The sequence below is a fragment of the Ochotona princeps genome, chromosome 5, assembly GCF_030435755.1.
Source record: "Ochotona princeps isolate mOchPri1 chromosome 5, mOchPri1.hap1, whole genome shotgun sequence".
Taxonomy (NCBI): Eukaryota; Metazoa; Chordata; class Mammalia; order Lagomorpha; family Ochotonidae; genus Ochotona; species Ochotona princeps.
Genome location: NC_080836.1, coordinates 103,701,666 through 103,845,167, shown reverse-complemented (window position 1 = coordinate 103,845,167; position 143,502 = coordinate 103,701,666). Strand labels below are relative to the sequence as shown.

Below are 143,502 nucleotides of genomic sequence, written 5' to 3'. Positions count from 1 at the left end.
GTGTTCTCCAGGATGGTGATCCCCCACCATCCTGCTGTCAAGTATTTCATCACAGTCTTGGATGTAATTCCCACATGGAGACACAGGATCTTTTCTTACAGGAGATCTCAGTAAAATCTCTATGTAGGGTTTGACATACTACATCTAACACACACATCATTGAGGAAACATTACCCAACAACAACTCTGTCTCAACAGACAGATGAAATGCTCATCACAACCCAGCTTGACATGACACGCTTTCCAAGACCGATCCGGCACAGCTGCCCAGACAAGGAAAAACACACACTGTCCGCATGCCTCCTGATGAAACCATGATTTGTGGAAAGGATGCAACCAAAGCCTTTTTATCAAAGACCCTTCTTTGACATCCGAATTTCTCCTTCAGAATTTTGTTTGTTTTAAACTTGAATATAGATGTGTATATAGAAAAAATACTCTTTTACCATATAAGAAATCGCAGAAAACTCTGTCATTTACTAGATGAAAAACACATTTATCATACTTTCAAATATACATACAGGAGGCTTTTAAACATTCAAAGAAAAGGCACGTTAATTTTACTGCAATGTTTCCATGAACATGCTGAATTATCCTTGTATGTAATTAACATATTGAAAACTCTGAATGATTGAGCAGCTCACATTCTATTCAAAACATTAAGGGATGTGTGTCTGACCCTAGTTCTGAACAACTCCTGTGAACCAATGCAACTCTCTGAACTCTGCTGGCTCAGGAAGCAGCAGGGCCCCACCCCTGGGCAAAGAACAGTGCTGCACGCAACACCTGGGTGGCACTTGCTGCTGATCAATCAGAGCAAAGGGGAGAGACGCCCAAGGAACAGGCTCAGCCTCTGGCACTCTTACCACTTGCCCTCCATGGCTGCTCTTCCCAAGAGATCCAACTCATGCAAGGCCTTGACAAGCCTAAGACAGCAATCTCACTGCACTTTAAGCAAAACAACTTTTCACACTCCCATCAGCTGGCCAAAAAGACACTTACATAAACCTCTGCCAACACCTGGAAGAATATCTCATCTCTGCTAGCTTCCCTGAGCAAGCTGTGGCGCTAGATGCCACCTTCAGGGAATGAACAAGGTCATTTCTTGAGGTCACCGGCACCACACACTCAGGACATGACAAGAGAAATTCTGCTATTCCCCATTCGTGCCCTGAGTGCGTGGGTCAAAATCAAGCCCAGGACCTCCAAGCTCCGTTGCTTCTGGAACTCCTCCTGCACTCAGTTGCCACAGGGGCCCCTCCCTCCCACGCTCACACCTGCCTCTGGTGTTTCTGAGTCAGATTCCTCTGGAGCAAGCTCATGTCAAACGTTCCACCGGGGACCCTCTACCAGAAATACGTGTCAGAGTCAGCAGAGCGGAGGACCCCCACCATCACAAACCCCTGTCCCCAATAGGCTGTGCAGGAATCTCTTCCTGCACTCACAGCTCTCTTGCCACATGGCTCAGGGATTCTGTCCTTCAGGTTAACGAAGATTTTAGCTTCAACTGCAGATCTGCTGCTCTTAGGCATACCTGGATGTTTTGAACATCATGTGTGGAACACAGGAAATAATCAACAAAAGATAGCATGCTATATACCTTTTGATTTTCTGTTTCTTCCTGTGTTTTCCGCAAGGGCAAAACCAAATGATTTCATGGCAACATTCACTCTGCTGGTAGGAAGTTCTCCACCTCTGAACTAGGATATTACACCACCCAACTACCTGTCTTAAGATTCCTGAATGTTCTGTGATCACAAATGGTCTGCTTATGGGAATCAGTCGAAGGAATATTAACCTTAAAGTGACATGTGAAAATCCACCCTGAAGCTAGCATCTGCACTCCCTCATCACTCTGTCTTCTGTTGGGTGTGATGTAGTCCATCTCTATCTCAGAGCCTCTTCTAAGCACTAATTCTGAAGAAATATTGATATGGGAGCAAGCAGGTTAATATGGATGTAAGTTATTGGAACTCCCAATACGTGTGTGTGTGTGTTTGTGTGAGTTCATACTTGTTAGTTCATACAATGCTGTGTGTTCATACGTGTTAGTGCGGTGATGGCAACACCTCCTCTCATGTTGCTGTCTGGTGTTACTACAGACATACAGAGAATGTGTACTGGAAGTAGACTGGAAGTCACCCTGCTCTTACAGCATGCCTACTATGTGCATATGTTCAGAATCCACTCTGTGGATCAGTCTGTTGGGTTTTCTCTTTTTTAGGGAGCAACTAGCTGCTGCTTGTCTAAATTCTCCTGCCTACATGAAAGTCTCTGCTCAGGATGCGGAAAAAAACTTTACGTGTGATCCATTCAGTTGATGACTAACTAGAAAACATATGTCTTTTTATTTGCAAAATGGAAATACATGGATGTTCAACTCCTACTGTGTACTTTGTTGGATAAAAATATGAATCTAGGCTGACTGTATCAATACACTACAGGATGTGCTAGAAGCTATGTGTTTGGCTATCTATCCCACGTCACTTAATACTTCTTTGTTAACATATGGAAGGTATATAAACAAGTGTTAAATATATAAGCAAATTGTACAATTTTAGAAATTTTGCAATGCTATGTGACTATGTCATGTAGAACCTAGGAAATGCAAGTGATTGCCAGCTAGGAAATAAGAAGTAAATACTGAGGCAACTACAAGCATTGTTTTTGCAAAGAAAACTAAGAGAACAGAAATCTACAAACTTCCTACATAAAAGTCAAGGCTTAGCAACAAGAGGCAAGAATTGTCTCAAACTACCTTACACCATGATAATACATTGGACACTATGACACTATGGTCACTCTGCCTTCAGAGAAGAAAGCAAGAACCTGACGTAATGAGCACAAATGAAGTGCTTAGGAATGTTTAGTTCAGATATGCTCACAACAGCAAAAAGAAGGAAAACATGAACTCTAGTCTCAATCAATTGTTTCAAGAACGCTCAGTTCATCTAAAGTTGTCTTTGCAGTTTCATATGATCCTTCCAAAGGTATATGTTTTGACCTATAAAGATGTCTCCAACATATATTGGCAGGGAAAAAATTTATGATAGAATTTATTAAGCCAATCCTGATACCAAATTTACATAGCTAATAAAATATAACCTTTACACAGGTGCATACAAAACTACAAATAGAATCTCCTTAGAAATGTCAAGATGCGCAAAAATGCAAATTATCTTTCACACTCTGCTTTTACTGTTTTTCCAAATTTACTATTTAAATATGCAACTTGGAACAAATGTACGAGGCCTTCAAGGCATACACATAGAGTCAGTCAATGAGGAGAGTTTGCAACATTGCCTTACCCACAAACAAGCAGTTGGCACAAGCACATTAGTCAGCTAGATACGATAACACTACATCACAAATCACAGTCAAACACAAGGTTTCTTACTTAAACAGAATATCAAAGCATGCTAATCCTTCCAGGCTAAAGGAGCTAGAACTCACCTTTGACAAAGGTTTCCCCTCATGGCAGTTAATACCACCCACGTAGACCATGTTGGGCATCACAGGTTTGGGAGTTTCCAAAATAAAGTCAGTTCTTAACAGCCAAATTGAGGTGTGGCTGAAGAGGTCATAGAGTGTGACAGGCTCCTGGAGAACTTCAGAAGCAAGTTTTGAGACAATTTTGAAAAAATGGTGGCAAAATAAACGCTCTCGAAAGTGAGTGATATGGTTCCAAACTCTCTCCTTGAACGTCATGACATCTGAGAAGCTTAAAAACTTAACTGGAACATAAGAAAGAGGATGGGGACACTGCGTAGCTTCTTCAAGATAGTGGCAAAATACTCCCCTGGTGAACACCACAGATGGCAGCGATAAATATTTAGCCACAATTAAGCCACACATGTCAAAAGGATCCAGAAAAATTGCATCAAAAGAGCTTTCTTTCAAGTACTCCACTAATTTCTTGTCATTAAACAAACTCCTACAGTGGGAAAAAAAGAGTTCAAACATGTTGTATGCTGAACTATTCTTCATGTTGAGTAAGTCGTCCTCCCGAACTTTCCAATGAGTTTCGGCAAAATCCTTCATTGCAAGGTCCATATCTTCCAGGGTGTGAGATGTCTTGTAGCTCTTCACTGTACAATTCAGGGACTGTCCCAGTTGCCAACTCACCTCTGGCATGACGACAACCAGCTCATGTCCTCTCCGGATGAGCTTCTCCACCACCGAGCGCATGGTAAACCAGTGACTCCCATCCATGGGGACCACCAGCAGCTTGCCTGCCTCACTCAAGCTGGAGGCCAGCAGCAGGCACACACACAGAGGAAGGAGGTCTACCTTCATTCCTGGAGAATTTGCTGAGCTGATCTAGAGGAACACAGCTACTGGGAGTCTGGGCTGAGACATGTGGTAAGCAGAAGGAACACAAACTTAAACCTGCCCAAGGGAAGGGTGTGTTTTCACAAAGTCCAAAAGAAAAAAAAAATCACTGCCAATAAAGAGATCACTGCCAACAGAGAGATAAGATTAATATTGCTGAGGTATGGACTCCTATACCTTCTACAGGATTAATGAGAATATTCCCTGGCTTGATGCATGAGTTCGGAAAGTGATATTAAGCATGATTTTACTCTTTGACCACTGAAACAAAAAGAAAGAAAACCTGTGAGTCATATATCTGGCATTTTCCCCAACAACTGCTTTTTGTATTTGATCTCCCCACAGGTCCCCTGATCAGGCAGCATCTGGCATCCCAGGTTCCAAGGACAGAGTACAATCTTCAGACTAGAACACTTCAAAAGCCTATATAAATAAATACTCCTTTAAATATAAAAATATCTCAAAAACATCAGTTACTGGATATTTGATACCTTTATTATACTTCCAAATGTATGCACAAGAAGCTTTGAAACATCCAAGGAAAACACACATTACTTTTACTCTGATCATTTTTTCGTGAACATGCTGAAGTATCTGTAATGGGGTTCTGCACCCTGCCCTTCTTACATCCCCTCCAGCCATTCAAGCTCGTTGAAGGCGCAAAAAGTGCCCCCCACCCCTGCTTCTGCAACATTCACAAGAACTGACTGTTCAGAAACGACTCGAAGGTTCCGCGCAGCTGCCTCCTGCTAACACTCCCTCCTGCCTCCTGTAGCTTAGTTAACTGTAATTTTGGGCTCTGGTAACTCTCTTCCTGCTTGAAATCTTGTTTGTACTGTGTGGCTCTCAACCTGGTTGGAGGATGAGAGTTTAAAAACCCCTGACTATTGCCACTCCACGGTATAGCAGGACCTAATTTCACAAAACTTGGGAAATAAAGACTTCCTAACATCCTACACTGGGGTCTAGTGTGATCTCTGAAGAAAGTTGGCATTGTCCACATCTTGTCAGCACACAAAGACATCAAATCTGCAGTCAAGAACAGAGGACTTGTGCGGAGCTGCACAGCTCTAACCTCACCCCATCCAGCTGCACCCAACATCACCAGCACCCTGCAAGCAGGGAACAGCCAGCTTCTCATCCCACAAGCAAGTGCAGTGTTCTCCAGGATGGTGATCCCCCACCATCCTGCTGTCAAGTATTTCATCACAGTCTTGGATGTAATTCCCACATGGAGACACAAGGATCTTTTCTTACAGGAGATCTCAGTAAAGTCTCTATGTATGGTTTGACATACTACATCTAACACACACATCATTGAGGAAACATTACCCAACAACAACTCTGTCTCAACAGACAGATGAAATGCTCATCACAACCCAGCTTGACATGACACGCTTTCCAAGACCAATCCGGCACAGCTGCCCAGACAAGGAAAAACACACACTGTCCGCATGCCTCCTGATGAAACCATGATTTGTGGAAAGGATGCAAACCAAGCCTTTTTATCAAAGGCCCTTCTTTGACATCTGAATTTCTCCTTCAGAATTTTGTTTGTTTTAAACTTGAATATAGATGTGTATTGCCCTCCATGATATAGATGTGTATTGCCCTCCATGGCTGCTCTTCCCAAGAGATCCAACTCATGCACGGCCTTAGAAATGTCAGGATGCACAAAAATGCAAATTATCTTTCACACTCTGCTTTTACTGTTTTTCCAAATTTACTATTTAAATATGCAACTTGGAACAAATGTACGAGGACTTCAAGGCATACACATAGAGTCAGTCAATGAGGAGAGTGTGCAACATTGCCTTACGCACAAACAAGCAGTTGGCACAAGCACATTAGTCAGCTAGATACAATAACACTACATCACAAATCACAGTCAAACACAAGGTTTCTTACTTAAACAGAATATCAAAGCATGCTAATCCTTCCAGGCTAAAGGAGCTAGAACTCACCTTCGACAAAGGTTTCCCCTCATGGCAGTTAATGCCACCCACGTAGACCATGTTGGGCATCACAGGTTTGGGATAATCCAAAACAAAGTCAGTTCTTAACAACCAGATTGAGGTGTGGCTGAAGAGGTCATAGAGTGTGACAGGCTCTGGGAAAACTTCAGAAGCAAGTGCTAAGACAGTTTTGAAAAAATGGTGGCAAAATAAACGCCCTTGAAGGTGAATGATATGGTTCCAAACTCTCTCCTTGAAGGTCATGACATCTGAGAAACCTAAAAGAATCACTGGAACATAAGAAAGAGGATGGGGACACTGCGTAGCTTCTTCAAGATAGTGGCAAAATACTCCCCTGGTGAACACCACAGATGGCAGTGATAAATATTTGGCAACCACTAAGCCACACATATCAAAAGGATCCAGAAAAATTGCATCAAAAGAGCTTTCTTTCAAGTACTCCACTAATTTCTTGTCATTAAACAAACTCCTACAATGGGAAAACATGAGTTCGAAAAATTTGTATCCTGAACCACTCCAAAGAGAGAGTATGTCGTCCTCCCGAACTTTCCAATGAGTTTCAGCAAAATCCTTCATTGCAAGGTCCATATCTTCCAGGGTGTGAGACGTCTTGTAGCTCTTCACTGTACAATTCAGGGACTGTCCCAGTTGCCAACTCACCTCTGGCATGACGACAACCAGCTCATGTCCTCTCCGGATGAGCTTCTCCACCACCGAGCGCATGGTAAACCAGTGACTCCCATCCATGGGGACCACCAGCAGCTTGCCTGCCTCACTCAAGCTGGAGGCCAGCAGCAGGCACACACACAGAGAAAGGAGGCCTGTCTTCATTGCAGAACAGTATGCTGAGCTGTTGCTCAAGCAACCCAGCTACTGGGAGACTCAGCTGAGAACTGTCGTTGGCAGAAGAAACACCGACATAAAACCTGCCTAAGGAAAGGGTGAGTTTTCACATAGGCAATATACATAGTCAATCATTGCCTGTGAGATATATAGATATATATATCGATATATGTGTATTAATGATTAACTTGGACAACATGAGAAATGAATGTCATTTACTTGGACACGTGCTTGTACGTTTCCACAAAGGATTAGCATATATTTGCTGCATGGGAAAGGACACACCTTCCTGGCATTATGAGTTAAGCAAGAGATTGTAAGGGATGATTTTTTACCTGGAGGACACACACACAGAGAAAGAGAACTCAACAAACAGTGTAATACTGGGAATGGTTCCTTCCTTTTCTTCCCATTAAAACAAGTTCAATATTCTTCAGCATAATGGTCTCTCTACTATTTTAAAATATTTTATTACAAATTTAGATATAATTTCCAACCATAAACTCTAGGATAATTTCACACAATACATCGCTGACAAATCTTTCAGGTTCATCTTGATACATGACATGAAATACACACACACAAGCCCACACACACACACACATATCCTCTGAGAACACTCTCCACATATACCTGCTCAACAGAAGACCAAATTAGGATAGCAAACCATGCTTTCCTGAAAGCCATGGCCAGCTTTCCAAGAGTCAACCTGAACAGCTGCCCAGTCAATGAAGAGCACACACTGTCCACATGTCTCCTGATGAAAATGTACCCCAAAACTTTGCATCAAGGCCCCTCTTTGAGTCTAAATGCTTCCTCGAGATTTTGTTTCTTTTAAACATTATTCATAAATGCATGCAAAACACCTTTAATATAAAAGGAATTTCATAAATCTATACCAATTGTTAGAAATAAAATAGCTTCTATTATGCATTCAAACATATATATATAAGAAACTTTTTTTTTATATGTTTATTATTTAACTTCAGTAATTACATTGTATTATGTGACACAATTACATAGATACTTGGGTTCTCCCACCCCTCCCCAAACCCTCCCACCATGGTGGATTCCTCCACCTTGTTGCATAACCACAGCTCAAGTTCAGTTGAGATTCCCCCATTGCAAGCGTATACCAAACATAGAGTCCAGCATCTTATTGTCCAGTCAAGTCCAACGGCTTCTTAGGTATACCCTCTCTGGTCTGAAGACAGAGCCAGCAGAGCATCATCCCAGTCAATTGAAAGCTCCAACATACCATCAGCAAAAATTTACATCATTATGGAATTAATTGACATAGTAATGAGTAACCAACATGTTAAAAGTAAATGCGAGTTCCCAGTCACCTTCTGTGACCACCTCACCTATACTTCAATCTTAGTTTATACACAACATATAACATTCAAAACATAACATGTTATATATAACATCATATCATCTTAAATTAAGGCAAACATGTGGTATTTAACCTTTTGGGATTGGCTCATTTCCCTTAGCATTATGGTTTCCAGTTTGGCCCATTTGGCCACAAAGAACTGCATTTTGTTTTTTTTAATAGCTGAGTAATATTCCATGGAGTAGATGAACCATAGCTTTCTTATCCAATCCTCTGTTGATGGGCATTTTGGTTGCTTCCATGTTTTTGCAATTACTGATTGTGCTGCTATGAGCATAGGAGTGCATGTTGGTTTCTCATAAAACAAGTGTTCTGGATATATTCCTAGGAGTGCTATTGCTGGATCATACGGTATGTTGAATTTGAGTTGTTTGAATATTCTCCATACTGATTTCCATAGAGGCTGTACCAGCCTGCAGCCCCACCAGCAGTGGAGTAGGGTTCCCTTTTCCCCGCAACCTCGCCAACAAGTGTTGTTGGTGCTTTTATTCATGTGGGCCAGTCTTACTGGTGTTAGGTGGTACCTCATTGATGTTTTAATTTGGATTTCCCTTATTGCCAGGGAACTTGAGCATTTTTTCATATGTTTATTTGCCATTTGGGTTTGTTCCTTTGTGAAGTGTTTGCCCATTTCCCGTGCCCATTTCTTGAGTGGCTTGTTTGTTTTGACATTTTGGTTGTTTTGTAGCTCTTTGTATATTCTGGAGATCAGCCCTCTATCACCTATGTCGTGTGCGAAGATCTTCTCCCATTCTGTGGGTTGCCTTTTTACTTTGTTGATTGTTTCTCTAGCTGTACAGAAGCTTCTTAGTTTGATGAGGTCCCAATTGTTTATTTTGGTCTCGATTTCTACTGCATTTGGAGTCTTTTTTAGGAAGTGAGGGCCTACCCCTAAGTGTTCCAGTGTGTTTCCAACATTTTCTTCCAAAAGTTTGAAGGTTTCTGGATGTAGGTTTAGATCTGTTATCCATTTAGATCTGATCTTAGTGTATGGTGAGAGATGTGGATCTATTTTTTTGTTTCTGCAGGCTATCAACCAGTTGTCCCAACAGCATTTATTGAACAGACCTTCCCATTTGCCTGGATTGTCGTTTGTCTTTTTGTCAAAGATTATTTGGCTGTATCTGTGTGGGTTTCCTTCTGGTGTTTCTATTCTGCTCCATTGATCTTCCTCTCTATCTTTGTGCCAGTACCACGCTGTTTTGATAACCACTGCCCTATAGTATGTCCAGAGGTCCGGAACTGTGATTCCCTCTGCTAACTTTCTGTTCTTCAGGATGGTTCTAGCTATCCGTGGTTTTTTGTGCTTCCAGATGAACCTTTGGATCATTGTTTCCAGTTCCATGAAGAATGTTTTGGGCAATTTGATTGGGATTGCGTTGAATGTATATATTGCTTTTGGCAGTATAGACATTTTAATGATATTGATTTTACCTATCCAGGAGCATGGGATGTTACTCCATCTTTTGAGGTCTTGTTCAATTTCTTTTTTAAGTAGTTTGTAGTTTTCTTCAAATAAGTCTCCTACATTTTTGGTTAGATTTATTCCCAGATATTTCATACTTTTCTCTGTTATTTTGAATGGTATCTTGCTGGTTAAGTCTTTTTCCATCTTGGGGCTGTTCGCATACACTATGGCTGTTGATTTTTGTTCATTAATTTTGTACCCTGCCACTCTACCAAACTCTCGTACAAGTTCTAGCAGTCTCTGTATTGAGTCTCTTGGCTCTTCTACATAAAGAATCATATCATCTGCGTATAGTGAGAGTTTGACTTCTTCGTTTCCCATTTGGATTCCTCTGATTTCTTTTTCTTGTCTTATGGCCTCAGCGAGTACCTCTAGGACTATGTTGAATAGTAGTGGAGAAAGTGGACATCCCTGTCTTGTTCCAGATCTCAGTGGGAAGGGTTCCAGTTTTTCTCCATTCAGTATGATGCTGGCGTTGGGTTTTTCATATATGGCTTTAATTATGTTGTGGATTTTTCCATCTATGCCTACCTTGGTTAGGGTTTTTAGTAGGAAGTGGTGTTGGATTTTGTCGAAAGCTTTTTCTGCATCTATTGATACTATCATGTGATTCTTGTTTTTCAGTTTTTGGATGTGGTGTATCACATTTATGGATTTGCGAATGTTGAACCATCCCTGCATTCCAGGGATGAATCCTACTTGATCTGGATGAACGATCTGTCTGATGTGTTTTTGAATTCTGTTGGCTAGGATTTTGTTGAGAATCTTAGCATCAATGTTCATCAAAGAGATAGGTCTGTAGTTTTCCTTCTCTGTTAGTTCTCTGTCTGGTTTTGGGATTAAGGTAATGTTGGCTTCATAGAATGAGTTTGGAAGGGTTGCCTCTTCTTCTATTGTTTTGAAGAGTTTGTAGAGGATTGGGGTCAGTTCTGTTCGGAATGTTTTGTAGAATTCTGTAGTGAAGCCGTCTGGGCCTGGGCTTTTCTTTGTTGGGAGGTCTTTAATCACTGATTCAATCTCTACTTCAGTTATGGGTTTGTTCAGGTCGTTTGTTGCCTCTGGGCTAAGTTTTGGCAGGTGGTAGAAGTCTAAGAACTTTTCCATTTCTTGGTGATCTTCTGATTTGTTGGAGTACAGTGCTTTGTAGTAATTTCTAATTATGGCCTTAATGGATGCGGTGTCTGTTGTTATGTTGCCTTTTTCATCTTTGATGCTGGTAATTCTTGCCTTCTCTTGTTTTTTCCTTGTCAGTCGGGCCAGTGGGGTGTCTATCTTGTTTATCTTCTCAAAAAACCAGCTTTTTGATTCATTGATTTTGTGTATGGTTTTTTTTATTTCTATCTGGTTGATTTCCTCCCTTGTTTTGATGATTTCTTGTTTCCTATTGTGTGTGGGGCTCTTCTGCTGTTGTTTTTCCAATTCCTGGAGGTGTGTGTTTAGTTCCTGTATTTGGCGCCTCTCTTGGGCCTTGACATGAGCTCCAATTGCGATGAGTTTACCCCGTAGCACTGCTTTGGCAGTGTCCCACAAATTTTGGAATGTTGTGTCAGAGTTTTCATTGGTTTCCATAAATTTTTTGATCTCATCTTTAATTTCTTCTCTGATCCATTGTTCGTTTAATAGCATATTGTTCAGCCTCCAAGAGTTTCTGTATTTCCTGGGACATTTTGAATTGCTGATTTCCAGCTTCATTCCGTGGTGGTCTGAGAGGGTACATGGTATGATTCCTATCTTTTTGAAGTTATTTAGGTTTGCTTTGTGTCCTATCATGTGGTCGATCCTGGAGAAGGTGCCATGCACTGCTGAAAAAAATGTATAATCTGTGGCCTTAGGGTAAAAAATTCTATAGATGTCAACCAAGTCCAGTTGTTCTATTGTTTGTATGAGCTCTGTTGTTTCTTTGTTGAGTTTTTGTTTTGTTGATCTGTCTATAGTTGTTAGTGGGGTGTTAAGATCACCCACTATTATTGTGTGCATATCTATGTCTCCCCTTAAGTCCGTGAGTAATTGCTTCACGTAGCTAGGTGCGTTTGAATTTGGTGCATATATGTTCACAATGGTAATTACTTCCTGATGGATCAGTCCCTTCACCAATCTATAATGTCCTTCCCTGTCCTTTTTGATGTGTGTCAGATTGAAGTCCACATCATCTGAAATTAAGACAGCTACCCCAGCCTTTTTTTCTCGTCCATTGGCATGAAATATTTGTTTCCAACCTTTCACTTTCAGCTTCTTCGAATCTCTTCTGGTTAGATGTGTCTCTTGTAGGCAACAGATAGTTGGGTGCTGTTTGATAATCCATTCTGTTAATCTATGCCTTTTGATTGGTGAGTTCAGGCCATTTGTGTTAAGAGTTAAAATTGAGAGGTTGTGATTTTGCCCTGCCATACTTGTTTTTGTGGGTGTTGATATCTGTGTAATTGCCCTTCCTTGCATGGACTTTAGTGGGAAGATCTTCCTGTTTGCCATCTTTGCTTATGATTCACCTCCTTTTTTTCTGGATTTAGTGCATTTCTAAGGAGATTTTGTAGAGCTGGTTTTGTGCTGGCATATTCTTCTAATTTCTCTTTGCTGTGGAAGTATTTGATTTCGTTCTCAAATACGAATGAGATCTTTGCTGGGTACAATATTCTTGGTTGACAGTTGTTCTGATTCAGGATTTGGAAGATCTTTGTCCATTCTCTTCTTGCTTGTAAAGTCTCTTCAGAGAAGTCAGCAGTGATCCTGACTGGTTTTCCCCGGTATGTGATCTTTTTTCTGCTTCGTACTTGTCTTAGGATTCTTTCTTTGTCTTCGTTGGAGTGGAACTTGAGCACCATATGTCTGGGTGAAGATCGCTTTGGGTCATATCTGCTGGGAGTCCTCTGACCGTCCTGGATTTGGGCTGGGTTCATGTTCCAAGTGTTTTGAAAGTTTTCCTGTATAATTTCGTCGAGCACCATTTGCATTCCTGACTCTTTTTCCGCTCCTTCAGGAAGGCCAATAATCCTAATATTTGATTTTCTGAGGTTGTCTTTCATTTCTTGTATGGTCTTATTGGCTTTGTTCAGACTTGTCTCCAGCTGTTTCATGAACTGGGTATGTTCGTTTTGTGTGTCTTCTGTTTCAGAGATCCTCTCTTCTGCTGTATTTGTTCTGTTGGTTAGGCTCTCAATTTTGTGCTCTAAGTCAAGGATTTTACTTTTCATTTGTTGTATTTCTGAGGCTATGTGGTTCTTGAATTCCTTGAAGTCCTCCCAATTCTTCTCATTGTCTCTGACATATTTTAACATTATTTTTTTGAATTCCTTGTCTGGTAGATCTTCTATGTCTTCATCTCGCATCTCCGAAATAGACATTGGCTTTCGATCCTGTATTGGTAGGGTGTTGGCACTCTCATCTGGATCATTACCTTTTCTGGTATTTCTTCCCATTGTGTTAGTGTTTCTTTTTTGAGAGACCTAGGCACCAGTGTGCTGAGGGGTCTCCAAGCACTATCCTCTAGAGATCAGAGTCTGCAGGCGTGGAGTAGCAGGGTGTGGGAATTTTCAAGGCACTTTTGGTGCGTCTCCAGAACACTGGACCTCAGGGCGCCACTTCCAGGGCCCAGTGGATTCAAAGCGCACTCTCAGCTCATCCCCTACAGGTATGCTACCACAGGGCGTGGGAGAGTGAAGGCACTCTCTGTGCGCACCCCCTGTGCGCGGGATCACAGGGCTCGGAGCACTGGACTATAGGGCGTGGGGTGTTCCAGGTGTTCTCTGGAAGCGCCTCCTGTGCAGGCCCGCCCACCCCAGCGCTTGCAGGGGACCGACCGCCCCAGCGCTAGCACGGGACTGCCCAGCCCAGATGGCGTGCTTGGGTTCCTGTGGTATAGCACCGCCCAGCTGAGTGCCAGACCGCAAAGGCACGGGGGAATATCCAATGTGCCTTTTGCCTTTCTCCCAGACACAGTTTTGGCAATTTCAAGGCACTCGCCCTGTGTCTCTAGACGCAGGAGTCTGGGGGTGGGGGAGGGGCGGGGAGAGGAGCACCAATTGTGTTCAGGCTTTGTGCATGCCCCTGGGGGGCCAACTCCCGAAGCCTCCAACCCACCACTGTCCCCACCCAACTCTCTCAAACCTCAGGTTCTTGCAGTCTGCCTCTTCCTCTGGTCGGAATTCTCGCCGCAGGTGTGTCTCCCAGCGACTGCTGTGTCCGTTGCTGTTCTCGGGCGGGTGCAGGCGGCTGGAACCTGGAGGCTGCGGCTGGGGCAGGTCCCGGCGGGGCTTGGCGACCAGGGTGGGCGGATGCCGGCGGGTCCCGGTGATTCAGGGTCCTGGTGACCAGGGTGAGCAGATGCCAGCGGGTCCCAATCACCGCTGGTCCTCACGGCCACTGCGTCTGCGGGTCGGTCTCCGGATCGGTCGGCGGCTTTCAGTGTCTGCACTCAGAGGTGACTCAGCAGGTCAGGAGCGGAAAGTCGTCTCCCCTGCTCTTTCTTTTGTTTTTTCCCTGGTTGCTCTTCCGAGTTGTGTGGATTTTTTTGGTTCCACACTGTCCAGGGAACTTCACGTTCTTCTCCCTGTAGTTCTATGCTGCTCCACTTACTCTTTTGTCGCGTTCTAGCCCTCTCTGTCTGTGAGCTCTCTCACAGTCTTCCTCCTATGTCGGCCATCTTGCGAGTCTCCCCCCAGGTTTCTATAAGAAACTTTTAATCATTCAATGAAAAGACTCATTACTTTTATTTTTCCTTTTTCATGACCATGCTTAAGTGCCCTTGTGTGTAACCAGCATTTTGTTTATAGTGTAATGCTGCTATCTTTTTTTATTTTTTTTATTTTTTTATTTTTTATTGCATTTCATTTTTTTAATTAATTACATTGCATTATGTGATACATTTTTTATGCACTGGGATTCCCCCTGCCCCTCCCCACACCCTCCCCCCACGGCGGATTGCTCCACCTTGTTGCATTTCCATAGTTCAAATTCAGTTGACATTCTTTCTTTTTTTTTAATATATATTTTTATTATTTATGTATCTGAGGTGAAGGGGGATATTGAGGGAGAATCCCCACCCAGTCTCCCACCCGCCCAAGGTCCCAGATGTGGGGCATGCTGAGATACTTGCTCAAGTGGTCTTAAAAGTCCTCCAGTTATCGATCGCTGCCAGTCACATCCCTCCCAGCTCGGTTAGGTCATTGAAGAAGCCACTGATTGTCACAGTCCATCATGGAGTCTCCATTTGCCCAGTATTTCGCTGCCCAACGTTTAGCTGAGGTGGTTGATTGACCTGTTCCGTCCTCCGTCCTCTCTTAGCCTGGGCTCTGAGTCCAGCAGTTCGATTGGGGAGATCATCAAAGAGACTTAGAGGTATTCCCAGATCAGATTCCTGCATGTTCCAGCAAGCACCGGGTCCGGCACAGTCCATCGCCACAATCAGTTGGTGGTTGCAATCACTGGGCTGGCTCCGTTCTCAGTCCCGACTTGCACTGGAACCAAGGGTATTGCAGTCCAGTCTGGTTCTGCCCAGCACGCACTCGACTCTCATCAACCAGTGGGGTCTGCAGCCCAGTCAGGGCGACCCACGATAACCGCCACCAGGCCCGCCCCTCACCCTGGCCTGCCAGTATACATAGCAGACTAGTCCAGTCTGTCCCACTTCCCATATGGCTCCAGTACATGTCAATGGGCATTGAAGCTTAGTTCCCTCCAACCAACTCAACTATCCAGCCCTCACAGATATTGCTGAGTGCCTCTCCTTCTAGCCACCCCAGCCCCCATCCTAGTTTTCATGCCCTCTCGCGGGAGTAGTGACCCAAGAGGGGGAACCCCACCACTTCCCTCTTGGGTCTCTCAAGGCCCGGTTTATGCACTCTTTGGGTGGTTCTGTGGTTTGACTTGACAGAATTAGCTCCCAGTGCCAGCTTCTGCCTGCTGTCTGCAGTTAAGCCCAAACAACGTTCACCCACTCCAATTTATGCTAGAACCGGCAGGAATAATCAGCCCAACCTGGCTTTCCCCTGATCTAGTCCATGTGCGGCGCTCAGGTGTTGCAACCCTGCCCAGTCTGGTCTGTCCCCATCCCATCCCACACTATCCAGTGAGAGTAGCTGTCCGGCGAGGGGACCAGCCCCTCCATCCCCTCGCTGCTGTCCCCTCTCCCTTCCTGGTTCTCACACGTGTTTGTTGGGTGCTGCATTCTAATCCAGTACAGGTAATCTCACCCTGGAATTCCATATTGTGCACTGGTTTTTGTTGCGACCAAAGCTGGCCCGACCCACACTCTCCTCTGGTGTCCGGGTTTGCCAGTGGATGACATGAACTGATTCAGCCTGGTCTGCCCCTGACCCATGCCAAATGTATGCCAGTGAGAATCTTTCCATGGCCCATTCGGGGCTGTTTCCTATCATACTTCTTGTGCTTATTTTGCGCATACCAGGGGGTCCATGAGCCAGCCCTTCTCAGTTCACCTTCTGTCCTAGCAGGAACAGTGGCTTTTCATGGCTGGCTTTCACCCCACTCTGGTTCCCGTTGCTGGATGACTCAGCCCGTCCATGGCTCGAAGTTGACATTCTTTCATTGGAGGTATTTACCAAGCATAAAGTCCAGCATCTTATTGTCCTGGTAAGTTCAATGGTTTCTTGGTGAGACCATCTCTGGTCTGAAGGTAGAGCCGGCAGAGTATCATCCCAATCAATTAAAAGCCCCAACATAATATTTCCAACTATTTACAACATTGTGGCATTAATTGACATGGTATTGATTAACCAATATGTTAATAGGAAAATGCAGGTTCTCAACAACAACCTGTGACTTCTTCATAGACATTTCAATTTTGGTTTATATTCAACCGTGTTCTATACACCTTAAAATGGCTTAGATTGCTATTCAGTTGTCTCATGCCTATTTTAATTTTAGTATTTAGCAGTTTATAGCATTGAAGCATGTTTTCGCTGAACCTGGCTGTTTTTCAGGTGGTCTAACTCTATAATTCTAACAGGATATATGTCAACTGTTTAGGTGAGCATGTTTAGGAGGGGTGTGCAGAGAAATCTTCCATACCCCAGTGAGGAGTAACTAATCTTTGCGTCCCACCCAGTGAGTTATAAGTGCATCCCCGCTGACCGTTTCCTGTCTGTTTCTAAGCTTGCCTTGTTGTTCTCTGTCTATCTATTCTAGTTTTGTTTGTTTGTTTCTTTGTTTTGAGGGGTTTCTGGAGCGCTCCTGATGGTTATTACGAGAGGGGGTGGGGACCCAAAACTGGAAGCAGACAAGGACCAGAGAAAGCTCCTCTCCCTAGTCCTGAAGGAAGTTTACTGTTCTGTTTCTGCGCACCGCTCAGGGATCCTGGTTGTTTTTAAATGACCTTGGCTCCTGCAAGGCGGGATTTGTAACCAGCATTTTGAAAACTCTGTATGATTCAGTGGCTCACAGTCTATACATTTTGTTAAGAGGTGTGTACTTGTAAACACCAACCATGAACTAATGCAACTCTCTGAACTCTGCTGGCTCAGGAAGCAGCAGGGCCCCACCCCTGGGCAAAGAACAGTGCTGCACGCAACACCTGGGTGGCACTTGCTGCTGATCAATCAGAGCAAAGGGGAGAGACGCCCAAGGAACAGGCTCAGCCTCTGGCATTCCTACCACTTGCCCTCCATGGCTGCTCTTCCCAAGAGATCCAACTCATGCACGGCCTTGACAAGCCTAAGACAGCAATCTCACTGCACTTTAAGCAAAACAACTTTTCACACTCCCATCAGCTGGCCAAAAAGACACTTACATAAACCTCTGCCAACACCTGGAAGAATATCTCATCTCTGCTAGCTTCCCTGAGCAAGCTGTGGCGCTAGATGCCACCTTCAGGGAATGAACAAGGTCATTTCTTGAGGTCACCGGCACCACACACTCAGGACATGACAAGAGAAATTCTGCTATTCCCCATTCGTGCCCTGAGTGCGTGGGTCAAAATCAAGCCCAGGACCTCCAAGCTCCGTTGCTTCTGGAACTCCTCCTGCACTCAGTTGCCACAGGGGCCCCTCCCTCCCACGCACACACCTGCCTCTGGTGTTTCTGAGTCAGATTCCTCTGGAGCAAGCTCATGTCAAACGTTCCACCGGGGACCCTCTACCAGAAATACGTGTCAGAGTCAGCAGAGCGGAGGACCCCCACCATCACAAACCCCTGTCCCCAATAGGCTGTGCAGGAATCTCTTCCTGCACTCATAGCTCTTTTCCAACATTGCTAGAGGTTCCGTTCTCAGTTTAGTAAAGAGCTTTATCTGCAAGGTTGGACAGCAGGTTTCCTGCCAGGGTTATTTGGATGTTTATTACATCCTTCACATGTCTTTTCAACAAGAGGAAATCAATTCTTGAACTAATCGCACTATGATTCTGTGTTGGCCATTGTTACCCTAGAGCTCATGCTCCTGCCTACTTGAAGGAAGGAAGGAAGGAAGGAAGGAAGGAAGGAAGGAAGGAAAGAAAGAAAGAAAGAAAGAAAGAAAGAAAGAAAGAAAGAAAGAAAGAAAGAAAATTGGAAGATGGACTCATCTAAAACTATTGATCATTTTAGAAAAAAAATTGATTTTCCTAAGACTTCTTTGCATTCTGCAAGAACACACCAAATTTGCATGTTTTGGTTTATAAATATTATGATTGATATGCAAGTACAAATTACAAAGTAAAGGTAAAGGTCATTATATCAATCCTGATATCAAACATTATTTTAATTAAACAGAGGCAGATATTTGCATTAAATATAAACATTTAAACTGAACAGATACATACAAAGATACTAAAAAATTTCTGTAAGGCTGTCCGGGTAAACCAATATTAAATTATACTTCAACTGAGTTTCTCACTATTTTTTCAAACAAGTAGTTTACAAATGCAGCTGGGTAGTATATACTATGAGGTTAAGAGCCACAAACGTTTCAATGAGAAGAGCTTCATAATATTTGTTAATGCTCCAAACAAGAAATCCACACAGGAAAATTTTTCAAGCTAGAACAATTAAAATAAATCACAAATCACAGCCGAACAGTTTTTCTTGAATATAAACCAAAAACATTACTCCCTCCAGGCTAAAGGAGCTAGAACTCACCTTCGACAAAGGTTTCCCCTCATGGCAGTTAATACCACCCACGTAGACCATGTTGGGCATCACAGGTTTGGGATAGTCAAACACAAAGTCAGTTCTTAACAGCCAGATTGAGGTGTGGCTGAAGAGGTCATAGAGTGTGACAGGCTCCGGGAAAACTTCAGAAGCAAGTGCTAAGGTACTTTTGAAAACATAGTGGCAAAACAAATGCTCTTGAAGGTGAGTGATATGGTTCCAAACTCTCTCCTTGAACGTCATGACATCCGTGAATTTTAACAAACTTCTAGGAACATAAGAAAGAGGATGGGGACACTGCGTAGCTTCTTCAAGATAGTGGCAAAATACTCCCCTGGTGAACACCACAGATGGCAGTGATAAATATTTGGCAACCACTAAGCCACACATATCAAAAGGATCCAGAAAAATTGCATCAAAAGAGCTTTCTTTCAAGTACTCCACTAATTTCTTGTCATTAAACAAACTCCTACAATGGGAAAAAATGAGTTCGAAAAAATTGTACAATGGACCCTTGTTAAGGTTAAATAAGTTGTTCACCGGAATGTCCCATTGAGATCTGGCAAAATCCATGAACACACGGTCCATATCTTCCAGGGTGTGAGACGTCTTGTAGCTCTTCACTGTACAATTCAGGGACTGTCCCAGTTGCCAACTCACCTCTGGCATGACGACAACCAGCTCATGTCCTCTCTGGATGAGCTTCTCCAGGACAGAGCGCATGGTAAACCAGTGACTCCCATCCATGGGGACCACCAGCAGCTTGCCTGCCTCACTCCAGCTGGAGGCCAGCAGCAGGCACACACACAGAGGAAGGAGGCCTGTCTTCATTGCAGCACACTTTGTTGAGCTCAAGTAACTCTGCTGCTGGGAGTCAGAGCCAAGTACTGCGGTATGCGGAATAGCAAAGGCATAAAACCTGCCCACAAAAATGGCACAATTTCATACAGCCAAAATAAAAAAAGGAAAAAAAGACACAGCCAATGATTTACTTGGAAGAAGAGTGAGCAAGAGGCAGTATTTGCTGAAATAAGTGCTTGGATTCTTTGTAGACAATGATTAGCTAACAATCAGTGATTTTGGGATTGGCAAACAATATTCTAGAATCTGAGTTGAGAAAGAGATTCTAAGCACTGCTTTTACAGTTTGAGGGTATACACACAGAAAAGAGATGGAATTTAACAAAGCTGTACATTTGAAATTTATCTAAACATATAACTCAGTCTTTATCCTCAGACTACCTAGGTTTTTGTTCATAAAAAAATTGGCATCCAAGGGCTGACTACAACACCTTTAGCCTTGACAATTTTAATAGTGGTGGATAACTGCCCACCAGCATTGCTGCTGATTGTTTGGTACTCTGCTTATTCATTTCCAGGAATGTTTTTCACCATTTCCAAACTCTGAGTTCTTTGGAAAACTGAAATAACATGAATAATCCTGGCCCTGTGACCATTCCAGGGAATAGAAGATTATTATCTATTTTCAGTTGTTTTCCATCTGCTATGGGTTTATTCTAAACAGCCTGGTTGCATTCCTTCAGGATTTTGTTAGTTGTCCGTTACATTTCAGTGACCACATGTCAGAGCTTTATCTCCATGCCATCACCCTTCAACAGTACACATGCTGGGCCCTATCCCAAGGCAGGGCAGTGGTGTGCCCACCACCTGAATGGGGCCTGGTGTTGTTTCATTAGAGGGTAAAGGGAAGAGACGCCCCCCAGGAACAGGTTCAGCCTCTTGCACTCCTATCACTCACCATCCATAGAAGACGTCCAACAGGACATAGTTATCTGTAACCCATTAAGGACTAAGATAGCAATCTCACAACATTTAAGAGCAAATGATATTTCACATTCCCATCAGTTGGCTGAAAAGACACGCAGACAAATGGCTGCCAACATCTGGGACAATATGACTCAAATATGAGATGTATTGAAGTGTAAGCAGCTAAAACTCCCTTCCCAATACAATTATGTGCTGATACATCATGTTATCTTTATGCAGTTGCCAAAGAGCCTACTCTTGTATTTGCCAAGACTTCTTCATTTACAAGTCTCTGGACCCCAGCTGATACCTTCCCGACTGATGAAACAACTCCATGATGTTTTAGAGCCTTACTCCTACAGCCAAGCTGCCATCAGCACAACCTCACCACCACCAGCTGGATGTGTCAATAAGTCAGTGGGACCAAACTGGATAGTTGCTGCAGATGCCAACAAGCCAAAAACAACAAAATACAATAAAGCCTGTGTCAGTTCCAAGGGTGAAGAGCCCCTCATGTTCGAGGTTATGGGAGCATGGCTCATCTACTGAGAGAAATATAAAAGTTGATCACAGAGCCTGGAGTACTAACTGTAAACAATCCATAAAGTCATTACTTTAAAATATGAAGTGGGGAAAAGATTTCTATACTTCAGGCTGGACATCTTCAACAAGTCGAAATGCAAACCACTAAGAAAAAGATCCACCAGTTTGATTAACCCAGAAATTAAAACATTGTAGGGCACAGGGGAGGGAGCCACTTGCAAGACATGTGACAAAGAGCAGTGCCCATGTGCCCACGCTGGAGAGCAGAACAGCAATTTCTGCCTCCATGCAAAACTTCTTCTGGCCTGGCTTCCAGGACCTGACCTTGCTGAACTTCGGACTGTGGCCTGGGCAACCAGTGCTGCTCCTGGCTGCCCTCAATAAGAGCTGGAGTTCTACTCCATGGAGCATCACACAGGATGGGCCCAGGATGTGTGGGGCCTGGAAGGCCACAGCATAGCCACAGACTCCTAGGGAAGTGAATCCTACATCAGCCTTGCTAATGCCTGATGCAGGATCTGAGGCTGTGCTTCAGAACTTCAGAGGACATGACCAGGGATGGTGAGTGCCCATTGTTACAGAGAAATTCCATGGACAAGGGCTACCAGGAGTTTGAAGACTCTCAAGGGAAAGAGCTCTCCTGCACACCTCTCTTTAGTGAGTCTTCTGCTTGGTACAAAAGTGACTGGAAGAACAGTGGATTTCTGAATTAAACAAGAGTGCTTTGCTATTCCATTATGATTAATAGGCTGTGGCTAGCTTCCCAGAACAAGTTACGCAGTCAGTCTCACCTCTAGAGAATGAATGGGGTCATTTCTTAAGGTCACCTGCACCATACAAGAGTCAGGACATGACAAGAGAAATTCTGCAACCCTCCATTCATATCCAGAACACGTGGGTCAAAATCAAGCCCTGGTCCCTCCCAGGTCTACTGCTCCTAGAAGATGCTGGAAATGAATCGGCAGAGGAGCCCTTCCCTCCCAAGCAGACACCTGCCTTGGGTGTTCATGAATCAGATCCCTCTGGCGCAAGTACATGCCAAACATGAGTGGAACTAGGAAAAAAATTAGTTGTGATCCATCTGCTTTGGTTTAGCCCATTACTCAGCGGAAAATTAGGAACTACAAAATAAATGCCACATCTTTGCAAAAAGAAAAAGTACAAAAGTTCTATTTCTACCACATGCCTTTTCTTGAGCAAAAATAAAAATCTGGACTGACATTGATAGAGCACATTAAAGATGTGCTAGAACCTCTGTGTTTCACTATATAATCCCATCACTTAATACTGTTGTCATTACATATGAAAAGGTGCAGATATAAATGTAAAATTAATACACTATTGCAGACAGCGAGAGAAATCACGCCAGATGTGAGTGTAGCTTTGTAAGGAAGAGCCTTGGTTGGCCTTGCTTGGTGATAGCGGCTCCTACTACACTCCAGGAGCCATTGCACCACATGGCTAAAGTCAGAGATTTTTAAGCTCTCATCCTCCAATCAGCATAGAGTCTCACATTACAAAGTTTTCGATCAGTTGAAGTGGTAAGTGGCAGGAAAGGTGGGGTACCTGGAATATCGAGGGAGGGAGCCCATTTCCAAGCATTCAATTAACCTTCCATTTACTCATCAAAACTGCCCACTGCTTGGTTGCACCCCATCACTTAAAATGCATGATTGTTTAAAATTGTCCCACAATTCTATGGTGCCAAATACAAAGCAGGAAATGCAAGTGGCTGATAGCTAGGAAAATAGGAAGTAAATACTCAAGCAACTACACACATTATTTTTGCGCAGAAAACCAAGAGAACAGAAACCTGCGAAAACATACATAAAAGGCAAGGCATAGCAACAAGAAGAAAGCAGTTCCTCAAACTTCTTTACACCATGATACTGCACTGAACACTATGACCCTACAGCTCAGGCTACTGCCTTCAGAGAAAAAAGCAAGAACACAGATGTTATGAGCACAAATAAAGTGTTTAAGAATGTTTAGTTCCATTTTGCTCATAACAGCCAAAAGAAGAAAAGCTTGAATGCTTGTCACTAGGCACAGTTTGAAGAAAGCCCAAGTTGATCTGAAGACTTCTTTGCAGTCTTGTAAGATCATTCCAAATTTGTATGTTTTGACATTAAAAAATGTGTATAACTGATTGGCAGAAGAAAACAGTATAATAAAGTCCATTATGTCCACAGTAATACCAGGTCTTTCTCTTATTAAATAGTTTTGACATTCAAATTAAGTACAAACATATAAACTGTAAACAGATGCATGCAAAGCTAAAAATAGAATTTTCTTAAGTATGTAAGGTATGTAAGGAAAAGCAAAGAGGGAAATTAGCTTTCATGCTGTGCTTTGTACTATTTTTTCAAATTTGCTGTTTAAAAATGCAGTTTGGGACTCCCTGCCATTGTCCATACCTACAATGTCAAGATATGCTTACACAGCAGAATGATGGACACGACCTGTTATGAGGACTACACTATTGTAATAATACAGGGAAAATCAATGGGGGAGAGGGGATCCAGAAAGGTGGGAGAAGAAATCACAGAGCTATAGAACCATATCATGAAAATAGTTTTTTAAATAGTGTTCCAGATAGATAGATAGATAGATAGATAGATAGATAGATAGATAGATAGATAGATAAAACACAAGCTGAGATTATTTACTATGGGATGAAGTGCCTACACATACAGGTCAATCTATGAGAAAAGATTTGCAACATTGTATAACATACCATACAAAGAATTCACACTGCACATTTAAGTTTCCAACAATGATAGTAGGTCACAAATAACAGCTGAACACCAGTCTTTTCTTGAAAAAATGTTAGAGGAGCTAGATAGAACTCACCTTCGACAAAGGTTTCCCCTCATGGCAGTTAATACCACCCACGTAGACCATGTTGGGCATCACAGGTTTGGGATAGTCAAACACAAAGTCAGTTCTTAACAACCAGATTGAGGTGTGGCTGAAGAGGTCATAGAGTGTGACAGGCTCTGGGAAAACTTCAGAAGCAAGTGCTAAGGTACTTTTGAAAACATAGTGGCAAAACAAATGCTCTTGAAGGTGAGTGATATGGTTCCAAACTCTCTCCTTGAACATCATGACATCCGTGAATCTTAACAAACCTCTAGGAACATAAGAAAGAGGATGGGGACACTGCGTAGCTTCTTCAAGATAGTGGCAAAATACTCCCCTGGTGAACACCACAGATGGCAGCGATAAATATTTGGCAACCACTAAGCCACACATATCAAAAGGATCCAGAAAAATTGCATCAAAAGAGCTTTCTTTCAAGTACTCCACTAATTTCTTGTCATTAAACAAACTCCTACAATGGGAAAACATGAGTTCGAAAAAATTGTACAATGGACCCTTGTTAAGGTTAAATAAGTTGTTCACCGGAATGTCCCATTGAGATCTGGCAAAATCCTTGAACTCACGGTCCATATCTTCCAGGGTGTGAGACGTCTTGTAGCTCTTCACTGTACAATTCAGGGATTGTCCCAGTTGCCAACTCACCTCTGGCATGACGACAACCAGCTCATGTCCTCTCTGGATGAGCTTCTCCAGGACAGAGCGCATGGTAAACCAGTGACTCCCATCCATGGGGACCACCAGCAGCTTGCCTGCCTCACTCCAGCTGGAGGCCAGCAGCAGGCACACACACAGAAGAAGGAGGCCTGGCTTCATTGCAGGAGACATCATGTGGTTGTAGCCTGAGCAAGCCAGCTGCTGGGAGATTCAGCAGAGTCCTGTAGTAGATGGGAAAAACAGACACAAAGTGTATTCGAGGAAAGGCTGTGTTTTCACATAGTCCAGAAAATCAATTCACTACCAATGGTTTGCTCTCAAGAGGTAAGATTAGATCAATATTGCTTAGATTCATACTTCCATGTTTCCAACCAGGAGTAGCTTATGAGCACTGCCTGGGAAACAGAGCATGCCCTGTCTTGAAGCATGTGTTCAGAAACAGATATTGAGCACCGATTTTACACATTTAGCACTGGGAAAAAAAAAAGAGAATCTGAGTAGTCATTTTTATCGAATTTGTCCAAATCACTACTTTTTGTGTTTGATGTTTCCACAGGTCCCCTGCTCAGGAAGAAACCAATGTCCCAGGCTGCAAGGACAGACTGTAAGGTCTTCAACCTTGACCACATCAATAGCAGTAGAATTACTGCGCACAAACATCTCTGTCCATACTGACACTGCTACTTTGGTTCATTTCCAGAGGAGTTCTCTTTCTATTTATAAACTGAGTTTCTCTGAATTGCTGAAATAACATCAAAATCCCTGGCTCTGTAGATCATCTCTGGGATTTGATGACCGCCATCTGCTCTGTTTTGCTTTCCCTAGCTGCATGCCTGGCAATGAGCAAACCATTTGAAATCAGCCTGTCAATGCCAATCCATAAAGCTTCATGTGGTAGGACAGGCATCCTCATGAACTTAAGGGACAGTGCAGGCCAGGAGACAACCCACCCTTGTCGAAGCAATGATACGAGTCAGCCCTGCCATCTAATGACACAACCAGAAACGCAGGCTACACTGAAGAGTGAACGAGGGTACAGCCACCATGTCTCAACAATGTAATCATGCACCATCAGGCATCAGCATCCCATGGGGTGCTGGCTCATGTCCCAACTGCTGAATGCAAGGAGATGGGCAAAGATCAGAAACCAAAGAGACAAAGGAGAACATTCTAAAATGATTAAAGGGGTCAATTCATCAGGAAGATAAAACAATGCAAAATAAATATAATACTCAATGATTTAAAAGAATCATAGAATGAAAAGAAAGATGGAGTTCAATACAATAATGCCAGGAGACTGGAATAGCCCTAGCAAGGTAAAGATCATTCAAGTAGGAATCTTTTTACTTGAATTGCACTTTAGATCAAACAGAACCCACAAGACTCAAACAGAACATTCTCTACAGAGATCAGCAGAATACATGTTCTTCCCAAGAACACACAGAGCCTTCTCCAGGAAAGAGCACATGGCAGGATGTGAAGGAAGCTTTACAGAACCCGGACAGTGGCTCAGTGGCTAAATTCTGACTTTGCATGTGCCAGGATCTCATATGGGCACAAGTTTTTGTGCCAGATGCTCCACTTCCCATCCAGCTTCTTGCTTGTGGGCTGGGAAAGCAGTTGAGGTTGGCCCAAATCATTAGGACCCTTCACTTTTGTGGGAGACCTGGAAAAGGCTCCTGGATTCTGATTGGCTTGGAGCCATAGTAGCCACTTGAGGTGTGAACCAATGGACAAAGGCCTTTCTCTGTGAATCTGCTTTTCCAATAAAAAATGAATAAATCTTTTTAAAGAAAAATAAGCTTTAGAAAGTTTAAGAGGTGTGTCAAGTAGCTTTTCTCACCACAGTGTGAAACTAGAAATTAACACAGAAAGAATTTTGGAAAATTCTCAAAAACACAATAATTTTAAAATACACACTTGAACAACAAATGTATTGTTCAATGGAGATATTGAAAGGGAAATTTTAAAACATCTTGTGATAAACAAAAATTGACATATAACATACCCAAGCATTTGACATACAACAAACGCAGTTACAAGAAAGTTTATAACTATAAATGCTTATATAAAAAATAAAATCTCAAATTTAGAAAAATGAACATTCATCTCAAAGAATCAGGGGAAAAAAGAACTAAACCCAGAATAAGCAAAAGGAAGAAAATAACAAAATGAGAACAGAAATTAATGAAATAGATAAAAACAGTACAAAAATGTAACATTAAGAGGTCTTGTTTCTGAAAACAAAAGAAAATGGCAAAACTTTAATGACCCTAAGTAAACATAGACTCAAATAACTAAGCTCAGAAATGAAAAGAGATTAAAACTCAGATCAAAGAAATATAAGGCTTTCTAGAGATGAATAAGATTGTAGAAAAAGAAACGGATCCCATACCCAGACACACGGGACATCTCCGGAGGGAATCATGAGGGATGGACACACACAAGAGATCAAAAAAGAGCAAGGTGACTGGATCAGCATAAGAATCCTCAGAAAAAAGAGAAGTCCCTAGAACTGATGGTTTCTAAGCACTGACAAACATTCATTCCTCAAGTGATATCAGTTCGTTTCTAATTCTTCCAAAACATCCGAAAAGAATACTTGCAAGCTCTTTGTATGAGACAGTATTGTCTTAAAACCAAACTACTTGTAGCCATAAAAAGAAAACCTCAGACTGGTGTTCTAGGTAAACATAGATGCAAAAATGCCCCAACAAAATATCTGAAATTGGATTTAACAATACAATAAGGGTCCCATCATTCCTAATGCAGAAGACGGATTTACCCTGAAATTAAGGTTGACTCAACATATCCAAATTGATAAACAGAAAATATCACACGAAAGAATAAAAAACGATCCTAAAGCTGCAGAGAAATTTTTTTGACAAAATGCAATACCATTTCATGACAGAAAAAAAAAAACTCTTCCACCTTAGCTCTAGAAGGTGAGTAGCTGAAAGTTATAAAAATCATATACAAGAAAGTCATTGTGTACTCAATGAAACATTGAAAGCCATTTTGAACAAGAGAAGGGTGTCCATCTTACTGCTTTTAAAAGAAAAACAGAAAGAGATACAAAAGGGTGTGAGAAGAGATCTTTCACGTGCTGGTTTACACCTCAAATGGCCACAATGGCCAGAGCTGAGCTGAGCTAAAGCCAGGAGCCAGGAGCTTCTTCTGGGTCTCCCAGGTGGGTGTAGGGTCCAAGACCTTGGACCATCCTCCACAGCCAGTGTTACAGGCTGGGGATTAGCCTGCATGGCACCAGCCTGGATTTTCATCATTTCTATTCAGTGTGGTGTTAGAGGTCCTTGCCAGGGCAATTAGGCAAGAGAAGGAAATGGAAGGACTCCAAATAGGAAATGAAAAAATGAAGTTGACACTGCATATATACAACATAATCTTTTTTCCTTTTTTATTATTATTACTATTATCATTTTATGATACAGTTCCATAGGCTCCTGGTGTTTCCCTTATCCCAGCCCCAGTTTCCGCTCCCCACCTAGTTCCTCTATATCATTACTAAAGTATAGTTCTTAATACAGAGTCATATGTCCATCAGTGCGGGCATGGACAATGGCAGAGTCCAGCATCCTATTGTCAAGATATAGTGAACAGTTTCATTGTAAGTCCATCTTTGTCTGGAAGCAGAAATGCATACTACATTATATCCTCACATCTGGATATGTTAGTCTCCATTTCGCAGCTACTGTACATCCCCTGTATCATAAAATGATAATAAAAGGAAATCAAATTTTAAAAATGCAAAGATATCAGCAAAAAAGCAGAACAAAATAAAAACCCAGCAGCATAAATGTTACACCACAGACATTTAACATACTGGTTACTCAAAACCATGTCAATTCCATAATGTTGTAAATTGCTGTTGATGTTATATTGGGACTCTTAATTGATTGGGATGATATTCTACCAGCTCTAACTTCAGACTAGAAATGGTCTCCCCAAGAAACTGTTCAATCCATCTGCACAATAAGTTGCTGGACTCTATGCTCGGTATATGTTTGCAAAGAAAGAATCTTGATTGAATTTGAACTGTAATGCTGCAACAAGGTGGAGGAACCCACCAGAGGGGAAGGGTGTGGGGAGGGGTGAGGGGGATTCCCAGAGCCTATGAAACTGTCACATAACGCAAAATAATTAATAAAAAAAAGAAAGTTGAAAAAAAAGGAAAAAAAAAGTCTATGACATCCAAGCTGAGAACAAATGAGAATACAGTTTGTCTCAAAAAATATTTATCTTGGATATGAAATCCAAATATTCTGAGAGAATTCTGTATAATCATAGGATTGGAAGACAACTTTAACTGAAAATAAATAGTGATAGATTCAGGCAAGGAGGCCTACACTATCAGCAAGTTTGTCAGAGACATCAACTTTCATCTATCACCAATGTCAAAATCAGATGGATTGAACAGCACCCAAGCAGTCACATAGTGGCTGTAACATGACAGAAAACGGAGCAGAGGCAAAAAGAGACTCAACAGGTCAACAGTCGTGGAGCCCAGAGGAGACTCAGAGCTGATCAGTAAGCAATCTCCCCTAATCCCCCCCAAAACATCCTTCCCTTATGTTGCAAAAAAAATAATAACCTGTCATTTAGCTTTTTGTTTTGGAAGTCATCCTGCTATCATTCTCCTGAATAAAGCACCTTCTGGTCTCAGCCGCCTGCTTTACCAGTAAGTGCTATAGCCTGGTAGGTGCAAGTCCCCCAGAAGTCACTCCTCACTTACCGTATTTGCCCTCAGCAGTCCTCACTCCCACATATCTCCAGTTCTGTTTTACATCCCCTTCTCCCCCCTTTATCCCCAGATACAGGTAGAAAAAAGGAGATAGGAGCCAGTTGTCTCATCAACTTTGCCCCATTCCTCGACCCTCCCCATCCTAATCGGTGGTCCACATGAGTATGCATCCCTCTCAATTATGTAAATATGATAAAAAGTAAAATTGAATGATTGTTAAAAAATATTCTGACAAGAGCAGTGTCCTAATGACCTGTTGCAGAAAGAGGGACATTCAAGGGCTATCTGTTCTGTTCCCTTTGGTTCTTGTTTAGCACAACATTCTTCTCCACGGCTTTCCCACTAGACTTCCATGTGATTTTTCTCTTACATTCCTTCCACAATAACTCACCAAACCTGCCTCCATCCCCATCCTACTTTCTATTGGCATGGACTTAATTAATATTTGCTTGTTTTGCAACCAGCTTATTTCACCTAGTATAGTTTCCCCTATATCCATCCAGATCATACTGTAAGTCAGGGTTTACTTCCTGCTTAAGGTAAAATAACATTTAATCTTACGTATATAACACATTTGATTTATCTATTTATATGCCTATGGACACAGGCTGTTTCTACTTTTGACTATTCAGAATAACTAAAATACACAAAAGAGCTAATTTTGCTTTCAGTTTTTGAATAATCATGACGATGTTTTTACTAGATGTTGAATAAGTTTTGCTTCATGCTAACAGTGCCCCCAAGATTGTGATTTCTCCAAACTCTCATTTACACCTGTGATTTTTCTTAATTTTTCTTGTTCATTTATTTTGCTATGGTGGTTATCGTAATGAGTTTGAACTTGTATTTATTTGTGATTTGGGGATACATTCCCTTGATGATTACTAATGTTTTGCATCATTTCATGTATTATTGACCACCTGTGTACATTCTCTGGAGCAATATCAACTCTTTCATCCATTTTAACTGGAAAAAAAAAAAAGAAAAGTCATGATACAAAATCAACAATAAAAAGAAAAATAGAAATTTACAATGCCCTGAAGTTAAATGACGTTACTAGATATGACAGTCTCCATTACACAGCTACTATACATCCCCTTAAATGAAGAGCCACAAAACAAAATCAACATCAGAGAGAAAAAAGAAATTAACAACACCAAGAAGTTAAATAACATGCTACTAAATGACTAATGTGTAGCTGAAGAAATGAAAATCAAGAACCTTCTTGAAGAAAATGATGCTACTGTATGATCTATGAGTCATTGAATGATTTAATCAGAAGGAAGTGTTTTGAAGAGATGAAACTAACAGAAAACATCAAAAGCCATGCAATATAGTTTCCGCTAATTTTTGTTGGTGAAATGTGTCTCTTCTAGACAACAAATAGATGGGTTTTGTTTTTTAATCCACTCTACTAATCTATGATGTTTCATTGAGCTTAAGCCATTTACATTCAGAGTTTAATATACATGGGTGGTACTTCGGTCCTGTCATTTTAGGAATGGGTTGTTCATTGGTTTAGTCTTCTGTTGTCATTTTACTGGGATGTTCTTCCCATTTGCCTTTGGTTTTGTTGGGAGCTATTCCTTTTCTCTGTCAAGAGAACATCTTGAAGTATCATTTGTAGGGTAGGTTTGGAAGAGGCAAATTCCTTTAGCTTTTCTTTTCTGTGGAAGAATTTTATTTCATTTTCAAAGACAAAAGAAAGCTTTGCTGGAAAAGTTATCCTAGGCCGACATTTTTTTTTTCTTTTAGAATCTGAAATATGTGACTCCATTCTCTTCTTGCCTGTAGAGCTTCCTGTGAGAGATCTCCTGTGAGTTTAATTGGCATTCCTTTATATGTCAATTGATTTTTTTCATGTGCACTTTTAGGGATCTTTTCCTTATGTTTGATTGAAGAGAGCTTGATGATCATGTGTCTTGGTGAAGATCGCTTTTGATCAAGCCTGTTGGGAGTTCTGTGCCCCTCCTGGATGTTGTTTCCCCATTCTTTCTCTAGATTAGGGAAACTTTCCTTTATTATTTCATTAAATACATTTGCAAACTCAGTTTCTCTACTGCACCTTCTGGGACTCCCATAACTCTTATATTTGGCCTCTAAATAGTGTCTTTCAATTCTTGAATACTTTTTTTGGCCTGATCCAGCTCTGCTTCCAGCTTTTTGTTTGCTTCCCCCTGATGACAGGAAATATCTTCCAATTCTGAGATTCTTTCTTCTGCTTGCTTCATTCTATTTCAGAGACTCTCCACTGTACTCTTAATTTGCTCTACTGTGTTCTTAATTTCTGATACATCAGCCTTGATTTGCTTTATTGCTGCTATTGCTTGTGTAAAATATTCCTTAAATTCTTTGAACTCTGGCATGAGCTTCTCATTGTTGATCAGAAGCTTTGAAATGAGTTTTCTGAATTCTGTGTTTCCCATTTTCTCGATGTCTTCCTCAGTGGACTCTGAGTTTGGCATAGGGTTTTGCTCCTTTGCAGGGGAGTTTTCAATAATATTCATTGTGCCTTTGTCTCTTCTTTTGCTCTTGGTCATTGTACTTCTGGTTAGCAGAGTCTTCTCCTTGGGGCAGGTTTCTAAGCTGTGTAACCCACAGGTCTACAGTTCGATTTTACTTATTGCAGTTGGTACACAACTCTCTGCTTGTAGTCAATTGTGCCATTCCCCCCAGCGAGTTCCAGGTCCGGGTTCTTATGTCAGATTTCCACCATGGTCTCCTTAGCCCCAACTCCTGGTTCACCAATCTCCACCTCCTGTGATACCATGGTGAGGCTGCACCATTGTCTCTGCAACCTTTCTCCCACTTCTGGTTGAAGCAGGTCCCAGGATTAAGGAGACACCAGGTGTCCTATATAGCTAGGTTGTTGGTGGCGCTGATCTTGCTGGAACCTGTTGGACATTAGGTCTGGGTGCCACACGGACCTATTTTGACCCGTACAATGCCACAGTCGGTATTATTTTCCTGCAGGACCAGTGCAATCCACTGCACTCAGTGAGTTCTCGTGAGCTCAGCACATGCACAGTTCACTGTTGTCCCCTGTAGTCCCAAAGCTATTGCCACAGTGCGCAAAATGGCGCCTGACATACCACCACTACAGTTCTTGATCTGCTGGTCGTCAGATCCGAGGGCTATCCAGGCCTGCCCCAGGTGGAATCCATAGAATGCCACGTCATTGCAGTTCACCGAGTCAGAAATGAGTTCCTCCCAGCTCAGGATATGCTCTGTCCTTTCCCTTGCCTTTGCCTCCTTATGCAAAATGGCACCCAACTTGGCTCTAGGGAGCTGACTGGGCTCTGAAATCCACCCCATTCTCACACTACCCATCTGGGATCTGCTGCTCTGTTTCTGTTCCTGGTCAAATCAAACGGACCAGCAGGACAGACAATTCTTTGTCTGGGTTCACCTCCCAAACTCCCAGTGAAAGCCTCTTCCCACCTGGTTGCTGGCGGAGTTCTGGCTGCTGGTGGAGTTCAGATCACCATTAGCTGAATGCAGCTGGAGTATCAGTCACTGCAACACCACACCATTCTGTCCTCTGCTTTGCTCTGTCTGTCAGTCTCCAGGTACCCCTCTGCTGTTGTTCTGTCCTCTCCTAATTCCTGGAATGTGTCCTCTCTGCTTCATCCTGATTAAATGTTTCTCTGTCCATTTAAACATGTCCTTACCCTATTCTGCCATCTTGATTCTCACAACATTATCTTCTAAATAGAAAATTCCACTAAAAGTTATTCTGTTAAAACCAATAAACAGGGCCTGGCACCATGGTCTAGCAGCTAAAAGTCCTCGCCTTGCACGTGCCAAGATCCCATATGGGCTGCTGGTTTGTGTCCTAGCCACCCCACTTCCTATCCAGCCCCCTGAATGCAGCCTGGGAAAGCAGTCAAGGATGACCCAAAGCCTTGGGATCCTACACCTGTGTGGGAGACCAAGAAGAAGCTCCTGTCTTCAGATTGGCTCAGCTCTGGCTTTCTGTCTCTATCTTTCTGTTTCTCCTTTTCTCTATAAAACCTTTCCAATAAAAATGATTTTTTAAAAAATATTGGGCCTTTTTAAATGTCTATATTACCAAATAATTCTACAGATGTAATATAATCCCTGTTAATATATCAGTGGCATCATTCACAGAAATGGAAACAATCTGAAAATTCTTAGACTAACAAAATTCTTCTAAATAGCCAAGATATTCATGAGGCAAAGTGCAAAGCTAAAGATGTCATACTACTTGAGTTTAAACTGCACTGAAATCAGTGGTAATTCAAAGCACACAATGGTAAACCCAGAACTACAGTTAACTGATGTTCAGTAAAGCTGCAAAGAATATGCAATGTGGAGGGCCCAGGATGGTAGCCTAGTGGCTAAAGTCCTTGCCTTGTTTGCACCAGGATCCCATTTGGGCAACAGTTCATATCCTGACTGTCGCCGCCCTGCAGCGACACTAAAATGACGAGGAATATTCTTGGAGGGCCCGGAAAAACTGGCAAAAGCAGCTGCGTTTAAAAACCTTTCTTCGCTGCTCCTGTCCCCGTCTGTCTAAGTTTTCCTGCCCGCTTCTTTGCCGCCCTTCCTCCCATTTTCCACCACCCTTCTTCCCAATTCTTCCCATTTCTGTACTCCCCCCATCCCCCACGTAAGAGCCACCAGAATGTCACGAACCAAAGAGCCTTTGCTGAACCAAAAAAAGGGGGGGCTTTATTGCTGAAAGCGAGCTGCTTAAATATAGTTCTTCCACCAATCACTTCTGCACGTGGTCCACGGGGCGCTATCTGATAGGCCAGCAATCACAGCGAGGGAGAATTAGCCTATCCTTGTGACTTCCTGCCTGCCTCCTGGCAGGAACAAGTCCCGCCTCCTGGCACTCAGCCAGCCGCCATCTTGAAGACCCTAATCCATGTGGGGTCAGCCGCTCCCCACACTGACAGTTCCATTTCCCTTCCAGCTCCCTGCTGGTGGCCTGGAAAAGCAGTCAGGGATGGGTCACAGTCTTAGGATATGGGAGACCTAGAAGAATCTCCTGACTTCTGGCTTTGGATTGCCTTGGTTCCAGCCATTGCGGCCACTTGGGGAGTGAACCAGTAGACAAAAAATCTTTCTGTCTGTTCTCTCTCCCTCTCTGTAAAATCTGACTTTCAAATAAAAAAATAAATAAAATATTTCAAAAAAGAATACGCAATATGGAAAGAATAGTCTCTTTGATGCACTGTGCTGGACAGAGACATCTATATGTGGAAAAGTCAACATGGATCTTTCTTTCACACCATATTCAAAACTCAACTCAAAATGCATTGAAGATATAAGTCCAAAAACTAATAAACTAAAAGAAATAATAACAGAAATTATAAAAAATTGTCCTGTGCAAAGATTTTATAGATTTTTATCCCAGAAGTGCATATAATAGAAGCAAACATGTTTAAATGAGATTTTATGAAGCCAAAATACATGCACAGTAGGGGCCAGCACAATAGTTCAATTGGCTGATCCTCCACCTACAAGTGCCAGCACTCATATGAGTGCTGAGTCTTGTCCTGGTTGCTCCAGTTCCAATCCAGCTCCCTTCTTGTGGCTTGGGAAAGCAGTAGGGGGTGGTCCAGAGCCTTGGGACCCTGCACCCATGTGGGGGATCCGGAAGAAGCTTTTGGCTCTTGGCTTTGGATTACCTTGTCTCCAACTATTGCAGCCATTTATGCAGTGAACCAGCATATGGAAGATCTTTCTCTCTGCCTCTCCTTCTCTCTGTAAATCCGCCTTTTCAATAAAAATAAATAAATCTTTTTTTTTTTAATCTGCACAATAAAAGAAGCAGTGTGAAGATACAGAAGGAGTTCAAGCAACTCAACAAGAAATAAAACATCCAGTTTTTTCAAAGAGACTTATAAAGCTGTTTCTCTTTTTTTTTTTTTTTTAAAGATTTTTTATTATTATTGGAAAGCCGGATATACAGAGAGGAGGAGAGACAGAGAGGAAGATCTTCCGTCCGATGATTCACTCCCCAAGTGAGCCGCAACAGGCCGGTGCACGCCGATCCAAAGCCGGGAACCTGGAACCTCCTCCGGGTCTCCCACGTGGGTGCAGTGTCCCAATGCATTGGGCCGTCCTCAACTGCTTTCCCAGGCCACAAGCAGGGAGCTGGATGGGAAGTGGAGCTGCGGGATTAGAACCGGCGCCCATATGGGATCCCGGGGCTTTCAAGGCAAGGACTTAAGCTGCTAGGCCACGCCGCCGGGCCCAAAGCTGTTTCTCAAAAGAATATGCATAATAGACAGATATACAAAATAATGTTCACTCATTCTTTCTGATCATTAGGAAAAACGCAGAATAAAGGCACACTATAAAAACATCCCACATACATCTGACTTATTGAAAATACAAAACATGACAAGTGCTGACAAGGATGGGAAACAAAGAACTGTGTGCCCTGTGGACAGGACTGCATTTACTACACTCATTGGGGGAAATGATGGTGGAGGCTCGAAGAGTTGAGAGTAGGGCAGCAGGTATTCATCCTAGTGATAAACGTGCCTGCTTCCCGCATACCTGGCTTTGATACACAATTCCCATTCCTATTACCAGGTTCCCGCTAATGCAGACCTGGGAGGCAGCCTTGACCACTCAAGTCGTTGGGTTCAAGTGTTCGTGTGGGAGACAAGGACAGAGTTTAATGCTTGCAGATTCAGCTCAGCCCAGCACTAATCAGTGTGGACATCTATATGAGGAGTTAACCAGAAGATGGAAACACTCGTCCTCATTTACTTTCCCTTTCATAAATAATTTTTAAACGAATAATAGAATTATTATATGATCCAGTCATCTCTCCTCATGTATTAAGTCAAAAGATCAGAAGCCAACTTGTTTTTTTTTATTTATTCATTTTATTACAGCCACATATACACAGAGATGGAAAGATAGAGAGGAAGATCTTCCATCCGATGATTCACTCCCCAAGTGAGCCACAACGGGCCGGTGCACGCCGATCCAAAGCCGGGAACCTGGAACCTCTTCCAGGTCTCCCACGCGGGTGCAGTGTCCCAATGCATTGGGCCGTCCTCGACTGCTTTCCCAGGCCACAAGCAGGGAGCTGGACGGGAAGTGGAGCTGCCGGGATTAGAACCGGCGCCCATATGGGATCCCGGGGCTTTCAAGGCGAGGACTTAAGCCGCTAGGCCACGCCGCCAGGCCCCAGAAGCCAATTTGTTGAAGACATGCCTGCTCCCTCCATGTTGCTTGCCATTGTGATTGCCACCCACAACAACCAATGTGGGCATGCGTGTTCATCTACTGACAAATGAATTTTAAAACACCATTGAAGGTCTGCTACTTCCAACAACATGGATGGGATTGGAGAACTTTATACCCGGTGGAATAAGCCAGACATGCAAAGAAAAATATCACACATTCTCACTTATTTGTGGAATCTAGAACAGTAAATCGCAGAGGCGGGGAACCGAACGGCGGCTACAGAGGTTGTGATATGGAGAGAAAGGGAAGATGAGGGTCATAGGATGAAGAATCCCATTATCATTTTAGAATTCTTAGATCTTCTGCACAGAAGAGTGATTGCATTCAGTAACAGAGTCTTGCTTGTTTCAAAAACTGCCAAGAGAATCAACTTTAGATGTTCTTGCACAAAAAGCATCAAGCATTTGATGCTATGGATAGGCACCTGCTTGGTTAAACTTTTCCACATTGGCTTCATAAGTCACATCATCACTTCGTATCCCATAAATGGATATAATTACAAATATTTCATTGCAATAGAAAAGGAAGTTTTCTAAAACACTGCAGAGAGAAACAAAACAAAAGCTTGCTCTTTAGAAAGCTCAATCAACTGGATAAAGCTACAAGTAACTGACTAGAAAAAGAATGGGGAAACAAATGACTAATCCCAGAAATGTGAGATGTTAAAATGATAACAATAAGAGAATAAAAGAACTAAGCTTACATTAATAATTTATAAATTAGGTGAAATGCACAAATTCCTTAAGAGAAACAGGTCACCATAAGTCACACAAGAAGAAATCCATAACACGAGCAGAAATTACCTAAATCACATACATCAAAATGAAACTGGTAATCCAAATTTTCCAACACGGAAAAGTTCACACCCAGAAAACTCCACTGAAGAATTCCGCCAAATATCAAAGGAAGAAACAATACCATTTCCTCCATAATCTATCCCACAAATTAGAAGCATAGAGAACTTCTTGATTCATTCTGTAAGAGATCAGCATTAGCACAAAACAAGATAAAGATATTGCAAGAAAGGAATATTGTAGATCTTCAGAATTGCAGCTGCAAATACTCTGAAATTTCAGAAAATCATATTCATTAATATATAACAGTATGTTAAGTAAAAACAAAACACAGCATAACAAAGTAGGGTTTATCAAATGAATGGAAGATTTGTATAGAGTGAAAAAAAAAACTATGTTCAATGTTGGTGCGGTGGGTAAAGCCATCACCTGCACTACAGGATGCTGCCCCACCTCCAATCCATCTCCCTGCTGGTGGCCTAGGAAAACAGTGGAAAATTGGTCAAGTTCTTGAGCCCCTGCCACTCACTGGGGAGACGTGGAGGAAGCTCTTGGTTCCTGGTTTCAGCCAGGTCTGAGTACTGGCCGTTGCAACCATCTGAGGAGTGAACAAATGGGTAGAAGATCTCTCTGTCTCTCCTTCTAACTTCAACTTTCAAATTAAAAAAAAAAAATCTTTTACAAAGGGTGAAAAAATGAAAGTGGTACAACTATGACAACAAAGAAGCAACCCAAATGCACATCCATGGATGAGTGGAAGAAGAAATGTGTGCCACAGACATCGCTGTGATTTCATATCATTTGCCCCCCAGAGTTTAATCTTCAAAGACTTAGCTTAATGATATTAAGAGGACAGGAATTTAATTCATTTATCACATGTAGAAGCAGAATTTTAGGCCTATAGTTCCTACAACTAAAGAACTGTGAGCCAACATAAATCTGTTTTCTTCGTAAAGCTAGTATCCCTCAGCCATATATGATCATAAGAAAATGGAGCATTACACAGCCTTAAAAACAGAAGAAATACAAGCACTATCACATGGGCGAACCCTGAAAATAAGACGTTGTTTGAAACGGACAGTCACAAAAAGATAACTGCTTACGTAATTCCACTTACATGAGGTGTGTGAAATACTCAACTTCACAAGATCAATAACAAGGTGGTGGTTGGTGGTTACCAGAGGCTGGGATGAGGCGGCAAGAAGAGTTAATGTTTAAAGGAAACAGAGGTTCAGTTTGGGAAGATGAAACTAGTTCTGAATGTGGACGGTGGCGGTGGCTCCACAACAATGTGACTGTACCTAACATAGAACTATCAGAACTAGACACTGAGTAAAGAAAAAATGGTACATTTTGATTTTAAATGGTAGCATGTGTTTTAATTTTCAAAAATATGATAACTGAATAAATTAAAATGTAAAACCATCAATCAGCTCTATCAGAAAATCCCTCTCTACAACTCAGATTTTCAAATAAAAATTTGAAAAAATAAATTTTTTTTTCAGCTGAGTTCTTGTCTAAGTTCATGAAAGTGTCAGTGCTATGGTCTGTAGGACCTCAGGTTTTGGAGGCACTAGCTTTCATGTGCTACTGGCCACCTCCCGACCTACTCTATAGTATTGAAGACATGGCTCTGGGTAAATCCCCTGTCTGTAATTACTGACCTGCACCACGTGTGTCAGTCAGCAGGAAGCCATTGCTTGCTGTCCTCTCTGTGCCAAGATTCGCATTAAGAAGTGACAGAAAGATGTGGTTGGAGAAGATGAAAGCGACAGAGCAGAGACACAGCTGGCCTGGAAAGAGGGGTGGAGAGTTGGGTAACAAGGCAAAGGCAAAGAACAACGGCCGGTCCTCCTCCTCCTTCACGCTCGAGAGTCTCATGTGGATGTCACATCCCATCCCAACTGATCCACTTCTGGTCTACTCTCTGCTTGTGGCCTCAGAGGGAACAGAAGATAACCCAGAGCCTTGGGACCCGGCACCAGTGATGGGGACCCAGAGGAGGCTATTGACTCCTGCTTTCGAATTAGCTCAGCTCTGACCACTGCAGCCACAGTAAAAATCCGATCTTCCTTTCCAATGTAACTTGGAAAAGCAGATCCACAGAGAGAAGGAGAGACAGAGAAAAATCTTCCAACTGCTCTTCACAACCCAAGTGGCCACAATGGCCAGAGCTGAGCTGATCCGAAGCCAGGAGCCAGGACCTCCTTTGGGTCTCCCACGCAGGCGCGGAGTCCCAAGGCTTTGAGCCATACTCCACTGCCTTCCCACGCCACAACAGGGAGCTGGATGGGAAATGGAACAGCTGGACACAAACGAGTGTCCATACAGAATCCCAACACTTGGAAAGTGAGGATTTAGCCACTGAGCCATCACAAGACCCAAAATAAATAAATCTATTTTTAAGATTTATTTATTTTTATTGGAAAGTCATATATACACAGAGGAGGACAGACAAACAGAAAGAACTTCTGTCTGCTAACTTACTTCCCAAAGTGACCAAAATGGCTGGAGCTGAACCAATCTGAAGCCAGGAGCCAGGAGCTTCTTCCCTGTCTCTCGTGCAGGGTCCCAAGGCCTTGGGCCATCCCCACTTGCTTTTCAGGCTGCAATCAGGGAGCTGGATGGGAAGTGGGGTGGCCAGGACACAGACAAGCACCCCATATGGGATCCCAGCACGTGCAAGGTGAGGAATTTAGCCACTAGGCTACCATGCTGGGTCACAAATATCTGTTTGAATTGATTAATTAAGTTAAATAAAAACAAGGCAAGGCCAGATTCAGGTGATATTGACTGGATGTGGGGGAGGCTCAGGTCACTCGTGCCACCCTAATGTCTCAAATGAGATTTGAAGTTCTTTCTCTCTCTCTCTCTCTCTTTCTCTCTTTCTCTCTTTCTCTCTTTCTCTCTTTCTCTTTCTCTCTTTCTCTCTCTCTCTCTCTCTCTCTCTCTCTCTCTCTCTCTTTCTCTCTTTCTCTCTCTCTCTTTCTCTTTCTCTCTTTCTCTCTCTCTCTCTCTCTCTCTCTCTCTCTCTCTCCCCAGGAGAGACAGCAGGCCACAGAAATCCAGAAAGTCGCCCATTGGCCATTTGCACCACCAATCCCAGAGGACCACCAAGAGGATAGAAGTGCTAAGAGAAATGGAGGTGCCCCAGTGCTCACGAGCACAGAGCAGTCACAAGAGGTAGAAATAAGATCCTTCCACAAGGGAGCTGCCATATTAAGCACATGTGTATCTGTACAGCCTAATGAGAGAGATACAAGTTCAGAAAGTGCTTATAGTACAAGATGACATTCTGGAGCTGAGACCAGAAGAGCCAGGTTCCAGTCTGTTCCTTATCTTTCTTCCTCTTCAGTGAACTTATGAAGTCAGACTTCATAAGTTGTGACTTATAACTTGTGATTCATCCTTCTACCCATTCACACAGCACATGTACTTCCTGCTCTGGGCTGTGTTGCAGCTAGACAACACAAAGCCAGAGGCAGTGCCCACCCTCCTGGAGTTAGAAGCACAGGGAGGTAGGACCGACACCTGCATAGAACTGTACCACTGCTTCAAAAGGTGCTCCAGGCACTGTGGGAGCCTCAAACTAGGATTAACTGTCCTTGCTTCGGAAGCAGGGAAAGTTTCCCAAAGAAGTGTCAGAGAAGGCAAAATCAGGAGAGTACAGCAATTCAGTTCAGCGGTGCAGGAAGATTCCAGAAAGGACAGCAGCCCAAAGGACTCCCAAATCCAAAGGCAATGTGGCGTGGTCGTAATGTGGGCAAATGAGTACAGTCTTTTCCATGTCAGGTTCTTGTCTCTCATAGACATGTTTTCTGAGTGAAAACTACCATCATATGCAAAGAGGAAGTGGGTTTATTTAGCAGTGAGGGAACAAACATACATTCATGTGCAAGTGTGCACCACTCCAGCCCCGACAGAGGCACTCTCATGAGTGCGCTAAACAGCTGTCTGTGAATGAGACAGAAAACAAAACTACACTAAGCCAAAAGAAAAAAAAGACGGTACCTTTAAGTGAGAACAAGAACATTCTGTCCTGGAGCGGCCCGTGACGGAAAAAGAGCTCTTCCCGTCTTCCACTTCCCGTTTACAGAGAAAACAGTGTTTTCCCGCCCACACACCCCTGCAACCAGATATGCAAAGGGTGGGGCCACAGCCTGCACAGTGGTCCCAAATACGACAAGAGGCATCCTGGGAAGGTGGGCGTTATCAAGCTAACAGTTAAAGAGATAGCATCAACTTTCTTGAATACAAGAATTAGAGTTCACTTAAACCTTCACAACCCACTGAGTTACAACGAATTAATCTGAGAGCCTGGAAGCAGGCAGGCTGGAACAAAGAGGAAAAATGAAGACTGGAGACTCAGGCAGTGTTGGGAGCACTGCACGTGTGCCCTAAGATGGCGCTGAGACCTCTCCTCCCCCCGGAGCTTGGCGGTACACAGGTTTCAGGAAGTGCCTTCTGATTGGCCCGTAGCTGCATGCTTAGCGCTTGTGCTACGCGTGATCAGAGCTATGATTGGCGTGCCTGCCACGTGCATTGGTGACCTTTAAGCTGATTGGACTAGGATTGTATTTAGCGGTGGGGGTTTCAGGAAGAAGGGACAGGACAGGAAGACGGAGAGGGAGTCGGAGACAGACGGACGGACTGAGACGGAGGACAGAGTACGACTGGGACGGACGGATGGATGGACAGAAGAAGACAAAGGGCAACGAGGAGACTGGGGAATGAAGCAGAGAGAAACGGGAAGAAAAACGAGGGGTAGTAGAAGTCGAGTCGACCGGCTGGGAAACGGACTGGTTGGAAGAATAAAGTGCCTCAAGATATAGAACCTGGAGTGTCGGGTGAATTCTTCTGCGGGACGGAAGACCCCGACAAGGCAGGGCTGGAGGAGGATACTGCTGCTGTCAATGGCACCAAGCGTGCCTGTCCCCTTATCCACATGAACTAGACTCATGCTGGTGAGACTCAAATGGGCACCCACGTGGGGTCCCTCCTGATGTGATGGGATGCCAGATGCACAACGTGCTTGTCAGACAAGTGGAACCCGGATCTATTAGACCTAGCCTGACCTCCATTTTTAGGAACTGCCTCAACCACCCCATGAGAGACACGTCAGATAACCTACAGATAGGGCATTCCTCAGGACAGATTTAGTGGAAATCATCTCAACATTAAAAGAATTTCGGGGGCCCAGCACAGTGGCTCAATGGCTAAATCCTCACCCTGCAAGCGCCAGCATCCTATATGGGCACTGGTTCATGTCCTGGCTGCTCCACTTCCATCTAGTTCCCTGCTTGTGGCCTGGGAAACAGCAGAGGATAACAAAATCTTGGGAACCTGCACCCACATGGGAGACCCAGAAGAAGCTCCTGGCTCCTGGCTTCAGATCAGCTCAGCTCCAGCCACTATAGCCATTAGGGGAGTGATCCAGCAGATGGAAAAAGATCTTTCTCTCTGTTTCTCCTTCCCTCACGGAAAATCTGATCTGCCTTTCTAGTAAAAATAAATAAATATTGGGCCCGGCGGCGTGGCCTAGCAGCTAAAGTCCTCGCCTTGAAAGCCCTGGGATCCCATATGGGCACCAGTTCTAATCCCGGCAGCTCCACTTCCCATCCAGCTCCCTGCTTGTGGCCTGGGAAAGCAGTTGAGGATGGCCCAATGCATTGGGACACTGCACCCATATGGGAGACCTGGAAGAGATTCCAGGTTCCCGGCTTTGGATCGGCGTGCACCGGCCCGTTGCAGCTCACTTGGGGAGTGAATCATCGGATGAAAGATCTTCCTCTCTGTCTCTCCTTCTCTGTGTATATCTGGCTGTAATAAAACAAATAAATCTTTAAAAAAATAATAAAATAAATAAATAAATATTTTTTTAAAAAAAGTTTTGTGGACAGGAAGGCAAGCTTTATTCAAGTTGGTCTGTGGTGAAATGTATAGGACCCCTGCAATGGGTGCAGTGGGGGAGATATTGGACTCTCAACTCCCACAGCATTTTGCACAAAGAAAGAATCTGTTGTAGATTAGTAGAGTTGTAGAAGAAATAACGCAAAGTGGAAAAAATTTTGTATCCTGATTTCAACACATCAACTGTTAAAGGAATTATTCTCTGTGTGTGTTTGTTTAAGATTTATTTTTTATTGGAAAGGAAGGTATACAGAGAGAAGGAGAGATGAAGAGAAAGATCATTTGTCCACTGGTTCACTCCTCAGGGGGCCGCAACGGCCGGAGCTGAGCTGATCTTCTTTTGGTTTCCCACGCAGGTGCAGGTTCCCAAGACTTTGGGTCATCCTCTGCTGTTTCCCAGGCCAGAAGCAGGGAGCTGGATGAAAGTGGAGCAGCCGGGACATGAACCAGTGCCCACATAGGGTCCCAGCAGAGGAAGACAAGGATTTAACCACTAAGCTATTGCTCCAGGCCCTGTTTTTTTTTGCTTGTTTGGTTGGTTGGTTTGATTTGGTTTCAACCCCAGGCGTCTGTCAATGATTACTAGCAGCGGACTAGGTGGAGGTTTAATCACAGTGTCTGAAGATGGAGCCGTTAGGAAGTGATCCTATTGGAGCAATTTGCCAGCCTGGAGTGCCCAATCACATCCCAGTGGCTTTATAGAAAGATCACAGGGATAGATGAAGGTGTGTCCGCACTTCCTGGCTCATCATGTGATGCCCCAGATCTTTGTCCAAGTTGCTATAAAGGCTATCATTGGAGCAGTGATTGTAGGTCCAGATATGATGCCCAAGGCAATCCCCTATCGGGGTACGGGGTCAGGGGCCCGCTCCGGGCCCCCCAACCTCAGGTGTACGGAGCCCAGCAGACACCTGTAACTTCTGGAACAGCGCAGACTCCTTCCAGAGTCCCTCTCTCACGGCGAGGAACACCGACATTTCAACCCTCCTCAGAGCAACACCAGGTAGCGCAGGACTGGACCTCTGTGCATAACACACCACAGCAATGGGGCTAAAATAAACTTTCTTCCTTCCTGAGGAACTCCTCACAGGTATTATAAAGTAGTGAAATATAAGATTAATATAAGACAGAACCTGCATTGTTCTGTTGGATCCATTAGCTACATATACATCAAGGACTGAAAAAGACCAGAAGTCATTGCATTTTAAATTTTTCCATGAAAACAACTTGAACACTCACCTGGATGATAATGCACTGGTTTGAAGAAGGTTATGCTCTTGAATCACATGAACCTAAAAGCCCCAAGACCTAAATTAATGTTCCTGGGAGAGTAGAAATCTGTTATGGATCAAACAGGACTTGGCTCCCCAAACGTAGGCAGACACTTTAACTCCAAAGTCTTAGGTTGGCAGTTACTGGGTTAATGATGTTGGCTGATGGACTGGGTCACAGACATCATCCAATTACGGTGACTAACGGGAACAACTTAGGATAGTGATTGGAGTGGATAAACTTGCTGGGATAGAGTCCATGTTCAATACGTACTGATTTTTTAAAGATGTATTTTGTTTATTAAAAAGCAAAGTAAAAGAGAGAGAAAAGATACAATTAGAGATCTTCCATCCGTTAGTTCACTTCCCAATTGGCCATAATGGCCAGGACTGGGCCAGGTCAAAGCCAGGTCTCCTGCTTAGCAGTTTATAGCATTGAAGCACGTTTTCGCTGAACCTGGCTGTTTTTCAGGTGGTCTAACTCTATAATTCTAACAGGATATATGTCAGCTGTTTAGGTGAGCATGTTTAGGAGGGGTGTGCAGAGAAATCTTCCATACCCCAGTAAGGAGTAACTAATCTTTGTGTTCCACCCAGTGAGTTATAAGTGCATCCCCGCTGACTGTTTCCTGTCTGTTTCTAAGCTTTTCTTGTTGTTCCCTGTCTATCTATTCTAGTTTTGTTTGTTTGTTTGTTTGTTTTGAGGGGTTTCTGGAGCGCTCCTGATGGTTATTACGAGAGGGGGTGGGGACCCAAAACTGGAAGCAGACAAGGACCAGAGAAAGCTCCTCTCCCTAGTCCTGAAGGAAGTTTACTGTTCTTCTGTTTCTGCGGACATAAGCATAAGTTTTTATAGAAAGGGTCCAGGGGAACAAGCCTCAGAGTAGTGACAATATTTCAATTAGATATAAGCATCTATTACCTATTTTAAGCCTATCCATCAGTACAACTATCAGGTACTTTGCCAGGTGGCACTGTGTATACCACCAAAATTTATGTAACTCACCTACAAACTGGAATTGTTTATTAGAAGACTATCATAAGTTTACCACAGATGGGTATGGGGTAGGATAGACACGGGGGGCAGGTGACCAAGTTAGTGGAAAGTACCCAAATTACCAGAAGAGGTTGAGTGAGAAGGAAATACCCGGAAAGCCTTGGGCTTCTTGCCAACTGCATGGGTCCACAGGATCTCAAGGTGCCATTGAGACAGGAGACAGATCTCAAGGCATGCACCGAAACCAAGGGGGGATGGGTCTCGAGTCTCGAGGCAGGTACCGAAACCTTGCTTCTGCCGCCCCTTGCATAGGCTAAGTAAGCCGAGACCCATCCTGGCACTCGGGAGCCTACATAACACTAGATTTTATTTTTATCGATTATATTTAAAAATTTATGTTAGAGATATGCGTGTATAACAACATGCAACACATGCAAAGTGATGAACAGATCTTCCTATAAAAAAGATCACGGAATTAGCAGGAAAAAAAAAAGAAAAAGAAAAAAGGACAGTTTCATTTCACACGCATTTTTCACTATTTTTCCAAAAACATTACGTAAAATTACAGCCTGGAAATTGTATACAATTGTGTCAAACATACACACCTACACCTCTCTGAGAAAAGAAGTATAATATCTGCTGATTCAAGCAGGATAATATAAATCATGAAACACAGTTAAATAATAAGTCTTTTAGTTATTGCCAAGGGCACACTATTTTAACATACCAAAAAGAGAATGAATTTACCTTTTTCTTTCATATGATTTTATTTTCTCCCTTCAACCATAATAGTTTGATAGCCAAGTTTTGCCTTAACTGGTGGGCCTGTGAACACACACTTACAGGCAAGGTAAATGCTGCTTCTTAAAAATGTCGCACCATGAATGCTCCGCTCACCCAACCGAGGCCACCCTCTTGCCTGGCTTTATCTTCACTATATTATGTAGCCATGACACCATCCCAGTGGCCAACTCACCTCTGGCATGACGACAACCAGCTCATGTCCTCTCTGGATGCGCTTCTCCACCGCCGAGCGCATGGCAAACCAGTGACTCCCATCCACGGGGACCACCAGCAGCTTGCCTGCCTCACCTGAGCCAGGTACCAGCAGGAGGCACACACAGAGAGGAAGAGAGCTGCCACAAGTGCAGGAGCTATCGGATAACTGCAGCCCAGCAACGCACGTGCTTGGAGTGTAGACTGTTAAAAATATGGCAATTACGTGGAGAGGAAGCAGCACAAACCCTGCTCTGGGAAAGGGTGAGTATTCATTCTCAAAAAAAAACCATTACACCCACTGCCAACAATTTACTCACAAGAATATTCTTAAATAACTGCCGTTTCTGTAACTTGTATAAAGCCAAATGAATCGCTTTCAGATGATTTTGTTCAAAAACATTAAAGAGTGAGCCACCTTCTTGGGAGGTTTACTTCGGAGTAGAAATCAGTGAAAGAGAAAATAGAAATGAAAGAGAAAATCAATAAAAGTTGTTTTTTAAGAAGATCGATTAACTTAATAATGTTCTAGTCAGATTGATCAAAAAATAGAGAGCATATCAGGAAGGAGACCGATGATCCACCAGGAAGGAGACTACAGATTCCACCAATATTAAAATAAATGAGTGTGTGCCCATGAATTCTACAACTGACATGAAGCATATAGATTCTTTAAGAAACATGTGGCCAGAGTTTGCAGAAAACCAAACCAATAAGCCAAACAGATACAACTTGTATCTTCTAAATTGAAGTTAAATTTGTAGTTCAAACTGTCCCCTAAATGAAACTTCAAATCCAGATGACTTCATTGATGAATTACAGTAGCACAAAGGTAGAAATAATACCAATTCCCCATGATTACTCCACAGAATAGAAACATGGAAAATGTGCTAATTTATTCTAAGAGATCAGCATTACCAGAAGAACACTACAAGAAAGGAAAAGCACAGATCCTCACGACCATAGATGCAAATATGCAAGGCAGAATGCTAGCAAATCAAATTCAATAACATAGTGTATCAATAACAACAATATTCTTGATTTACCCCAAGAATGTAAGGCTGCTTTTACCTTAGGAAATCATCCAAAGTTGTACAGCCTTGTCCCTAACAACAGCCAAAAGACAGACACGAATGAGTGGATGAGCAAAAAGTGGCACCATATATAATGGAGCAAGACTCACTCTTAAAAGGAAAATATTGACTCATGACACCACACAAATAAGCCTTGAGGGATTGCCAAGTGAAAGAAGCTACTTATGAAAAGCAGGATCTCAACTCTGCAAGCTATTTTTAAAGTGTCATATTGACAAAATCAGGAAGTAGCAAGGGGATTTCCAGGACCAGGAGGAGAGGTGACGATGGGTATCGTTGCAGGGTGTGGAGTCCGGGTTTGGGAGAATGGGAGCAGTCTTGGAGACGGGTTGTTGTGATGACTGCATAGCAACACTCACATCCTCAATATTTACCAAACACTTAAAAAACAATTAAAAGTGGTCTGTTTTATGGGGGTTTTTTTTTTGTCCTATCATTAGAAAAACTCAGGCAGAGAAAACGAAGGTCACAATCCACTTGGATAACGTTTAACTGTGTTTCTTCTCGATGGGCACAGAAAAGGCAGACAAAATCCCAAATTCAGTCCTGATACAGGTTCTCAGCAGACCAGGAAAGGAAGTTCCCAGTCTAAGAAAGGGCATCTTTGACATACTCACGTCATAGCTGAGATCCTGCCTGACCCACTCTAACCGGGAACACTGGGAAGAGGATTCTGGGAGAGAAATTCAGCCCAGCCCCAGAACCTAGCACGAGGCCCCATCCATGCTCTCTCTTCACCTCTGTGAACAGTGCCCCTTCCCAAAGCCCTGCTTCATTTACTTTGCTGTAGGTCTTGCTTCTTGCAGCCACAAGTGGCACGATCCTGTGCGTGTATGCATGTGTGTTCTTGACTTGGCAAATGAACCTGTGTGAATACCCAGGAAGCCAGCTGAGACCCAAGAAGGCTGCTGGGAGGAGGGTTTATGGGCTGCTCCAAAGCTGTTTTCATTGACTGGAGCAGAACAGCCATAACATGAAAGTTACCGTTTACACCACTTTGGAGCGCACAATTCAGTGCCATTGAAGGCCATGCACCTCAGCCACCACGGTGACATTGTAGGTTGAGGCTCCCCCCGTGGCACCGCCATTCCAAATGGGCGTCAGCTCATGTTCCAGATGATCTGCTTCCAGTCCATCCCTGCTCTCAGCCCAGGAAAGCAGCAGAGGATGGCTCAAGTCCCTTGGGCCCTGCACCTGCTTGGGAGACTAGGAAGAAGCTCGTGGCTTCGGACCCATCCAACTTCAGCCAATGTAGCTTTCAGAGGCTGAGGAAGATCCCACTGTGTGCACCTGTCACATTTTGTTCTTGCATCCACGAATCCTTCCCTGAGTCCGTTTACCTGGACTTCATTTAGTAACACAAAATCATCTCCGGAGAGAAGGTTACGTCCAGGAGACTCCCCCTACTCCAGGGTGGCCCTCCATGAATGCCACCTACATCTTATCAAGCTTTCCCTGGTCAACTTACAGGCAGGTTGCACATGCAAGGGAGGAATACCAGAATAGGGAGGCTTACCTCATTTTGCTTTTATTTTGCCTGTTTCTTCTCTCCTGTGAGCTCTTCAGGAGCAGGGATTGTGTCACACTTAGGAATAGTGTTGTCCCACAAACATCTCATCAAAGAAACGCCACCAGTAGGGCCTGGCTCGGTAGCTTAGCAGCTAAAGTCCTCACCTTGCACATGCTGGGATCCCATATGGGCGCTGGTTCTAATCCCGGCAGCCCTGCTTCCCATCCAGCTCCCTGCTTGTGGCCTGGGAAAGCAGTTGAGGTCGGCCCAAAGCCTTGGGACCCTGTACCCCCATGGGAGACCCGAAGGAGGCTCCTGGCTCCTGGCTTCGGATCGGCACAGCTCCAGCCATTGCGGCCACTTGGGGAGTGAATCAGCAGATGCAAGATCTTCCTCTCTGTCTCTCCTCCTCCTCCTAGATGTATATCTTGTCGGGAGCACTGCACGTGTGCCCTAAGATGGCGCTGAGACCTCTCCTCCCCCGCCCCCAGCTTGGCGGTACACAGGTTTCAGGAAGTGCCTTCTGATTGGCCCGTAGCTGCATGCTTAGCGCATGTGCTACGCGTGATCAGAGCTATGATTGGCGTGCTTGCCGCGTGCATCGGTGACCTTTAAGCTGATTGACTAGGATTGTATTTAGCGGTGGGGGTTCCAGGAAGAAGGACAGGACAGGAAGACGGAGAGGGAGACGGACGGATGGACTGAGATGGAGGACAGGGTACGACTGGGACGGACGGACGGACGGATGGATGGACAGAAGAAGACTAGGGGTGACGAGGAGGTTGGGGAATGAAGCAGAGACTAACGGGAGGAAAAGGGAGAAGTCGAGTCGACCGGCTGGGAAACGGACTGGTTGGAAGAATAAAGTGCCTCAAGATATAGAACCTGGAGTGTCGGGTGAATTCTTCTGCGGGACGGAAGACCCCGACAATATCTGACTTTCCAATAAAGATAAAACAAAAAAGAAGAAACGCCACCAGTGACTTCAATGCAGAGAAATTGAGGCAGGTGCGCCAAAGCCAGTGTAGCAGTTCTATGATGTCATCAGAACCCTTTTGGAGGATCTTCTACCTGCTGTTTCACTACCCAAATGCCGTAACAGTCAGCATAGGACCAGGCTGAAGCCAGGAGCCCAGAACTCCACCCAGGTCTCCTGTGTGGGTGGCCAGAAGGCAGGTATTCGGGCCATCATCCATGGCTTCAAAGGTGTGTTAACAGAAGACTAGGTCAGGAGCACCAAGTTGTTGAGACTTGAACAAAACACTCAGCTGTGGGATTCAGTATCCCAAGCAGCGGCATAACCCACTGCACCACAATACCCACCGCAGTATTTACCTAAAAAACAAACAAATAAACAAAAACAACTTTGTATTTATTGCATTCATTTTCTTTGAAAGGCAGAGATAGAGAACATTTTTTTAAAATTTTGTTCATTTATGTCTTTATATTTGTTTTGTTCATTTTATTTGGAAGGCAGAAAAATAAAACATTTTTAAAAGATTTATTTATTTTTCTTTGAAATGTAGATTTACAGAGAGAAGGAGGAACAGAAAGATCTTCCATCCATTGGCTCATACCCCAAATGATCACAACAGCTGGAGCTGAGTTGATCTGAAGCCAGGAGCTTCTTCCAGGTCTCCCATGCGGGTATAGGGTCCCAAGGCTTTGGGCCATTTTCTACTGCTTTCTCAGGCCACAAGCAGGGAGTTGGAAGGGAAGTGGAGCTCCAGGGACAACTACTGCCCATTTGGTATGCCAGCACTACAAGGCAGAGGATTAGTCTGTTGAACCATTGCACCAGTCGCTTTGTTGTTGTTGTTTGGAACACAAAATTACAGAGAGAAGGAAAAACACAGAGAAAAAGGTCTTGCATCCACTGGCTCACTCCCCCAAAGGTGCAACAATCAGGAAATTCTCCCATGTCTCTCATGTGAGTACAGGGTCCCAACAACTTGAGCTATTCTCCACTGCTTTCCCAGGTCATTAGCAGGGAGCTGGATAAGAAGTGGAGTGACCAGGACATGAACCAGCATCCATATGAGATACTAATGTCCAAATTCCCTCCCTCCCCAAGTTATTTTCCCCATATTATTACAATATTTAATCCTTCCTAAGTATGCATAAGTCCATCAGTCTGTTGTTTAAGTGTGTCCTGACATTGCTGGTACAGACAATGGCAGACAGTCCAGCATCCTATTGTCAAGATACATCCAACAGTCTCGTTGGGAGTCCATCTCTGATTTGGAAGCAGAGGTGCATACTACACTGTATCTTCACATCTGGATCTGATCGTCTCTATGACACATTTACTATATATTTGTTTAAATGAGAAGCCGTAAAACAAAATCAACAACAGGAATAGAGTCAACAGAAGTTCTTACAGCACCATGGAGTTAAATAACACACTACTGAACACTAATGAGTGGATGAATAAATGAAAGGAAAACAAATGCTTCTTGGAGAGAATGATCCTACTGTGTGATCTATGAATCAATGTAGAATTTAATGAGAGAAAAGAAACTATCTCAAAGAAATGAGCTTCTATTTTTTAATAGCACCTATTTCACAATGGTGTTGAAGCCCCTCGATTAAGTGAGTTCATGTGTATAAAAACAATCGGTGCCTGTTTGCAGCAGCATCATGTGGTAGCTTTCCCCACTGTGGCTGGTTACTGCACACCTCTGCCTCACAGCTGATCCTCAGCTTCTGATCCTTTCCATGCCAGTCTCTCAGAACAGCCACGTTCCTTGGCCCGACCTTCACCTTGCCTCCAGCCTTTCCAGCTTTATCATCACTCTTCATGTGCCCAGTCTCTCAGGACAGCCACGTTCCTTGGCCCGACCTTCACCTTGCCTCCAGCCTTTCCAGCTTTATCATCACTCTTCATGTGCCCAGTCTCTCAGAACTGTAGGTGAACCCGAACCAGCGCTCTCCCGGCCTGCCTCATTCATTCCTGCTTGGAGACTGAACTGGACAAGGAACACACCAAGGCTGAACCTCGATCGACGCTACAGGACACCCAGGCAAAGTGCTCCATGGGAAAGAAGGACAATTTTGACATTTGGGGGGGTGTGTATTCTGATGGTTGCTACTTAGAGCTTGCGAAGATGAAAATAAGTCATTGAGGAGGTTATTGCATTTAGTGTCGTGTGGAATGTTCTCCAATAGAGTTTGTCCTAGAGGGAACTTGGAAAATACTGCTTGGGTGCAGGGTGGGTTGGATACTCCACACAGCTGTTTCCTGTAGCAAAGGGACTGTGAAAGCGGGCAGAGTGGAGCTGGGGTGGGCTGAGTGTGACGGGAAGGTTCTTCCAGCATATTGTCCAAATAGTAACCATCCCGAAAATATCCTACCAGAAACTCAGTCTTGCACAAGACCATAACAACTTCTGCGGAAAGAACTTTGGTCCCATACTTTCCCAATCACAGCTTGCTAGGTAAGCCACCGGGACAGCTAGCAAAATGCACCAGGAAGCTGGCCTGACCCCTGACCCCGGAAGGAACTAACTCCAGCGTTCTCTTTATTTCAAGCCAACCTGTATGGACCTCATTTGCTCTTCCTAGCCCTCTTGCTTCCTGAAACTCCCATAGGTTACTCCAGGGACCCATTTTCCACTTGAAGGTTCTGCTATCTCAAATAAAAATCACTATTCTTGGACTAATCCTCCCCCCCTTTTTTTTTCTTTCAGGAGGACACTATATTTATGTAATTTGGGAATTCTCCATCCTGAAAGACAAGAGTATTTCTATACTTTAACCGCAGCTAGCAGGGACAGTGAGCACGCAATATATATATGAATGTGAATGAACGGGTGGGTTGGTTGCCCAGTCGGCTCTGGGGATCTCACCCACTCTCCAGCACCAGGGCTGAGGGAAGAGGAACTACATTTCCCACAAGGCCGAGCGCGAAGGGCGGCACTCCCGCGGAGCACCCTGGGAGGCGTAGTCCGCCTTCCTGCACAGCATTCCAGAGACCCGCCCTCGCCAGCATGGCAGCGCCCAGTTGGGGCGGGTTTGTTGGCCTGGCGTTTCGGCTGGGCCGGGGGTCTGGGTTTTAGGCCGTAAGTGGAGCTGGCGCCGGGGATTCCGGGCGGCGTGTGGTAAAGCGTAGGGAGGGTGCCGGCCGCACGGCCCGAGGTGGGGTGGGGGAGGTGAACGGCGGTGGCCGGGCCTGGCGAGGGGCGCGGCGCTGTCCTGGCGGCATTGGGGGGTCAGTGGGCTCCGGCCGCTGGGACCTCTGCCTCGGCGCGTCCCCCGGCGCCGGGGAGGGTTAGTCCCGGGCCCGGCCTCGGTCAGCGGGGAGTCTGGAGTGCGGACCGCGAGCCCGAGGCCGGACGTCCGAGTGTCGTTTTCTAGAACGCTCCTGAAGGAGCAAGTGGGAGAAGAAGGACCCCCATCTGGACGGTTCCTGCCCCTTAGGAGCTGCCCGGAGGCTCCCCACGCCCCCAAGGGTCGCCCGGGGCCCCAGGGTGGCTCTTGGGGTCTGTGGGGCGAGCTTGGGGCGTCTTGAGACTTGATCCTAGGACGAGCAGTTTGCCCAGCTCTCTCGCCCTGGGGCACTCAGCTCCCCAGGTCAGCTCACTGGGGTGCCTTAATCTGGGACTGGAGGGGAGCCGAGATTTGAGCGAGTGGCGTGCCTGCCCTACAGCCCTGTGCCAGTGGGCGTGCCGAGGGGTTCCCTGCCCCAACTTGTCCTCTGTTTAAAACTGCCCCCTTTCGCCGGGCACCAACACTTGGGCTCTTTGCTTCCTCCTGTGACTTGTTCAAACAGCCCTTCCTAGCATGTCATGCTTGACTTATTAAAAATAATAATAATGTAAATAACTTAGTCGCAAAGTTGAGTTGGGAGTCTGGTAGAGACTCGAAAAATAAAAATGCAGGTCTGGGTGCCAGGCCCCCAAAATTCAATTTCTATATCAGGAAGGGACTTGAAATTAAGAGCTAAGAGTATTTATGTAACATTGCATGTTTTTATTTGAAGGGTAGTATATTTGGTTCCACAATGTTTGGGGACCTGTTTGAAGAGAATTCCTCCAGTGTGTCAAACAATCAGTATGGAAAAGGGAAGATATTAAAGACGACCACATTGGAGCCCCCTGCTCCCCGAGAATTCACCAATCTGAGCGGAATCAGGAATCAGGGTGGAACGTGTTACCTCAACTCCCTTCTTCAGACTCTTCATTTCACGCCTGAGTTCAGAGGTATGCTGTGCCTGCAGGTAGCCGTGCGCACGGCCCTGCTTCAGTCACAGGTGGGCCAGGGGCGTTGCTGCTGGGGTCCGCAGCTGGTTTGCACGCGGAAGCTGTGAGCGGGTGATTCGCAGAGAAAGGCGAAGCCTCGGTTTCCTCCACTGTGACTACAGGAGTGCTCGGCCATAGGACGAGGCGTTGCGTTTCCCTTCTAGTTCATGCGGCTGAAGAGGCTGCGTGAGGAGAGCTGTGTTCTCAGTTTTATCCTTCATTTGTACTACATTTTGTGTATTTTGGATTTTGAAAATTTTCACAGTAACTTACATAATCCACGATTTTCCAAAAGATTCTATCCTGGCTTTTGAAGTCGGGGCCACACTTGCTCGTCATTATTCCAGAAATCCAGGAAGATTTTAACTGATCTGTGGCCTCAGGATCTGACGCAGTGTGAGGCTGTCTGTCTCCTTTAGGCATCTCACGTGGGCGGATATTCATGCATTCATTATAGGGGCTTTAACATGCTTGGATGCTGCCTGTCCTAGGCATGCTGACAACCAAACCTCATACCCGCACACACTGTCTTACCTTCTTAAAGCTGGAAATTGTGGACTCCGAAGACTTAGAAAATTTAGATCAAAGACAGTGTGCGAAGAATAGAAGTGCACTCAGATCGGCTTCAGGGAGTAGACGTTTTACTCATCAGAATAATCCCACCTCCCCAGTCTGTGGGAAGCCAGGCAGAGGACACTGGGCCTGTAATTGCTTATGCCTGTTTCCCTGTGTAACCGGGGCTCTCCTGCAAGGGTCTTAGCCTGCATGTTTGCTGATCGCACAATGAGTGTGGAAGTGAGCGTGCTTGGGGACCCCAGGACTCCATGACATTATAGCTCATCTGTCCCCTATGTCTGCACTCAGGACAGATGGCATAACTTACCCCACCATTGTATCAACAGATCTTTGGGGTGTCATCTGTTGTTTCTCAGCTGAGAGTGACTTCCTGCTCCCGGGATCCCATGATCCCATTCCCAGGCCCCTGGGATGGACTGATCTGCCTGTGGGCTGCAAGTGTGCTGCTTGTCCTCATGCGCTCCCTGGTGCAGACAGTAATCCCATTAGACTTTTTTTTTTGCAATAGTAAGCATGATCCTAAAAGGGATAAAACTGTTCCAAATGTTTATATAGTTGGTTAAAGGGCAACTGGAAGTAGCAAAGCAGCCTCAAGAAGAGACTGAGGAAGAAGGTAAGGGGGTGGGGCAAGGTGGGGAGAATGGATCCTAGGGGAGCGGACCGAGCGCCCCAGGAAGTAGGGCTGAGCACTTTGACACCTTAGGGTGGAACAGGCACTCAGCTGCAGTTCAGCATGCGTCCTCCTGCTGACGAAAGTGGACGTGCAGTTCAGAAAGGGCGAGCCCTGGCAGAGGACTGAGGGAGAAGAATTTTGGAGGTTTTTGGAACAGTGTTATAAGGCTGGACTGGGTTCCATTGTACTTGTGGTACAATACAGAGGAGAATAGGAAAAATGTGCAAGTCTTGGTGTGGTGTTGGTTTTCTGCTTTCAGCTGTGTGCTTATAGTCCATTTTTAGCGCAGCCATTTCTCTAGTCGCCGGTCAGCAGTGGTCTTCAGGGAGGACACACGCCCAAGGCAGCCCTGGCCTCCAGTTTCCTGCTAGCAGCGCATTCGTATTTAGTTTTAGATACAGACCTCCTGAAAGAGTCATATATGCCCATTGGGTAGCAAACCTGAATGCTGGGCTGCAAAATTAATTCTGGAGACATGCTGGCATTGTCACTTTCTCTGTTCCACAGTAAGTGCATGATGTGAGAGTAAAAGGTGGCCAGGCCTGCACATGAGGGGGAGTGGATAGCCCCCCAGGGAGCGGGAAATGCACACCTCAAACCCTAGGTATTTTCCAAGATGCCATGTGGCTTTGGAACGTGCTGCCACAGGCATGGGAAGCCATCGAATATTTCTGATTTTTTTGTAGTTTTATGTGCATAAATGAACACGTTTCCTTTTTTTAAGGCTATCGTGCTGAAGCCTTCGCGTGCCACTTTATTAGTCTGTGGTTGAACGTGTTAAGGCAAAGTGTGTAGGAGAAGAATGCAGCTACTGCCCCATCTTTCAGAAGCTGATTTTCTTTCATGGTGGTCTTGGCTTTCTAAAACAGTTCTCCAAGATGAAGTTGTGTCGTTACATCTCTGATTCTCTTTTGTCTAGAAGCTTTGTTTTCCCTTGGTCCGGAAGAGCTCGGTTCCTTGGAGGATAAAGATAAACCGGACGCCAAGGTATCAAATCTGATTTCTGGGGGGACTTGGAGTTCTGAGAAAACATCTTTTCAGAAGGGAATTCAGGGCCTGGCGACGTGGCCTAGCGACTAAAGTCCTCGCCTTGAACGTGCCGGGATCCCTTATGGGCGCCGGTTCTAATCCCGGCAGCTGCACTTCCCATCCAGCTCCCTCTGTGGCCTGGGAAAGCAGTTGAGGATGGCCCAATGCTTTGGGATCCTGCACCCACGTGGGAGACCTGGAGGAAGCTCCTGGCATCGGATCGGCACAGCACCGGCCGTTGCGCTCACTTGGGGAGTGAATCAACGGATGGAAGATTTTCCTCTCTGTCTCTCCTCCTCTCTATATATCTGACTTTGTAATAAAAATAAATAAATCTTAAAAAAAAAAAAAAGGTAATTCAGCCCCTGTCTGTAGAAAGAAAGCTTAATAATCACCACATGTGGTCCGTCTTTTCAAAACGTGACCTGGACCATGCCTCACTGGCATGACTTTTACAAATATGATGCTGCTGGGCCCGGTGGCGTGGCCTAGCGGCTAAAGTCCTCGCCTTGAAAGCCCCGGGATCCCATATGGGCGCCGGTTCTGATCCCGGCAGCTCCACTTCCCATCCAGCTCCCTGCTTGTGGCCTGGGAAAGCAGTTGAGGACGGCCCAAAGCCTTGGGACACTGCACCCGCGTGGGAGACCCGGAGGAGGTTCCAGGTTCCCGGCATCGGATCAGCGCGCATCGGCCCGTTGCGGCTCACTTGGGGAGTGAATCGTTGGACGGAAGATCTTCCTCTCTGTCTCTCCTCCTCTGTGTATATCTGGCTGTAATAAAATGAATAAATCTTTAAAAAAAAAAAAAACAAAAAACAAATATGATGCTGCTACTGTTAACTACTGTTATAAACAGACCTTATGTTCTGTTTAGTTCTTGTGGTGAGAGAGACATTTACAAGTTGTTTTTGCACTAACCTACAAGAAAATCTATTTAATGGTCTTATTTGCAATAGCACCAAAAAAAAATATAATGAGACCAGTGTTCTTCTGTTTTATACTCAATAAGAAAATTGAGATCTTCCTGGTTAAATGTCATTCACTTGTATCTTTTGTCATTTTTAAACTCAAATATATTTGTGTTTTGTCCACTTGAAAGGCAGAATGACAGGAAGGGAGAGACAGAGATCTTTTGCTGGCTCACCTCCTGGAGGCCCACCAGTCAGATCTGGCCTGGCTGCAGCTGGGAGCCAGCAAATTCCATCATGGTCTCCTCTGGAGGTCGTAAGAACTCACGCTCTTAACTGCTTTCCTCTGCCTTCCCAGGGAGCTGGATCGGAAGTGGAGCAGCTGGGACTCAAGCTGGTACTCTGAAATAGATGCCAGTGTTACAGGTGGCTGCCTAACCACGACTATACACCAAAGCCAGCCCCTCAAATCTGTTGTTAATAGGACCCAACCCAGTGTTTCTCAACCCACCTGTGTGGCAAAGGACCAGCTGTGTGTGTGTTAAGTTTTATTTATTTGGAAGGCAGGGAGACAGGAAAAGAGATTGAGAGATCTTCCAGGCACGAGTTCACTCCCCACGATGAACAGGGCTTGGCCAGGCTGAAGTCGGGAACTCAGGCTGGGTCTCCCCTGTATGCGACAAGGACTGGGGTGCTGGAGCCATGTTCCATTGTCTTCCCGGACGCATTGGCCAGAAGCTGGCCTGAAAGCAGAACAGCCATCGTTTGAATCTGTGGCACTCCAGTATGGGATCCAGTGTTACAGGTTGTGTGTGGTTTAACCAACTACATCGCAGCAGCAGCCGCCTGGTTTTGTGGTTGCAATTAACAATCTGTGGCAGACTAGTATTATTGTAGTATATAATAAAAATTTTCTGAAGTTGTAAAATTACTGTAAATTTCTGAGACTTGATTCTCTCATCCAGGTTTTTTGTTTGTTTAAGACTTCTTTGAATGAGTTACGGATGGGGAGGGGAAGAGGCATATATCTTCTGTCTGCTGATTTTCCCCCAGGTGGCTGCAACAGTGGAGCTAGGCCAGAAATTTCTTCTGGGCCTCCCCCACTGGTTTCAGGGGCATAAGCATTTGGGCTATCTGCTGCTGCTTCCTGAGCTGCATTAGCAGGGAGCTGGATCGGAAATGAGGCAGCCCAAACTTTAACCTGCACCCATTTGGGATGCCTGTACTGCAGGGCTTTGCACACTGCTCTATAGTGCCAGCCGCCCGCCCACCACACCTGCCGTCCCCTTCAAGGTCTTAAAGCTTGGGCTGGAGACCAGATTCTGAAGGCTCGCTCGGCCTCCTCTAGCCCTTGACGCATCAGATACAGGAGGAAGGGGCAGGACCAGCAGCAGGGGAGCCTGGGTGCTGCTAAACTTGTGCAGGGTCAGAGCTCCGCAGCGAGAGCCGTGTGTCTCACAGCTGCGAGAGTGCATGTGGCAGTGTCCGTATCTGACTTCAGAAAGTGAAGTATTAAGCTTTCAGATTTTTGTCATTCTGTGGTTAACTGGATGGTTTGTTAGGGCCTGTGTGAGTTTTAATGATCTAAGCACAGAAACCTCCCGCTAACAAACTTGTTGGGCTGAATTAGAATTTCCAGAGGCTAGTGCAGTGGCATAGCAGGCCTGTGGCACCAGCATCCCCTGTGGGCACTGGTTCGTATTTTGTCTGCTCTGCTTCTGATTCAGCTCCTTGCTTATGGTCTAGGAAGGCAGTTGAGGATGGCACAAATCCTTGGGCACCTGGCACGTGCATGAGCGACCCAGAAATTCCTATCTTCTGATCGTCTCAGCTCTTGGCCTTTGCGGCCATTTGGGGAGTGAACTAGTGGATGGAAGATCTCTCTATCTCTCTGCTAAAATCTGCCTTTAAATTAGTAACAAAAATATCTTTTTAGAAGATTCTTCAAATAAATGAATCTTAATATGTTCTCCCTGTGTTTCTGAGCTTTCTCCTGAGTATAGTAGGAGATCCAAGGAAACTAGCCTGCTGTCCTCTGAAAAAGCGTCAGTCCCCGCTTCCCAGACTTGATGTAGAAATGTGTGTTTCCCCCCCCAGGTGCGAATCATACCTTTACAGTTACAGCGCCTGTTTGCTCAGCTTCTGCTGCTGGACCAGGAAGCCGCGTCCACAGCAGACCTCACCGACAGCTTCGGCTGGACCAGCAATGAGGTAGGAGACCCATTCTCTCATGCAGGAGTCAGCTGGCTTGCTCTGTTACACTCAGGCCTCCAGCTTGATCTCCGCGTCTCCACATATGACTTGAATATTTTCTCGTCTCATTAAATACTTACAAGGCAGAAATATTTTCTTTTTAGACTCTTGTTGTTTACAGAATTTTATAAATGACTCTGATTTGGAGGTGAGGAGTTGTGCAAATAAGTGTTAGAGCCGAGTTCGAGGTTTTCTGCCCTAAGAATCTTTATATCACGAAATTGAGACTCAATATCTATTCAGTGGAAATTATCACTTGTGTAACAGATACTCATCAGTCTTTTGCTCTTTGACAAACAGTGGATAAATTCAGTTTTAAGTCCTTTTGTAAAGCTTTTCCTGTCTTTGTGACATGGTTTGTGCTGGAATCCAGGTGTGTTCATTTGAACACTGGCTTCAACCAAAACAGTAAAACCATTCTTGGGTGGATGTTTTCATGTTCCATGTCTTGGCTATGTTTTGATTTTCTTCTTACAGCTGTTTTGGGGGCTTTCTGTTGTTTGTTTAAGTTCTTAAAAGGTGTCTTGTGTGTGAACACTAACATTTGTCAGCAGCAAGAAAGGTGCTTGTCGTAGCTCATTGCTGTTAGCAAGTACAAATCTGCCATTTGTTATCAATGACAGGTATGGGAGACTGTCTCAGATTATTTTTTTAATATTGGTTTTATTTATCTGAAAGTGTACAGGCAGGCACAGACACTCTCCAGATGCACCTGACACACAGGGCCGAGCCACGTTAAAAGCAGGAGCTGATATCTCGGTCTGTGTCTGCAATGTAGGTGAGATGGACATGACCCGTCACCTGCTTGCTCCTTAGCTCTGCAGTATCGGGAACCTGGGCTGGACCCAGGGCTCCAGGAGGAACTCGGATAAGCTGCAGCATTGCCCCTGCTGCAGAATTTAAAGAAGTGGTGATAGGCCTTCAACAATAACTGACCTGAGGTCTTCTAATCAGAAATACTCTGTCATTGGGTGATACTGGGTCATTAAACAGGCAGGGCAAGGACTTTGGCATAATAAAGTGGGATAATAAAGCATTCCCTTTGGCATAAAGTGGGATAATAAAATAAGTAGTGAAAGTTCTGGCATAGGGTTGGTTTTTAGTGTTTTACCCATTTGCTTCTCTTAAAAAAAAAACAACCTAGTTTTACTGTTAAAGGGTATACTTCAGTGATTTTTTTAAGGAATGTTCGCAGGGTTGCAAAGCTATCTACATAAATTTTAGAACATGTCACCTCCTGAAAAAAAAAAAGCCATACCCATTATCTGTCTCCTCCCATCCGCTGCGTGTCTGTTCCCTGTTACCTACTGGTCTGTGTGGATTTGCCTAGACGTTTTATACAAATAGAATCGTTTGGTAAGTGATCTTTGCTGATTGGCTGCTTCTACTCAGGGCATGTGGGCAAGGTTGGTTTGTGTTATTTTCAAGTTTATTGGAAAAGTAGTGACTGAGGCAGGGGTAGTGACAGGTCGGGCTGCAGGGGAGGAGGAAAATTGGGAGGGGAGATGACAGAGTTGTATCTTCCCTCTGCTGATTTACCCCACAAATACCCACAACGACTGGGACTAGGTCAGGAGCCAGGAACTCCATCCAGTTCTTCCACCTGCTGGCAGGGCCCCAAGTACTTGAGGCGTCACTGTTGCCTCCGTGTGTCGGCGTTAGCAGGAAGGAGTCTGCAACCAGAAGGCAAGGTCGAAGAAGCTCATCCACTTGGCCAAGTACCCACCCCTTGCCTGGGTGTTTATTACTGAGCCCCTATTGAGTCGCGGGTTTCATGCTTCTCAAAGCCATGAAAACATACTTTTTCTAAGTGAAGTCATATTCGGACTTCATTTAGACTTCAATAGTAGTAAAGGTTTCTGAGGCACCTTGCCAAATGTAGGATTGCTCAGAAACACCTTTGAAATGTCCTCAAATTTTCTGTCCCATCCGAGCCATTAATGTACATACTTTAATGTCTTGTATTTTTTAAAAAACAAAAGAAAGACTTTTACCTCCATATCTCGTTCTAGGTTTCTTTTCACAGGAAAGTTTTTGTTTATTTGAAACAGTCAATCAGAGAGGAAAGGAGAAAGATCTTCCAGCTGGTGGTTCACTGCCCAGATGGCTGCAGTGGCCAGGATAGTCCAGACCAGGACTATCGAGGCTGAAGCCAAAGCCTGGGACTCAGCCTGGGCCGCCTCCGTGGGTGGCAGCACGTAGTACTTGGTCCATCTTCTGCTGCTTTCCCAGATGTGGTAGCAGGGAGCTGGATCAGAAGCAGAGTAGTCAAGACTCAGACGGGCACTGTGACGCTGGACTGACAGCACTACAGGCAGCTGAGCAAGCTGCACCGTAACATCAGCCGGCAAGCTCGTTGTCATTGTATTTCCCGACCACCTCTGCCTCTGTACCCTCCATTTTCCCCTCTGTCCTTTCTGTTTTTCCTGTCACAGTCAGCAGTGACATCCTTACGCCAAGGCTGGAAGGTGCTGCTCTGCCCTCAGCTGCATGCTCCTTCTCGGAGCCCTTCTCCTCCTGGGACCTCACTCCTACTCCTCCCGCCAGCTGCACCTTCACCTCGTTTCTCCCCTAGGTCTTGTGTGCCTTTTGGCTTTGGGTTATAAATGTTCTTAAGGAGTAGTTCGCATGTAGCTACATGACTCATAATAGCCAGAGCAAGTTCCACCAGGAAATTTTCCTAATAGCACTGTGTTAACCTTGTTTTACTTGGCTTATAGTGGAGAAAAATGGATTCTACTTCTTTTCTTTCTTTTTTTTTTATTATTTTTTTATTCATTGATTACATTCTATTATGTGATACAGTTTCGTTGGAACTGGGAATCACCCCACCCCTCCCCCCGCCCTCCCCTCATGTGGAATATTCCACCTTGTTGCATATCCACTGATCAAGTACTGTTGAAATTCCCTCTTTGCAAGCATAAACTAAACATAGAGTCCAACATCTTACAGTCCAGTCTAGTTCCTCCGCTTCTTGGGGAGACCCTGTCCGGTCCGAGGGCAGAACCATCAGATTATCAACCCGATCAATTAAAGGCTCCAACATACCCTCAGCAATAATTAACTTCGTTGTGTAATTACTAGTTTTAGTATTGAGTAACCAATATGTTAAAAACAATTGCGATTTCTTAACCATCTTCTGTGATCACCTCATTGTCAATTTAGTTTAGTTTATACACAACATATAACATAATATACATAAAATAACATGTTTTACATAACATCATATCCTCTTAAATTAACGCAAACATGTGGTATCTGACCTTTTGGGATTAGCTCATTTCCCTTAGCATTATGGTTTCCAGTTTGGCCCATTTGGCCACGAAGAACTGCGTTTTGTTTTTTTTTAATAGCTGAGTAGTATTCCATGGCAAACACTTCACAAAAGAACAAACCCAAATGGCAAATAAACATATGAAAAAATGCTCAAGTTCCCTGGCAATAAGGGAAATCCAAATTAAAACATCAATGAGGTACCACCTAACGCCAGTAAGACTGGCCCACATGAATAAAAGCACCAACAACACTTGCTGGCGAGGTTGCGGGGAAAAGGGAACCCTACTCCACTGCTGGTGGGGCTGCAGGCTGGTACAGCCTCTATGGAAATCAGTATGGAGAACATTCAAACAACTCAAAATCAACCTACCATATGATCCAGCAATAGCACTCCTAGGAATATATCCAGAACACTTGTTTTATGAGAAACCAATATGCACTCCTACGTTCATAGCAGCACAATCAGTAATTGCAAAAACATGGAAGCAGCCAAAATGCCCATCAGCAGAGGACTGGATAAGATTCTACTTCTTTTCAAAAATGTTCGTTATTCAGATGGTTCACCGTGCGCTATAGTCTCAGTGAGACTGTTCTGTATGCTGTGTCAGCTGGCAGGCACTGGTCTGTGTTTGCTGTATGCCCTCTCTGAGCGGGCTTTGTCTGCTTGCCCAAAGAATGCTTGCATTTTCTAGTTTATATTTTCATTTTGTGGCATAAATAAAAATAAGTGGTGATTTTGTTTTGTTGTTTTAACATTTATTTTCATTTATCTGAAAGGCAGAGTAACGGAGGGAAAACAGATCTTCCATCTGCTGATTTACTCCCCAGATAATCACAAGAGCCAGAGCTAGGCTAAGGTGAAGCCAGGAATTCCATCTGGGTCTCCCGTGGGATGGGCCCACGTCCTTGGGCCGTCTTCCACTGCCTTGCCAGCACCCCAGGCTGTAGCTGAGAGACCACACCACCACAGTGCTGTCTTCAAATGGTGGCTTCTTCACCCGCCCATCGCTCCTTTTGTTTAGTCATCCTTCTTTCTGCTCATGAAGGTTTATCTTTAGATTGGTTGGTAAATATTGTGTTTGTGTTAACCATTACTATTCATAAAATATGTTTTTTAAAACCCCTTAACACCAAATTATATGTAACAGTTCCCTGGTGTATGGGGTGGGTATTTGCTATAGCAGCTAAGAAGCTCGTACCCCCTACTGGAGCGCTTTGAATCCTTCCTCCAGCTTCCTGCTCACATGCACCCTGGGAGGCTTCCTGCCACCTGCCAGGAGCTCTGATCAGGTCCCAGCTCCCAGTTGCAGCCTGCCCCAGTGCCAGCCCCTGGTGTTGTGGGCGTTTGCAGTGTACCAGCTGGTAAGAGTTCTCCCTGTCTCTCAAATAAATAAAGTTTAAACAATTAAAATCAAAGTTACCTGTTTTACAGGAAATGAGACAACATGATGTACAGGAACTGAATCGAATTCTCTTCAGTGCTTTGGAAACTTCTTTAGTTGGGACGTCTGGCCATGACCTCATCAACCGTCTGTATCATGGAACTATCGTGAACAAGGTTGTCTGTAAAGAGTGCAGAAGCACCAGTGAGCAGCAGGTGGGAATGCAGATGGTTTCAGTATTAAGTTACATTGTAACCCTAGTGCCTGCGGCTGAATCTACTGAGCCTAAAGTGTTTACTATTACAGTGCTGGGGTCTTGTTGTTGTTCTATACCTAGCCATACAATTGATTACCATGTTTCTCTAGGAAATTGAAAGAAGCAAACATCTTGAGATAATCTGTTTTCAGTATACTAATATTTGGGGGCTGTTTCTAGGTAGAAGATTGTAGCCTTATGAGAGAGCTTAGTATCATGGTTGAAATAGGTAATGAAAACTAGGAAAGCAATAAAAATAAAAAATACTGGTCCCGGCAGCATGGCCTAGTAGCTAAAGTCCTCGCCTTGAACGTGCCGGGATCCCTTATGGGCGCCGGTTCTAATCCCGGCAGCTCCACTTCCCATCCAGCTCCCTGCTTGTGGCCTGGGAAAGCAGTCAAGGACGGCCCAAAGCCTTGGGACCCTGCACCCGTGTGGGAGACCTGGAGGAAGTCCTGGCTCCTGGCTTCAGTTCGGCACAGCACCAGCCGTTAGGGTCACTTGGGGAGTGAATCATCAGATGGGAGATCTTCCTGTCTGTCTCTCCTCCTCTCTGTATATCTGACTTTGTAATAAAAATAAATAAATCTTTAAAAAAATACTAAGAAATATTTAAATTGGTAAACATCTAATTATTTGTTTATTCAGAAAGTTCATTTGCGTGCTTATATTCATGTATTTTACTTCTAACGTGATTACAATCTATTTTAAATAACCTGTGACTTCTGTAGCAGGTTACAAGGTCCCATTTACTCTGATTAGATATAAAAACCGGAAATTTGTTCATATAAATACAGGAACCTCTGTTTGCTCTACAAATCTTATTACAGACTGTTGGTTTGATTATAGAGTACCTTAATAAAAAACCTTTTATTACAGCAGAAGCTCTGTATTTGTATGAGTGAAAGATTAAATGTCCTTTTCTCAATCTGGTCGTGCTGCTTTAGAGACATGCTTGTATGTTCTTTTTTCGTTTTCTAAGGCAGTTGTTTCTGCCATCAGCTGTGCTGTTAGCAGCTCTGTTGGCCAGCCTCATCTGAGAGAACTAAGCTGTAGTCTGTGTTGTGGAATTAGTGCATGATTGACTTAGAAATTGTAATAATGAAATAATTAATGAAATTATGAAGTTATGAAATCAATGAAATAATTCCTAAGTGCAGGCAACATTTTACACATATAGGTAATAAATTGTTACTTCTATTAAGATTTCTGCCATAATTTTATATAAATGATGCATATTTTCCAGTCCTCATAATCTCTTGAAAATAATGCTATTTCATACATGTAGATTTAAACCTGGCAGTTTGTAGCAGCTTTTATCACTAGAATTATAACTCAAATGTAGTTATAGTAGAGTGGATGAACTACTGTTTTATAAAATATATTCCTTTTTTCATAGAAATACATTTTATCCTGTCTCAAAATAATTTTTTCTTTTAACTTCCTCAGTAGATCTTTTGCCAACCCTGGCAAAAGAAAATGAATAAACAGAATGTGATTATAAAGCTCAGCCTTGCTTTTACCATTACAGTCTAGCCTGGGCACCGAAACAATAGTGATAAACCCTGTGTGTATTAACATATACACCTAAATGCAAATATGTGTTTTCTTGTGGTTTATTTCCTGATAAAACAGACTTTACTATATTTGAGGGAAACTCATAAACTTCTTCCTTATACATTTTTCATGATGTATTTCAAGCAAAAATTACAATTTGATTAAATTTAGTGTTGTGAGTGTTGCTATATCTAATCAGAAAAAAATATTTTTTCATGTATGCGGGCGGGTGTTTTAGAAAAAAACATATTCCCCAAGTATGTATGAATTAGCTATGTGTTCATAAAACACTGTGAGACTCATTGTCAGTGTTATATGTATTTCAGGAAGACTTCTTAGACCTAACAGCAGCTGTCAAAAATGTGTCTGGTTTGGAAGATGCCCTCTGGAACATGTATGTAGAAGAGGAAGTGTTTGACTGTGACAACTTGTACTACTGTGAAACGTGTGGCAAGCTGGTTAAAGCAGCCAAGGTAAAGATGCGTGACCTGCTCTCCAGGCGGCCTGCTCACTTCCCAGGCCTTCGTGGCGGGATGCTCCTGGAACTCCGCCCTCATGGTGGAAGGACGTTTATGTGATTAGCTGTGTTGTGCTACTCCTGAGCTTTCAGTTCTATGGTTCACCCAGCTTGCTCTTGCATGCTCTGTTTCTATTTCTCTCTCTCTCTCCCTCCCTCGCTGTCTCTTAGAAATAAATTCCCACATCTGTGCCTTTTGCAGGTATCTGTTGCAGAGAAAACACTGTGCGTTTTCATTCTTCCCAGGCAGGAAGCTTATCGAGCTTTCCTTCTTTGTGCTTGACCGTACTCATTAGTCTGTGTTGCTTTCCTGTTCTTAACATGCGTCCTGCCTCACGCAGAGCTGCCCAGTGCTCTCGCGGGCGGGTCCTTCGCTTGGTCCTTACGGGCTTCTGCAGAGTACTTCTGGTTTTCTTTCTGTACGAACAAATATGAGTCGTCTCTGGAAAGTGTGTGACAAACTCACATACTCTTCTAAGTTATTCTCACAGTGACCCTTTTGAAGGCCTCTGGTGTAACGTAAAAGGAAGGCAAAATTTAAGCAACTAATTTCTCTTGTAGTAAAGAGCTAAGAGGGAAAAATGGATGATGAAGCATAGACTCGCGCTGCTTGTTACACCTGCCCCTGCCGTTGGCGGGTCTGGCCAGCCCCGTGGGTGTCACTCGTGGGTACTTGGGAGGCAGAGTGCCCAGATGCCTGTGGCAGCTCATTCTGTTAGTTGTCCATGACTGTTACCTGCAGGGCTGACTCTCCACTGCTGCTGGGTGACAGGAAGGCCTGCTCACGGGCATCATCCATTTGAGCTGAAGTCAGGCCACGGCTGTTGGGCATTATTTATGTTAAACAGTTCTTTGACAGACGTAACTGCTGCTGTTTCTGCCAGTGACTCAGCTTCTTCAGCAATGAAAATGAGCGTTGGTTTAGACACCACAGGGACTGATTTTATTTTTAAATTTGTTTATTTTTATTGGAAAGGCAGATTTACAAAAAGCAGGAGAGACAGACAGAAAGATCTTCTATCCGCTGCTTCACTCCACAAACGACCACAACGGCTGTGGCTAAGCTTATTCAAAACTGGGAGCCAGAAGCCTCTTCCAGGTCTCCCACTGGGTGCAGGGTCCCAAGGCTTTGGGCCGTCCTCGACTGCTTTCCCAGGTCCCAGGCAGGGAGTGGGATGGGAAGTGGAGCAGCCGGGCCACGAACCCGTATGGGATCCCGGCACAAGTAAGGTGGGATTTGGCTGCTGAGCATCGCACCAAGCCTCTGATGCTCATGTTGTATCCGAAGATTATAGTTGAGAATATAATGGGAGCTATCAACCCTGCGTCTGGCTTTTACAGCTGCACTTCCGGCCAGGACGGGGCCTGTGTTTGGCCCAGCTTGTTAAGCGGCCGAGTTGCATTTCAGAGTGTCTGCATTGCTTAGCAGACACCAGGTTCTGATTCCCACTTCCTGCCAGTGCAGACCCACGGAGGGAGCCCTGATGTCTCAGGCGATGAGGTTCTTGCTTGACCATGATTCCTCCAGCCAGGCCTGCTCCTGCAGGGGTTTGCACAGCGAACCTGGAGCTGGGAGTGCACACATTCACTCCTTTCACTTTATTTTATGTTTTCAAAAAGATGTATTTACTTAGCAGAGAGGAGAAGAGATTGGCAGAAACAGATCTCCTCCCATCTACTACTTTCCTTCAAAGTCAAAGTTGAACCAGGCTGAAGCCAGGAGCCAGGTACTGCATATGGATCTCCCCATGGAGCAGCAGTCTCTGTGTATCATCTGTCTCTATTTCAAAGCACTTTTTTTTAATTAAAAAATACGTGGATTTTAATATATGTGAGGGGGCTTGAGGAAGTTTTTGAAAATTATAGTCTGTTTTTGAGAGAAGGGTCCTTCACCTGCTGGTTCACTCCCCAGATGACTGCAACAGCCAGGGCTGGGCGGAAGCCAGCAGCTTCTTGGGGGTCTTCCGCAAGGTACAGAGGCCCAGAACTTGGACTGTCCTCTACTGCTCTCCCAGGGCATTAGCAGGGAGCTGGGTCAGAGGCGGAGCAGCTGGGACTCTAACTAGCACACTTGCAGATTGCTGGCATCGCAGCTGGTGGCTTTACCCAGGTGTGCCTGCTGCGCCTTGACACTGGCCCTAGCCCTGTGTTGTCTTTTAATTCCGTTCTCCCCACAAACCTTTTGAAGCACCTCGGGAGTTACACCCAGTCTTCACCCCTTTTAAAAATCTGAAGAGAGGTAGTGATCATGTGCCCATTTTTGTATTTCACTTTTGTGTTAGAACTACAATCCAGTAACTACAAGCTTCGCAGTTGGGGGCAGTCCTCAGAGGGAGTTTTGCAGATTCTTAGCTTTTGGTTCAAATTAATTTGCACTTTAGTTAAACAAGAAACTTATTAACAAGATCCTCTAGCTAAACAGACTCTCTCTCTTTTTTTTTTTTTATTCTTTACATAGTTAATTACGGTATAAAGGTTCAGGGGCTATAGGGAAGTGGGTAAGACTATTATGTCCATATTGTTTCCTTCTTGTATCTGAGGTAAAGGGGAATATTGAGGGAGAAGCCCCACCCAGTTTTAATAGTTCACCAGTTATGAATCGCTGCCATTTTCGCCACTCCCAGCTCGATGAGGTCGTTGAAGAATCCACTGATTGTTAGAGTTTTCATTTGCCCAGTATTTTCGCTGCCAACATATAGCTGAGATGGTTGATTGACTTGTTCTGTCTTCTGTCTTTTCTTGGCTAGGGTTCTGAGTCCAGCATTTCGATTGGGGAGATCCCCACAGAAACTTTTAGGTATTCCCAGACCAGATTCTTGTATGTTCTAGCAAGTACAGGGCCCGGCACAGTCCATCTCCACGATCAGCTGGTGGTTTCAATTGCTGCGTTGGTTCTGGTTTCAGTCCCGACTTGTACTGGAACCAATGGGTGTTGCAGTCCAGTCTGGTTCTGCCCAGCACATACTCGGCCCTCATATCAACCAGTGGGAGCTGAAGCCTAGTCGGGGCGACCCACAATAACCCCCTCCAGGCCCACCCCCTACCCTGATTTGCCAGTATGTGTGGCAGACTAGTCCAGTCTGCCCCGCTTCCCATTTGGCTCTCGTACATGTCAATGGGTATTAAAGCTTAGTTCCATCTAACCAGCTCAACTATCCAGCCCTCATGGATGTTGTTGAGTGCCTCTCTGTCTAGCCACCCCAGCCCCCATCCTAGTTTTCATGCCCTCCCGCGGGACTAGTGACCCAAGGGGGGGAACCCGCTATTTCCCTCCCAGGTCTCTCTCAGTCCCGGTTTATGCACTCTTTGGGTGGTTCTGTGGTTTGACTTGACAGAATTAGCCCCAAGTGCCAGCGTCTGCCATCTGATGCTGTGACTAAGCCCAAACAACCCTCACCCACTCTGATTTATGCTTGTACCGGCAGGAATAATCAGCCCAGGCTGGCTTTTCCTGATCTAGTCCACATGAGGCTCACAGGTGTTGCAGCCCTGCTTAGTCTGGTCTGTACCCATCCCAGGCCACGTTCTCCAGGGGGAGTAGTTGTCCGGCGAGGAGACCAGTCCCTTAATTCCCCTGCCAGCTCTGCCCCCTCCCTTCCTGGTTCTCACGCGTGCTGGTTGGGTGCTGAGGTCACCTCCAGTACAGGCAATCTCATCCTGTCATTCCATATTGTGCACTGGTTTTTGTTGCGACCAAAGCTGGCCCGACCCACACTCTGTTCTGGTGTTCGGGTTTGCCAGTGGGTGACATGAACTGATTCAGCCTGGTCTGCCCCTGACCCATGCCAAATGTATGCCAGTGGGAAACTTTCCATGGCCTATTCTGGGCTGTTTCCTATCGTTCTTCTTGCGCTTATTTTGCGCATACCAGGGGGTCCATGAGCCAGCCCTTCTCAGTTCACCCTCTGTCCTGGCAGGAATAGTGGCTTTTCCTGGCTGGCTTTCACCCCATTCTGGTTGTCGTTGTTGGATGTTTCAGCCCGGCCATGGCTCGTCCATACCCATGTACAGCTCACACATGGCTCAGTAGGGGATTGGGACCTATCCTCGCCAGTCCCACATCTATCCTGGTTCCCCAGGACACCAAATGGTGTTGGAGTAAACAAACTCTCTTTTAATATCGTTGGTTAAATTTTTTCATAGGGAATTTTTTTTATCTTGATACTTCCAAACTTTTTCTATTTTAGCTGCACTGGACTTAGTGTGTTCCAGCTTGTTTGGCTGTGCTGGCCAAATAAACTCAGAATTGAACACTCAGGTGTTTTTTAGATTCATCTTTAGAGTTGTTTGAAAAATTGACCCTGTTATATTTTTCTAATTTAACTTTTGGATATACTAGATTTATAGAATTGTTATTTGAGATTTAATTTTAGCTGCTTGTACTGTGGCATGTGGGTTAAAGCCACTATCTGCAGTGCTGGCATCCTGTAGGGGCACCAGTTTGAGTCCCAGCTGCCCCACTTCCAATCCAGCTCCCTGCTGATGGCCTGGGAAAGCAGCAGCAGATGGCCCAAGTGCTTGGGCCCCCGCACCCTTGGCGGAGACCCAGATGAGGTTCCTGGCTCCTGGTTAGGGCCTGGCCAGACCCTGGATGTTGAAGCCATTTGGGAGTGAATCAGCAAATGGAAGATACCCTCCATCTGTCCCTCCGATCCTCTGTCTGTTAACTTGACTTTCTAATAAATAAATTCATCAATTTTTTTAAAAAATAGATACATTTTTAGCAATATGAGGTGAATGATTGTAGCTAATCTTTTATATAAATGAGGTTTTTGCTCCTCTCACTGGCCGTTAATCCAGGAGGACTGGAGACATATGATGACCCTTAAATGAAAAGCAGCTCAGAAGGGGCAGACGTGGCACAGCAAGTTAAGCTCCCCCCTTGGGATGCCCGTATTTGCACAGAGGTGATGGGAATCAATTCCTGCCTCCACTTGTGGTCCCCCTGCTGCTAGTAAGCCTGCGAAACAACAGATAGTGGAGCAAACACTTGGGTGTCTGCCGCCTGTGTCAGAGGCCCAGCTGGAGTTGCTGGCTTCCGTGTATATCCTGGCGCAGCCCCAGCTGAACCAGCTGCTGGGGAGCAGAGAATGCAAGACTCATCTTTCTCTGTCTCCTTGCCTTTTGGATAAAAAAGCTTCATGTAGTGTTTTATTTTAAAGTAATAAATTTGAAACACTATGAGCATGAAATGTTAATTAACAGCTCTTAACTTTTAGAGAGTTGGAGTCCTTCTGAGAGTCTGATGAAAGGTGTGAATTTTCTCCCTCAGAAAATACTTCAACAGATCCAGTTTTTATATTGTGCCATGGATTTGGATTCTTTGAAACAGGTTCCTAGATCCCGCCGTAGGAGTCTAGCTGGTCGCTAAGTAGAAAGCACAGTGCGTGTCGGGTAAAGTGAAGATGTGAAGGAGAAAGGCACGCCATGGGTTGGCCAGGGCATACACGTTAGACGGGCAGCTCCTGATTATAGCATGCTCACTTGGTGGCATCTTAGGAGACCAACACTGAAGGCATTGAACTGGCTCATGAATTTTACATTGTAAGCAGAAGGACACACCTTTAGTCCTATAAAATAGATTGGTTTATATCAAGAGTTATATTGCTTCCATGGTAGTGCATTTGTGTGATTTGGGACATACTGCTCTTAAAGCTGTGTATAGGCTAATTTTTTGTGACTAAAGAACCATGTTGTAATTCTACAAACTTTGCAAACTTTTCTTTTTACAGTCCGCCAAATTGCGTAAGCTGCCTCCCTTTCTTACTGTTTCGTTGCTGAGATTTAATTTTGATTTTGTGAAGCATGAACGCTACAAAGAAACTGGCTGCTACACATTTCCTCTTCGGATGAATCTCAAGCCATTTTGTGAACAGGTTTGAATGTTTGAAGTTCTTTCTATCCTCCCCCCCAAGTCTGAATCTTACTGATCTAATTTCCAGTTGGTTTATTGCAGAATCTCTTGGCTTTACACTGTTAACATTTTGAATTAAGATCTTTGTTGTGGGGGAAAGTCTTACAGACTGTAGGGAGTTTCTCAGCTTCCCTGGTCTCCACTTGGTAGCTGTGGTGTTCCCACACGCCCCTCGGGCCAGTTGTGGCAACCTGGACTGTCTTCAGACAGGTCCCACTGTCAGTATCTCCTGCTGGGATCCCTGATTCGGTCGCCGTCCTCTTCAGTCTGTAGCGTGTTGGCTTGTTCTCAGTTCTCTTTATTAAGCTCCTTTGGAATGTCTTCCAAGTGCAAATTTGAGAACAAAATTAGAAATGTTACTGCATTTAGAAAAGTTACCATTAGTGGATACTTAGCTCTTCAGATTTAGTTTATTCTAGATATAATGATGAATCAGTCATAGATTTAATGAAACATTTAATACCTTCAGTATTCCTAATCCCGAGTTCCCAGTCTGCCGAGGACTGCAGTACCAAGGCGGTGACCTGGCTCTGACTTTGACACCCAGCATCTGGTAGAAATGCTGGGCAGTTCCCGTAGGTAAACGTGCATATATAAGCAGCATGCTAGATAACATACAGAGCTGGTTTTCTCTTGCTGCACATCTCTGAGTCGGAGATGTGCACAACCTGTTGTGTTGCCACTTGGGCTCACGGATCTTAGCCAGAGTGCAGAACAATAACATCTTTCTCAGATACATGTGTTCATGTTTAACTCAGTCTGATGGGTGTAATGTCATTTGTTGTTGGCATTAGATGAGTGAATTAGTAACCCTTATTTATGTTCACTCTTATTTACCATTAAATAACAGTAAATAAGTGTAGTTTATATAAGGTTTTCACTATTTATTTTTGTTTTAGAGTGAGATGGATGACTTAGACTGTATGTACGACCTCTACTCGGTTATCATACACAAAGGTGGCTGCTACGGAGGACATTACCACGTGTATATTAAAGATATTGATCATTTGGGAAACTGGCAATTTCAGGTAAGTATAACAACTTAGAAATATCTTTGTAGTTCTGCGCTGTTCCTAGTACAGTTTTTATTGATCTTTTAACATAAACAGGAAAACCAGTATAGTGCAAATGCCACCTGAATGTTCAGCCCTTACTTAGAGTCTCCATAGATTAACATGCTGTCACATTTGCGTATATACGTACAAGATATGCACAAGTCATTTCATATTAAGTTGAAGATAATCCCATGCCCTTTGACCTTAAATAACTCGGTATGTATCTTCTAGAACAGGGTAGGGAATGTCCAGTCTACCGACCTTAAAAGACCCACAGAATCATTTGTCTGGCCCTGCCAATGCAGCCACAGGTAGGACTTAAAGTTTAATAAACACAGCAGATTAATTTTTAATTTGATAATTTTGTATGGCCTACAAATGATATAATGAATATCAAAATGACCCTTGACAGATTCCCCTGTGCTATTCTAGAACAAGAATATTCTGTCATAGCACAGATCAAAATCAGACATGCTTAGCACTGATAGAATTATCTAACGTACAAGTGTGATTGGAGTCTCTTGGATGGAGTAGAAGCCTTGCAGCACTTTGTGATAGAAGCTCACCAGGGCTGTGACGGCGCTGTGCATGCCTCCCACATGCCCACCCCCTGCGGTTCTGGCTGCTTTTCCTCTTACTCTGCCCTGACCTTTCTGCTGTCTCTCCAGTCTTGGTGCTCCTGGACTCGGGGCCACTCCGGCCTCCTACTCTGGGAGCGTGTCTGGTGAACCCTCGGTGCCTGCTGCCCTTTAATCCGGCCAGCTGCCCTTTGGGTCATTGGTCCAGCTGGCAGAACTTACCTTCTACTTCTGCTCTACAGAATACTGTCTGCAGTCCCATTTTGTGGCTGATCATTCAAGTCACGCACTCAGGCAGCTCCACACTTGATGAGGCAGTGTCCTCCTGTCATGCTGTGACCATTGCTTCAGCTCTTCTGTTCTCTCTGTTCTGGGACTCGAGGGCCAGGCAGGCAGGCCTTCTTTCACTGGGCTGGGCTCTGTGTTGCCCGTCTATTGAAGTTGCTGCCTTAGCAGGCTCTCCCCGCCTTACAGAAGCATCACAGGATGTTCCTTCTTGTTTATGGCTTCTCCCAAGTATCCCAAGTATCCCTTTGGGGTAAGCTTTTCTTTCTGATTTTTCTGTTCTTGAGGAATCTAGCTTTTCACCCAGAATTTTGGAGTGTCCAGGTGTTGATGCATTCAGTATTTCACCTTTGCTAGATTCACTTGCTGGACCCTGAGTTTTTCTCTTTCCTGTGATTACCCTAAAAGATCTCCTGGGCCTAGAGACCCAAGAATCACAAGTCTACTGAAAGCCACAGGATGTTTTCTAATCCTGTTCCTTAACAGGGACTTCTTCCTGCATACATCCAGTTCTTAAGTAGGAATTATCGAATTATCAGTAAGGAATAACTTTCAGGACTAATCTCATGTCAGTTTTCCTGGGAAAGCCAGCATTTCAGGCTCAGTATATGTGAAAGATGATCCCTTTCTGCAGCATGGAGGCCATTTACTATTCAAAATGTGCAGTCTAGGAGTCTGGTTCATGCTGCCCACTTTCTAGGGCCGTTTTGCTTGTGTTACTTGGAGCCTCATATTGTGCACTTGAACTGCTTCCCAGTAGCCCCCGTGTGTTGCCTGGTGACCACAGCCTGCTGCAGGATCCTGTCCCCACGAGGACCATGTTGGACACGAGCATAATGTCACTTGCCTCAAAGTGTCAAATATTGAGCTTGTGAATGCAAACATATTTTTCTAGAATACTGGCTTGTCTCTCCTGTCAGTTTTAAATTTCTTCTTCCGGGTCCAGCGGGGTTCCCATATGGGCACCGGTTCTAATCCCGGCAGCCCCACTTCCCATCCAGCTCCCTGCTTGTGGCCTGGGAAAGCAGTTGAGGACAACCCAAAGCCTTGGGACACTGCACCCATGTGGGAGACCCGGAAGATGCTCTGGGCTCTTGGCTTCAGATCGGCTCAGCTCCAGCCATTATAGCCACTAGGGGAGTGAACCAACAGATAGAAGATCTTCCTCTCTGTCTCTCCTCCTCTCTGTATATCTGACTTTCCAATAAAAAATAAAATATATCTTTAAAAAAACCTCTTCTTCCAATCTTGCAAATATCTTTAAACATATCAGCATACTTTTTTTACTGTTTTTTTTCTGATATAGTATCTAGATTTTATAGATCTGAATTGAATGTCTGCTGATGTTGCTAATTCTCTTTCCCTGTGATTTTGTTCTTTGCATGTTTTGTTTGCAAAGAACCAGAATGATCTGAGACCTCAGTTGAAAGATTTGTGTTTGTCTCCACCAGAAATCTAGGACCACTACCAACCATGACTGTGCCAAAGGAAGACTTAATAAAAACTTGAAAAGCAGGGTTTAGGGAGTGTCCCAAGTTGGTAAACATATCCACATGCTGGATGGTGTTGGTGGGTGGGGAGACACCCTGACACCTCAGGGACAAATGCTTCTGAGCTATGGACCTCTGTACCTTGTCTCTTGCCCTTTGTACTTGCCAGCATTCATTTGTAGCCTTTCAACTGTAGTGTGTCGGTTCCTGAATTCTGTTAGTCCCAAGAAATTGTGACTATGAGCTTGGGTGTATAAGAGTCCTGGAATCTGTATTCATCCAGGCAGAAGTGCGCTTGAGCTGAGGATCACATCTGTGGTTGGTAATTAAAGGGCAGTCAGTCTTACGGGACTGAGCTCTTAATTTATTTGGTTAACACTATTACCTAGTAGTGTCAGAGCAGGACACCCCATTGGTGTCACAGCATTGGTTGTCATTGAAAAGCCACAGCTGCCTCCTTGATAGGCCTTGGACATTAACTGCCTAGTTCTGTCCCACAGGAGATCTGGTTGGAAGCTCCACAGCAGCGGAGTTGCTACTTTCATCCATTTGGGCTGCTATAACTTAAAATAGAGCAGGAAGTCCTTGCTTACAATCCTGGAAGCCAGGAAGTCGGCTCAAGGTGTCTGCTGATTTTCTGTCTATGAGTGCTTGCTCCACTCATAAACAGGCCTTCTATGTCCTATGGCAAAAAGGACAGCCATGCTGCTGAGGACCCCACCTCTTAAGACATTGGAGCTCGGGTCTCAACATGTGGATTTTGGGGCACTGGAACATTCAGACTGTAACAACTGCCAAGCTGGACTCAACTCTAAACTTCCTCTCTGGATCTCCATTTCGTTTGCACTCTGAGGATTGTCTTGATGTTCTTACTAGCTGAGCATATGTTGAAAATGCTTTAAGCTTTTTGTTTGTTTGTTTGTTTTGATTTGATTTATTTTTACTTTAGTACTTTTTAAAACTTTTACAGCAGGTGTGTTGTAGCTGATAAAATTCTTCCATTATTTCATGATTGTTTTTGTCTTGTCTTAATTGGTGAGGTATATTTAACTTATGACTTCAAGCCAGTTAAAATGACATGAATGGGAGAAAAAAAGTCACCAAAAATAGTTTCCAGGGGAGTTTTGACACACTGCCTGGTCCAACACAAAGGAATGGGCCGTGTGGGTGGAGACCGCGGAGTATGTGCAGCTGGGTCATAATGAAAGCCCAATGAAGCGGATGTGTAGGAAGCTACAGAAGTCATGCCTGGCTGGGAAGTATTGGCTCCCACTGTGTGTGCAAGGGTGCTTTATAATATTCATAGGAAGTGGAGTTGGAAAATGTGTATGTTGGTGCAAAAAAGTTTTAAATCCATGCATAGTGTTTTCATAATAAAAACTTTCCAGGAGCTTTTTCAAGATTTCCAACATGTGAATTTCAAAGTTTTTGCAACAAAACAAACTTATTTCTTAATGAATTTTCACAAACTTTTTAAAGTGCCCAAATGTTATGCTAGAAGCTTTGCTTATCTCATAATCCCAATTTACAGAAAAGCAGAGAAATTGAAGTGATTTGTGCAGGATTGCCCAATCCAATCGAACATGAACTCAAAGCCACGTCGGCCTGCTTCTGTACAGATGGCTGTGCTGCGTTTAACCTTGAACCCTCCACAGCTTGGCTTTGTGCCTTGTTAATGGCTTCTGAGGGATTTTTGATAGAAGCTCCTTTGTTGTTTTCCTTCATAGGATGAAAAAAGTGAATCAGATGTGAATTTGAAAGATCTTAAGAATGAAGAAGAAACTGATGACCCATTGGTGATTCTGAAAGCAATCTTATTACAGGTAATGTGTGTGTGTCTATCTATCTATCTATAAGGACCTCAGTCACATCGCGTTAGGGCCTGTCCTACAATGGGAAACTCATTTCAACCTCCTTGAGTGCCCTGTCTCCAAACAGCAATATTCCAAGGTATTGGTGGTTAAGAATTCAACATAAGAGTCTTGGGGAATACAGTAGCATCTACTTCTTAACTCCCTTGAAAACTTGTGTCAAAGCATTCAGATAAGACATTAATCATTTTTTGCAGTTAAATATTTCTTCTAGAAATCTCATGATATGTCAGGAATTTATCAGACTTGAGAATACTTTTTGAATATTACTCTTTAAATAGCTCAACTGTAATGTATGCAAAATGGCAAAAATCCAAGTTTTCTAAACATACTGTACATTTTTAAAAAATATCTTTTAAAATTTAAGAGACAGGCCGAAAAAGAACACTCCTTTTTGCTGGTTTGCTCCCCAGATGCCAGCATGGACCAGGACTGGGACAGGGCCAAAGCCAGAGGCTGGGAGCGTAATGCAGGTGCCCCCGTGATGACATCAGCCCAGCTGCTTGAACCATCACAGATGCCTTCCAGGGTCTGCATTCGCAGGAGGCTGGAGTCAGTCAGAGCCTCTGCAGATCCTGGTATGCACTGTGTGTGAGCACTGGCATTGTAGCTGGTGTCTTCAGTTGTATGCAAAACAGTTGTCCAACATTGTGTAATGAAAAAATAGTGGTAAATCCACTTACATGTTTGCTGTTCAAAACCCTTTACATTTAATCTTGCTGAGCCTTTTAAATCTGTGTAACAATTATTCTCATCAAATTTTCTTAAGTGACTTTGTATTTCTTTCGAAAGGAGGAGAACAATCTAATTCCTGTTGATCAGCTAGGCCAAAAACTCTTGAAAAAGATTGGAGTGTCGTGGAGCAAGAAGTACAGAAAGCACCATGGGCCACTGCGGAAGGTAACGGTGTCCTCACAGGAGGTTCTTTTCCCAGGAAACCGTGCTGTGAGCCCCGCAACATGAACTCCTCCACAGAAGGGGATTGAAATAGAGGAATGAAACATCTACATCTTTGTTTAATGACTAAAATTCAACTGTTGAGTTGTCTAACTTATTAGAGTATAATGTATTAAGTTTTCATAGAACCAATGAGCAAGCAAAAAATGAGGAGCAACAATTATTTATAACAGAAAAAAGTTATCAAAAATTCATACTATAAAATCTTCATCTTAGTTATAAAAATATGTTCAAATACTTACCAAAATGTCACTTTTGTGACCTGTCTTCCTAGACTTGAGGCTTAGATGCCGGAAGTAGAACTTTGGAAACAAAGGTGTGGAACATTCTGCCAGAGTCTCGAAGCTGACTTAAGCAGCAGAACACTTACCCACTAGAATAAGGATTTAGGTACATCTCTTAACTTGACCACAGCGCAAAAGATTTTCTGTTATATCATTTTGGGAAATTGTGGTTTTAAGGTAATTTGCCTTATTTTAACCTTTGCTGTCATAGTGTTGTCATAAAGTTGTTTACAATACCCTTATTGGGGCTGGCACCGTGGTGCAGTAGATAAAAACTCTGGCTGTGGAGCCGACGTCCTGTTCAGGCTCTAGGTCTAATGCAAATCCTGCTGCTCTGCTTCCCATCCAGCTCCCTGCTAATGTACCTGAGAAAGCAGCAGAGGATGGCCCAAGTGCTTAGGCCCCTTCACCCACATGGGAGACCTGGAAGATGCTCCTGGCTTCAGATGGGCCCAGCTCCAGGCATTGTGGCCATTTGAGGAGTGAACCATAGGATGAGAGTTCTCTCTCACACGCACATTCATTCTCTCTCTCTCTCTCTCTCTCTCTCTCTCTCCCTCTCCCTCTCCCTCTCCCTCTCCCTCTCCTTTCTTTCCTCCCTCCCCCACCAACTCTGCATTTCAAATAAACAAATTTTTTTATGATGATGTTTACATAGTTGATCAGGGTAGGAAGGAGTGAGAGTTAGGGAAAAGTGGGTATGATCATTGTTTCCAAGCTTTCTATTTCTTCTTCCTGTATCTTGGGGGAAGGGGAGAAACAAAGGGAGACCATATACCCAATACCCAACCCCCCAACCTCCCAGTACCTAGTGATGTGGAACGGCCACCCGCTATCAACCCAGTGTCCCCAATATGGCATATGCTGCAAGAGTTCTGCCCAGTGGTTTTGCTAGTTTTGAGATGTTATTGATCTCACTGGTCCAAGGGTGAGGAACCCCTTCTGATGTCCATCGTTGTACGTAGTCAAATTTAGAATCTTCATTCACCCAGATATTTGCTGTCATTGGCTGGGATAGTTGTCCAGTTTGTTCTGTCCTCCTTCCTCTGCTCTAGTACCAGATATCCTTTGCAGACCCCAATGGGCTGCCATCTTAACTGGGCCAGCCATCTTTTCCACTGAGGAAGCCCGACTCTGACACATGAACTCCACGGTCAAATCACCAATCCTGGGTGTGACACCCCAGGCCCCCATACACCACCTGCTGTGCCATCACCAGAGCCCTGCAGGTTCACACAACAAGTCTCCACAAGCGTGTCCCTGAGCAGCCAGTGAGGTTCCCCCAATGCCAGTGGTGCCCCAGGCTGCCTGCCCAGGGTCCCACTGAGCCCCACACCCATGGCATTCACAGACCCAGCACCCCCTGCGTCAGCAGGCCCAGGGACCTGGACCAGGTGACCTGGATCTCACCGGACCTCTCCACCCCCTGGGGCTAATGGACCCAGCACCTGCTACATAGGCAGGTCCAGGGGCTCATGGGCCCAGGCAACCTGGACCCCACCAGACTCCCTGCCCCTGGGAAGCATGGACCTGGCACCCACCACATCAGCAGGCCCATGGGCCTGGGCCATGCAACCCAGGCTCCGCTGGACCCACGCCCCTGGGCTCACAGACCTGGCGCCCACCGGGCAGGTGGGCCAGGGACCCAGGTCAAAGGACCAGGCTAAACAAATATTTTTTTAAAAAGTATTTTCCTTTTATCATCTGTAAACCTCAAGTTATATCCCCTTTCTAATGTCTCTCTCTCTTTTTAAAAAAGATTTATTATTGTTTATTTGAAAGGCAGAGTTAGAGAGAGAGACCAAGGTAGAGATCTTCATCTTCGTGGTGGACTCTGCTAATGCCTGTGATGATCAGGTTGGTGCCAGGGTGAAGCCAGGAGCCAGGAATGCCACCTGGTCCCCTACAAGGGTGGCCGTGGCCCAGGTGTTTCACCCATCTCCTGATGTTTTCCCAGGCACTTCAAGCAGAGAGCTGGACTAGCAATGGAGCAACCAGGACTTGCACTAGCACAGAGGATGTCTGCATTGCAGATAGGGCTGACAGTCTGGGCAGGATATCTTACTTGTTTTCAAGCTGTCTTGAAAGTTAGCAGTTTCTAAGCGCTAATTTAGGTATAGCTGTATTTGATATGGTTTCATTATCATATAGTTCATTACATTTCATGATTTCCCTTGTGTTTTAGCTTTTGGGTTTTTTTGACCCATGAGTTCTTTGAAAGTTAGTTGCTTAAGTTCAAAGTGTTTGTAGGATTCTTAGTTATTTTTATCACTATAGATTTCTAATTTATGTCTTTTTTCTGTGAGAACATACTGTGGTTATTATTTCAGTTCTTTGGAATTTGTTGAAATGAGTTTTACGGCTCAGACCAGGGTCTCTCTTACTGAATGTTCATGTTCACTTGAAAAATTGTTTCCTGCAGCCATTGAATGTAGTGTCTTAAATGTCAGGTAAGCCACATTGGTTTAGAATGTTCTTTAGTTTTCCTGTGTTCTCACTAATTTTTTCTTTGTCCTTTTCACTCTGTCAGTTGCTGAAAGAGGAATTTTTAAATGTGCAGCTTTACTGTGGGTTTGTCCTTTTCTTCTGTTACTGTTGACAGCTTCTGTTTCGTATCCTTGAAAACTGTGTTACTGGTTGCACACACATTTAGGATTGTAAGGAGCTCTAAGGTGAAATCTGCTCCCCCTGGTTTCCGTGTAGCACGTGGCTTCTCTTACACATGTATGGCTCAGGATTTGGGGTTTTAAGGCATTTACTCATTGATCTGAGGTGTCAGGTTGTATAAAATGTCAGTGTATTACCCATGTAATAGTTTCTTTAGGACTGGCAGTTATAGCCTCTTACTCATTTCTGATATAGATAATTTGTGCTTTTTACCTTTTTCATAGATCATGTTATAGTTTATTAAGCTTATTTAAACTTATTTAAACAGCCTTTTAAATTTTCTCTATTCTGTTTTCTGTCAAATTAGAAAGACTTTGGCAGTATCTATAGACTAATTTATTTGTATTAAACAGAATAATTGATCATGATTGGGTCTGACTTTGCTATCTTGATATTTATCTTCTGTTTCTCTTCTGATATTTTGTTCTTCCTCTACTGCCTGTCTTTGAGTTAAACATGAGCTTTTCAGCTCTATGCCTTTTGTTCGGTGTTTTAGTAAGCGGTCCTGAGAGTAGAGTATGTTTAGTATTGCTGATTGAATCAGTGTGTGGCCTGTGTGTGTGTCCATCCCCCATTCTTACCCCTCTCTGCTGTTGGCTTTGGCTTCTTTTTCCTTTTTAAAAGCAGATTTGAGGGAAGAAGACAGGAAAAGGCCCAACCTGAAGCCAGGAGCCTGGAGTTGCCTCTGGGTCTTCCACATGAGTGCAGGGCCCAAAGACTTGGAGCAGCTTTCACTGCCTTCCCAGGCATATTAGCAGGGAGCTGGATCAGAAGTAGAACAGCAGGGTTTGAACTGGTGCCCATAGTGGAGTTTTACATTTTACAGAAATGTGCTGTAGAATCTGTCATACACCTTTCTTTTTGTCTTAAATGTGTGACGTTTAAAGAGTCGAGGAGAAAGCAGGTTTATGTGTTTATCTGTTGTAATGTTCCTTGCTCATTCTGTTCCGGGCTTCCATTTGATAGCATTTCTCTCAATCAAGACAATGTCTGCATTTCTGGGAGTAGAACTCCTAGTTAAAAAAAATAATACTCTCACTTTTGTCTGTAAGATCTTTATTTTGCCTCTACTTTGGGGGTGATATTTTTGGGTGTAGAATTTGTTTTATTTTTGAAGATATGTTTTTTACTTTAAAGTTAGATTTACAGAGAGGAAAGAGAGAGAGAAGGAGATCTTCCACTTTTGTTAACTCCCACAGCGGCCGGAGCTGGGCCAGTCTGAAGCCGGGAGCTTCCTCTGGGTCTCCCCAGCAGGTGCGGGAACCCGAGGCTTAGCTGTACCATCCTGCATAGTTTTCACAGGCACACTAGCAGGAAACTGGATCGGATGCAGAACAGCCAGGGTGCCAGCCGACGCCCACATAGGATGCCAGCTAAGAAGTTGGCTGCCATATTTTATTGTTCTCTTGAACATGGCTTTGTTTTAAACATTTTGTCTTTGGTTTTTAGCGGTTTGATAGTAGTATGCATACATATGGTGCTCAGTGTGTTCATTTGCATTGCATTTGCTAAGGTCTTTTTATATCTGCTTCCTTCATAATTCTTCTGTTTGCTTTTCTAGCCTGTTATCTCTTCTCCCTCTAAGGTTCCTGCTACATCTGTGTTAAACTGTTTGGTATTTCTTCAGAGTTCTTGAATGTTCTGAGATTTTTCTCTTTTTTCCCCTTTTCTGGTTCAAGTTAGATAACTTCCATTGGATTGCCTTATGGTTCGCTAATTTCTTTCATCTGTTGTTTCTGCCACTTAGCCAGTCTTTTGTTAAGCATAACCTGTGAACTTTCAGATATTGCATTTTTTTAGTTGTAAAATTTCTATTCACTTCTGGTTTAGTGTTCATTTCTCAGCCATAATTTACCCATTCCGTCCCTATAGACACCTTTAATATGTTCCTGTTTCTTTACGAAAGTTGTTTACTGTTTCTGTCCTGTTTATTTGTGAATTTGTTCAGTTTTGAATTTATCAAATAAATATTGTGAGGTAGTACAGAGAGCCTCTGTATCCCTCATACACAGCTTGCATATTAATATCATGTTAACATAGTTTTCTAGGTGACATTAATACCTGCATCTGTCCTAATGTAACCTCTAGGACATTTGACATGGTCTGTTTCAAACACCAGCCCTTCTGCCTTGGCAGGATGTGGTCTTTGTACTTGGCAGCAAACGGTTCACCCTGCTAGATCTGTCCTGCTCTCTGCCGTCCTCCTACCTGCTGTTGAGTAGTCAACCAGGGGGTTCCACGCTTGGGCTCATCTTGGGGTTTTCTGTTTTGCCTTCCCTCTCTAGAAACCTCACCTGAGGTGACCTCAACTTGAATCCTCTGTGCACCAGCCAGTACAGGGTCAGGCTCGGTCCATCAGTCACAGCAGCCTATGCAGACGCTGGTGGGTGTAGCTGCCTGGTCAGTTACGTTCCCAGCCCCATATCTCATGTAAACCAATGGGTGCTGGAGCCCAGCCCACCACAGGCCCAGTCTTCATGCACACCAGCAGGGACTGCAACTATTCAGGGTGACCCCAGTAATCTCCATACCGGCCCACAGTCCCGGATTTTGCACATGCCAGGATGTGTTGCAGATTAGCCTGGCTGGTCCCATATCCTATCTGACTCTCATGTACACCCATGGGTGCTGTGACTTAGCTCAGCCCAGTCCACTTCCAGACCCGGCCCACACGTATGCCAGTGGGTGCCCCACCCAGCCTGGCCTGCCCCCAGCTCTGGCTCTCATGCTCACCAGTAGGAGCTGCAGTGTAGCAGGGTAGTACGCACCGTTCCCGGCCAGGCCCACTCCTAGCCCCAGATCTGGTGCTTGCCAAGGGGTACTGCAGTCCAGCGTGACATGACTTATACCCGGTCCCAGCACTTGCCAGCGGGTGCTGCAGCTCAGCCCTGCCTGAGGCCCTCACTAATTTCCAAATGACCTTCTGAGAGGCCCACTGTGTTATACCTTTGTTTAGGTTACTTTAAAAAATAAGATTATTCATTTTTATTGGAAAAGCATATTTACAGAGAGCAGGAGAGACTGAAAAGTTATCCATCCACTGGTTCACTCCCCAAGTGGTTGCACTGGCCAGAGCTGAGCTGATCTGAAGCCAGGAGCCAAGAGCTTCTTCCGAGTCTCCCGTGTGGGTGCAGGGTCCCAATGCTTTGGGCCGTCCTTGACTGCTTTCCCAGGCCACAAGCAGGGAGCTGGATGGGAAGTGGAGCAGCTGGGGCATGAACCAGCACACACGTGAGATCCCAGTACATTCAAGGCAAGAGTTTTACCACTAGGCTATCGCACTGGGCCCTGTTTAGGTTACTTTTGCATATTTTAAAAATATTTATTCTACATAATCTTTCTGAGTTGAATGTTTTTTTAAACAGGGTTCATGAGATGTAAAGTGCCTTTTAGACAGTGGTGTTGCAGTATTTAACAGCATGCAAGGTTTTAATAAATGAGGTAATTATACTTGTGTTGATTCCTGCTTAAGCTGGCCAGGCCAGAAATAAAGATGAGATTAAAAGATCTAATCACAAAAGGAAAGAACATATTCTATCATGTTTAATTTCTTTAAAAACATTTTATTAACCTCATGTTTGTTTGTTTTTGACCTCTGTGCAGTTCCTGCAACTCCACTCTCAGACGTTTCTACTCAGCTGGGACGAGAGTACAGTCTCTCTCCTGCAGAGCGCTCCCCAGCACACCGCGCCTGAGGGCCAGAGAGGTGGCCAGCGCGGCCTCCAGACAGTCACCGCACGGTCCCCAGGGTTAAATGACAGCGCTTCCTGTCCCCACTGGTTTGATATCAATGATTCCAAGGTCCAGCCAATCAAAGAAAAGGATATTGAGCAGCAGTTTCAGGGTAAAGAAAGTGCCTACATGTTGTTTTATCGGAAATGCCAGTTGCAGAGACCCCTGGAAGGTATGGAAATAAAAGTGTTTCTGTTAAGTTACTCATTAATACTATTCAAATTTTTGCACTTTGAAAAGAAAACTTTAAAATAAGGAAAGGTTTACTCTGAGAACGTTTAAAATGTTTTAAAGCTAATAGTAAAAATCAATACTTAAAGAAATCTAGTGGCTTGGCGTAGTTTATGCACGAGTCTTTAGCTCATGGAAAATGTGCATTATTGTTTCATTTTATTTTCTGTGAATTTTTTTGGAAATCAACCTTGCCTATTTCTATTTAACCATAATAAAGTGAGGTCATAGTTAAATTTTCAAAATATTTTTTTTTTTTAATACATACTGTTTTCATCCACTTGAAAAGGCAGAGTGGCAGAGAAGGGTTGATCTTCCATGCACTGGTTCACTCCCCAGATGCCTGCACTGGTCAGGGCTGGAATGGGCTGAGCATGCGGACGTTTGCAGATTTCTCACATGCTTACTAGAGGCCCAGGACGCACGCCATCATGCAGGACCTCTCAGGATGCATTGTCAGCAAGCGGGGTTGGAAGCCACACTGCAGTGTGGAATTAAGCATGCGACGGCACCTGCTCTCACACGGTGTTTTCTGGTTGTGTTGGCAAAGTTGAGTGCCAGCCTGTGCTCAGGCCTGCCTCTGACCTCCGGCTGTGTTGTTGCCTTTGTCAGTGGACTTTCCCTTTCTCTTCCCTCAAGATAATGTGTACTCTGACCAGTTGAAATATCTTTAAGCGGGCCCGGCGGCGTGGCCTAGCAGCTAAAGTCCTTGCCTTGAAAGCCCCGGGATCCCATATGGGCGCCGGTTCTAATCCCAGCAACTCCACTTCCCATCCAGCTCCCTGCTTGTGGCCTGGGAAAGCAGTCGAGGACGGCCCAAAGCTTTGGGACACTGCACCCGCGTGGGAGACCTGGAGGAGGTTCCAGGTTCCCGGCATCGGATTGGCGCGCACCAGCCCGTTGTGGCTCACTTGGGGAGTGAAACATCGGATGGAAGATCTTCCTCTCTGTCTCTCCTCCTCTGTGTATATCCGGCTTTCCAATAATAATAAAATCTTAAAAAAATATATCTTTAAGCAATATTTGTTGAACCTGCCAAGAGAACTACCATGAAGGACAGCAGTCAAGACCCATAGTGTTTAATTGACGCTGTCAGTATGAGTAAATTATTTTATATTACTTCCCAAAGTTCACTTAGCAGTGAAATACCTTGATGCCTTTTTTTATGGTGCACCAGGTGAAAGGTGCTGCCTGCATGCTGGCATGCCTCATGGGTGACAGTTTGTGTCTCCGATGTCCCATTTCCAGTCCCACTCCCTGCTACTAGCCTGAGAAAAGCAGCAGCAGATGGCTCAAGTACCTGGACCCTCCCAGCTCTGTGGGAGACCTGGGTGAAGCTCCTGGCTTCAGTCGGCCCAGCCAGGCTGTTGTAGTCACCCGGGGAAGGAACCAGTGGATGGAAGATCTCTGTTTCTCCTTCTGTGTCTTTAACTATGACTTTCAAATAAATGAATCTTTTGTTTAAAGAACAAAAAAACTGAAATCATTAAGCTTTCTTAACTTTTCATGAGTAGAGATAGGGACTATATTCTTATAGACTTTCAAAGGTGATATTTTTTTATAAAGAAAAAAAATTAAATAGTTAAATTTAATTCGTATTTTGAATCAGAGGAAGTCTATTTTCTAAATCTGAGTTACTTCACCAGGCCGTGTGCCAGAAAGGCTGTGAATTCTGTGGAACAAACAGAAAGGAACATGGTAATGATGTTGATGCCACGCTGTGGTCCCAGTTGCTGTCATGTTCAGGCGCACCATAGAACACTTTCAGCTGCCCTGCTGTGTCTGTCCACCTGTAGTATCAGAATAGATCGAGTGTGCAATAAGTGATAGTTTCTCTCCCAGTTTAGCGCGAGTGAGTGCACGTTTTAGGAATGGGGGGGGGGGGGGCAAAGCATTACATAATGACTATACAGTTCACCTAGAGAGGCAGAGCTAGGAAAATGAATGAGGAGCACGGGGGTCTTCTAGTGCATACGAGAACTGCCGTGTGCTGAGTGCAGCACAGAGAAGCAGCACTAGGCCAGAACCTGGTCTGTGGGTGACAGTTCAGTCCAGAGTCAGGTAGCTCTTCGGATCAGTCGGGGGGATATGGATTAATGAATGTGGCTAGAAAGTTAGATGCAAGTATCTGGCCTTAACGTAAAGACCTTTCCCAGCTTTGAGGGAGGCAGGTGTTGGGCACGTGACTAGGTCACTGTTAGAGCCCACACTAGGTCTGGGCAGGTCCAGTGCCTGCTAACACATGCCTTGCCTGGCAGCCCCTGCGGCTGCGACCGTGTGGCAAACCTGGACTTGACTTGCTGCTCCTGGCTTCTTCCTGGCCCAGCCCACATCACTGCAGGTGTTTGTGGAAGAGCTCTCCTTCTGTCTGCTTCTCAAATAAAATGAATATAAAGATGACAAACACATCTTTTTAAAAATTGATATTGAAAGCAATGTTAGTGACAGGATGCAAATAGTATTCTTTTTTAAAAAGTGTGCTTAGAGAAAATCGAGCAAATTGATTTCTTCTAGCTTGGCTTAAAGCACTATTACCTTTCATTTGTTGTTCAGAAAAGAAACACTAAGTTCCAGGGAAATTAGTAATTCCCTTGTTGCTTAGTTAGCAGCCTTTTTAGCCCCCAGCACAGTCCTTGCTAATTGTCATGTACTACTGCAACCAGACTGCATTTCATCAGCGCAAGTTAATGTAAAGTTTTGTTCACAGCTCAAGCTAATCCAAGATACAGGGTTCCGTGTCATTTATTGAATGAAATGGATGCAGCCAACATTGAACTACAAATGAAAAGGTAATCTTAAGTTGCTTTTAGAGTTTAAATAATTTTTCTGGAAAATGTTCAGTGAAAGTGTTCAGTAATGAAAAAAAACTTTTTAAAGATTTTTTTAGAGTTAGAGAGAGCTGTTCCATCTGGTGGTTCACTTCCCAAATGGCTGCAAAGACTAGAGCTGGGCCAATCCCGAGCTGGAAGCCAGCAGCTCCTGGGTTTCACACACGGGAGCAAGGGCATACCCTGCTGCCTTCCCATGCCATTAACAGGCAGCTGAATTGTAAGTGGAGCAACTGGGAATAGAATTGGTGCCCATATGGGATGCCAGTACCAAAAGGGGAAGATCGCCTTGCTATACCACCATGCCAGTCTGCATTAATGAAGACTTAAAAGGAACAAAATAGCAAACCAGTCAATATCAGTGTCTGGCTGCTGAATTTTTAGTGAAACCATCTTTTATTGCAAAATATTCTTACCAGGTCTGTTGCTTGCCCTAGTGGTTAGGCTGGGGCTAGGCTACTACCTGCAGCATTAGCATCCTGTTTGGGTACCAGTTAGCATCCCAGCTGATCCACTTGCAGTCCAGCTCCTTGATGATGTGCCTAGGAAAGCAACAAGGTGGCCTCACTTGATTCCTGCATCATGTGGAAGATTGAGAGAAAGCTCCTGCTTCCCAGCTTTGGCCTGGCCGAGCCCTGATCATTGTGGCCATTCAGGAAGTAAATCAGCAGGTGAGAGATTTCTGTCTCTTCCTCCATCTCTCTCTCTTTCCTTCTCTCTCTCTCTCACCGCCTTTCAAATAAATAAATCTTTAGATGAAAATGATGTGATGTGTGGGAGTAAACTCAAGACTAGCCTGTGAAGTGACGCCACTAAGCAGGGATAGAAGCCTTCCAGCGCTGGAGAGGTCAGCAGGCACAGAGTTGTGCTAAAGGAATTGCGTCCTGAGCTGACCTCGTTGTTCTGGATATAAAGGATTTGATCTCCACAGTGGAGACAGCTCACTTCTTATTGTTACGGAATGCACGCAGTGACATAAGCAAGTTTCTTTTGTCTAAGTAAGGTAAACTTGCAATTGGAGGTTTTCAAATGTCAGTGTTTATTGAGGGAAATGCAGTTACCACTGCATGAACAATTTTCCCCTGGCATTTATGGTTTCAGAGCTGAATTCTTACTATTTGTTAGAAATCAAAATTAACACTCTTTGATGCTTAGGATAACAGGATTGTATTTACATGGGCGGCACACACACACACCTGCAAACCAGATGTTTCTTCTATGAGCTGAAATAGTGTCTGTTGTAAAGTCCGCTGTTCATCTGTCCCTGTACTTGTTTGAAGGGCGCAGTGTGATTCTGAAAACATTAATGTTGAGCTGCGTCTTCACCTGGGCCCTCATTACCGTTTCTCCAATGGAGCCTTGCACCCAAAGGGATCTCAGACAGAAAGTGTGTGGGATTTGACCTTTGATAGAAGAAAAACTCTGGGAGATTTGCGACAATCAGTATTTCAGGTAAGGTAGCCTCATTTCTTTTTAACTTAGGTGCCGGACTCCAGCTCCAGCCGAGTTCGGAGCTCGGGAAGGTTGCGTGGAGTCGGCGATAAAGAAAGACACAGACACTGTCACTTGGTGCGCTGTCACAACAGCTCAAGAAAAGCTGTCCTTTTTATTTACTCAGACACCTCACAAGCTTCTGCACAAGCAACTAATTGTTCTATTTTTTACTTCAAGACTAATGTACAGACATTTGGTCATTCCATCTGCACTTCAGGGCTAAGCAGGTGCCCCTAAAGATAATTCTGCAAAATACTGTATTCATATTCTTCAAAGCAAGCCATTATTCATTCTTCAACAGTAGCCATGGAGCGATAGCCAGGACTCCAAGGCTAAGGCACGTGCAATTACCTGCTAATCAGTAGTACATTCCTACCACATTTCTATTTCTACAATTTTCCTGTTATTTAATGGGAAAATAGGTTACATGGGAAAAAAATGTAAAAGCTAAAACAAAAGTTTCAAATATTAAATCCCCCTACAACTATAGATTCTACAACCCCATAAACAATGAAACAATAATCAAAAGCATTTTTCTTTAATAAAAGCATCCTTAATTCCTCTAGCTAAAAATTATAAAAGCGACTAGAACAGTTACAGTTTCTATGCTCCAAAAAATTGCAAAGACAGGCTAGCCTTTGAGATAACAATAACTATATTTATTGCCATAGCAGTTTCAGCTCTCACTCCCATCACTTGCATTAATATTTAGGATATTTTCAAGCCCCTTCCCAGAAGCAGTGCTACATGTCTGGGCCAAATTCTGAAGCAATGGTTAAATACCCAATAAGGTGTCCAAAAATAGCATAGGCTTAATTGTGCTCCTGTGTGTAAATTGTCAAAGGCCCACTCACCAAGACATTATCAGTGACATTAACTCTCAAGCTCACATCGGTTGCAAAAACCGTGTCACAGGGGCAAACAACAATGCCTCAATAGATCACAGAATTCTTAGTGGGGTGCTTGAGTGTCCATGCAGCCAGGGTAAAACAGTGTCAGGGTGGTCAGAGAGACATCTTCCGGGCCCTGCCAAACGGGAGCTGTTCTCTTCACACCTTCGTGTCACCACACCCACTGCACGAACTCCGGCACTTGGGCGTTAAGTTCTCTCATACTGACATCTTCATTGCACCCGAGCATTTCACTGTCTTAGGAAAGTCCTGCTCCTGCCAGTGTGTAGAGGGATGGCTGAGACACCCTGTTGTGTGGAAGTCTCTTTGTTTTTTTTTTTTTCTTTCTTTTTTTAAGATTTATTTATTTTTATTGCAAAGTCAGATATACAGAGAGGAGGAGAGACAGAGAGGAAGATCTTCCATCCATTGATTCACTCCCCAAGTGACTGCAACGGCTGGTGCTATGGCAATCCGTAGCCAGGAGCCCAGAGCCTCTTCTGGGTCTCCCACGCAGGTGCAGGGTCCCAAGGCTTTGAGCCATCCTCCACTGCTTTCCCAGGCCACAGGCAGGGAGCTGGGTGGGAAGCGGGGCTGCCTGGATTAGAACCAGCGTGTATATGGGATCCCAGCATGTGCAAGGTGAGGACTTTACCCACTAGGCCTGTATAAATGCTTACATGAAGGAAGTATGTATCCATCCATAGTAAAAGCACACGCACGTTGTAGTCGCTTTCTCCGTGTAAGTTATCCAGCTGTATTCTAATGATGGTAACAACAACAGCAGTGCTCTGTGTTTTACCTATCATGCTTTCACATAAATTATGTGATTTGATGCTCTAACTTCATGAGAGCTAGCTAACCCCATTTTGAAGACGAAAAAATCCCCAGAGCTCCAGTGTCTCCACTGTGACATCTAGTTGGTGATGGCTGTGACCTCCCACCTGTACACCGAGTCTGCCTTCTGTAGTCACACTACCTCACCCCACACTGTTGTCTTGAGTGGTGCTGAATAAGCAAGGAAGTTTTGCCCTTTGAGTCCACAATTCCAAGAACGGTGTGTTGATGAGTTGGCTTTGCTGTGTATTCAGAGGGGGTCTTGAACAGTCGTGGTGCTCTCGTTGGTGCCAGAGTTCTTCCGTCTGCAGTGGAGGAACTAGTCTGATGAGTGATGTCCTGCTTTCAGACTTCGGATGTGAAGCAGAGATGGGCTTTTGTCCCCTATATGGTCTACGTATGTAAATTGGCACAGTGCTGCTCTTAGTAACCTAAAACATTCTCTGAGTATAGGTGCGTATTTTCATTGTTGTCTTTCATTATTCCCCTGCAGCTGTTGGAATTTTGGGAAGGAGACATGGTTCTCAGTGTTGCCAAGCTTGTCCCGGCAGGACTTCACATTTACCAGACCCTGGATGGTAAGGGAATTTGAAAATACAGCTCACGCTGCGTGTGTGTGTCTCTCTCTTCCTCGCCAGGCTTCCCCCGAGTAGCTCCCCGTCTACAGAGATCTCCCCACATTGTTGATTCTCAGAAGTCATGTATCCAGATTCCAAATGTTTCACATTCAGATATAATGTATGAAATTTTCTGACATGGAAATGTTTTATTTTGAAATTAAAGCCAAAAATGTTTTAAAGGATTCTAGTTGTTGAGTATAACGGTTTGAAATCATTTGAATCTTATTAATTTGACTTTATTTCCTGCCCAGCTCTCAGCTTCAGATTTCATAGCAAAGCAAGAAAGTATTTCAGTAATTTTAAAAGTGTTTACTTCCTTTAGGAATCAACAAAACAATGATAATAACAGTAGCAAAAGCAGTAAATTGAGGGGAGCTCTTCCCTGTACCAGTTACTGTCATAAGCTTTGTATACATTACCATGTTTAGTTTTCTCAGCTTCCTTTTTGGGGCTGGGAGAGAGGGAAGCCTAGAAAGAAAAGACGTACTTACTTTACAACATTCGAAGTACAGCTAAACGGTGTCTATTTCCCCAGTCCAGTCCTTATCATTTTTTCTTCTTTCATGCCCACTTTTTAAATAAGATGAAAACAGGGTCTGAAACATGCAAGGCCCAGCTTGCGGTCAGGTGGGGCGCACCCCTGCTGGGCCTCCGCTGCTCCGCGCTGCACCCCTGTGCTGTCGGCCTCTGAGTGCCACTCTGTCCTGCTCCGCTGCTCACAGAGCTGGGGAACAGCATTTTAAAGTAAGAATGCTATCACTAGAACAATAATTATTGGGTTTTTTTCTTTGTTTTTCTCTACTAAGAGTGCTTTTTCTAACAAGTATCTGAAGTATCTCTGAAGTGCTTTTGCTGGCTGTGAGAATGTCTCACTGAGAGCCTCATCTTTCCAGGAGAGGACCTGATGCTCAGAGACCTGGAGCTTGCTGATGGGGAGGACATCTTTGTGTGGAATGGAGTGGAGGTAAAAAAAATCGTTACTGCAAAAAATTATTTGTGGTAATTTTGGGAGCTTAGGCAAAGGCTGAGAAGCAATAATTTTGGACATTTAAGAAGTGATGATAGCAAAATTTTATGCAGCATAGGGGAAGGCCAGTTACCTAATTGAATGTTAGAAGACTGTAAGTGGTTCTTAAGTTGTGGGTCCAGCCAGTCAGCTGTGTGTGAAAGAGGCACTGTGGAGTGCCTGTGTCGTGCCAGGCTGTGTGTGCAAGGCTAGATGCAGGGGCAGGCCAGCCAGTCCTCGTCCCTCCGGTGTGTGTAGGATGAGGAAGTGTGGTCTCAGTGCCATTGGGAACAGGTGCATAATGCTGCGGCTCCAGCTGGCATTTGCGGAGGGAGGACTGGAGGAAGCGTGCGCCTTCTCTGTCCCACGAAGAGGAGGGAAGGAGGGACATCCCCGTACTTAGCTCCATCTCTTGGTTTGCCAGTCTCCTCCACTGATAGCTTGTGTGGAAAAGATGAACAGGCAAGTTTCTAAAAAACACCTCAGACTCTCTAATACATATTTGTACAAACTATTTTACCTAGGGAAAAGAGAAATTCATTATACACAGTCTTTTACTATATGATTATGCTGACTTATTGTCTTGATTTTATTACAGGTTGGTGGGGCCCAGATCCAAACTGGTGCCGAGTGTGAGCCACTGCTTGTCAATATTTTTCACATGAAAACGGGCAGCGAAGGAGAGACGTGCGAGCAGCTGGCAGACTCTCCACACGTGTTTCCATCCAACGCAGAAGTGGCCACTGTGCTCGCGGCCTTGGCCATCCCGGCAGGTGTCATCTTCATAAACAGCGCTGAACCCACGGGTGCAGAGCGCTGGACGGCTGTCCCCAAGGAAGACACGAGGAAGACGTTCAGAGAACTAGGTCTCAGGAACGGAAGCTCCATTTTAGTTCAGGATTCCAGCGGTGAGGACAGGTAACTCGTCACAAAGGGAAGAGTTATTTTAATTGTGATACTACCCAGTAGAGCTCACTTGTTTTACTGATGAGAGGTAAAGGTTTGCTCTAGACTTTTTAAGTTGTACCACACAGAGTTGAAAATGATATGATAAAGTGGTTGTCTCTAGTTTTATGACTCACTTGGATGTGAAGCAGAGCCTGCTAAGGGATTCTTGTGAGTTCCACTTGGAAACCTGAAGGTCCATTCTCACAGAGAACGTTCCTGACGTTTTTCATGAGGATTTTAAGATCCTGGCTGAGTTGTCTGGGATGTTCTGTTGATAATCCTGTTCACAACTCTTGAGCACCCCCTGGTGGGGAATTGCCTCCTTAGTGCCATAGCTCCACTGCAGGCTGAGGCACTGCACACCTTGCACGGGTGTGGTCCCGGTCAGTGTCCACAGGCTGTGACCTTCCATGTTTCCATATATTGAAGACCTTGTGGTCTCTGCTTTGTCAGTACTGCTGCCAGACTGACTGTTCATACTGGCTGTGGTCCAGAGGCCTGAGACCCTTGTGGATTCTTTATTGGTATCTCATATACCACTATTACACTGATGAATACTGGTTTTTTAGAACTTGGGAAATAAAGACACAAAAACAAAACAAAATATCAGCTTCCAGGAAACCAGTGTTGGCTAATAGTGACATCTGGATGGCTTGCTTTTATTCATTTTGGTTTTTTCCCAAATTCTTGGGTTTTTAAAAATACATAATAATTGTTTTATAAATAGTTATATAAAAATATGATAACTATTTTATCTCCACCATATTTTTAGACTCACTTTTTTTAATGGTATCATTTACCATTTGTATTTTTTAAAATAATTTATTTTTATTGGAAAGGCAGATTTTTTTTTAAAGATTTGTTTATTTTGTTACAAAGTCAGATATACAGAGAGGAGGAGAGATAGAGAGGAAGATCTTCTGTCCGATGATTCACTCCCCAAGTGAGCACAATGGCCGGTGCGCATCGATCCGAAGCCGGGAACCAGGAACCTCTTCCGGGTCTCCCAAGCGGGTGCAGTGTCCCAAAGCACTGGGCCATCCTCGACTGCTTTCCCAGGCCACAAGCAGGGAGCTGGATGGGAAGTGGAGCTGCCGGGATTAGAACCGGCGCCCATATGGGATCCCGGGGCGTTCAAGGCGAGGACCTTAGCCGCTAGGCCACGCCGCTGGGCCCTGGAAAGGCAGATTTACAGAGAGAGATTGTCCATCCACTGGCTCACTCCCCAAATGGCTGCAACAGCCAGAGCTGGGCTGCTGCAGAGCCAGGAACTTCTTCTGGGTCTCCAACATGGGTTCAGGGTCCCAGGGACTTGAGCCCTCCTCCACGGGTTTTCCAGACCGTGGAGGGAGCTAAGTAGAAGTAGCTAGGTAGGAAGTAGAGGTGCCACCCATGTGGGATGCTGGCACCATCAGACAGAGGGTTAGCCAGCTGAGCCACAGCGCCAGCCCTTGTAGACTCTCTCAGGCTCATTTGGTACTACCTGATCATCCAGGTGCCCCTCAGATGCACGCCCTTGTGTTGTGTCAGTCTGCAGAACCGTGTGAGGCTGCCCTGCTTTCACCCTAAATCCAGGTCCTGGAAGCACCCAGGATTCAGTGTGCAGGTGCAAGTCAGCAGGCGATTGTGCAGTTACAGCAGTTGCACAGCTGGTCTGTGCAGGAGGACATGCTGCATGCGTGCGTGGCTGCTGCCCGGCATCCCCTTGCAGAGAGCCAGTTGCCACCGACATGGCTCGGCACAGCTCGCTCACTCTGAGAGACAAGCGCAAGGTTCTGGAAAAAGTACCAGACAAAATTAATTTTCTAATCCATACAAGTGCTGTGTAAGACATATTTTTTGAAATATCTTTTTACCTACAGTTTGTTGCCCAAACAAGGGAAATGGACCAGTGGGACAAATGAGATCAACTGGCTGCAAGTTACAAATCTATGCCCGTTGGAATCCGAACAGAAGCAAGTTAAAATATCAGCAACTGTTAACACAGTGAGTAAATAATAACTAAAATTTCATAGTGTTTAAGTTAAAACAATTTTACTTATAAAGCAATAACTTATTCTTGTAGATTTATCTCAGTAGACCTCTCAGTTGTAAGAAGTCAGCTTTTTACTTTTAACATTTGATGATTAGTTATTTACCTTATAGTAGCAGTTGGCACATTTCAAGAAAGTATGTGCCTTTAAAAAAAAGCCTCCAATATCTGTATTTAGAATTTAGGTGTTACATATTTAGTTCTTGAATTCTCTTGGTTGGTATAAAATGCTGTTTTCAAGAGTGTCCCTTGCCAGGCTCTGTGTTTGTGTTGATCTTGTGTTGTAGGTGTGTCTAGGTTTATATTGCACTGCTCTGATCATACTTTGTGCCCCAAATGAAGCTGTGTGCTTTTAAGGGGATTCGCTCTGCTTTCCATGGGGAGAGTGGTGCAGGTCTCCTTATGTTGGCTCAAGAAACATCTTTTTATGTTTAAGCAATCTGTTTCTTGTGCAGGAAGCTAAGACACTTACTAGAATGTTTGTCGTGCTGGAAATGCCAGGATTTCTGAAGGGTGTCAGTATTTGTCTGTTCAGGAGGGAGGGCAGCCTAAGCTCACGCACTGGAGGCTCAGGAAGCAGGAAGAAGCAGCCTGGGCCCACTGGCCAAGGCAGCCGCCCCCACACGGCAGAAGACTGGGAGGAGGTCAGAGCAGCTCATCTCCGCTATAGTTCTACCTCTGATTTCCAAGATTCTGGATGGAAGAACTCAACCTAAAGTTGACTGTGAAGTAATCTAGGAGTGGGCATTGTGGTGCAGTAAATCAAGCGCTGGCTTGTAATGACATCCTCCCTTATCATGGGGTCTGGTTTGAGTCCCTGCTTCTATGGGCTTCCAGTTGAGCTTCCTGCTGATGAGCCTGGGAGGCCGCAGATGACCCAAGTACTTGGGTTCCTGCCGTGCACGTGGGAGACCCGGATGAAGTTCTTGGCTCCTGGCGTGAGTCTGGAGTTACTGCTGTCGTTGAAGACACTGAGTGAACAGGCCAGGAGATGGATGTCTCTCTGTCTCTCCTCTGTTACTCTGCCTTTCAAATAAATCTTAAAAACAAAGTAATTTAAACAGCAAATTTCAGTGTTGCTCTTGGGCTGGTGTTAGCCATGTGCGTATTGTTCAAGGTGTGTGATCGCCTGAGGTTTCTTTTGCTTGCTCTCATTGTCTTTCCAGATTGAATTGTTTCTGGAGCTTTTTGTAGGGATCCTTTCTGCCCAGTTAACACCAGTTTAGTGAATAGTAAACTTAGCTAGTAAGTTCTATTCTAAGTCTTTGCTTTTGATCTTGCAGAAGACTTTTCAGGGATGGAAAAACTTTTTTTTTCATGAGGGCTAAAACTATTAAATGTCAGGTAATGCATATCTCAAATAGTTTCTGTGTGTGCCCACTGATCTTCATTTTTGTCTCCTCCTGTAGTTTTCAATTTTTACAGAGTCATTAGTTTATTTCTCTATTATAGGTGGTGTTTGATATTCGAACTAAAGCCATAAAGGAATTAAAATTAATGGAGGAACTAGGTAAACATTTAAGTTTACTTTTTGGTTTTTGGTTCAATCTGATTTTGATTTTATACTGAAAACAATAAATATGAGAGAGTACCAAAAATAATTCAAATCATATATCCCATGTGAGCAAATATTAAACATGTCTATTTTTGTTTGAGATATCACAAGTGAAGCCTTCTCTGTCAGATGCTTCACTCCGTCCCAGGTGCAGTGAGCCTGATTGGAGTATGTGTGCATGCTATGCTATGTATATTTTTTCTTACATCTGTATGTATATGTCTATATTATACTTGTATATTTGTTTAAATTTTGTCACATTGAATGTAACATTCTACAAATTCATCATCCCACACTCTTATTTTTAACAGCTTTGTTAAGGACTGTAGCTCAGCTGAAGCCAGGAGCCCAGACTCGGTCTGCCAGGAGCCCAGACTCGGTCTGCATCTCTTCTGTGTAGGGGAGAAACAGTCTGTCGAGCCCGCTGCTGCCTCCCGGGGTCTGCACGGCAGGAGCTGCAGGCAGCAGTGCACCCAGATGCTCCGAAACAGCTTGTGGGCTTCTTGCCCTGACCATGGAAATGCCAGGCCTAACACCCTCCCCAACTGCCTTTGTGGTTATAACCATTCTAGTCACTAGGAATCGATACCTCAAGTTTAGTGATAATGAAATCAATATTTAAAATCCATCATGTTTTTATGTACTAGCCAAAAAATGAACATTGAAATTAAAGTTTGTAAAAAGATTTGAAGAAAAAAAAATGTATTAAAGAGAGAGAAGGAGAGGCAGAGAGCTCTTCCATCCACTGGCTGACGCCCTAAATGGCCACAACAGCCAGAGCCGTGCTGGTCTGAAGCCAGGAGCATCTCCCAGGTCTCCTATGTGGGCACGGGAGCCCAAGCAGTTGGATCGTCCTCCAGTGCGTTCCCAGGCGCATCACCAGGGAGTTGGATCAGAAGGAGCACCTCCAGGACAAGAACCAGCGCCCATGGGGAATGTCAGCACCACTGGTAAAGGATTAGCCTGTTATGCCATGGTACTGACCCCAAGAGGATATTTTTTTGTAGCAGAAAATATGAAAGCATAGGAATAACTCTTAGCAACATACATGCAAGACCTGTACAGTGAAAATTAGAAAACATTGCTGTGAGAATCTTTTTTTCTTTAAGATTTATTTATTTTTATTGGAAAGTCAGATATACAGAGAGGAGGAGAGATAGAGAGGAAGATCTTCCATCCGATGATTCACTCCCCAAATGTGCGCAACGGCCAATGCTATGCCGATCCGAAGCCAGGATCCAGGAACTTCCTCCAGGTCTCCCACACGGGTGCAGTGTCCCAAGGCTTTGGGCCATCCTCGACTGCTTTCCCAGGCCACAAGCAGGGAGCTGGATGGGAAGTGGAGCTGCCGGGATTAGAACCAGCGCCCATATGGGATCCCGGGGCTTTCAAGGCGAGGACTTTAGCCGCTAGGCCATGCCACTGGGCCCGGGTGAGAATCTTTTTTAAAATTTTTATTTGGAAGGCAGATTTTACAGAGATAAGGAGAGACAGAGAGGTCTTCCATTTGCTGGTTCACTTTTCAAATGGCCGCAATGGCCGGAACTGAATTTTGATCTGAGACCAGGAGCCTACACGGGTGCAGGAGCCCCAGGCTTTGGGCCATGCTCTGCTGCTTTCCTGGGCCGTAGCAGGAGCTGGATGGGAAGAGGAGCCTGACAAAACAGGCATCCATAGTGCATGCTACTGCCACAGGGTGGAGTGTTAGCTTGCTGTGATACCACACAGGCCCCCGTGCTGTGTGAATTTTGTTGTTGCTCTGAAAGTTTAAAAACAGCATGAATAAATGAAACAGTGTGCTGTGTTTATCAAGTAAAAGATGCAGTGTTGTTAAGAGGATAAGCTATCCTCAGATGAATTAGTACATTAAGGACATTCTCAGGGCTTTTGTTTTGTTTTGTTTTTAAAAATTAGCGAAATAATTCTAAAATCTGTATACAAAAAGATGCAGAGAACCTAACGTAGCCATTGCAATGGGGGAGGTGAGGTGGAAGAACAGAGTTGAACCGCCTGGTTTGAAGGTTTGTCCTGGACAGAATGTTTTGGCATGTGGGTCAATGTATATGAGCAGAGGTCAGTAAACTGTGACTTACAACCTGTTTTTGTATTATCAACAAGAATAGTTGCATTTTAAAGAACTATTTAGAGAAGATGTTGTAGAAATCAAATGTGGCCTGTATAACCAGAATATGTTTATGAACAAGATAAGAAGAGAATGCGGAAATAGGTGCAGACATAGTCAGGAGACCAGGAAAGACAGCGTGTTCTCCATAAACAGCACTGGGTCCTCTGGGTAACAGGCACAAACGACCCTGAGCTTGCATCATGATGTTAGAAGCATTAAAGCCAAAATAGGTGATAGAGCTAAAAGTTAAAACCTAAAATTATAACATTTCTTGGAAAAGGGGTATGAGAAAATGTTAGTTACTGTACTGCAAGGAAAGCTTTTTATGTAAGATAGGGTTCAGTTGGACTAGCTCAGAATTAAAATAGGTTCTCATTTGGAAACACAGCTGATAGATCAGGAGAAAGCTTTGTGAGACATGTATTTGACGATGTATTTGCACCAAGAACATACCATAGTGTGCTTGTAACTCAATCAGATAATCCAGCTTACCCTGTAAATGGGCATTGAGTGCTGGGAAGGCCATTAGGTGGAAACCATGGCCCGTCAGGAGGCGCCCGGCCGAACAGTGAAAATGGAAAATGCTGGGAATCCAGGTGTTTGTGAAGATGTTAGGCAGCTGAAATTCACGTATATTTCTTGTAAGATTAAATGTTAGCTTGTTTCTTATAAACTGTTAAGTAGTTACCATTTGTGCTTCTATATTTTTACAGAAATATGGATTTCTTTTTAAGGAAAATTGAAATATCTTTAAAAGGATATGAGTGTTCATCACCAGCAGCTTTAAGTAATCCAAACTCCCTGAGCAGGTGAATGGATAAACAAGCTCTGGTTGTATCCAAATATCTCCTGTTGTTTGCCACTGAAAACAGTGAACTCTTCAGTTCTCCCTGCATGCAAACTGGTCCTCCCGCCAAGGCAGAGAAGTGAATGCAGAAGATTACATACTGTAGGGCCTCTACACCTAAGCTGGGGTCACGCGGAAGGCACGTGAGGGTCCGGTGTGTGGTGCCTGACCGGAAGGTGGCACAGGGGCATCTTGAGGGTGATGCAGGCCTGGCTGGCGCTTGCCAGGTATTTCTCAAGCTCTGTGCACTAGGAATTTTAATTAGCTGTGTTGTAAGTAAATTATATCTCAGAAAAGTTTGTTAAATGTATGACTTTTTTTTTTAACTGAATGGGTTGGGTTTTTTGTTCCCTGTTACTGTTCTCCCTTCTATCCTTGCTTCCATAAAACCACTTTTCATTGAGCAAGTGCCTTAAATGTAATCTGGGGACAGATCCTGTTGCTCCTCGAAGCCCTGCAATGGTTCCTCACGTCCCTCAGGCTCATTCCTGAACTTTGCGTTTAGCAACCTGAGCACTGGCCCTCTACCTCCTGCCTCAGTGGCGCCCCCTGTTGTGCTTATTCACAGTACACTTTCCTGTCTTGACTTCTGCGAGCCTCTTAGTACACAGGCTTTTTTCTGTCCTCAAGATTTCTTAATACCGTGGCCCCTTTTTGAGCTCTGTCCCATTTCTCTTACCTACTGGCTTTGGCATCTCAGCAGACATGTTCTTCCATCCTGGACTCTGCAGTCTTAGTTATCCTGTCCTACTCTCCTGGCACCCGCAACCTTCCCTTCAGAGCACTTACCCCTGTGACCACCTGCTTATAGTCCCTGCTGGGGGCCTGTGAGAGCAGGGCCCAGGGCTCTTACCCCTGTGAGCACCTGCTAATTGTCCCTGCTGGGGGCCTGTGAGAGCAGGGCCCAGCTGATTTAGTTCAATGCCTGACACACAGAAAATGCACAATAAGTATTTGTTCAGTGAAAGTGGAAAGGTTTTAAGGACACATTATTTAAAATGTACTTTTTGATCATTTAAAATGTTTTGTAGACTTGTTTCAAGGAATGTTTGAGTTGACAGGAAATTTGTATTGAAATTATATATTAGCGTCATATTACTATGGCATAAAAGTTTGAACTCAGGAACCTCAGAAAGATTCTTCTGTGGTCTCATAAAGTTAGATCTTCTAAAATCCACACCATTCTTGTCCATTTAGAAAAGTCAACCCTTCTTGTACTATCATACCATCCCCAGTTCATGTTGTGTTCTGTAAGAATTCTCTTTGAACTAAAAGTTCCCTCCCACAGAACAGGAATCTGCATCCTGAATAGATTTACTAAACACAAAACCACCCAGCACATGTTAAATATAGGCGGTCTGTTCGGCAGAGTTCTTAGGCACAGTTTCAATGACTGTGGTGTTGCTGTGTGTCACATCTGTTCCCCAGGGAATGGCAGCCTGAGCTTCATCCTTGGCCACCAGCCCTGGTCTGTGATGACTGAGCAAGCAACAGACCTGTGCTGTTGGGGTCCATGGTCTTGGTCCTTTGTGGTCCTTGGTGGTTGGTCACTGCAGGCCAGTCCTGAGTGAGCGTCACACAGGCCAGAGTGTGTGGTGGTGTTGCCTGCTTTCCTCCGAAAGATAAACCCACCCGACCTTTTACAAAAGTGGATCACAGAGAGGAAAACAGAAGGAAGTACAAAAAGAAACGAAACGTGGCATTCTAGAAGCAGCAGCTGCCCTTGGCAGTGCTGGCATTGCTGACACTGGAGGGACTTCAGATGGGCAGCTGAGGAACCAGTGAAGGTGAGCTTAGCCACCAGTGAGGAGACTGGTCGTGATGGAAGGGATGAGATGTCCAGCCACGTCCAAGTACAGGAACCCTCGGGGGAATGCTTGGCATCCAGAGCAGGCCAGGGACTGTTGGAACCGAATCAGGACTTTAGAAAAGTAAGAGTGTGTAACAGTTTACCAGGGGACAGGGAAGGGTGATGTTATAAACGCTACAGCGAGGAGCAAGCAAGCTCAGGTTAGATTCCACTTAATGGTTGTTTCACAAAGGTACAACACTTTGTTTCTCAAAGTTTTCAGATAAGTTTTAGATTTTAAATGAATATGTAAACATTGATTTTTACAATATAAATGTGAGTTTTACTATTATTCTCCTATTACACGTATAGCCAACAAAGTTTTAAATGTTTTGAAAAAAAATTGAGAAGTCATGGAACAACCATCAGTCTCCACTAATGAGAGTGATCGTGCCTAGCGGAAGCTTCCTGGCTGCGGTCCACTGCTCGACAGCAGACACGGCCTCGTGGCTTAGGACCGGGTTTGGTTTTGTTGTTTCACTGCTTTTCTTTTTGCTTTGTTTCACAGCTCATTTTAGCTTCCTGCTAGTGAGCTTCCTGCTAGTGAGCATGGTAGAGCTTCTGTCCTTGGTTTCCACTGGTGTGCTAACCGGACTGTTTTCTGTCTGCAGTGGAGAAGAGCTGTTTGAGACCAGTCGACAGACACGGCAAGCTGCTCTGTCCAGGTAGGTCTTTCTGGCGGCTTCCAGAAGCTGACCAACGCCACACCAGTTTTCTTTCTTAATCCCACTTTCATACAGACACCTTATGTATTTTGAAATTCTTCTTGTGAAATGAAAAAATGCTTGTCTGATGAGCTGACTCTTGACCTCAGTTACGGCGTTGATCCACTTAGGCCTTCAGAGCGTCATCACCACAGTGCCCGTTGTGCCTCCGACCCAGTCCCGACAAGGCTCGTCCTCTGCTGTTTACAGTGGCAGGTTAAACCGGGAACATGATGACCTTCTGTGGATCGATTAGGAATAGGAAATTTGTAATTCTTATTTAAAAAGAGCTCTTTAATTTCTCATCTAATACCCATAGAGCCCAATTAAAAAAAAAAAACCCTCTTTAAAAACGTCATTTTGAGTAAGTGTGTTTATAGCTGTCTTTTGTTTCTTAGCCCTGTTACACAGCTTACAAGAATAATACATTCCAGAGTATAAACACTGAAAGTTAAACATAACTAGACCATATGTAATCCAGTCACATAAAATTCATTTTTTTTCTTTCATATCATTACGGGTTTTCAAAGACTGATTTCAGTGGATAATTTGTTTAGAGAGGTATGAATTAATAGCATTCGCCATGTTTTCACAATTCTTTTTAGTGCCAGACACTTACACCTTGAAGGAGGCCGAGTTGAAGTTGGGAAGTTCACTGGGCTTGTGTCTTGGGAAAGCACCAACTCCTTCTCAGGTAAATTAAGGTCAGAGCTGATGCCTGTGGGGCCAGCATCCATGTGGGGACCGATTCATGTCCTGCCTGCTCCACTTTCAGCCCAGCTCCCTGCTAATGTGCCTGGGAAAGCGGCAGAGGATGGCCCTAGAAGAAGACCCAGAAGAAGCTCCTGCCTTTGGAACAGTCTAGCTCCAGCTGTTGCCACCATTAGGGGCGTAAACCAACTGGTGGAAGATCTCTGTTTCTCCCTCTCTCAGTAATTCTACCTTTTAAATATATAAATAAATTTTAATAAGAATAATGATAGAAAATAGAATTAGTCCTTCCATAGAAGAATGCTCAGCTAATACCATAACTACTGCAGTAATACCAGAGTTTTTGCTAAAATGTTTTTTCCTTAAATGATAGATTTTATTTTGGGTGTATGTGCATCTAGTCCTCTGTATTTTTTAAGTATATTTATTTATTTTGAAAGATAGCAAGAAAGAGATCTTCCATCTGCCAGCTTATTCTGCAAGTGGCTGTAACAGCTGGGGTTGGGCCAGGCTGAAGCCAGGAGGCAGGAATTCCTTGCTGGCCTTCCCTCTGTCACCTGCTCCCTGGGTGCGTCAGCAGGGAGCTGGGTCGGAAGCAGGATGGCCAGGACTGCAGCCAGCACCCTGACATAGGCTGTTGGCATGCCAGCAACGCTTAGAGCAAAGCCTAGAAAATAAGCTCTGGTTGCATTCATCACTCTCTGTGGATCTTAGCTGTTCCTGTTTTTCGCTCTGGGAAGTGACGTTCAACCTGGAACAGAGATGGAGATCGTGGTGGAAGAGACGGTATCTGTGAGTGATGTAAGTGAGTTTGCTTTCTGTTTGGGGGGCTGTGGTGTTTAAAGAGGAATACTAGGGTTTGAAGATGCTGAACTCCGCTTGGCATAGTGTACCTCAAAGAACTATATGTTCTCTTAGAGAATCATCTTGGGAATTTTAAAATTGGTGAACCAACAGGAAATTTAAGATAAAATTACTATTTTTTCCTCTTATAATTATCAGTAATAATTGTTAGAATAGAAAATTAGACTATGCTGAAATTGATTTTTGAAAGTTAGGGTCCAGTTTTGTGGTGTAACATGTTAAGTTGCCATTTAGGGCACCAGCATTGCATAACTGGTTCAAGTCCCAGTTGTTCCACTTGGGATCCAGCTGTGTGCTAACGCACCCGCGAAGGCAGCTGATGGCCCAGGGGAGTGCGTGAACACCTGCACTCGTGTGGGAGGCCTGGGCTTTGTCCTTGCCCACACAGCCACTCGTGTGGGAGGCCTGGGCTTTGTCCTTGCCCAGACAGCCACTCGTGTGGGAGGCCTGGGCTTTGTCCTTGCCCAGACAGCCACTCGTGTGGGAGGCCTGGGCTTTGTCCTTGCCCACACAGCCTCATTATCCTTATCTTACTAATATAAACACCTTTGCATTCTTTCTGATATTTTTATATACACATAATTTCACATACAGTTATGGAAGTGTGTATGTACGTGAGATCAAACAAAGGAACGATGAATGTGAATGTCTCTGAGAAGTGGGAATTTCGGCTTTGGAAAATGGACGGACAGCTACAGTCAGTGTGTTTCAGTAAAACCCTGTGCTCTTCAGTTAGAGTGAGAAGGGTCTAGATGATCTATTTTGTTCTTTGTTTTGTTTTGTTTTGTTTTATTTATTATTTTTAATTCATTAATTACATTGTATTATGTGACACAGTTTCATAGGTACTTGGGTTCTCCCCACCCCTCCCCAAACCCTCCCACCATGGTGGATTCCTCCACCTTGTTGCATAACCACAGCTCAAGTTCAGTTGAGATTCCCCCATTGCAACCGTATACCAAACATAGAGTCCAGCATCTTATTGTCCAGTCAAGTTCAACGGCTTCTTAGGTATACCCTCTCTGGTCTGATGACAGAGCCAGCAGAGTATCATCCCAGTCAATTGAAAGCTCCAACATACCATCAGCAAAAATTTACATCATTATGGAATTAATTGACATAGTAATGAGTAACCAATATGGTAAAAGTAAATGCGAGTTCCTAGCCACCTTCTGTGACCACCTCACTTACATTTCAATTTTAGTTTATACACAACATATAACATTCATAACATAACATGTTATACATAACATCATATCATCTTAAATTAAGGCAAACATGTGGTATCTAACCTTTTGGGATTGGCTCATTTCCCTTAGCATTATGGTTTCCAGTTTGGCCCATTTGGCCACAAAGAACTGCATTTTGTTTTTTTTAATAGCTGAGTAGTATTCCATGGAGTAGATGAACCATAGCTTTCTTATCCAATCCTCTGCTGATGGGCATTTTGGCTGCTTCCATATTTTTGCAATTACTGATTGTGCTGCTATGAGCATAGGAGTGCATGTTGGTTTCTCACAAAACAAGTGTTCTGGATATATTCCTAGGAGTGCTATTGCTGGATCATACGGTATGTTGATTTTGAGTTGTTTGAATATTCTCCATACTGATTTCCATAGAGGCTGTACCAGCCTGCAGCCCCACCAGCAGTGGAGTAGGGATCCCTTTTCCCCACAACCTCGCCAACAAGTGTTGTTGGTGCTTTTATTCATGTGGGCCAGTCTTACTGGCGTTAGGTGGTACCTCATTGATGTTTTAATTTGGATTTCCCTTATTGCCAGGGAACTTGAGCATTTTTTCATATGTTTATTTGCCATTTGGGTTTGTTCCTTTGTGAAGTGTTTGCCCATTTCCCGTGCCCATTTCTTGAGTGGCTTGTTTGTTTTGACATTTTGGTTGTTTTGTAGCTCTTTGTATATTCTGGAGATTAGCCCTCTATCACCTATGTTGTGTGCGAAGATCTTCTCCCATTCTGTGGGTTGCCTTTGTTCAAAAAAAAACTTCCCTAACAATTTAGAAACAGTTGCCAACCTGGGAGTGGCATCGCAACTATAATGCTAAATACCATATCCTGCCACTAGAACCAGGCATTTTAGAACAATGGCTGGTTTTCCATACGGGTCAGGAAGTATATAGGGTGAGTCTGTCCCATCTTGTTACCATGGAAAGCAGAGAAGCAGCAATACTGGAATTGTCAGAGACTGGGGAGTACATCAATCAAAGATGGAAACGTTGGAGCATCAGACATGAAGGATCTGCTGTCAGGGTGTGTCATGTTAGGCCCTGCTACAACACCAGCCCACTGTCAGAGTGCCGATTCAAGTGCCCACTGCTCCTTCTCCATGCAACTGCCTGGGAAGTGCCTGGGAAAGCAGAGCACATGGCCGAGTACAGGTCCCTGAACCTGGGAGTGGGAGGCCTGGATGGAGTTCCAGCTTCCGGACTACAGCCTGGCCTGACCCCCTGGCCATTACAGCCATTTGTGGAGTGAACTAGTGTCTTTCTGTCTCACTGTGTGTCCCTCCCTCTCTGTAACTCTGCCTTCAAATAAACAAAATCTTTTATGAAGAAATTACTACAACATGGAATGTGCAGGAATGAATTTTAAAAAGAATAAATCCCCTCATCCCTTATCTACATGTAGAACACATTCTTAAATCTGAGGTCGTGAGAGTTCTGAAAGGCAGTATTCATTGGTTACCTGTAGTGCATTAGGCAACCCTACAAGGGCAGAGATCAGGGCGGGAAGCAAGTATTTATTCTGCTTTGGGTTTTGTTTCTTTGCAAAAAAATACTTGAAGGTAACTAAGTTAATAAAAAGTTTTTCTTAGTAGATTTATTCCAACTAATGAATGACAAAAATTTAGGTCATAGTCTGAACTAATAAATTAATAGAAATATGCAATGACCCTTAAAGAGATCCCAGGGCCTGGTGTGGTGGCCTAGCGGCTAAAGTTCTCACCTTGTATGCATCGGGATCCCATATGGATGCCAGTTCTAATCCCGGCAGCCCCGCTTCCCATCCAGCTCCCTGCTTGTGGCCTGGGAAAGCAGTCGAGGTCGGACTAAAGTCTTGGAACCCTGCATTCGCTTGGGAGACTTGGAAGAGGCTCTTGGCTCCTGCCTTCAGATTGACTCAGCTCCGACCACGGCAGCCGCTTGGGGAGTGAATCTGTGGATAGAAGATCTTTCTCTCTGTATCTCCTCCTATCTGTATATTTACCTTTCCAATAAAAATAAATAAGTCTTTAAAAAAAATTTAGTAAAAAAAAAGGACCCAAACCCAGCAGTGTTCAGACACTCTAGGTTGAGGACAGAACCTGTGCCCTTGTAAAAAACAAGGAACAGAGGCCGGACCTGGACCTGGCACAAAAGCAGCAAGGATTCCAGAACCTGACAGTTAATGAGGAATTCTTAATTTGTTTTTTATTGGAGAGGCAGATAATACAGAGAGAAGGAGAGACAAAAATCCATCTGATGATTCACTCCCCAAGTGGTCACAATGACTGGAACTGAGCCGATCCAAAGCCAGGAGCCAGAAGCCTCTTCCAGGTCTCCCGTGTGGGTGCAGCGTCCAAGGCTCTGCTGCTTTCCCAAGCCACAAGCAGGGAGCTGCATGGGAAGTGGAACAGCTGGGACACGAACCAGCACCCATATGGGATCCTAGCATGTTCAAGGCGTAGATGTTAGCCACTAGACTACCACACCAGGCCCAGATATCTTAATTTAAGTGTCATAATCATTTTAGGATTACCTTTTTTTTTAAAGATTTATTTATTTCCTTTGAAAGTCAAAATTATATAAGGAGAAGCAGAGAGAGAGCTTATATCTGCTGGTTCATTCCCCAAATGTCCTCAATAACCAGAGTTGGGCCAGTCCAAAGGTGGGAGCTAGGAAGTTTTCCCAGGCCTCCCATGCAGGTGCAGGGGTCCAAGGATTTGGGCCACAACCTCTGCTGCTTTCCCAAGCCATTAGCAGATAGCTAGATTAGAAGTGGAACAGCCAGGACACAAATCAGTGCCCAAATAGGATGCTGGCACCAAAAGCTGAGGATTAGCCTGATGTGCCACCATGCTGGTCTCTCGGGTTATGTTTTTTAATAATATATCTTGTTGAGATGTGCACTGAATATTTACAAGGGAAATGATGTACCCAGGAGCTTGCCTTGCGGACAGCATGTTAAGCCACTGTGATGCTCGTATCCCATGAGTGCTGGGTCAAGTCTGCGCTGCTCCACTTGTAGCTCACCTCCTTGCTAATGTACGGTGCCCACAAACTTGGGTCCCTGCCACCCCTGTAGATCTGGATGGAGGTCCAGGCTCCTGCTTCAGCCTGGCCCTGGCCTTCCAGTGTGGCCATCTGGGGAGTGAGCCCGCAGGTGGAGGAGACTGCCTCTCGGGTGCCTAAAGCAGTGAGATGACAGTCTGGCATTGTCGCACACGGGCTTGGAGGACGGGCAGGAGGACTGGATGGGAGCACTACAGAGCAGACTGGCCAAGCATCAGTGAGGCTGGTGATAGCTAGTTGAGGATGATTTCACTGTTCTCTGCTTGTGTTTGACATTTTCCATAGATGTTGTTTGAAATAAACATTTTCTGTCCTTTTTCACATGCTGTAAATATTATCCCAGTATTTCATTGGCTTTTTAACATGTTTTTGTTTTTATATATTTCAAAGTTGCCACAAACCTGTTTGGGCTGTCTGTGCTCCCATGTATGTAGCTCTCTCCTGTGCCCTTAAGCCCATTGCAGGGTACGCTGCACCTCTGATCTGGGTCAGCGGGGCCTTCGTGTAGTGCTCAGAGAGCACCCTCTTCCTCTTCCTCGCTCTGTCAGCAGCCTGCATCATAGTTGAGGACTCTCCATCCTTTAGGACCTATGGTCACTTGGTTTCCAGAAAAAAATAGTCATTCAAGTTTTCTGCCTCAGTGGTCTTAGCCCATTCTTAGCTGGGCTTTGTCCCCGAACTCCCGCTTAATCATTCAACTGCCGTCCAACAGTCATCGCAGATTAACACATCCACAGCAGAATGCCTGACTTCCCCTCTGACATTCCCCACTCATTTTTCTCTCCTTCAGCTCTACTTCTCTACTTGCTGACACCAGAAACTTTGAGGTCATTCTTAATCCTTCTCTTGTTACTTCACATTCAATTTTTCAGTAAATCCTTTTGGTTCTGTCATTGGAAATGTATCTAGGGGGCCCGGCGGCGTGGCCTAGCGGCTAAAGTCCTCGCCTTGAACGCCCCGGGATCCCTTTTGGGCGCCGGTTCTAATCCCGGCAGCTCCACTTCCCATCCAGCTCCCTGCTTGTGGCCTGGGAAAGCAGTCGAGGACGGCCCAACGCATTGGGACACTGCACCCGTGTGGGAGACCCGGAAGAGGTTCCAGGTTCCTGGCATTGGATCGGCGTGCACCGGCCCGTTGCTGCTCACTTGGGGAGTGAATCATCGGACGGAAGATCTTCCTGTCTGTCTCTCCTCCTCTCTGTATATCTGACTTTGTAATAAACTGAATAAATCTTTAAAAAAAAAAAAAAAGAAATGTATGTATCTAGGGCCTAAACACATCTTCCTGCAGCGCTACTGTCATAATATCCCATCTGGATTATCCTAACTGGTCTTCTGGCCAGTTAGACACCAGGTTTCTCTCTTTTAACTCTTCCTCCCTCTTCCTTCCGTCCTTCCTTCCTCTCTTTCTCTTTCTTTCTTCTATTTATTTGAAATGCAAGTTGAGGGCAAAACACTAGTTTACTCCTCAGGTGGCCACAGTGTCCAAGGCTAGGCCATGCAGAAACTAGGAACCAGAAATCTCACCTCTGTGCGGGTCTCCCCTTGGGCCATCTTCCACTGCCTTTCCAAGCACATCAGTTGGAGCTGGGCTAGAGGCAGAAGAGCCACTCCACAGACGAGGTTTGCATTTGGAGTGCCCACGTATCTGCCTCACCTGCTGCCACAACGCCAGGCCCATGATGCATTCTTGAAACAGGGCGGTCGTTGGTTCTTGAGCATGTGCGGTCACTCGTTGCCCCACTCAGCCCTCCGCGAGGAAAGCCGTGTCCTTGAAGGCCTCACCCGAACTAGCCCTGTCACTCAGTCTAGCCGTGGCCCTTACTGTCCTCAAAGACGACTTCTGCCCTGGCTTCCATACCTAGAGGACAGTTCAGTTGTTTACTTTTTATTAGTTATTTTTAGTAATAATCTGTAGCATTTTTTTATTATTTATTTTCAGTAATAAAGGCTTTAAGAGTGCACATTTCTTTGAATACTACTTTGGTACCATTCCCAAATTTTCATATATTCTCATTTTCAGCACTTTCTAAACTGTCCATATTTTAAAGTCTTGTTTAATTTTATTTATCTGTAAACACAAAAGTTAAGATGAAGGATTTATTTTCATTTTTAAAACCTCAAAAAGATATTGCAAAAATCATTGCATTCCTCTGATCCCTTTGCTGGAGGCTGCTGTTTTCACTGAATCAGGTCATCTCAGCCACATCAGCACGGACCTTTGCTGACCACGTGCCAGCTGTGTGCAAGAATGCGTCAAAAAGACGAGGAAACACAATCAAAAGGTGTATTTCAGCACTGAGAGAAAGTTGAAACCCATGCATATGAGGGATCTCATGAAAAATAATTATTATGGAAAAGTCTGCATGGATTTCAGAATTTCTTTACATCAAAATTAATTTTTAATTCTCCATGAACACTTAAATATGTTCATGTGTACACACAGAAATGAATTCTTGATTTTTAAGCTTTTTCCATCATAAATGGGCTCATACTGTGTATTGCACTAGACCTTACATTTCATTTAAAATATTTTAAAAACCGGTAGATACACTGCATAAAATCTGATTCTTTGAACAGCATTAAGGCATTTCCTGGTTTTTAAATGCTCCCTGTTCATAACTGTTCTAATCATAGCAGTGACTCCCAATTTTGCTCTAGTACGGTATAAATCAAACTTTATTTATTCTGTTGGCCCAAATTTATTTAGTAATGTTTTTTCTTTTTGCTTCGTTTGAACTTTTTTAATATATTTTTATTTTGAATTTTGAGTTATGTGGTACATTTTTGTATAAGCTGGGATTCCTCCCCAAACTCCCGCCCCCCAACAGATTTTCCCCATTTTACTACAATGGTGTAGTCCTTCGTAAGGAATCATAATTCTATCAGTCTCTTATTTAAGTGTACCCCGACATTGTTGGTACAGACAATGTCAGACAGTCCGGCATCCCATTGTCTACACATGTCCAAGAGTTTCATTGGGAATCCATCTTTCATCTGGAAGCAGGGATACATGTTCCATTGTTCCCCCACATCTGTACATGATAGACCCCAGTACTCCATCACTATACATTTCCATAATTGAGAAGCCATGAAACAAGGTCAACCACTGGTATGAGTTAGAACAGCCACAACAACAACAACAACAACAAATTACAGCACCATGAAAAAACACGCCACTGAGTAACCAACACGTGAGTGACAAAAAGGAAACACGAAAGTCTCTTGGGAAATGATGCCACCGTGTTATCCATGAACCAGTGATGAATTCGACAAGAGAGAAGAAATTATTTGGAATAAACGAAACTGAAATAAAAAGCATCAAAACACTTGAGATACAGCCAAACAAACAATATGGATCAGATTATTGAAGTTACACTTTCCATGTTGGTTTCCTTATATAAGAGAGAACATATGGTATTTGTTCCTTTGTGACTGACTCATTTCACTGAGCATAATGGTCTCTAGTTGGGACCACCTGATTGTAAATAGTATGATTTCATTCTTCTTAAGAGCTGAATAAAATTCCGTGCAGTAGACGTACCACAGTTTCTTTAACTACTCTTCTTTGGATGCACATCTGGATTGTTTCCACTGGATAGCAGCTTGCAGAATTAAGCAAGACCCACATCTGTCACATTATACGAAACTTAGTTCTAAATGGATCAAGGACCTAAATCTACACCCAGAAACCATCGAACTATTAAAGGAAAACATAGGAAACACACTCCTAGATATAGCAACAGGGAAAGACACCAAAAGCAAAGACAGCCAAATCCAAAAGGAACAAATGGGACTACATCAAACTAACAAGCTTCTATACAGCAAAGGAAACAATTAACAAAGAAGCAACCAACAGAATGGGAGAAAATTTTTGCATACTACACAAGTGATAGGGGACTAATATCCAGGATTTACAAAGAGCCTCAGAAACCCAGGGACAGGAAAAAAAACTGTAAAAATGGGCAAAAGAAATGAACAGACATTTCTCAAAAGAACAGATTCAAATGGCTAACAGACATATGAAAAGATGCTCAGGCCCTCTAGCCATAAGACAGATACGAATGAGAACCACTATTGAGGTACCACCTAACTCCAGTGAGACTGGCCTACATTCAGAACTCAACTAACAACACCTGCTGGCATGGATGTGGGGAGAAAGGCACCCTCCTTCACTACTGGTGGGAGTGCAGGCTAGTACAACCACTGTGGAAATCAGTATGGAGAGTGCATGGAGAATTGCAAATAAACCTGCCAAATGACCCAGCTAACCCGTAGCTAGGAATATACTCAGTAGAAGTGAAATCTGCATATGAGAAGGGGATCTGTAATCCTATATTTGCAGCAGCACAATCTATAATAGCAAAGACATTTGAACTTTTCTTAATGTCTCATTTTGCATGGTATGAAACCACAGCCTAATTCTTTCCTGTGAGTATTGTATAATCAGTTGTTTCATGACTGCTAAATAAAAGCTAATCTCTCTTTTATGGAGTTCAGAATTTGCTGTGTGTGAAATCAGGATGAATGTAACTGTGAAATCAGGATAAATGTGTCTGATGTTTTGACGTAGCCTGCTAAACTGCCTCCTCTGATGCCAGCAGCCCGTGTGACTACTAATTTGAGACCTGGCTGCCCCTTCCTAACGCAGCTGGCAGAACAGCAGCAGATGGTCCAAGTGCTTGGACCCCTGCACCCACATGGGAGACCCAGGAAAAGCTGCTGGCTCCTGGCTGTGGCCTGGCACAGCCCCTGTTGCAGCAATCTGGAGAGCGGGTCAGCAGATAAGAGAGCTCTCTGTGTCACTCTCCTCCTTTGTAACTCTTCCTTACAAATAAAAAGTCTTAAAAGAAATCAGCATAATTAGTCATGTGTGATGAAATGTACAGTGTTAATCCTCACAAGGAAGAAACTGTGGTTTAGATCTGGAAGTTGGTAAATGAAGCTTTGAACTAAGTCCTGCTTGCAGACACCAGAAATTTTGTTCTCCCTTCTGGATTGCCCCCATCCACCTCTTCCGAAGGAAATGCAACTTGTGGATTATTTTGGTAATTCTGTGTATCTTTTTCTCTTTAAGAACTATTAAATATCATCGGACATAAATAGGTCCAGGGTCCAAAAAGGGTGTTTCTGTTAGTTCTGTAAATCAGAAATGGAAATTAACATTGGACATTTTTTTTTTGCAGTGCTTAAAATTAATGCTAGACAAAGCTGGACTGTCAGGTAAGTTCTTGAGTGATGGTACAGCCTGTCCACATCCTTTAGTTAAGACACATTTCAATGGTCCCCTTTGCTTTGCTTTCACTCGGTACAGTTTGTCACCAAGATAACCTCCGTTCACAGATACTAAATGAAAAATTCAAGCAACGAGCCATTCATGTTCTAGGTTGAGGAGCGTGGTCACGCCTGGCACCGCTCTACTGCAGGCAGAACGTGAGACACTCCCCGTGTCCAGCATAGCCATGCTGCGTGCATTAAGTGACCCTTGGTCACTCATGTAGCCATCTAGCTGTCCACTCTTGTGCAATCCTTGCATTCAAGTCACCATTATTTTGTTTAATGGTAGCCCCACAATGCCATTCGTGTGTTATAGTGTTATAGTACAGCATTGGTATGACCATTCGTGTGTTATAGTGTTATAGTACAGCATTGATATGGCCATTCGTGTGTGTTATAGTGTTATAGTACAGCATTGATATGACCATTCGTGTGTGTTATAGTGTTATAGTACAGCATTGATATGACCATTCATGTGTTATAGTGTTATAGTACAGCATTGGTATGACCATTCATGTGTTATAGTGTTATAGTACAGCCTTGATATGACCATTCATGTGTTATAGTACAGCATTGATATGACCATTCGTGTGTGTTATAGTACAGCATTGATATGACCATTCATGTGTGTTATAGTGTTATAGTACAGCATTGGTATGACCATTCATGTGTTGTGTTATAGTACAGCATTGGTATGACCATTCATGTGTTATAGTGTTATAGTACAGCATTGGTATGACCATTCATGTGTTATAGTGTTATAATACAGCATTGATATGACCATTCGTGTGTTATAGTGTTATAGTACAGCCTTGATATGGCCATTCGTGTGTTATAGTACAGCATTGGTATGGCCAGGTTTCTGAATTGCCTGGGGTTTCAGTCCTCTATTAGGGGACTTAGATAAGGGGGTGCTGCTCTAACTGTAAACCTAATTAAACTCTCAAACTCGTTCTCTGGGGTTGTAAGCAAAAAAAAATCTATGCAACTGTAGAGGAAGATGAGCTTAGCTTTTATATGTGCATAGTGAATTCTCACAGTCCTTATTTCTGACTTAAAACTGGCCATAGACTGGCATGGGATCTTAGCTGGGACCCAGCAGGGGTGCCGAGGAAGGAGACGAGTGTCATGCTGTGTGGGATTGCTCAGAGCCCAGGGCCACCTTTCCTGTCACTATGGCTGTGGTGTCAAATAGAGAATGTAATAGGAACAGCAAGTACTAATGCAGAAAGACATGAAGGTTTACGAGCAGCGCGAAGGCGGCAGCAGCACTCAGAAGAGCCTTTTGTTCTTAAAGTGGAAGCCTGGGACAGAAGGCTCCACGCTCTGGGCACAAGGCTTTCTAGAAACATCCAAGCAGTGCCTAATTTTAACAACAGTCCTGCCATGCAGGGATGCCCACTCAGCCCCATTTTACACATGCAGACAGCTTGAGAGCAGCTAAGTAGTCAGGTTCTGTGATTTATTAGGATTCACTTTTTTTAAGATTTATTTATTTTTATTACAATGTCAGATATACAGAGAGGAGAATCAGAAAGATCTTCCATCTGATGATTCACTCCCCAAGTGACCGCAACAGCCAGAGCTGCACCGGTCCAAAGCCAGGAGCCAGGAACTTCTTCCAGGTCTCCCGTGTGAGTGCAGGGTCCCAAGGCTTTGGGCCGTCCTCAGGCCTCAGGCCTGCGTTCCCAGGACTCAAGCAGGGAGCTGGATGGGAAGTGGGGCTGCCGGGGTTGAAACCAGCGCCCATGTGGGATCCCGGTGCATGCAAGGCAAGGACTTTGGCCACTAGGCCATCGTGTCAGTCCTTAGAGTTCACTGTTAATGTATTTAAGATACTTTAAAAATATTTTAATTGTATAAATATTAATTATATTTGACCGTAACTAAAGACAAAAAATGTCTGTAAAGAGATTCAAAACCTGGCCTAAGGTTTATCCTTTTGGCTTCTCCGTGTGTTTGCTGAGTGGGGGATAGGTTGTGGACATTGCTGTGTTTGTGATGAGCAGGATTTCTAACTTGGAGGCCTGACATCAGGCACAGTAGTCCAGGATTGCATAGGGGCACTGGTTCAAGTCCCAGCTGCTCCACTTCCAATGCAGCTCCCTGCTTACAGCCTAGAAAGTCAGCAGAGGATGGCCCAAGCCCTTGGGACCCTGCACCCACCCGTGTGACCCATCAGCCACCCACTCCTGGCTCCTGGCTTCAGATCAGCTCAGCTCTGGCCATTGCTGCCATTTGGGGAGTGAACCAACAGATGGAAGATCTTTGTGTGTCCTCTCTGTAAATGTACCTTTGCAATGAGAAATAGTAAATAGAAAGAGAAAGAAAGAAAGAAAGATATTGCAAAAACTGTGCATAGACTCTTTTGAAAAGGTTTGATTTTCTAAACCAATTATGAATTTTTATATCCTTATGTATGCACATATATGTACATACAAATAATGAAAGTATGAACATGATATCATGATAGTAGCAAGGTTCTTCTCATGCATTTGTGGAAGAGAGCAAGCTGTCATCCATCAATACCTGCAATGGCCAAGGAGCCAGAAATTCAGTATAGGCGTCCCATGTGGATGTTGGCATGTGCCTGCCTGAGTCTGCCCCACCGCCTCCTGGGCTCTGTACCAGCAGGAAGCTGGAGTTGAAGCAGGGCACCCTGGTGTGGGTGCAGGCAGAGTAGCTGATGTCGGAACCAGCAGACGAACCACTACCGTGTCGATAGTGTTTGTATCTGCTAGTATAAAGCTCTTGATAAGAGTGTATATCAGTCATGCTCAAGAGAGAGCTACTTAGAAATATTAGCTACTAGCAGAAATATTAGTTATCTGTTAATAATATTTATTAATATTATAAATATTAATATTAGTTACTAGCAGAAATATTAATTATCTGTTCACTTACCCTATGAGTTATTCCTTCAGACATAGTGCTGTAATTTTTTTTTAATCCTAATTTTGGTGGTTTTACAGGAGAAACATGGCATTTGCGAAGAATGGATTGGTGCTATGAAGCTGGGGAGCCTTTATGTGAAGAAGTAAGATTATTTGTATACATTTTGTTCTTAAAAATTACTCATTTGCATACAAAATACCCAGCTTTCTTAGGTGAATGCATTCTACAGAAAACTTTGCTTTTTCTAAGTTACAGAGAACTATAAATGAGCCTAATTCTTTAGATCATTATATTGTTGGGTAGAGGGAAAGTCCCAGCTAAATGAGACTGCCTTTTTGTTTTAATTTTCCTTTTAATATTCTTTATATAGTTGAGAGGGATGCCCACGCATGTGGGCCTCTGGTTAGGGTGGGGAGGATCAGATATGGAGGAAAGTGGGTGGGACGAGTTTTTATTTAGTTAGTTATTTTTCTCCCGTGTCTGCAGGGGAAGAGTGGGTGGGGGCCACTCCCTGTTGTCAAACTGCATCAACACCCAGCTTCATTTGGTTACACACTGTAGAGACCCCAGGATGGGGAAGAGTGTTTGAAGGGTGTTACTTGAGTGGTTTTGATAGTTGTTAGTTTTGCTCCAGGGATGAGAACATCTTTCCAAGGTCTGTTGGTTGACAGAGTCCACCTAAGGGTATCCACAGACCCAGGAGCATGCTGCAAGACTTATTCAGGAGAATTGTCCAGCCTGTTCTACTTTCTGTCCTCTGACAAGGCAATCGATGTCCCTTGCTGGCATGGATGAGCTGGCCGTCATGTCCCCTATGTGCATCTGGGCATGCTGTCCACTATACAGGCATCAGCAACTGAGGAGGCCCAGTTCTGATACATGCACTCCAAGGCTGGACCACACATCCTGGGATGTTTTCCCTGTGGCCAAGGTCTGACTCCAGTGATCTAATTGGAAAGTCTCCCCCAAGAAATGTCATCTGAAGTGACCTCAGACTTGCCTCTTGTATGCACCAGCCAGCGCAGGGTCAGGTTCAGTCTGACACCTGCAGCAGCCAGCACAAATACTACTGGATGCAACTGCCTGCTCACTTCCATCCCAGCCCCATCTCTCATGCGAACCAGTGGGTGCTGTGGCCCAGCCCAGCCAGCCTACCACATACAGGCCCAATCCTCATACAGGCAGCGGGTGCTGCAGCCTGGTTGGGGTGACCTTAAATAACCCCCACCAGGTGCACCCCCATCTCCGGTTTTTGCATAGGCCAGCCTCTGCTGCGGCCTGGTCCAACCCAGCCTGCGTCCCATCTGGCTTTCACGCTCATCCATGGGTGCTGTGGCTTAGATTAGCCCAAACTGCCCCAGACCTTCATGTACACTGACAGGTGCCCCCACCTTGTCCATCCTGGCCTGCCCCAAGCCCTGGTTCTCATGCTCGCCAGCCTAGCGGGGAGTGCAGACAGGTCCCCTGCCAGCCCAAGATCTTGCGCGTACCAAGAGGTACTGCAGTTCAACCTGACATAACTCACACCCAGTCCCAGCACTTGCCAGCTGGTGTTGCAGCCAGCCCTGCTATCTTGCACCCATTCTGGCTCTCTTGTGGGCTATGTCTCTCCTGCTCTCTGTATGTCTCACTTTCCAGTAAAAATAAATAAATCATTAATAGCTAAATAGAATAGGCAGCTATGCAGGCACACTGGTTTAGTTAACACAGACCTTGCATTAACCAGACCCAGAGTGTCCTCAGCTGCTGGCTGTTCTCCCAGCAGTGTCACACGTGTCTAGGTACAAGGCAACATAGGCAGTTGCCTACATCCGGGAGGTTACTTCTATTATCTGTGATAAATCCCTTTTTGAAAGAGACCATGTCCCCCACAGCAATTTCTTAGAGAGCAGAGAACAAATGAACTACTGACAGAATCTGAAGAAAAACCTGGTACTTTCGAATCATGAATATTTTAATCTCAGAGTTTCTCAACAAGATAATGTAGAATTCATCTTACCAACCAATCATTTGGACTATGATCCAAAACCTAGTTCCAGCCAAGCTGTTAGGGCGACCATAGGAGCAGGTGTGGCATGGGAACTTTGAGTTGTCTGATCAGCTTACTGTTGATCCAGATAGCAGCAGCCTTCCCTGTCTGAACGCACAACTCAGAGGTGGGCCCGGAGGAAGCTGTGAGAGAGCTTTAGTTGTGGTCACCTTCCCTCTTTTCCCAGGTGTTTTCAGATTTATTTATTTATTTTTATGAAAAAGATTTACAGACAGAAGGAGAGACAGAGGAAGATCTTCTGTCTGATGATGCACTCCCCAAACAGCTGCAAGGACTGGAGCTGAGCCGATCCGAAGTCAGGAGCCTGGAGCCTCTTTGACTCTGTGGTCCCTTTTTTCCCAGACTTTATCTGCTTGCTGTTCCATAACAGTCAGTGGCACTGAACATAATTTGTTACTCTTGCAGAAGTCCAACATTCTGGTCCCAGCACAGTAGCTCAGCAGCTAAAGTCCTCACCTTGCACATGCTGTGATCCCATATGGGCGCTGGTTCTAATCCCAGCGGCCCCACTTCCCATCCAACTCCCTGCTTGTGGCCTGGGGAAGCAGCAGAGCATGGCCCAAAGCCTTGGGACCCTGCACCCATGTGGGAGACTCAGAAGAAGCTCCTGGCTTCTGGCTTCAGATTGGCGCAGCTCTGGCCATTGCGGCTGCTTAGAGAGTAAATTAGCTAACAGAAGATCTTTCTCTCTGTTTCTCCCCTGTATATCTGACTTTGGAATAAAATGAAATGAAATAAATAAATAAATAAATCTTTTAAAAAAATTCCAGCTTTCCTAAGTCATTAGGGGAGGCCCCTTCTGAGTCTTAGCCAGGACTTTGTCTTGAGTAAGAAGTGAAGCTCAAAGAATCTTCCAAACATATGTCTTAGATGTCCCAAGAAGGCATTTATTCAGGTAGCTTCAGCATTTTCTTCTCTGTTAATTCCCAAATTATTAACAGTTCATCTGAATGCAACTTGCTTTCCCTCAAAAATGGCTTCTCTTCCCACACTGGTCACCTCTCCTCAGACTGAAGTGTCTTCATTTCTCACGTTCAGCTTCAGCTTTCCAGAGCTTCTCCGCCTCTTCCCTGCTGTCCCCAACGCTGGCCTCCTAGGCCACAGCCTGCCCTGCGTCTCCCGCATGTGACCCCAGTGGCCCTCACAGCAGCGAGGCTGACGCCTGACAACCCCCCAGGATCTGTAGTGGCTCCTCTGTGTCTGTTCCATGTCCCTCTGAGTTTTGCTGGCCCTTCCTGTCCCGTTCTGTTTCCAAAGGTTTTCTTGTTTTGTTTTGTTTTGTTTTGTTTTGTTTTGTTTTGTTTTGTTTATTTTTACTGGAAAGGCAGATATACAAAGAGGAGGAGAGACAGAGAGAAAGATCTTCTGTCCAATGGTTCACTCCCCAGGCAGCCACAACGGCTGGAGCTGAGCCAATCCGAAGCCAGGACCCAGGAGCTTCTTCCGGGTCTCCCACGCAGATGCAGGGTCCCAAGGCTTTGGGCCATGCTTGACTGCTTTCCCAGGTCACAGACAGGGAGCTGGATGGGAAGCAGGGCTGCCGGGATTAGAACTGATGCCCATTAGGGATCCCAGTGTGCACAAGGCTGGGCTACTTTAGCCGCTGGGCTACTGCACCGGGCCCTCACTGTCAGCTTTGACATCGCCCTTGTTCCTGTGGCAACTTCCTTCTCTTGTCTGATTTCATCCAGCTCTGTGACTCCAACCCAGCCTCATTTCTCATCTCATCCATCTCCCTTTCCTTGAATCTTTGGTTTTTGAATTTCCCCTAAGCACCACACAGTGTAATACATACGGCTGTACTTATTGTGTAGCCATAGCTGATGTCTTAACATCTTAAATATATGCTGTAATATTCATTTATTTCTTCAAAAGCTAACCAGAGGTATGAGATTTAAAAAAAAAAAAAAAAAAAAGATGCAGTGGTCTGTACCTTTCAGAAGTCATTTGTGTCAAAACAGAATGTCTGTGTTCCAGGGCGCAACACTGAAGGAGCTCATGGTATCCTCCGGAGACACCTTGCTCGTAATGGAGGGGAAACTTCCTCCTCTGGTAAGACTTTGTGGTTATCGTAAAGTCCCCATGTGGGGAAACAGGAATGTTTAGACAGCTAAAAGAGACCTTTCTTTAGATCCTGTCAGATTTTTCCTTCCTATATAGTTTTAAATAACTGATAAATAAATTTTATTTTTTATAATTAACATTTTAACCTGATCATACATTTCAAAACCTGCCATCTTTCACTGCTTTTCCTAAGTGCATTTATAGAGAATTAGATTGAAAGTAGAGTAGTGGGGCTCAAATTTTCACACCCATGTGGGGTTGCCAGCATTGCAGGTGGCTCCTTAACCCCCTACACCACAGTTGCAGCCGCAATATCCCCTTTTCATGCCTACCCTGACATTCTGTCCCATATCCCATACCACATTCTACGTAGTAGCACATAGTATTCCTTTGTGTGAAAGCGCCGTATTATGTGCCGTGTTGTATGTGTTTGAGTGTGTCCATAAGATAGATGCTTAGAACTGGGATTGCCTCCCATGATGTAACAGCTTTCCGAGCTGGGAGCTGGAGGTTGGTCTGTGTGGCTGCAGACAGGACTTCCTGTGCGTGCACTAGCGTGTCGGAAAGCAGGGCACCAGATGGGCAGTGCCTGGGCAGAGGCCTGGGGCTCCTCACGTGTTAGGGTATAGCTGAATTACTCTCCAAAATTCTGCACTCAGTTATACTTCTGCCACCAATTCAGAAGAATTCAGATTTACCTACGTTTTACTAACATAGGAAATGATTACACTTTATGGTGTTTTGACAGCCTGATACATTAAAGAAACAGAATTTTGTTGTACTGGTTGACATTTACTTAGTTGAAGTGTTGTTCAAATTTGCATATGTTTACCAAAGTGATCAACAGAGAGGTGTTCTGATATTCATTTCTTGAAACATATTTAAAATATTTTACGTTATTATCCTTCATATTCGTATCTCCTATTACTAATCTATCGAAGTTCTTTACTAACCAGTGAAGAGGTGAGCAGAAGTAGCTGACTTAGTGTGAATTCACCAATCTGTTTATAGGAATCTGTATGTAATATACAATAGATTGTATGAAGATCTCTGTCTCGCTCTCTCTTACTCTGTTCTTCAAGTAGGTAAATATTACTAAAAATATTATTAAAAAGTCTTAACTCTGTAATAAATATTAAAATAAAATTAAAGCTTGAAAAAAAAAAGCTTAGGTCCCGGCACAATAGCTCAATTGGCTAATCCTCCCCCCTCAAGCTCCAGGTTCTCATATGGACTCCAGTCCATGTCCCAGCTGCTCCACTTCCCACCCAGCTCCCTGTCCGTGGCCTGGGAGGCAGTCGAGGACGGTCCAAGGCCTTGGGACCCTGCACATGTGTGGGAGACCTGGAATAAGCTCCTGGCTCCTGGCTTCGGATCGGCACAGCTTTGGCTATTGTGGCCATCTGGGGAGTGAACCAGTGGATGAGAGAGCTTTCTCTGTCGCTCTTGCTCTCCGTAAATCTGATCTGCTTCTGATCTGTTTCCAATAAAAACAATAAATAGTAAATGTTTAAAATGTTCAGAGCAGATTCTGTGACAGGCATTGGGTGTAGCAGTTGAGGTGCCCGTGCACCTTACCAGAGTGCGCAGGCTCAGTCCATTCCCAACTCCAGCATCCTGTGAGCTTGCAGAGGCGGCAGGTCATAGTCCAAGCGGTTGGTGTTGCCACCAGCCCTACCATTTGGGGCCCCGGGCAGGGGCAGCAGCAGAAAGGACCTCTCTGTGTCTGTCCCTCTCCTTCCCCACCCCCACCTCGTCTCTACCTCTCAAAAAAAATTTTTTTGTTGTTTTACTGCTTCATTCTTCAGGGTTTCTTAAAGGTGCCCGTCTGGTGGTACCAAGCCCAGGAGCCCTCCAGACACTGGAAGAGTCATCAGGACCCCACCAGTTGTGCCCTTTCTCCGGCTGGGGACTGGGGAGCTGCCTGCATGCAAGGTGAGGACAGGGCAAAAGTACAGTGGCTGGCATGATGTAAAACATAAGGTTGGAAATGAAGTCATGCCATAAAAACCACAGCTTCGTATTTTTTCAGTTTTTACTTATTACATGAATGCCAGAATGGTAGAGAAAGAGGGAGAAACAGATTGTATTTCACCAATTTTCTTCCCAGATGCTGACAAGAGCCGAATTGGGTGGGAGGAGTCCAAGCCCTTGGACCGTCATCTTCCTCCAGGGCGTACATTAGCGGGAAGCCGCACTGGAAGCCAGGCAGCCAGGCCCGGAGCCAGCACTCCTGCGGGCATCCTCCGCATGGCTTAACCCTCCATGCCATCCCATCTCGCTGAGATCTGTCAAGATCCTCAGGGCAATGAGGGCCCCATTTGTCATATGACACAACATTGAAGCTTTAGCCAGTTCCCACGCCTCCCTGCTCACCCCAGACCAGAAGCCAGGCCTGGAGTCTGCATCCTGCATGGCTTCTGGCCACTGTGCCTTTTTCAGAGCATCAGGAGCTGCTGCAAGGCCACTTCTGTCATTTCACGGGCTGACGGAACACAAAGGGATGGTCTTTCCCAGCATTCAGTGTGCTCCTTGCAGTGCGTGCATGGCCTGTGGACGAAGCAGAATTTCACTTCATTGTAGAGGATAGCTCATTTGAGGTGGGTGGTTATGGCACTTGGGGTGCCCAGGTCCCACACTGAAGGGCAGGTTTGAGTCCTGACTGCTCTGCTTCTGTTGCTAATGTGTCCTGAGAGGCAGTGGATGGGCCCCCATCATCCACATGGGACGCCCAGGTCATGCTCCTGCTTCTGGCTTCAGCCTTGCTCAACCCTGATTGTTGTGAAAATTGCTGTTGGAGAGTGAGACAGTTCCCTAAATCATTCCACCTTTCCAATGTATAAATGATTTTTAAAAGTTTGTGACCCAGCCAGTCAAGTGATACCTGCATTGCTGGCATCTCATAGAATGCCACCAGTTCAAGTCCCAGCTGCTCCACTTCCAGTCTGTCTCCCTGCTAATGGCCTGGGGAAGCAGCAAAAGATGGCCCAAGTCCTTCGTCCCCTGTATCAACACAGGAGACCTGGAGAAATCTCCTGACTCCCAGCTTCAGACCACCCCAGCTTTGGCCATTGCAGCCATTAGGGGAGCAAACCAGCAGATGGAAGATCTGTGTGTGTGTGTGTGTGTGTGTGTAACTCTGGTTTTGAAAGTAAAATTAGTCTCTGTAAAGATAAATAAATGAAATCAGGGGCCAGTGTGTGGTACAGCTGGCTGAGCTGCTGCTTGCATCACCAGAGTATTGCTTTGAGTCCTGGGTACTCCACTTCCTCTCCACTTCCTGTCGGTGTGCCTGGGAGAGCGGCAGAAGATGGCCAAGTACCTGAGCCCTTGTTATCCACATGGAAGACAGGACAGAGTTCCTGGCTTGTCTTTTCACCTGGCCTCAACCGAGTTGCAGGGACTTGGCGAGTGAACCAGCAAATGGAAGATCTCTCTGCTCATTTCTGTTGTTCTGCCTTTGGAATAAATAATTCTCTCCTTTTTTTTTAAGATTTATTTTATTTTCATTGGAAAGACAGATATACAGAGAGGAGGAGAGACAGAGAGGAAGATCTTCTGTCCGATGGTTCACTCCCCAGGTGGCCGCAACGGCCGGAGCTGAGCCAATCCGAAACCAGGACCCAGGAGCTCTTCCAGGTCTCCCACACGGGTGCAGGGTCCCAAGGCTTTGGGCCGTCCTCAGTTGCTTTCTCAAGCCACAGGCAGGGAACTGGATGGGAAGTGGGGCTGCCAAGATTGGAGCCAGGCCCAGAAATAATTCTTTTAAAATAAATCAATAGTGGCAGAAAAGCCTTTTTTTGTTTGTTTCTTTTAATATTTATATTTATTGGAAAGGCAGATAGAGAGAAGGCAAGAAAGAGATAAAGGTCTTCTATTCACTGGCTTACTCCCTGAGTGGCCACAATGGCCGGAACCAAGGCAATCTGAAGCCAGGAGCCAGGAGCTTCTCCCAGGACACGATTCAGAGCCCATAGGGGATCCCAACATTTTGCAAAGTGAGGATTTTCCACTAGGCTAGTGTGCTGGGCCCAACACAAAAGTTTTGTTTGTTTAGTTGGTTGGTTAGATTTTGGCCCAGGTGTTTGGGCTCCTGGCTTTGGCCTCGCCCAGCCCTAGCCTCTGACTATCTGGGGAGTGGCCCGGCAAATGGAAGATCTCTTCTGTCTGCTGTGTCTCCCCCTCAACACACCCTGTCACTCTCAAATAGAGAAGTAATTCCTTTTTTCTTTTAATATAAGCATGTTTAATTAGTATTATTCTTTCATATCATATGAAAAATAAGTTTCATTATTTAGGATCCTTCCTAAAAGTGTCTTCAATGAGTGCCAGCCTATAACTTCCTTAAGCCACTCTTTTTCTTTTTTAAGATTTATTTATTGATTTATTTATTTGAAAGGCAGTGTTACAGAGAGAGAAATAGAGAAAGAGACAGAAATGTTCCATCTGCTGGCTCATAAATGACTGCAGTGGCTGGAGCTGGGCTGGTCCGAGGCCAGTAGCTTGCCGTGGGTCTCCTAGGTGGGTACAGGGGCCCGGGCACTTGGCCATCGTTTGCTGCCCTCTGAGCGCGCCAGTGGGGATGTGGGTTAGAAATGAAGCATTTGGATGTCAAACTGGTGCCCGTAGGGGATTTACTTGCTACATCGTGACAGTAACCCCAGTGGGAACCCCTGCAGAGCTCTTCACGGACACTGTACCTACACATTGTTACCGTGCATTTTTTCAGTGATATTCTTCAAAAACAAAGGCAAAAAATTTAAGTGAGACTGAGTGAAAATATTGAATTTAAAATTTAGTACCAGATGTTTTTAATATTTTATTTAATTTTATTGGAAAATCAGATATACAGAGAGAAGGAGAGACAGAGAGAAAGATCTTCCATCCACTGATTCACTCCCCAAGTGGCCGCAATGGCCCGAGCTGAGCCAATCCAAAGTCAGGAGCCCGGAGCCTCTTCCGAGTCTCCCACGCGGGTGCAGGGTCCCAAGGCTTTGGGCTGTCCTCCACTGCTTTCCCAGGCCACAAGCAGGGAGCTGGAAGAGAAGCGGGACCCCTGGGATACAAACCAGCACTCATGTGGGATCCTGGAGCGTGCAAGGCGAGGACTTGGGCCACTAGGCTACCATGCCAGGCCCTTAGTACCAGCTTTCACATTCAGTGTTTTTCATGAGAAAGTATTTTATGTAAACTCTTTTTTTAAAAAAACAAACTTCTTGTTGTCAAGCTGTCTCCATTCAGTAAATATTTTATTTAAATGTTTATTGTATGACACCGTCATACCAGTCAGTGGGGAGGTGCACAGGTAGAGCAGCTGCCCTCTCCGGACCACGCTGTGCTCTTGAGAAGGCGTGTGACGTGTGCACAGGCACGGACTGAAGAACAGGTTGTGGCAGGAGTCACAAGCCAGCCAGTGTAAAGAATGGGGGCACATTAGGGCCAGGCCTGGGGGCCGGCTGCGGTGAGCTAGGCTCCAACACCCATTGGTATGTGTGAGAGCCAGTGGGATGTGGGACCGACCGGACCCGTCTGCTGCACATGCCGGCACACACAGGAGCCAGGCCTGGGGGGCCTGGGCTGCAGTTCCCACAGGTGAGGGCTGAGTGTATGGTGGGCAGGGTTGGGCAGGGCCACAGAATCCATTGGTTTGTAGAAGGGATGGGACTGGAGACAGAATTAACCCAGCAACTGCAACCACTATGTGTGTAGGCTGATGTGGGTGATGGATTGAGCCAGACTCCATTCTGGTTGGCACACACAGGAGTCAGGTCTGGAGTCACTTCAGATCAGTGTCCTCAACCCCCACCCCCCAGCTGAACCACTGCACTCAGAACTCCAGCCACGGGGAACAGTCGCAGGATCTGCGGTCTGACTGGAGTGCATGTGTCAGAGCTGGGCCTCAGGTGCTGAAGACAGTGCGGTGGACGGCATGCCCAGATGCACACGGGGCTGTGGCGGCTCACTGGGGCCTGCGGAGGACATCTAGTACCACAGCAGAGCATGGGGCGCAGAATGAGTCGGACAGCTCTCCCAGCCAGGCTTTGACAGCAAGGATCTGGGAGAATGGAGACTCTTAGGTAGACTGTCAGCCAGAGGACCTTGGAAGGATTTCCTCATCCCTGGAGCAATTAAATCAGCATTTCAGAACTACTGAAACCACTTGAGCAGAACCGTCAGAGCATGGTCTCAGTGGGGGCCCTGGGATGACATCAAATGGCCGTCCTCCATTCCTGGGTGCTGACGCAGTTGGGATGCTGGGTATGGCGTCTGTCTTCTCTGCCCCCTTCCCCCAAATCTGGGAAGAAGAAAAAGAAAATTGGAAATAATGGTCTTGCCTTCTTTGCCCTGTTCCTCGATCCATCCCACTGTCCCACTGTGGTCGGTGGTCAGCATGAGCATGCACCCTCTTCAGCTGTGTAAACATCACCAAATTAAAAATTAATTAATTAATTTAAAAGTAATGTGGACAGAGTAATGTACTAATCAAGCCATCTTTGAAGAAGAGAAGCTGTGGAGAAGAACATTCTAGATAGGCAGTGCAAGTGTACAATCCCGTGGGATTCTGCAAGGACATGCTGGTCCTCTCTGAGGTCAGGAGGGAGCTGACCTGGAAAGATTGTTGGCTTCTAATCAAATCCTACTGTGGGCGCTGCTGTTGTGTCAAAGTGGGCTAGGCTGTCACTTGTAGTGCTGGCGTCCTATAGGTTCAAGTCCCAGCCGCTCCCCTTCCTGTGCAGCTCCCTGCCAATGGCCTGAGTAAAGCAGAAGATGGGCTAAGTGCGTGGATCCCTGCCACCCACTTCAGGGATCCCAAGATAGCCCCTGGCCCAGCCCTGGCTGTTGCTGCCACCTGGGCAGTGAGCCAGCAGATGGAAGGCCTCTCTGTCTCTCCGTAACTGTGCCTTTCAAAGAAAGAAAATTTAAAAAATCTATTATAATATCAAAACATGGGAGCATATTATACAAACACAAAATAAGTTCACAGTGGCTTACAAACACCCAGCTGTGTCCTTTTGAAGGTGCTCCTGGAGACCTGCCCGCAGAAGCGTCCCTGCTCTACTTGGGAGACATAGAAATCTCAGAAGACGCCACGTTAGCGGATCTCAAGTGTCAGGTCAGCCATCCCCCCGCAGCGCGCCTCCTTGCGATACAAACAACTCCTTCCAGTGAGATATTAATCTGTTCTTCTATTTCCTTTTCCCTCAACTACAGTCTGTTCTGATATGGCATTTGTTGTATGCCATGTTCAGTGGTAAGTACTGCGCGGCAGCACATGCCCGTGGCGCAGACAGCCCCCGGTGCCCGTTCCTGCCAGCTGCCCCTGCGGCTCTCAGGGACCCCCTCTGACAGGCATGCTGTGCTCGTGGTTGAACCTCCTCAGTGATCTGTGGCTTAGCTCATTTTTATTTTTGAGGGAAACCTGGTTTCTTGAAACATTGTAAAGCATTCACTTTTCTCCATTATTTACATTGTTTTGTACCATTGTGACCCACGTGTTAAATGTCATTAGTGAAAAGCTTTGTTCCCAGTTTCCCTTAAGGTCAGAGGCTGAGCTTCTGTGCTAGGGAGCAGCGGAACTTGACGTGGTACTGTGCCATGGTGTCTCCACGCACGGAAGGAGACTTTGATCCCAATGGGAAGGCTGCAGGAAGCCCAGGGGGTCTTCAGGAAGCTCATGCAAACCCCATGTTATGAGTAAACTGCGTGATTTCACAGTTTTTATGCCAGTTCCATTTCTCTGAACTCCGAGGAGCACTCTGATGCCACGCAGATGGTGAAGGAGCACTTGGCTGCTTAGCTCTGCTGAGGACCGTCCTCAGTCAGTGCTGTTGGTGTGTGTGCGACGGGCGAAGCACGCTTCCCAGACAAGCACATGTTCTCAGGAGAGCGAGAGCAAAGCTACTCCCACACACCCTGTCTTAGTTCTAGAAATGCTGGCTTTGGCTCCAGAGGGAGCAATATTGGCAGCTGTCTGTGCTTCCAGCTAAAGTTGCCTCGCCTACCAAAGTAGAACAGGCAGTTTAGGCCTCTGATTGGAAGCAAAGGTTTGAAACATTTCAAAAGCAAAAGTTACTTTGCAGGCAAAGCATCCATTTTGCAGAATTGTATTAGCCCTGATGCAGGTCAGGCTCAGGTTTAGGAATAACACTCGCTCTCTGAAGCTGGTTGCAGAGAGCAGGAATACGAGAAGGAAGCGTGGTTTTCCTTTCAGTGATTTTTGTCGTGACTTTGGTTTGTACTCTCCCTCAGCTTCATTGTGTGTAGCTCCTTTCATCTCAGGTAGCATGTTTGGAGAAGCCCTGCGAACCTGGTGACAAACATCTCTCTCTCTTCCTAGGCCATGACTTTGCCCCCGTTGTCCGAGCGGGCTGTCCCGTCCCCAGCCTTCCTCAGGGCCTGGACGGTGGAGGGTAGGCGTCCCGGCAGGCTCCTGCGAAGCAACCGGCAGCAGCTCAGGTAGGTTGCCCCGGACACTGGGCTGTCCCCCCGGCCACGCTCACTGCAGGGCTGTCCCCCCGGCCATGCTCACTGCAGGGCTGTCCCCCCAGCCGCTGGGCTGTCCCCCCGGCCATGCTCACTGCAGGGCTGTCCCCCCAGCCGCTGGGCTGTCCCCCCGGCCACGCTCACTGCAGGGCTGAGCAGTGAGAGGGCTTGTGGGAGGAACCGGTCGGAGTCAGGATCTCCTGTCACTCCGAGGTTGAGTGACAGGAGGCCTATTACCTGAGACGGGGTTGGTGTTCCCTGTGCCTTTGCCAGACACTGACCGCAGCAGGATTAAGAGGCACGTGGGCTGCAGGGGACGGTGGCTGGTTCTGTTCTGGGAAGCTGTTAGCCAGCTCCTCCTCCCCGGCACGGCCACGGGAAGGCCACGTGGGGCCTTTAGTGCTGTTAGTCCCTTAGCAGGCAGGCTGCGGGTTTCCCTCAGTCATGGTGGCCACCCACAAGCAGTCCCTGGCGGGGAGGCCGGCGGCCGGCTGCACCGAGACAAACCTGCAAGCACATGTTCCAGCTCTGCCCCGGCGGAAGCAGGAGCGTTCTTGTAAAGTATTCAAAAATAACCTGTTGTTTGTGGAAATAAGTTTAAAATCGATCAAAAAATTGTTTTAAAAATGAACTGTCTCTCATTCATTTGTCTCACTTCTTGCCAGGGACTGTAAGCTGGGCCGGAGAGCTGGGGTCTGCCTGGAGCCTCTGCCGGCGGAGGAGCACCTGGGGTAAGCTGTCCTGCGCTGCACGCCGGCTCTCACGTTCCTTGTCAGAGAGGATAGTTCATGTCTGTACAGATTAACGTAGTGAGTGGCACTTTTTCACTTTTTAAGTGGTCCGACAACTTAAAACACGCAAGTCTAGAAACATACCTAAATTCTGTCTGGTATCTAGAACTTGGAATCCTTCTCCCATAAAAGCGGTGAAGGAGAATTGATTCTAGTAACTTCCAGAGAAGTGCACTTTGATCCCAGGCTGAGGTGGAAGAAACGCTCCTCCCGGGGTCGGTCAGCGCACCCGCCACTCGGTGACCCGAGCACGACCCGGGGCCGCGTGCTGCCCGTGGGGACAGGCCCTTCACGTGCTCGCTGCTCGCCTCCAGTGCCAGCGCACAGCCCCGTCACCGTCGGGGTGGCACGCAAGTTCCCAGTCAGTAGTAGTTTGCTGGAGGGAATGATGGGGTCAGATGGGGGGACACTTCACACTGCGTCCGTGCTCAAATCTCTTCCAGGTGAGTTAGTTTTATGTTCCCGTGAACAGAATTTACAATTATTTTGCCTCACTCTCAAATCAGCACGACTTAAAGTGTCGCTTAAATGTCTCCTGGTGTGAAAAATGCAGGGTCATTACCTGTTCTCTTTGACTCTGTGTTTGAGTTGCTGGGAAGCTTGGACATTTATTCACAGGCTGCTGAGCCATCTGGTTTCTGTGTTTGTCACTTGGGGTCTTGGAGGAAGTAGGTGCAGTCTGTGAGCTCTGTGGCGCAGTGAGCAGGGCCTCCGCTGTCTGTGCTGGCCGTCGTGTCCTTTTCCGTCTAGCAGCAGGGTCCTTCCCGGGACCCCTCCCTCCACCAGGCACCTCTGTCCTCGGACGCCTCCAGGGTGTCCCTGTTTCCTCAGGGCGGCCTTGACCACCTGCCCCCTCCCTCCCGTCTCCTCAGCAGCTTGAGCCCCTGAGCCCAGAGCTGTTCGCTGCACCTTGCTAGCGGCGGGGCCTCCCTCCCTGTGGTGCAGGTGGGAGTCGGGCCTCGCTGAGATCCCTGCTCCCAGCACCACCCCTGAGGAGCCTGGCCCCCGATGCTGCGGTCTTCCTCCAGGCAGCCCTCTGCCTTACCACCTCACCCTGACTCTTGGCTAAGCACAGGACAGTGAAAACACAGCATGCTAATGAAGACATGCAGAGATTTATGGGGTACTGTGTTATGTCCCAGTGCCTTTGTACGCCGTGCAGTGGTGGGTGTAGGTAACTGAATTGTTTCCTCCAATGTCTACATCTGGTTTGGTGAAACCTTTAAAAATGTTCTCTTCTGGCTCTATCTGTGTAAAGCTCTACACACAGATGTGCCTATGTTCGCATATGTGTATGTGTGCATGTCGGCAGGCCGTGTTGTCTGGGTCCTGCACTGTGCCGCACGGCGCCAGCGCTGTCTGTGGCGTGGAGCCGGTTAGCAGCTCCTCCCCGTCCCTTCCGCCCTCACTCGTCCCCTGGCTGCTGGCAGCCCGCGCTCCACCATTCTGTCACATTGACGTTTTTGAACTTCATGTTGCCGCAAGTAACAGGATTTATCTTCTCTTGTGACTGATTGCTGCTGTGCTGTGTGTGCGTGTGCCGGGCGATGCGGTGTAAGCTGTGTGCGTGTTCTCGCTGCGGTGAGCCCAGCAGTCAGCGGGCCGCCTGTTGAGCAGCTCGGGGCCTGGGCCTCGGCTCGCTGCTGCTTCCCGGGTACCCGCAGCACCGCCGCTCCTTCTCGCCCCCACCCCAGGCCAGGAGTTCTCTGTGCCCAGGTCATTCCTCCTCCTCTTCAGCTCTCCCCACCCTCTGATTAGAGCCCTGCTCAGGGGAGAGGACACCAATGATGACAAGGACGTTTCTTACACGTCTGTCTTCCTTTAAAATGTGTCCATTCAGATTTATTGCACATTTTTAAATTATTTGTTCCTGAACTGTTGATTGTTATGGGTCCTGATTATTAATTCCCTGTCCTAGTAGGGAGTTTTTCCTTCATACTGTGAAGGTCACATCCCATGACATACTGACCTTGAAGTCTGCCGGCAGGCCAGTCAGGGCGTCTTCATGTGCTGCCTGCCCCCTTCCCCGCAGCTTTGGGACTCTGTCTCACCTCGGAGAGCTGCGTTGCAAGGTCTTTGTGCTAAACTCTGGGCCCTGCCGGCCTCTGACTGCCCTGCCGGCCTCTGACTGCCCTGCCTGCCTCTGACTGCCCTGCCGGCCTCTGACTGCCCTGCCTGCCTCTGACTGGGCCCTGCCGGCCTCTGACTGGGCCCTGCCGGCTTCTGACTGGGCCCTGCCGGCCTCTGACTGCCCTGCCGGCCTCTGACTGGTCCCTGCCGGCCTCTGACTGCCCTGCCGGCCTCTGCCCATCTCAGTCTCATCTTTCTCTAGGCTTGGGGAGCTTGGGCGGGTTTTCTGTTGTCTCTGGAATTGCTTGCTGTCCCCTGGAGCCCCCGTGTCCCTTGTCTTCTCGGTGCTGTAGCAGTGTCTGTTGTTTTTCCTGCTCTGTGTATTTCAGCAGCCTGTATTGAACTCACTATGGCTTTCTTCTCTCCCATCTATCCTGCTATTGATGCCTTCTGTCCATTTTTTAACGTTGCTTGGTTTACTGTTCAGCCCAAGATTTCTGTTTGAGCTTTTAGTTGACTTCCATCTCTGTTTAGTTTCTCTGTTAGAGAGTAAACTTGACGATCTGCCTTTGTTTGTATCTGTCTTCCTGAACGTCTGAGCAGTGTGCCTCTGTTGCGGAGCCTTGGACGTCCTGGCGGCACCGGGGCTCTGAGGAGAGGCTTCCCGGTCGGCTCTTCCTGTGTCACTGTTTGAGCACTAGAGGGTGCCGGGCGTGTCCTAAATCCATGGCTGGGGCGTTGTTCAGATTGAATTTAGAATGTGTCTAGAAAGATCTGTCCTTGCAAGGCTGTTGCCACGGCCAGGCACCGCGGAACTGTACCTGACACGGCTCTGCACTTGGCGCCGGCGTGAGGGCACAGGAGCTCCCGGGAGCTGCTCGGCTGGATCTGACCGTCCCGGCACTGACTTCTGAGCGCAGTGCTGTGCTAATCTGCCGACTCCTGGGCCCCTGAGTCCCGCTCTTTGGTGTCTGCCCAGGAGAGGTGGCAGAGGCAGCTGCTTGGCCACCCAGGCTGACACTGCATTGGTCTGGCAGCCACGTGACCTCGCCCCTGCAGGCTGGTGGAGAGACAGGCTGAAATGCCTCGGTCCCACTGGAGCACAGATGTCCTGCAGGGAAGCAGCTGGGAGTGGCCTGCTCCCCGGCATCTCTGCTGTGTGCAGAAGCAGCCCATTGGCACTTGGCGAATGCAGAGACTCAGTGTGCAGGTCCTGGCCTGTGGGCCCCTGTCCAGCCCAGGGCTGGCGGTGCTGCTGCAGGCACCAGGCTTCAGGTCTATGTTCTGTGCTCCCCGCCCAGAGGGAAGTGAGGCGGTGTGTGATCTGCCCGGAATTGGGCTGGGCTGTGCAGCAACTCTCTTCCCCTGTCTTCCCTGGTCCTTCTTTGTATTTTAGACTAAGCCAGGCTTCCTTAGTAGCTCAGGCAAAGTTGATGCAGTTCCTGAACAGCTGTTTGAATTGGCGTCTGGGTAGCTGAGCCCTGCAGCAGCTTTCTCGGCCACCGTTTTGGTGCGCCTCCCGATCCAGTTCCTGCCTGTGGCTGATACTTCGTGCCTTGTAACAGTTTCTGTGCATCTAGGGTTTTTTTTTTTTTTTTAATTATTCACTTGATAGAGTGACAGAGACAGATAGTCAGGGCCTCCACCTGCACCCTCCAAGTGGCCACAGTGACCGGGCCGGGCTGGGAGTCACGAACTCTGTCCGGGGCTCCCCTGTGGGTGGTAGAGGCCTGATCACTTGAGTCATCAGATGCTGCCCTCCCAGGTGGGTTACCAGGGAGCTGGATCGGAAGTAAGACAGCTGGGACGCGAACTGGTGCCCTGATATGATGCCGGCATCGTAGGCAGCCTGATGCACAGCCCACATCGCTGACCCTTCCTGCCTCTCGGGGCCTGCTTCTTGTTGATGTTCTGAGTGCACCTGGGGCTGCAGCCTTGTCTGCTGTCATGGTTGTACCTCCAGCCCTGGCTCGTCCCACATCTGAGCCCTCAGTTTTTTCCCTGGCAAGCCCACCTCAGATACAGAGTTTGCCAGAGAGGTATGCAAGTACCTGCCTCAAAGCAGTTGATTTTGGTTTTGGGGTTTTTTTTTTTTTTTTAAACGATACAGTTCCCTGGCTTCTGGCTCTGAAACTAGCCTTTTCCAGGCGTCTCCACGACTTGGACCGGGTCAGCTGGGACAACAGGGGCACACTTTCCCCAAGGCTCTCCCCCTCTCCTCCCCTGCAGCGCAGTGGGCCTCCCCAGGGCTCACTGCCCTAGACCTGGCGGCGCGGGGGTGCTTTGCTTCCTGTTCTGATGAGAAATTAGGCGAGGAAGTCAGATCAGAACTTCGTACATGTCACTGTGCTCAGGCGGGAAGACCCGAGGGCGCTTGTGTAACAGGGATGCCAGTGGTAACCCGAGCCGTCGAGTGGAGCCCCAAGCGGCAGGGAGGGCTTGTGAAGGGCTCACTTCTGATGTGTCCATCAGTCAGTCATGAAGCTTCAGGAAGGCTCTGGGAAGGAGCACGCATGTCCAGCGGCAGGTGCCATGGACGGTGCATCAGCGAGCACTCGGGTTCAGGCACAACGTGACGGCACACATGCCCTGGAGCTGCCTGCTGGATGCCGGGAGCGGAGCGCCTCCCCGCGGGACGCCCGCCCATCGCAGGAGCTGCTTGAATGGCTCTGGGGGCAGGGTCTCTACTCTCTAGCTGTTCTCACTCAGTCACGTGCCAGACGTTGGAAAGGGACCCCCTGCTGTGGCAGCATGATGTGGACCAGGCTGCTCGTAAACTCTGTGGTTTTAATTCACCTGCAAAGGGACCTGAGACTTGGACAGCTCATCCCGCCGAAGCACAAGGCCAAGGACCTGTGTGTGCGCTGGGGCTGGACACATCAAAGCTATTTAGAAAAAACTGTCACTTGCACAATTAGGACAGGGATGAAACAGAGAAGAAAAAAACAGGAGGAGTGAAGGTCTGACTCCAAAAGTGCCAGGACGGCAGGATGGGCTCAGTGCTGGCGGGTCCGGCAGAGCACGGCCAGGCTCTGGCTGCTCTCACTGCTCAAGGCCAGCAACGGCGAGGCTGCTGCCTGACCTGCACTCCCTGGGCCAGGGAGGCTGGGAGCCCTGCGCTGCATTAATGAGCTTGGAATCAGAAAATTCCAGATGCTTCTAGGGGTTACTCTGTAAAAGGAGGATGAGTTGCTGGATTAACCAGCTGGCTCCAGAGGGCCCAGGTGAGGACACCATGAAGTGGGGAGACATACCTGAGGTGGCGTAGGGCTGGGAGGTCCACACAGCACCTTCCCTGGAGTGCCTTGGGGTGCAGGCAGAGGTTGGGGGTTGCCTTGGCCTGGTGTGGGAGGGAGCACCCTCTGCTGCCCTTTTGTTTCCGCCACTGCCACCACCAAGGTGACAGAAACCAAGAGTGACTGCCCCGGAGAGATATCAGCCAGCCAGAGGCCTCAGGCAGCCAGGCGCAGTCCCGCGTGTCCCCCCAGGGATGAGACACCTGAGCCAGCTCTCAGCGAGGGGGTGAAGTGGGAGCCAAGATCCCACTGTGGTGACAGGGCATCAAAACTGAGGGTTTCTCATCTACCTTGTGTTCCAGTGGAGACACACAACAGTTTGAGAAAGGAGTATGTTGAGCCAGGCATTGTGAGGACCGGAAACCAGCTGTCCACAGGCCTGACCTGGGCTTACAGTCTCACAGGGCTTGCGTGGGGCAGGGGGCGGGTAGGGGTGGTATGGATATTAGGTTCTGTGGAAGTTCTGGGAAGGGAGCGGGTGCGCATGCCCACTAAGTTCTCATGTATGTGACATGCCTCGCATGTTCGGCATGGGCAGAGATTTCACACTGAAGGAGGGGTTGGTCTTTCTGCATCAGAGGGGTGAGGGCTGGGTGCCGCTGCTTGTCCCCACTGCACCCTACCAGGACACTGGGTGATTTTAAGGAGGGCTTCAAGAAGGGCATGTTGTTTCCTCTGGGGGAGGGGAGGTGTTAGTGGGCTGGCAATCCCATGTCTTCATTTGGTTCAAGTCTGGCATCGTTTTCTGGTGCAGTCCCCAGGACGTGCTTCTGCGGACCCGGCTGCGCATTCCTGGGGTGAGGGCGTATGCGCCAGCCGAGGACTTGGTGTGGGACGCAGCCCGAGGCTGGACGGCCAGCTCCCTCCGGCAGAAGGTGGCCAGTTTCTATTCACTTCCTGTGGAGAAAATCGAAATTGCCAAATACTTTCCTGAGAAGTTTGAATGGCTCCCGATATCCAGCTGGGTAAGGTGCCGGGGCTCGTGGACCCAGGGTAGGCTAACTGGAATGTTGCACAGTGATAGGGAACTTGGTGACAATTGTGTTTTGTTGAAGATAATTCATTTTCCTGCAGAATCAACAAGTTACCAAGAGGAAAAAGAAGAAAAAGCAAGACAGTTTGCAGGGGGCGCCATATTACTTGAAAGATGGCGATATCGTTGGTGTTAAGGTAAGGTGCTCAGCAGTCGGTTGGCCCTGGGACAAGTTAGGACCAAATGATGTCACGGAGAGCAGCAGCTAGATCTTCAGCACCTGTCAGTCCTCTGGCTTTCCAATACGTAAACCTCGCGATGGAGCTGCCCGGGCCGCTCTCAGCTCCGCCGCAGTGTGGACCAGAGGGAGGCAGGCTTCAAGATGGCTCGGGTGCTCGGTCTCTTTCCCAACGCGGGCGGCCCAGGATGTGTGCCGAGCTTGCACCTGCGGCAGCCCTGGCTGTTGGCGCGTTTGAGAGGTGAACCAGCAGGTGGGAGATTCTGTCTCCTTTTCAAAAAAGTTAATTTAAAAACAAAATTTAGGGTCCGGCGTGATGGCGTAGTGGTTAAGGTCCTCGCCTTACATGCGCCAGGATCCCATATGGGCACCGGTTCGTAATCCGGCAGCCCCACTTCCCAGCCAGCTCCCTGTCTATGGCCTGGGAAAGCAGTCGAGGACGGCACGAAGCCTTGGGACCCTGCACCAATGTGGGAGACCCGGAAGAAGCTCCTGGCTTCACATTGGCTCAGCTCCAGCCGTGGCGGCCACCTGGGGAGTGAACCAGCAGATAGAAGATCCTTCTCTCCTCTCTGTGAAATCTGACTTTCCAAGAAAAATAAATAAATCCTAAAAAAAAAATTTAAATCCAGTGTTCATTTTATGATTTTAAAGAAAGAAGTTAGAGCGAACTAGCAATAGCAGGAAAAGTCTTTTTTTTTTTAATTTTTTTTTAAAGATTTATTTTTATTACAAAGTGAGATACATAGAGAGGAGGAGAGACAGAGAGGAAGTTCTTCCGTCCGATAATTCACTCCCCAAGTGAGCCGCAACGGCCGGTGCGCGCCGATCCGATGCCGGGAACCTGGAACCTCTTCCAGGTCTCCCACGCGGGTGCAGTGTCCCAATGCATTGGGCCGTCCTCGATTGCTCAGGCCACAAGCAGGGAGCTGGATGGGAAGTGGAGCTGCCGGGATTAGAACCGGCGCCCATATGGGATCCCGGGGCGCGTTCAAGGCAGCACACACATCAGGACTCCACAAGCATTTGCACTGCAGTCAGGCTCAAGGGCTCGCCCCTCAGGCACCACGAGAGAGGTGGGGAGAGACCCTCCATCCCCCTTGGCTGCTTCACCCCGTGGCCACAGTGGCCAGAGCTGGGCTGTCCGAGGCCACGAGTGTCTTGGGCGCACTTGAGCCGTCCTCTGCTGCTTTCCCAGGCCATGAGCAGGGTGCTGGGTCAAAAGTGGAGCAGCCAGGACTTGAACTTGCATCCATATGTGATGCCAGCACATACAGATTGGGGTTTTACCAGCTGCGCCACTGTGCCAGCCCCCACCAGTTCTACTACACACTGTGCTAAACTCGCAGAGGAATAAAAGCAAATGGAAGATGAGAAGGAAATTTTGAAAAGAGATTAGAAAAGTTGTTAAAGGCAGCTTTTCTGTGAAGGAGATTGGAGGCACAGAGATAGGCCATTAGCTGTGGTGGAGCACTCGGCAGGCGGAGAGGTCCCAGGCTGCTGCAGGTGCAGGCGTGTGCTGGGCAGCACTGGGCGAAGCCAGTCTGCCCTCGGGAGCCCCAGTGAGGGGAGGTGGGTGAGGCCACGTGTAGACACTTGGGAGGAGCGCGGGCAGCAGTGCAGCTGTGAGGGACGGGGACGCTGAGAGCCAGGAAGGAATGCCACAGGGCTGGGAGCGACACGGAGACGGGTCGTTCACTAGGCGGCCCCACAGGATTGGTTACTCGCAGGAAGACTGAATTCAGTTATTGATTTTTTTGAAGATTTATTTTTATTAAAAAGTCAGATAATACAGAGAAAAGGAGAAACAGAGAGGAAGATCTTCCATCCATTGATTCACTCTCCAAATGGTCACAATAGCCAAAGTGGAGCCAATCCAAAGTCAGGAGCCCAGAGCCTTCTCTGGGTCTCCCACACGGGTGCAGGGTCCCAAGGCTTTGGGCCGTCCTCGACTGCTTTCCCAGGCCACAAGCAGGGAGCTGGATGGGAAGTGGGGCTGCTGGGGTTAGAAACGGTGCCCATAAGGGATCCCGGGGCATTCAAGGTGAGGGTTTTAGCTGCTGGGCTACCACTCCAGGCCCAGAGTTTTTAATTTTGTGATGAGGGCCCGTGAGACCTGCAGCAGCCACTGCTCACTCCTAGCAGTCAGTCAGCTTCCCGCTGCGCTGAAGCCCCGGGCCCAGCCCTGCTGGAGGAGCGAGGAGGGCCGGGGCCGCCCGGTGTTACCCTGTTCCTCAGCTGTAAACGGGTGGAACAGCCTGATGGGAGCCTGAAAACTGCCTGCTGTTTGACCGCAGAACCTCCTAGCTGACGCCGACGCCGACTTCAGTACAGCCATGGATGACATTGGCAAAGAGAACCAGAAGCAGCTCGCCCTGGGGAAGAAGAAAAGGTAACAGACAGATCCTGACCCCGTGCGGGCTCCTCCACTGCGTGCAGCTGCCAGGCCGTCTGCGTTGGCTTGGCCTCTCCTGCCGGCAGGCTGCTGAGGCCAGCTGCGGGGTACGGGGTGCCCTTCTGGGCCCTGTCTCTTTGATCTGCCTTGCAGCCTCACCCCACTTTCTGCATGTCCTCAACTCCCCAGGGTCATCTAAAATAGTGCGCCCTCTGACATGCACCCTGTCACCAGCCCCAGCCTCCAGGCCCTCCTCTCTGCGGACTCAGCTGTCCCCTGGCCCAATGCCTGGAGCCCCTCCTCCAGTGCACCCCAAGCCATGGCTGTGCTCCAGGGGGCCCCCTTGCCTGGGTCTCACAGGCCACATGCTTGGCAGGTGTCACCTGGGCCTGGGAGGGGAGCACTGACCACACCTGCCCTCCCAGACCCCACGTGGCTGGGGCTGAACTCCACACGCTCTGCCCTGCGCACGTGCCCACCAGCAGCCTCAGTCCCCCTCACTGCCCGCTTCTGCCTTGACGGGCATAGCTCTGAGAGCCCAGACTTCCACTGGGGACCGCTGGCGCGGGCTGCCTATGCGAGCAGCCCCTCAGTGGCAGGCAGCTCTGGCTGTGCAGGGGTGGGGCCCACTGGCAGGTCTCCAGCGGGAGCGCCAGGGTCCCCTCCCTGGCAGCGGGCTTCTGCTCTGCCTGCCGTCCGTGCTGTGCACCCTCCAGCTCTGCGCCTGCTCCAGGACCAGTCCACTCCTGGGCAGGGTGCTCCCTGGGACGGGCGGCTCGGGGACTCACTTCTCTGGGTGCACCCCAGCTCCTCCCCTGAGGCCTGGTGACCCTCTGACCGCGAAGACGGGCTGTCAGGGTTTCCAGGCTAAGACATCTGTGTTTAGTCTCATACTGACACTGCTTTTTCTGCATTTGAATGTTGACCTTGTCACATGTCACATGTAGCCAGGCTGTGGTCACGTTCACTTGCCCTGCCTTGTGGGCCTAAGAGCTGGGTCTGAGAGCCAGGCGGGGTTGCGACGTGCTCTCCCAGCATGCCCACATACATTTGCATTCACTTCTTGGGGAGTTTTGTGCTTCCAATCCCAGAACCACCCCAGAGGCCGACTGCGGGGTGTCAGCCCCCCTCGAGGGGCCAGCGTCCGAGCAGCCCTGCCTCACACTCTGCGGGTGGATGCTGACGCGGGGAGCAGTGCTCAGCCACCCCCCATGTTGCCATCAGCTGGTGTGCTCACGCAGCCACCACTGCGCACGTGTGGAGGGGGTCCGGAATGGCTCCCTGCGGGTGGGACTTGGGGTGAAAGGGCGCACTAATTGTAATGTTGCAAGCAAGCAAGATGACGCCAGGGAAGCGCAGGTTAGGACGTGGGTGGGCAGTGCGGAGGAGGAAATGCAGGATGCCCCAGTGGCTAGGATGGCACTGCCCAGCCAGGGCCAGCCCACCACAGTGTACAGGAACTGGCACTGTCCCCTGCTGGGCTGGGGAGTCACTAGCCCTGCTAGTCTTGGTTCGCACACAACCCTGACCCATGCCCGTGGGGACCCGTGCCTGAGGCGCAGCTGAAAGAGTCCTCAGTGCTACGGAAGCAAGGGCCAGCTCACAGCCACCAGGCTGAGCAGCGGGTGCCAAGCCAGGGAGTGCCCGCTGTGCCACACAGATGATTTTGGCGGCGGGGGTGTGGGGCGCTGGGCTGATGGCGAGGACAGGGCCACACGTACACACGGTGGGTGGGTGCATCGGGGGGGCTCCGATACCCACACACTGTGTGGCTGTCAAGGGAAGGGAAGCAGACTTCTCAAGCCCACTTCTATTGCCACAGGGGCGGGGAGAGGGTGACTCACGCCCCTGTGGGATGGTCTGCCCGTGGCCTGTGGCCATCTGACTCAGAACTGAGGGTACCCTGTGCCCAGGCCCCACTACCTCTGTCTCCCACAGCCGGGAAGCCCTCCGTGTGCAGAGCAGCGAAGCCTCCAGCGCGCCCATGCCCAGCCCGCCCCGCGGACCCGAGGCTGGCCTTTCCATCCACGTGCGCAGCTTCCGGTAGCACCAGCACGGCCCCCAGCAAACAAACTTCGGCCACTTGTGAACTGGCCTGTGTGGCCCCAGATCCCAAACACTCTGCTGGGGGTGAGCAGATGCCACCTGCGAGACCAGGCGGGTGCCCTGGATGGCCTTGGCTGGCACAGCTTGCTGCCCTGTCCCTCAGGACACCTGCCCTGGTGGCCTTCCCTACCATTCTGTACCGCGCTCACATCCGCAGCGTGGGATGCACACGGGCTGTCGCCTCCCTTGTCTTCCTCAGCTCCTGCTGAGGGGGATGGACCACGTTTCCTGACTTCAGGCTTCATTGCGCCACATGGTCAGCCCCTCCTGGATGAGGTCAACTCACTGTCAAGGTCAGTGTCTCCACCCTGGGCAGCACCATGTGTGACCCATCTGACCTGAGGCCAAGAAGGAAAGTTGTCCTTGCCCTGTCTGCTGGCCGCTGCGTCTCCAGATGTGGAGGAGGAGATGCAAGCTGAGCTCCCGCCTCCCTCCCAGCTCCCCTGAGCATGGCGTCACACTAGCCCTCGGGCAGGTGAGGCCTGGGAGCGCCCTTGGCCTGGACCTGTGGCTGTCGCAGATCGCCTGTGCAGATCCCCTGTGCCTGCCTGCTGTAGCACACCACTGCCCCAAGGGGGCCTGCACACAGCCCACGACAGCTCTCCAGGTATGGTGCCAGTGCCTTGGGTTCTGGCACAGCCTCTCGGCACACTCACACCAGACCAGATGTGGTCAGAATCCCAGCCTGGACCTGGAGAAGGCTGTGCTGCTTCTGTCTGGGGCCAGAGTGTGGAGGAGGAAAGAATAAACCACTTCAGGAGCCGTGGGCCTGGCTCTCACGTGCCGCTGCACTCTGGCTTGCCTCCCAAGGGCAAGCAAAGGCACCGGACTTGAGGGAAAGCCTCCAAGCTGTCACTGTGGTCTCTTGCTCCTAGGGAACGGCCAGCCGGGTGGCGGGGCTGCAAGGAGAAAGGCCACCCCACTTCCCAGAGGGAAGGCTGCAGCAAGAACTCCCACCGACCCAACTTTTCTCTGCAACACTGGGCTCTGATAGTGCCTGTGGCCTCCCACGCTGAGGCTGGGACAAGATT

At 45.9% G+C, this 143,502-nt stretch overlaps 3 protein-coding genes across 14 annotated transcripts in view; 1 reads left to right on the top strand and 2 right to left on the bottom strand.

The window, feature by feature from the left end:
* The window catches only part of LOC101533137 (UDP-glucuronosyltransferase 1-6), a 181,184-nt gene extending 161,248 nt beyond the window's left edge, over nt 1–19,936 (bottom strand). The window contains exon 1 of one of the 3 annotated variants that reach the window (XM_058665144.1): nt 19,079–19,936. In XM_058665144.1, the coding sequence (XP_058521127.1) occupies nt 19,079–19,921 (843 nt within the window). In that variant the 5' untranslated portion in view covers nt 19,922–19,936. Of the gene's footprint in view, nt 1–3,453; nt 4,312–6,296; nt 7,202–19,078 lie in introns of those variants that run through there. The other 2 variants (XM_058665143.1, XM_058665145.1) reach the window with 2 other exon arrangements.
* Nucleotides 19,937–24,237: 4,301 nt separating this feature from the next.
* On the bottom strand, nt 24,238–25,107 carry LOC131480342 (UDP-glucuronosyltransferase 1A9-like). The gene has a single exon (XM_058664301.1). It carries the CDS (start codon nt 25,105–25,107, stop codon nt 24,238–24,240), a length of 870 nt encoding a protein of 289 aa, XP_058520284.1.
* Nucleotides 25,108–53,446: 28,339 nt separating this feature from the next.
* On the top strand, nt 53,447–142,665 carry USP40 (ubiquitin specific peptidase 40). 10 transcript variants are annotated; one of them, XM_058665128.1, is made up of 32 exons: nt 53,447–53,567; nt 54,488–54,707; nt 56,918–56,982; nt 60,029–60,142; nt 64,893–65,057; nt 66,982–67,128; nt 72,905–73,048; nt 73,986–74,114; nt 78,222–78,317; nt 79,158–79,265; nt 85,877–86,177; nt 88,944–89,025; nt 90,345–90,516; nt 92,779–92,863; nt 93,799–93,869; nt 94,510–94,829; nt 96,722–96,845; nt 98,344–98,401; nt 103,879–103,932; nt 104,577–104,665; nt 105,397–105,483; nt 115,019–115,055; nt 118,082–118,146; nt 122,032–122,106; nt 123,927–124,053; nt 129,138–129,232; nt 130,457–130,575; nt 131,268–131,333; nt 137,514–137,724; nt 137,834–137,929; nt 140,268–140,362; nt 142,304–142,665. In XM_058665128.1, the coding sequence occupies exons 2-32, from the start codon at nt 54,509–54,511 to the stop codon at nt 142,410–142,412; spliced, it is 3,705 nt and encodes a 1,234-aa protein (XP_058521111.1). In that variant the 5' UTR covers nt 53,447–53,567; nt 54,488–54,508; the 3' UTR covers nt 142,413–142,665. The 10 variants fall into 10 exon arrangements, 8 of the variants coding, with proteins under 8 accessions (XP_058521111.1, XP_058521110.1, XP_058521112.1 ...); XM_058665127.1 differs by having other exon boundaries at nt 56,915–56,982; XR_009245515.1 differs by lacking the exons at nt 137,834–137,929; nt 140,268–140,362; nt 142,304–142,665 and adding an exon at nt 129,331–129,370 and having other exon boundaries at nt 56,915–56,982; nt 137,514–137,584.
* Nucleotides 142,666–143,502: the final 837 nt, after the last annotated feature.

Bases quoted from the DNA above. Each gene is read 5' to 3' on its own strand.
- LOC131480342 (XM_058664301.1), bottom strand. From the start codon at position 25,107: ATGTCTCCTGCAATGAAGCCAGGCCTCCTTCTTCTGTGTGTGTGCCTG.
- USP40 (XM_058665127.1), top strand. From the start codon at position 54,509: ATGTTTGGGGACCTGTTTGAAGAGAATTCCTCCAGTGTGTCAAACAAT. The intron at 60,143-64,892 runs GTAGGAGACCCA...CCTGTTTTACAG, and splicing joins TCGGCTGGACCAGCAATGAG to GAAATGAGACAACATGATGT. The intron at 90,517-92,778 runs GTAAGGTAGCCT...ATTCCCCTGCAG, and splicing joins TGCGACAATCAGTATTTCAG to CTGTTGGAATTTTGGGAAGG.